Source organism: Spinacia oleracea, chromosome 5 (genome assembly GCF_020520425.1).
Source record: "Spinacia oleracea cultivar Varoflay chromosome 5, BTI_SOV_V1, whole genome shotgun sequence".
NCBI lineage: Eukaryota > Viridiplantae > Streptophyta > Magnoliopsida > Caryophyllales > Amaranthaceae > Spinacia > Spinacia oleracea.
In genome coordinates this window covers 43,863,767-44,007,945 of record NC_079491.1, presented here as the reverse complement: position 1 = coordinate 44,007,945, position 144,179 = coordinate 43,863,767, and the positions used below count along the sequence as shown (strand labels likewise).

Here is a 144,179-nt window from a genome sequence, read left to right as displayed (position 1 = left end):
GTGATTTTGATTGCGCGCTCTTTGTTGGAGTCCACTTTTCGCGAGCCCCCAAGTGTTGGGGCTCGTCGGTTGTTTTTCGCGTCTTGTAATCATGTTTGGGGTCACGCTCGTATGTGCGAGCGACCTCCTATAGTAGTGTGCTATTTTAGTGAAGCCGTGGAGTGCGACTTTAGCTTTCAGGCGACATCTGGTTTTGGCTTGGCCCGGATTATCCCTTTGACAGACAGACATTTTCTATTTGGAAAACCAATGACTTGACGACACATATTTTTGGTGTTTCAAAGAATGACCATGATATTTAACTTGCTTTTTTTGAAAAGTGTACATGAGCGTTTTCTGAGATGAGTCTAAGTTTCGACCAAGTTTCAATGTTATTATTATTTTTTGCTTATTTGGGAGCTAAAGGTGCTTTGGGCTTGATCTTACTTGTAATAGGGCCTCGTGTTTTAGCAACACGGTCTTAAGTCCTTTCCTATTCCGTGTTTTTGTGAAATCTGGGCCTTGGGCTGAATTTTCAGCGCCCAAGCTCAGGCGTTAAAAATTTCGGCGCCCAGAGGTGGGCGCTGAAAGTTCTTTCCTGGTAATATTTGATTTTCAGATTTCTAACACGTTTCCGAATGGGATCAGGATGTTTATTGGGTGCGTTCAGCTATATATAGGGGCTAGGTACGTCCTTATTTTCCACCACTCTCAAATTCTTTCTCTCTTTTTTGCTGTGCTCTAATTATTTACTGCTTTTGCCATGTCGATCCCTACTTTCTCACTCCAATGGACTGTTAGGCGTTGGCTACGAGCCCTTACTCCCACAGAAAAAGCTTTGTTAAAAGAATACCACTTAGAGGCACTTTTAGGCTTACAATAAATTAATATTGATTATAATTTTCTGCATGCTGCCCTAAACTTTTGGGACTCCGATCATCATGTTTTTTCCTTTCGGGGCAATGAAATATGTCCTTTGCCTGATGAATTTGTTGCGATCCTTGGTTATCCTACTAATGCTACTCCTGTTACCCCTGGCACTATTAAAGAGGGTAAAACAACCATAAGGGCTTTCCTAGGGCTAGATGATAACATGTTTGCTGAACTTGTTGTAGACGATAAGGTTAACTTGGTAAAACACGTAAAACATCATTTTAGGCCTAGTAAGAATATGACTGAACAAAAATTGAACATTCGAGCCCTTGTATTTTGCTTGTTGAATCATTATTTGCTGTCGAATAATAATGGTGAGTTCGGTGACATAAGGCTGATCCCCTTGATTAGCCAGATGGAAAGTTGCTATTCTATTATGCCGTTGGTTGTTGCTGAGACTTTGCTGAGTGCGGATGAGCTGAAGAAGGATGCCAAATCCGAAATTTTTAAGGGAAGCCCCCTATTACTGCAGGTAATCTATTTTTTTTCTCTGCGCACACATACGCCACTTTTATATATTTCTTTTTGCCTGGGGCTGAATTTCAGCGCCCAGGGCTGGGCGCTGGAATATTCGGCGCCTGGTCCTGGGCGTTGAAACTGCGCCCCAGGAACCTTTTTTTTTCTTTTCATTCTTTTGATTCGATCGTACTTGTTTTTGCAGATTTGGCTTGCAGAACGGCTTAGACTTTTGGAAGCTCCTGCCGATCCTAAACATTATCGCCCTATAGCTTTGGGTAACCGAAAATACTTGCACCAAGGCCAGGACGAGGCCGAATGGACCTCCTTTTTTACTTATGGCATTTGTTCTATTAAGTGGGTGGTACCATGGTGAGGTTTGACTACTATGACAGGGGGTCTGATGTATCGGTTTATGTTTCTTTGTTGGGGCTATCTAGTCCCATTTATATTTTCCCTTACCGAGTCATGCGTCAATATGGTTTAAGGCAGACTATCCCCTTTTCTGATACGGTACCACCTAAGGTAGCGACCTTTGCACAAACACGTGTCTTAGCGTGGGCTAGGTATTATGATGGTCTCCCGCGTTGGGCTGTAGCTACAAATGGGTTTGTGGGTCTTTCTGAAAACTATAAGTTGTGGATGAGTTCCGATGACAAGGACGTAAGGACCGAGGCTCGTAATGGGGAGCCGGCTGAGCTTTTGATACCTCGTATTTGTGTTAAGTATGAGGGTCCTGATTCTGCCAGACCTCGTACCTATAGTTTTAAGACTGTGAAAGCTCGTCCTGATCGAAAGCGAAAGGAAGTTCTTCCCCGTTCCAGTGTCAGGCCTAAAAAGATGCCTAACATGAAGGGGCCTGCTGTTGTTAAAAGAAATGCAAGCTCTCGCGGAGATCGTCGCCGGAACAATGTATGGGTTAGGAAGGCTCAGCCGCCTGTAGAAACAGTGGCTAGTCCAGTTGATGATAGTACTCCTTCTCCCACCACTGTTTGTGCCCTTGAGGCTGAGCGGGCTATAACTGTTTCTAAAGCTTTGGCATCTTTGGAAGTTAGTGTCCAGGAGCCAGTTCTTATGCAGATTGATATTGGGGCAGCGCAGAAGACTATGGGGGTGGATCCTGCGAACATTGCTCTCTTCAAGACTTTATTTGATGATCCGGAAGAACTACAGTAGTGTAGTTCTTTGCTAGGGTGTAGGTGCCCTCTATTTATTTCAATTGTGTTTGTTTTTATTCCTAGCACTTTGTTTTCCTTCTTATTATATTTTAATAAAGGCGTATTTTTAGTTTCCATTCAATTTTGTTTATATGTCTAACACTTTTTTACACAAAGAATATAATTTTTTTTATTATTATTTGGACCGAATCCTTGGTAAGGATTGCCTACGTATCTTGTCATAATCAGGTCGCGCGTAGTTCTTAGCTTTAGAATAAGTTCTAGTATGCCGGATTTCGGTAGATATGTCCTGAAGTGGAAACATATTACTTAATCGGTCAAATGAGTGAAGTATTTGCCATTATTTTCATCTGCCGTTTTCCATAGGTTGCGTAAAATTCGACCAATTTGTTGGTGAACCTATTTGGATACGTACTGTACCCCCCAAGTGTTCGTTATTTTTCCTTTGTGTGCGGATAAAATGACGAGCACTTTTCGAAAAAAGGAAAACTTTTGGCAGGCAGAGAGTTTCAACGCCCAGGCTGGGGCGTCAGAAATTTCGGCGCCCAGCCCTGGGCGCCGAAAATAACTTGGGCGGTCAATTCTGACGTTTTTGCTTCACATGTTCTTGCGTTTATTTCTATTTCGTTTTTTGTGCCTTGATATTTTGCTTCGTAGTCAAAGTTAATTTTGAGGCTATTTTGGAGGCGTTTTTTACTGTTAGCGAGAAACGCATTTTTGTCCAGATTAATTTTTTCTATTGGTGGTTCAAAACAGTTTTGAAAATGGAGTCAGGGTGCGGAACTTATGAAGATCTTTGTGGAGGGTATGATGGAATCTATGTGAAACAGCTGTCGGTGGATTCTATGTTTTATGAATTTATTTTTTTTGGTAACATTTGCATTTGTTTTAAATTTTTGATTTCTTTTTGATTTTGGGTTGCATGGATTGGCTCTCATGATGACATTGGTTGGCTTTTTAGGTTTTGAGGATGGGATAGTGTGGTTTATTTTGTGGGTTTCTGGAACTGGTTCACATGGCATTATTTCAAAATCGAGTGGGCTTTGTTTGTTGGGCCTATAGTGGGCCGCTTCTTTATTTTTTTTATTTTGCAAGTACATTTGGTGTTTATTTAGTGTTAGAATAAAATTTTTAGGAGAAATATTACGCCTTTATTGATTTAGAAAGTAAGGAAAACACACTGAAATAAAACTGACACATATTCTAAAGGGCCTTAGGACCGTCTAAAGTCTCTATTATTTTTTCTATCAATCTAAAGAACTACTAATGGTGCTCTATATGGCTCAAGCCTGGGGTTTAGTCTCATAAAACTTCGATCCTTCACCGGTACTCATCTTGAATCCTATTCCTTTTGCGTTGACCCACTGATATGTCTTCACCCATCCGTTCCCGACCTCTTCTAGTGTTGATGCAGGAGAGATTAACCGGGTTGGATCGAAACCTTCATCTTGTAAAGCTAGGGTAGTCACCACAGTCTCGTTCTCCATAGGCCTCAATTCGTTAAACAATGTCCATAGAGCCTGGTTGTCTAATATTTCAGCTGTTTTAGTCTTGGTGAGGTGGGGTGCCTCATCCAAGGTGTGGCAGTCACGGAAAATTTCAAATCTGGGTTTTAGCAAGCCATCCTGAACGAAGGGTTCAGGGAAATCACAGCATGGGTGTTCTTCTCCTTCTCGAACAAACATCCCGTTAAGGGTCCTTTGATATGGGGGAAGGAGGGTGGTTTGTTTGGCTTTGTTAAGGCGTAGCCTAGATAGGCGGTCAGCAATATCTTCCTCCGTTGGTTCATAACCTAAGCCAAAGGGAGTAGATTTGTCGGGAAAAGGAAGGAATGTGCATTCCTTCTTCCTTATGCCGAATGGGGTTCCTGGGAAATAACCTTGAGCCAACAGCATTCTAGGGATGACTCAGGATGCATGCGGGTCTAGGAATGCCGGATCATAATCTTCGATGAACTGGATTGCTTCTTCCATTTGAAACCCATAAAGGTCATCTGCAGTTTCGGCCGTTCCAACCATAGTACAACTGACGCCGAGAGGAGGGGCGCGGATTTCTAGTATTACCCCGTTATGATTAAGTTTAACCATTTGGTGCAAGGTTGAAGCCACACCTCCTAAGTCATGGAGCCAAGGTCGCCCCAAGAGGAGGTTGAAAGTGGGCTTGATGTCGATTATTTGAAACTCCGTGGTGCGTGCCACAGGCCCAGTTTGTATGGTAAGGTTGATTTTTCCCAACACAGGCCTTCGGGAGTTATCATAAGCTCGTACCCCTTGTGAGGAGGTTTGGAAGTCATCGCTTCCTAGCCCCAAGCAATGGGCGGTTCGCAATGGGCAGACATTAACCGCCGAACCATTATCTACGAGCGCTAGGGGGATGTTTTGTCCTTTGCATCCAACCACTAAGTAAAGGCTTTATTGTGAGCACCCCCCTCTTTGGGTAAGTCTTTATCAGTGAAAACTATGGCCTTTTCTCCGGCATCTCTCGTGACATGGCTAACCAATGAGTCAGGTGTGATATCTGTGGGTACTGAGATGAGGTCAAGTGAGCGAATAAGCTTTTCGCGATGTTCCTTTGAAGTACACATAAGATCCCAGATGGTAATCTCAGCCTTGGTTCTTTTCAGTTGTTTCAGGAGAGGATTTTCAATGACTTTCGCGACGGTGGCGTGCCGCCCTTCTCAGGAGTTTGCCTAACCGGGATGTCGTCCATAGGAGGTGGGTGAATATCCGGTTGGTATATCCTTCCGGATCGGGTGAGGTTGTCGACCTCGGGCTCCTGAGGGGTGGTGTCAATGAGAGCATACCCGGGCCAAGTTTCAGTGAAGAGGTCCTGGCCCGAGACTTGAGATAGGTAAATATCTTCAGCATCATCGTTCCACACACCGCACACTTCCCCCTCGATTCGATCCATAGGTACCACAGCGAGTGGTGCACCTTGAGGTGTAATATACACCGTGGGGTCGAAATTCTCTGGTTGGTCGAGAGAGATGTGACAAGAGCCGAGTGGGCTCTTGTTGTTGTTGGGTTTGCCAACGTTAGGGAGAGGTATTACTTCATCCTCTATCATGTCCTGGATCGTATGTTTTAGATTCCAGCAGTTTTCAGTGTCATGCCCATTTCCTTGATGGAAATTGCAGTAAGTACCTTCGACCCAATATTTGTTTTTGACAGGAGGGTCGCGGGTGGGGCCTATAGGTCTCAACTTTCCTTGATTGGTTAGTCTTTCAAAGGCTTGTACCAAAGTTGACCCGAGTGGGGCAAACTTTTGGTCTCGGACCCATCTTACGGGGTATCTTCGGGCGGGAGCCTCTTCTACAGCATGGACTTCTTGGGCTTGGGGTGTGTTACCCCGATTATAGGTGTTGGTCTTATATGCAGGTTTGCTCTGTATGGTTTTGGCGAGGTCGTCCTCGATTTTTATTCCCACATCATAAACCCTTTTGAAAGTGTCGAGTCCTAGGTACCTAAGGTGTTGTCTGTAAGCCGGGTCCAAGTTGTCAATGAATTTTTGGACCAATTCTGTTTCGGGAGGCCTATTGATTAGCTGGGCCGCCTGGTCCCTCCATCTAGCAAAGTAGGTTATGAAACCCTCATTTTTCTTTTGGAAGAGAACTTCCAGCTCGCGCATGGTGACTTGGAAATCCATGTTCGACGAGTATTGCTTGATGAAGACATTGACAAATTCTTCCAAGGTGGGGAAGAGTTTAGGGTGCTGGTGATAGTACCATTTGAGCGGCACAGGTTCCAAGGACAAAGGAAAGGCAGGTAGGTACATGGACTTGTCCACGCCTTTCAAGTTCATGGTATTCACAAAGCTCAGTAGATGATCACGGGGGTTGTCCGTGGCCTTGAACTTTGGTAAGTCAGATGAACTGAACTTTTCTGGTAATTTGCCAGAAAAAGGTTCAGGCTCGAGGGAGAAGTATTTGCTCCCCATGGTTTGCTGTAGGACCATTTTTTCGATCCTCTTCTCGTTTTCGAGGTCATTTTTGGCTTGTGCAGCCGCTAAGGTTTCGTTTTCCATTTTTAGTTGGCCCATGAGTTGGGTCATTTGGACCATCTGGTCTCGCAAATCTTCGATGGACATGTTTGGAGGTGCGAATCGAGGTTGGGGAAGCGGAGATCCTTGAAATGAGGGACGACGGACGGAGCTTGGAGTTACTAGACCTGGTGTTGGTGATGTATCTTCGAGACGCACTAGCCGTTGATTCCCTGATCGGCACTAAGTGGCAGGACCAGTCCTAGGCATAAGATAAGCTAAAGTTTAGGTTCCCAAAGTTTCAAGCATTACTTAGTCTAGACATCGACTCTCTAAATTGGTGTTTTCTTTTCGCTCTTTCTTCTGTCGGTACACTTTTTGGGGTTTTTTTTTATTTTTGTCGTTCTTTGGATTTTCGAAACACTTGCCCGTGTAACATTCATAGTTGTTAGCATGTTCGGTTTTGGTGCCGAGCATTGCCGTCGTAGGAGGCCTAACGACGACACAAAGAGTTATTAATTTTTCGCGAGTCGCCTTTTGAAATCGAGTGCTTTTCTTACGCCCTCGTAGCAATTCTTTTGATGAGCATTTTTTGGGCTACGTACTTTCTTTTTGCTTGGGCACCGAGGCTGCTGCGCCTGACCAGAAAGCCAAGCAGCAACTTCAGCGCCCAGCAGTGGGCGTGAGAAATTTTGGCGCCCAGCCAGGGGCGTTGAAAATGCGTCCCTGGCTGGTTCTCGTTTTCTGTTTATGCGACTTCGATTCGCGTGCTTGCTTAATAACGTCCTTTACGCGTAACAGCGTTTGTGGGATTCGTTACAGGCCATCCCGAGCGTCGCTTATTTTGTGGCGATCATTCGGGTTTGCGGAACACGTGTTTCGGTATAACTCTTTGGCAAATTAGTCTATGAATGTTTGGGCAATTTTTAAGGTCATTGGTTTTCTAGGATAGTTTGTCACACACAATCACATATTTCGCTACACATAACTACATTACAAACATGGATTTAAAAATTAAATATGCCACGTAGTTTATGATAGGCTTCCAAGGGTAGTATTTGCGCCTGGCTTGGTACCGCTTCTATCGTAGATCCAACACATGCCCTGGTCGAGGTAGTGTCTTCAACAGACGAATTTCGCTCAAGAGGCCAACTCGCAAGTGCAAGCCAAGGGGGCAGGCAGGCGAGAGGGACCTAATGGGTGAGCGATTGGGTTCGGGATAGGTGTACTACCTGCACAAGTACCGAGTGGGAAACATGCGCGGCGTATGCACCCCCTATTGGCGAAAAAAGGTATCCTTAGTCCCAACTCCCGAGGGAGACGAGATTCGTTATGATGTTCTGCCCGTTCACATTAATATGCTGATTTTCAGGTCGTCCCAACTTGATGGGGAAATAAACGCGGGGTAGGATCGTTTCGCCCTTCGGCTATTTTGATTACCTACAAGCACGAGTGTTTCCTTCACTATCCCCAGTGGAGTCGCCCCTGTGAGGGGGTCGAAAAAGCGCGAGGCTAATGCGTGACCTTGTCCCTCGTGGGTGTGACGATTCTTTTTATTCAATCAAGTGTAATTGGATTTCCTGTGAGTATACACCCAATTGACTAGTAATATAGGAGTTGCCATTCAGTTTTTAACGACAATGAGAAAAACTAACAAAACCCGATTATCGTTACATAAAGAGAGTGCAATTATGTTTGACCACGACGGCCGTAGGTTCCCTTGTGATCCCTGGTGTGGGGATCTCTCAATATACACCCGCAAGGTAGAGATTGAGGGTTCGGGGGACTGTAACTACCGAGAGGAGTAATTCGCTCGTCGATAACTCCAGAGGCAGGATATCCTTACTAGCTCAGCATAAATAATTGAAGGGACATGTGTTAACTATTAAACTAATCTGAGTTGATTTTAGCAATATGCAACATATAATACTAATTCGATCGTGATTATCTGATTTAAATAGTATTAAGGGACCTAGCATGATAATCCGATTTCCCAAAAATATTATATTTGTTAGGCGTGATAGAACAATCAGATTAGGTTAGTTTAACAGTTCATAAAAAGGGCGAGGAAAGCAGTTAAATCATCGAAAAGGGACACATTACGATTTACCCTTGAGAGGTGCGTCACGGTTCTCAGAAAACTAACCACTTTGACTTTGCTATTTCTCCTTTTTATTTAACGAATCTCAATTATGGGACAGGATACGTTCTGTTCGATTTATGGATCGATTGCGACAGAACGCGTGAACAGTTTCGCAGCGAGAGGCTTAAGCTAAGGGGTTTAGAGTCAATACTCAGAATATATTATGTGTTGTTGTGTGTTCTTTCACGTCGAAACTAGGGGCCTATTTATAGGGAAGAGTTCGTGGAAAGATAGAATTGCAGAGTTCTAATCCGTAAAGAATTAGGAAAAGAAACGTATCCAGGTATTTTCAGCGCCCAGGCCTGGGCGCCGAAGATTTCGGCGCCCAGAGCCAGGCGTTGAAAATAGGGTATGGGCAGTTTTGTTTAGTCAGATTCGGATTCCTAAAATCCGTAGAGTTTGAGATTAATTCGAGTCTTTTAGCGCGTATCAATTTTGTGACGGAACGCGTCTGGGCCCATTACGAACTCTAGGCTCGTTAGGATTTTGATTAATACGTAACTCTTATTTCCGAATCCTATTAGGAATAGGATTCTCGCGGTTTTCTATCTCATTTAGGATTTATGTTGGAGTGCAACACCTAATTCTGACAGGTTTCTATCTTTTATGATTTGCCACTTTTAGACGCTACTTTTTACGGCAGTTACTATTTTTAGCAGGTTTCCATAAATAGCAGGTTTCGGGTGAAATGAAATGGGGAATCGAGATTCGTTTATTTTATATGAGATGCGTTGTCAAGTGGAGTTTTTATGCTTTCATCATCGAACCTTTCCCTTGCGGGAATGGGGACAAAAGTAGGTGTCTACAGTTGTCTACCAGCAGTAAGTTTTTATTTCTTGTTAAAAATTCTTCAATGATTTTGGTTGCATTTAAATTTCTCATTTAGGGCATTGGCTATATCATCTCCTAAATTATCAGAATGCTTAGTCCCCCTCCCCTATCTTAAGGCCAAGGGATGGACATTCAGTTATTTGAACAAAACATTGGCACATTGCTACAAATATTCTAAACGAATTACTCCCTTCCTCTCTGGTGAGAAACTGTTTGAGTACGCTACTCCTGTAGTCTCCCAACCCCCTATTTCACTCGGAGTTTTCATTTTAACTCAAGTACTAGTGTCGGGATCTTGGCAGTCCGACCTGGATGACACTTCAGTCAGACAATTTCACTAAGTAGCCATGTCAGACAATTGGATATACACCCATTTATTGCATCCAAACTGAACAAGGCATATCCAATTTCCAAAAAGTTACTTCTTCTATTAAAATGATCATTTGACCAAATGAGCAAAATTATATTTTCCAGGCAGTTACTGCTTGTTGCAAAATTTGCTCATTTGACCAAATGAGCAAATTTTCATATTCCAGGCAGTTACTGCTTGTGCCAAAATTTTCTCATTTGCCCAAATGAGCAAAATTACATAGTCCAGGTAGTTACTGCTTGTGCCAAAGTTTGCTCATTTGACCAAATGAGCAAAATTTAATATTCCAGGCAGTTACTGCTTGTGCCAAATTTTGCTAAGTTTATTGCATCCAAACTGAATAAGGCATATCCAATTTTTGTATTTATTTGCCAGAGAAAGGTGTCTGTTTCCAATTGCTCATTTATGCAAAACATGAGCAAATGATCAGATTTATCAAATTTGCTCAATATTCCCATTGCTTAAATATAAACACATATCGTCTTTTATTTATTTCTTACATCTATTTCTTATCATTTTAAGAAATGATTTTGGAATTTAACAAGGAATCTGTTAAACTTAGGAATGCAAAGTTTTTAGAAGCAGCAGACAAAGAATTGAAAAGAAGTCGGTTTGAAATCAAGGATATTGCGTTGTATTTCATCCCTGTTTGTCGGGATGCCCATTATTTTCTTGTCTGCTTCAACACTTTCCTAAATTCAATGGATTTGATTGATTGGGTTGAAGGTTTTACAAGTTATTGTAACTTTATGAAGAACCTGGTATACAATTATAATCTCTTACATTTATTTATCTTAGCTATTGATATTTACTAATACCCGTGTTATATTTTATACAGAGGTATGCATTTTCCCACGTGATGGGAAATTAGGGCTTGTTACAAGCTAACTTGTTGAAGAAAGATATCATGAATATGACTTCTTGTTTGCTGTCTTTTGATTGGAAATCCACTGATTTTGCGCACGAATACTGTGGTATTTCTCTTATGCGGCACATGGAGGCCTATATGGGACAGAAAAAGTGAGATTGTGGTTTGAAGAAAAACGATGTAAGTATTTTAATATTGATAGTATTTTTAGTAGAAAATTGTTGCTTTCTACTATTTTCTTCCAGTGATGTATTTCTTGTTCAAAATTATTCTTAAATCAAACTCTACTCTTCTACTGTAAGGGCTGCCCCATAATTTTACCAACCATAATCATCAACTCCAATTTTAGATATTGTTTAAACTTCCTCCAAATAATCTGCAGTTTTTGGATCAGAATTCTGGAATTTTTTTATAAAGTAGTTCCTTTTGTTTCAAGTACTCAAGTTCATCGCAACATGGAAGGGTGTTCGTTGTTTACTGGGTCAACGTCACTAAATTTTGATTAAGGGATGTTTTTTTTTTGCAGCTATTGACAATGGACAGACTTGCTTCCAAATATTGCGTGGATATAATCAAAAGTGATATCAATGAAGCAACAGTCATCATAGACAAGAAAAACAAAGGCAAAAAGTAACTATTGCATTTTTACGAGATGATCTTCAGCACGAAACCAGACATTATTTTAGAATTGAGCAAATATTTTACAATTGATGCTTTTTTACGAGTTTAGGGTTTAGGGAAAAACAAAGGCAAAAAGTAACTATTGTATTCTAGTTTATTGGTTTTCTGTATTCTTCTAACTTCGTGGATATGTGTTATCTAGTAGTCTTGGATATTTTGGAGTTGTTCTAGTAATTCTTTTGCTTCGTTAATTCATACCTTGTTTAAGTGTTGAGCACAATGAAGTGTGTACTTGTTGCTTCAAATTTTAATGTAGTAATCTTGGATATTTGGTGTTTGATTTCAAAGTTCGGTTGTTTTTCAGTAATCTTGGATATTTGGTGTTTGATTTCAAAGTTTGATTGTTTTTCAGTAATCTTGGATATTTGGTGTTTGATTGCTCATTTGTTTCTAAATGAGTAAATTTTAAATTTCGAACTTAAATACTTGCTCATTGTATGTAAATGAGCAAAATTTGAAGTTCAAAGTTAAACATTCGGTCATTGTTTGTAAATGAGCAATTTTTAAAGTTCGGAATTTAAACATTTGCTCATTATTACTAAATGAGAAAATATTAAAGTTTCGTATTTTAAAGTTTTGCTCATTGTTACTAAATGAGCAAATAGGAGTCTAAACATTTGCTCATTATTTATAAATGAGCAAATATCAAAGTTCGAATTTAAAAATTTTGCTCATTGTTTAAAAATGAGCAAATATGAAAGCATCAATTCTAAAATATTTGCTCATTGTATTTAAATGAGCAAAAATATTTAAAACTTTTGCTCATTATTTATAAACTAGCAAATATCAAAGTTCGAAATTAAATTTTTTGCTCATTGTGTATAAATGAGCAAATATTAACGCATCAATTCTAAAATATTTGCTCATTGTATTTTAATGAGAAAAATTATTTAAAACTTTTTCTCATTGTATTTAAATGAGCAAATATTAAAGTTGAAATTTTAAATTTTTTCTCATTGTATATAAATGAGCAAATATTAAAGTTTTAATTGTAAACGTTTGCTCATTTGTTTTTAAATGAGCAACTTTTAAAGTTCGGAATTTAAACATTTTCTCATTATTACTAAATGAGTAATTTTTAAAGTTCGGAATTTAAACATTTTCTCATTATTACTACATGAGCAAATATTAAAGTTTCGGAGTCTAAACTTTGTTCATTATTTATAAATGAGCAAATATCAAAGTTCAAATTTAAAATTTTTGCTCATTGTTTATAAATGAGCAAATATTAAAGTATCAATTCTAAAATATTTTCTCATTGTTTTTAAATGAGCAAAAATATTTAAAACTTTTGCTCATTGTTACTAAATGAGCAAATATTAATGTTCGGAATTTAAACATTTCCTCCTTATTACTAAATGAGCAAATATTAAAGATCCGGAGTCTAAATATTTGCTCATTATTTATAAATGAGCAAATATCAAAGTTTTAATTTTAAACGTTTGCTCATTTGTCTCTAAATGAGAAAATTTTAAATTTCGAACTTCAATATTTGCTCCTTGATTGTAAATGATCAATATTTGAAGTTCAAAGTTCGGTTGCTTTTCTTTTGCTCATTATTACTAAATGAGAAAATATTAAAGTTTCGTATTTTGAAGTTTTGCTCATTGTTACTAAATGAGCAAATATTAAAGTTTCGAAGTCTAAACATTTGCTCATTATTTATAAATGAGCAAATATCAAAGTTCGAATTTAAAATTTTTGCTCATTATTTATAAATGAGCAAATATTAAAGTATCAATTCTAAAATATTTGCTCATTGTATGTAAATGAGCAAAAATAATCAATTCTAAAACTTTTGCTCATTGTATTTAAATGACCAAAAATTATAGTTGTTACTAAATTAGTAATTTTAAAGTTCGAATTTTTAATTTTTGTTCATTCTTTATAAATGAGAAAATATTAAAGTTTCAATTTTAAACGTTTGCTCATTTGTCTCTAAATGAGCAAATTTTAAATTTTGAACTTTGATATTTGCTCATTGATTGGAAATGAGCAAAATTTGAAGTTCAAAGTTAAACATTAGTTCATTGTTTTTAAATAAGAAAATTTTGAAGTTCAATTTAATATTTGCTCATTGTATCTAAATATTTGTTCAGTATTCTAAATGAGCAAATATTTAAGTTTCGAATCCAAATATTTGCTCATTTGTTTATAAATGAGCAAATTTTAAAATTCCTTCTGTTCTGCACTCCTGTACTGAAGAATGCAGTTCAGATCATTAATGCAGTTCACAAGAAATAAACAGAACACTGAACTTTATTCAACACATGGCACAGAACAGTGCAAGATGTAACACAAGAAATAAACACAGCAGTGAACTTTAATACTTCCAATAGATGGCACAACAGATTTTTCGGAGTCCAAATAATTGCTCATTTCTGAATCAACAACTATGCCTACTCATTTCTTTCCATTGCCAATTGTATCCCACAATAATTAGTTGTAACACTTAAATAGGTTCCAAAATGTACAAAATTGTACTAAAAAAGAATAACTAAGCAGGAAATGTTGCTTTTGCTCATTCTTCCCAAAGCTTCCCTTGCTCAGCATTCAGCAGCTTCTTGAGGATCATCTACGTGCCTAAATATGTCCACTACTTCTAGATTCCTAGTTACCTGAGAGAGCCAAAGAGAACGTTTCTAGTAAATAATGTTTGGTTTATTTCATAATCGAATTAAAACATCCAGTATGATATAGAGTATCTAATGTGAGTAGGCACATTTCTCCATGTTTGCAGCCTTGCAGTAACAAGTGCATCCAAAGACCTTGAAAAATCCCAACAAAACAACAACAGAGCAGAACTGCTTCGTTTTCAGTTCTGTTATGTACAACAGAACTGAAAACAAAACAGTTGCACCCAACAACATACAACAACGGTCCATCTAAACCAAACAGACTGCCAGTTGAGTTCTTTCATGTAAAAGAATGTGTATGGGGAAACTCCTTTTGGTTCGAACCTACTGCTAGCATGAAACTAAATAAGGAACAAACTAGTTTGTGCTCCTGCAAATGCTAGTATGGACTATGGAGTATATGTTTGGTTCTGAAAATGATCAGACTCTCAGGTTTCACACTGTCAAAAGACTCAAAACCATAAGGCGGGATACGAAGATTTCAAAAACGTGAATGCAGGACGTAACTGATATGGAAAGAGCATTACAGCAACTCAGCAATTTAATCTTAAGCTAGACTTCATGTAAACACCATACATCACAACTTAACTGGTGAAAAGGTGCCAAAAACACAGATTGACAGAAAGTAAATAATCTGAATTCAATTTGGCAGTTACCTTGCTTAGGTTGTAGTTTTGTTCGGGCAGTTACGACTGTCGTGATAATCATATGCCCCACAAGCTTTACATTTTCTTTTGGGTTTCTGACTTTGCTCAATTGCTACCTCCTTTTCTCCTACTATTCTATGTCTCTTGCCTTTATTCTTTGATGGTATTGGATTTTGGATATTGAGGTTAGAAGACGCACTAGGACCAAAAAAAAGCTCCATCTCTTGAGTTTTTGTCATTGGCACACACTTTCCTTTTTCTACCAAATTCTTACTAAAATCTCTAAGATTATCGAGAAATTGTTGCAAATATTCCTCATTTCCCTCTGCAAGGCCTACACAATTAAAAATCTCTGACCAGACTTCCCCTAACATTTTAGTTGTTGTGTTCATCTTCCTACATTCTTCAAGGAAGTTACCATGCATATAAAAAATTGGCCTTTTGGTTGCCTCTTTTGTCCATAGATCAAGAATGTAGTACTCTGGAATCTTTGTAACTTGTCTTGCATTTAAAACACATATTGCATATTTACATAAAATCCCCAATCTCTCAAACAATTCGCAAGAACATGATGTCATGAGATTTCCAGAATTAAATGTTACCTCACTTGTTTTCTGTCGAGAATGGTCCATGACTTGTGCGATTTCAATATTTTCTTCCATTCTAATAGAACTAATCCCACATCTGAAACAAGCCTTGTACACCTCATCCTGGAACATGTAGAAAAAATTTCTGGTATACACCTCAGCTGCATGTTTCTCCAAAGGCAATGGAGTTATAAATTGAGGAACAGAGTGAATGGATTCCGTATTTAGCTTATCTTGCTTGTGCCTTTGTGCATCCATTGCACTTTCAAAACGCATGTAGAATTCTACAAGTGTCACATGGGGATTGGTGAAATTGATGAAAAAACTATTCTCACTTTCTGATCTAGAGGTAGTTCTTAAAATGCCTCCTAACCTGCATTCAATAGCTTAACTTATGAAATTTATGACATTTAAAACAAAAAAGTAATCAAAAAGTTTTCTGCTCATTTGCACAAATGAGTAATATTTTTGCTCATTTAGACAAATGAGTAAATTTTCTACACAAGTAACTATTATGGTTTGGACAGTTTTCTGCTCATTTGCAAAAATGAGTACCTTTTTTTGCTCATTTAGCCAAATGAGTAAATTTATTTTGCTCATTTGGCTAAATGAGTAAATTTATTTTACTAATTTAGACAAATGAGTAAATGAATTTTGCTCATTTGCAGAAATTAAAGTTTCTGATTTTAAATGAGTAAATTTATTTTGCTCATTTGTCTAAATGAGTAAATTTATTTTACTCATTTAGACAAATGAGTAAATGAATTTTGCTCATTTGCAGGAATTAAAGTTTCTGATTTTAAATGAGTAAATGAATTTTGCTCATTTGTTTAAATGAGTAAATTTATTTTACTCATTTCGAAAAATGAGTAAATTAATTTTGCTCATTTGCAGAAAGTTTCTGATTTTAAAGGCAACAATAACAATAATATTGAATCTCCAACTGAAGTCTGAGCTTTATTGGCTCAAGACCTTCAATTAAACTAAAAAATTATAATTGTTTCAGACTCTCAGGTCTCACACTGTCAAAACACTCAAAACCATAAGAAGGGATACAAGAAGACTTCAAAAAAGTGAATGTAGGATGTAACTGATCTGGAAAGAGCATTCTAGTTAATCTTAAGCTAGACTTCAAGTAAACACCATACATCACAACTTAACTGGTGAAAGGTGCCAAAAACACAGATTGACAGAAAGTAAATGAGCAGAAATGAGATCAAAGTTCTGATGAGATTAAATTAGATTAACAAAATAATAAAAAGAGAAAATGCTGCCTAACCTGAGATCTCTAAAGTAGCACGGTATCCAATGTTCTCTTATTGAAAACATATGTTGGAACCAACCATTCTCCACAAGGTTATATTGAACCATAAGCGAGTTCCAAGTAGCTTCAAATTCCTCGGATTCTTGTTCCATGTCCCACACACACTCATTTAACAACTTAAGAAAACCTTCATCTTGTTTGAGCTCGGGGCCTACTTTTTCAGGAACTTTTTTCATTATATGCCACAAACAAAGCCGATGGCGAGTGTTAGAAAACACCTCATTTATGGCAACTTTCATTGCCGGGTCTTGATTGGTTATCAAATATCTAGGCTCACAATTTCCCATAGCATTAAGGAAAGTCCTAAATAGCCATTCAAATGATTGAGCATCTTCTTTAGAAAGTAAACCAACCCCAAATGTGATGCAAGACTTGTGATGGTCTACTCCGATGAAAGGAGCTAAAACCATTGAGTATGTGTTGGAGTCATAGGTGCAATCAAAGGATATCATCTCTCCAAACAATGAATAATTTTTACGGCTAGTTGCATCCGCCCAAAACAGATGTGAAACATGATCATGTTCATCTAGGGAATAATCAAAGTAGAACCCATTGAAAACATCTCTTTTTCGTATAAAATTCTCAATTAACATCTTAGCATCATCACCCTTGATGTGCTCCTTCAAATCTCTATGAAAGTTCATAAAGTCTTTTATTGTGGCCCCAACATTGTCGTAACTACCTACATTTTCCTTAAATAGCCGAAAAGATTTCGTTGGTCCAATGTTCATTCTTGTATTACTATTCACAAAATTCTTGTGAACCATCGTCATTTTTCTTGAACTTCTCAAATATGGCATGGATGTACGAGAATGGTTATGAGGCTCAAACAATTTGGTAAGTTTGTATTCTCCAACTTCATTGTTAAGATTCCAAATGATTCTAGCCTTGCAACCAACTCGCTTTGAGTTTCTTTTACGGTGTCGCTTCCCTTTTTCTTCATAATTACCTTCGGATTCTAAGATACCTTCTCTACTGCAAAGATAATACTTTTAAATGATACCTTTGCTATTCTTGTATACCGTAGATAGACGAACGTCAAAACCACATATTACAACATACTCCTTATAAAATTCGATAGCCTTCTCTAAAGTTTTGAATACCATTCCTTCACGTGGTTTCTTATCTTCAACACAATATGGAATCCATTCCCTAGTTCCATCTTGAGTCAGATATGTTTCTGCTCTAGGACTTCGAATATATTGGATTGGTGTAGGTTGTTCTGTAGGCACTGTAGAGACTGGTGTAGGCGCCATAGGTACTGTTGTATGCTCCATAGGTTCTGTTGTAGACTCCATAGGGACTGTCGTAGGCACTGTAGATACTCTTGTAGGATTTGCAGGCCCCTCCTTTGCAGGCTATGTAGGCTCTGTTGTAGGAACTGCAGTAGGAACTGAAATAGGCACTGCACAAACTAAAAATAATCACATATATTAAATGAGAGTGGTACTGCTAGTTGGTCTTTAGCCTCTGCTCCTCTGCAGAGTATTTGCATGCTAAATGGGAAGTTACAAGAAAGGGAAATAATGAACTGATATGTGACATGCTATATTTACAATCAGATTCAAGCAAAACAAAAACAAAACGAGCAAAATAATTCCCCCAAATTGAAGGAAATAATGCCCTTGGTCCAAGTATGCATTCAATGTTAAGTCTAATAAATGCGGTTCAGTATTAATTAACAAGTTAAAAATTCAGTGAGATCAAGTGAGCTGAATGCCTAGCTAGAGGCCGCTTCAGTTCAAGTGGAATTAATGATATTAATCCACAGCTTACTCTTGACTGAACCCGTAGGGTCACACAAATAGTACGTAAACGGATCAAGTATTTAATGGCATTAAATACTCCATCTATGGATATTCGGAATCGACGGATCTTGGTTTCAGTGGGAGCTGAGATCGTCACAGGCAAGAAATGAATACTCCGGAAACGATGATATTGCCGGAAACGGAAATATGGATCGTATCAGAAATATAAATATTATCCAAGTCGTAGATGTTGCCGGAAACGGAAACATGGTACGTATCGGAAAATATTATCGGAAATGGAAATATTGACGGAATCGGAAATATTGCCGGAAACGGAAATATTGTCAGAATCGGAAATATTATCGGAATCGGAAAATAATTCCGGAAACGGAAATATTAAATATTTGTTCGAAACGGAAATTAATTCCGGAATCGGAAATATTAAATATTGTTCGTATCGGAAATGAATTCCGGAATCGGGAAATTAATCGGAAGCGTATCGTACGAATTAGCATCGGACGAGGCCTGCCAGACGAAGGCCCAGCACGAAGCCGAGCCATCGCCCAGCAAGCCAGCGCGCCACAAACGCACCAGCCAAGGCTGCGCCAGGCCCACCGCAAGGCAGGCCCAGCGCGCGCCAAGGCTACGGCAGCGTGTGGGCTTGCGGCAGTGGGCTGCGAGCTCGGGGGCTGCGCGCGCGCGCATGGCGCCCCTCGTGGGCTGCTGTGCGTGCGTGTGTATTTGTGTGCTACTCGAATCCTAAAGCTACCGGGATTTGTCATATGATTAAATCTAATCATAAAAGATTTAGTTTATTTAATTAGAGTCCTAATAGGATTATAATTAAATAAATTAGTATCCTAATAGGATTCCAAATCCTTTTCCATAACTCTATAAATAGGTGCCTAGGGTCACATATTTACATCGAGCATTCAAGTATTCAAAGTGAGTTTTTGAGAGAAAAATTCAGTCATACAATTACCTATAAAGTGCCGAAAATTCTAAGTACCTTAAGGGCGATTCTAGTTGGTCAATCTTAAGGCGGATCCGGACGTGCTGTGGACTATCTACGGAGGGACGACACTTGGAGTCCTAAAGACTTGTTCTTGTTCGGTTCGGGCGCAGCTAGGGAGGGCACGCAACAAAGAGTATGCATCTAAACTATGCTAAATGATTATGTGTAAATAATATGTTTTCCTGGCTTTATGGTTTTTCCGCATGATTTATGAATTGTCATATGTATCATAACCTAACAGTGGTATCACGAGCCTCTTATTATTTTCATAATCTAAAATTGCATGAACATGGTTAAATATTACAAATTTGCAAGAACTAAAAGGGGTGATTAATTTTCGTAATTGTTAATTAATTGCAAATTGCGTTTATTTAATTATACGTACGCAATTTTTCGGCAGTTTCTTCGTTACTCATCCAAATCGAGTGATTTTTGTGTCAATTCCGCATGTAAAAGGCATTATAAAATTTTGACAAAAACAATATTTTTCTGCCGAACCCAGAATTCTCAAATTCAAAGCCTAACTATGACTTTTCGGAGGTTTTAGTTTTTCGAATGCAAAATTTCGTAAATTTAAGATGTTAAATTAAATATTTGCGATTCTTGTTGATAAATCTTGAATTTTTGATTGACCTACTGTATATGTTTAACAAGTTTGAATGCCTAGCCTTGTTAATTATGCAATCTAATTTGTAATTATGATTAATTTGTTGAAAATTAGAATAATTTAGAATTAATTTGATTTTCATAATTAATTATAATTTAATTAGATACCTATGATTAAAAACCACCATAAAAATTGTAAATTTATGTTAAATTTTAAATTTTTATGACCTAGACTTGAATCCATGTTAATCGGAAATCAATTGAATAATAAATTTTCGATTTTTCGCCCTAAAATTATGAAATTAATATTATTTATTAATTCGCTCATATAACTTTCACGCACAAACCAATGGACGCTACGTGTTACCCTTAAGGGGTTTTTTTATAGTGCGGGCATGTGATGACGAGCAAGGGAGCTCGTCGCCCATGCGGCACGAATGCAATGAGCAAGGCCATGGTGCACGAGCACAAGGCAGCAGCCCTGCCTTGTGTCGTGGGCTGTGAGCAATGGACGAATGGGCGAGGGCGAAAGCAAGGCACAGCAGTCGCGTGTGGGCAGCAAGCGAGCTGCGCCACAGCGCGCACTGCCTCGCGCAAGCATGCGGAGCCTCGCGCGCAGCGAGCGCAAGCTCGCGTGCCACGAGTACTACGCCCAGCGTCGATGCCTCGCGCAGCGAGCGAGGCTCGCAGGATCGAGCGCTGGCAAGCGCGCGCAGCGAGCAATGGCCCGCATAAAGCGAGCGCTGGCTCGCATGAAGCGAGCGCTGGCGAGCGAGCGCAACGTGCGATAGCTCGCGTGCATCGAGTGCTGGCGCGCGCAGCGAGCACCAGCTCGCGTGATGCCTTGCGAAGGAGAGCAGCAGCAGCGATGCGACGCAGCGCATGGGCTGCGCGCACATGGCCAGCGATGGTTGTGTGCGTGTGGCCCATGGGCGTGCGTTGCGTGGGGTTGTTGCGTTGCGATTGGATCGTTTTGAAATTTTAATTTGAAATTTTCAATTTACGTAATTTTAATTAATTTTAAAATTAATAATTTAAATTATTTTCTTGGATTTTAATTTTGAATATTGTAATTATAATAAATTTTATTTATTCTAATTATTTTACTAAAATTAAAATCATGAATTAATTTAAATACGACTAAAATTAAAATAAACTTTTTGGATTCAATTATAAATTTATATGAGCTTTAAATTTTAATTAAATTTGTATGTTTCCGGTTAGACTAGAAATACATTTTTATGTTTAAAATTAGTAAAGCATATGAATTTATTGGTTTAAGTGGGAGCCCTTTTAGTCATAAACTCTTGATTAGGTCTACAAATCCTTAAGGTTAAAACAACTTGATTAGAATTAATAAGGACTGAATAATTGGTAGATTATTGGTGCCCTTGATTAATTGCTGCAAATATTTACGTGATGCATAATGTGTTTTACTAACCAGGTATGTGGGCCATTCATGATAATGAATGGGTGAATGGTATATATTGTATATGTACTGTTTTGCAGGTTATGAAGTGACTAGTATGGCCCAAATAGGATAGAAAATATGGTCTGCGTACCATTAATTTGAATGTAATTGGTCTAAAGTACCAAAGTTGTTTTTCAATTCAAATATGGTCTGCGTACCATCAAATAGTTGTAATTAGTTTTAATTATAGCTTATCCTATTTGAAGAAAATGGTGCCTCCCACGGAGATTTTCAAGACGGACTTTGAAGTTAAAGCTTCAAGATGAAGTCGGGCCATACTAGATCACATTTATCTTATGCATGTTTTAAGTTATTTATTGCTTTTAAATATGTCTTAAAATGCATGAGATCAAAAGCTTGATTATGTTGCATGATTAAGGATTTTAGTTCACTTAAAATCTGACCAACATAGTAAGAGCCTTAAGTTCCAAACTTAAAAATTGAGTTAAAAGGTGCCATGTCAAAATATACACTTGCTTGGATATCCTTTACATCAATCTAGTAATAGTTTTCGCTCAGCGAGGTGTTACTTATTGGTCCTAAAGGGGCAAGGTACACAAATAATTGTGAGTACATGTTAGTTTTGGTGAAACTCAACGATATAAGTAAGGAGTCCTTTTATGTCGTGGCAAAATCGATAGGTTTACCTAATAAGTTCTTAGACGTACCTATCAACCAAGAATAGTTTCTAGACTATTAGCAAAAGGCTTTTGCTTACCTAAGATGTTTTAGGATTAAGTCGACAAACTGTGCTTAGTTCTTCAATGATTTTAGGATCTTGGAATCATTTTATTCACACCTGCCGGAACACATAACTTGAATAAAATGCTTAATAAACATTGAATTATGCATGTATGCTAGAATTTAAGTTTATTAAGAGAAACTGTGAATGGTTATTTATTTGTTTATTCTTTTCAATTGTAGTTTTAAATATGGCAAACAACAATTCATTCAACATTCGACCGATTCTCGAAAAGGAGAAGTTGAACGGGAAGAACTTCCTTGACTGGCAAAGGAACTTGCAAATAGTTCTTATGCAGGAAGAAAAGGAGAATGTCCTAGAAGAGGCGATGCCCGAAGCCGCAGGCGACGGGGTCACTCAGGCAGCCCTCAATCGTTGGATTGATGCCAACAAGGATGTGAAATGTCTAATGCTCGCCACCATGAGTGCGGATCTGCAGAAAACGTTCATCAACTCAGATGCTTTCACAATCATCAGTGAGTTGAAGAACATGTTCCAAGATCTGGCTCGAGTCGAAAGATTCGAGACTCATAGGCAAATTCTTGAGACCAAGCTTAAGAAAGGCGAGCCCGTAAGTCCACATGTTCTCAAAATGATTGGACTCATTGAGAATATGAGTCGGCTGGATCAGCAATTTTCTCAGGAAATGGCTATAGACACCATCCTCCATTCTCTTCATAGCGGGTATGATCAGTTCAAACTGAACTACAGTATGAATAGTCTGGACAAAACGCTCACTGAGCTTCACGGTATGCTGAAGACCGCTGAAAAGACGCTCAAAAGTGATAAGCAGGATGTGCTTATGGTGCGTGGGGGCAAGTTCAAGAAATCTGGAAAGAAGAGGAATGCTAAGAAAGGTGGCAACAAGGCCAGCCCAACTAAGCAAACTGGCGCCAAATCTGTAAAGAGGAAGGTCAGTCAACCCACTTCTGAATCCGAATGCTTCTACTGCAAGAAGAAGGGGCATTGGAAGAGAGATTGCTTGAAGCTAAAGGAAGATCAGAAGAACGGAACAGTCGTTCCATCTTCAGGTATTTTCGTTATAGACTGTATACTTGCTAATTCAACTTCTTGGGTATTAGATACAGGTTGTGGCTCACACTTATGTTCCAATCCACAGGGACTAAGAAGAAGTAGAAAGTTAAGCAAGGTTGAAGTCGACCTACGAGTGGGAAATGGAGCACGGATTGCTGCATTAGCTGTAGGAACTTATTATTTGTCGTTGCCCTCCGGGCTAGTTTTGGAACTGGAAGAGTGTTTCCATGTTCCAAGTCTTACTAAAAACATCATTTCAGTTTCTTGCTTAGATGCTAAGGGATTTTCCTTTTTAATAAAAGACAACAGTTGTTCGTTTTATTTTAAAGAGATGTTTTATGGATCTGCTAGATTAGTCAATGGACTTTATTTATTAGATCACGACAAACAAGTATATAACATAAATACCGAAAGGGCGAAAAAGGATGATTCAGATCTCACCTATCTGTGGCATTGTCGATTAGGCCATATAAACTTGAAACGCTTAGAAAGACTTCAAAAGGAAGGAATTCTAGAACCATTTGACTTAGAGGATTATGGTAAATGCGAATCGTGTTTACTTGGCAAAATGACAAAGCAACCTTTCTCTAAAGTTGGAGAAAGAGAAAATAAACTATTGGGTTTAATCCATACAGATGTATGTGGACCAATGAGTACAAATGCTAGAGGTGGTTTCAGCTACTTTATCACTTTCATTGATGACTTCAGTAGATATGGTTATGTCTACCTAATGAAGCATAAGTCTGAATCCTTTGACAAATTCAAGGAATTTCAGAGTGAAGTAGAGAATCAATTAGGCAAGAAGATTAAGGCACTGCTGTCTGATAGAGGCGGTGAATATCTGAGCTATGAATTTGATGACCATCTGAAAGAATGTGGAATTCTATCAGAATTGACTCCTCCTGGAACACCACAATGGAACGGTGTGTCGGAACGGAGGAACAGAACCTTGCTATACATAGTCAGGTCAATGATGGGTCAGGCCAAACTTCCATTAGAATTTTGGGGACATGCACTAAATACAGCTGCACTCACTATAAATAGAGCTCCGTCTAAAGCTGTCGAAAAGACTCCATATGAATTATGGTTTGGAAAGCCTCCAAATGTGTCTTTTCTAAAGATTTGGGGATGTGAAGTATACGTCAAACGATTGATTTCAGACAAACTTCATCCAAAATCTGACAAATGTATCCTTGTGGGCTATCCAAAGGAAACAAAGGGGTATTACTTCTACAATACATCTGAGAACAAGGTGTTTGTTGCTCGAGATGGTGTCTTTTTGGAGAAAGATCACATTTCCAAAATGATAAGTGGGAGAAAAGTAGACCTCGAAGAAATTCGAGTCGAACAACAAACTCTAGAGAATGCTCAAGATGACATTCAGGATGAAACTCAGAGATCTTTAGAAGAATCTGGTGAGAATCATGGTCAAACTAGAAATGTTACCCCGCGTAGATCGCAAAGATATAGATCTCAACCGGAAAGGTACTTAGGTATTTTGACGAACGAGAGCTATGACGTTCTATTACTTGAAAGTGATGAACCTGCGACTTACAAACAAGCTATGACGAGCCCTAGCTCCAAGCAATGGCAAGAAGCCATGCAATATGAATTAGACTCCATGTCTGAAAACCAAGTATGGGATTTGGTCGATTTGCCAGATGGCTACCAAGCCATTGGAAGCAAATGGGTTTTCAAACTGAAAAAGGACAAAGATGGGAAACTTGAAGTTTTCAAAGCTAGATTGGTTGCAAAAGGTTACAGGCAAGTCCACGGTGTGGATTACGATGAAACCTTTTCACCAGTTGCAATGCTAAAGTCTATTCGGATAATGTTAGCAATCGCTGCATATTACGATTACGAAATATGGCAGATGGATGTCAAAACTGCTTTCTTAAACGACGTTTTAACAGAAACTGTGTTTATGACACAGCCTGAAGGTTTTGAGGATCTAAAGAATGCTAAAAAGGTATGCAAGCTAAAGAAGTCAATCTACGGATTGAAGCAGGCATCCAGGATCAGGAATATACGTTTTGATGAAGCAGTCAGTGACTTTGGTTTCATCAAGAACGCAGACGAATCTTGTGTATACAAGAAGGTCAGTGGGAGAAAAATTGCTTTCCTAGTATTATATGTCGACGACATATTACTTATCGGAAATGACATTCCTATGTTGAACTCTGTCAAGATTTGGCTTGGGAAATGTTTTTCGATGAAAGATCTAGGAGAAGCACAGTACATATTGGGCATCAAGATTTACAGAGATAGATCTAAAAGGATGATTAGACTTAGTCAAAGCACTTATATCAATAAGGTGCTTGATAGGTTCAAGATGGCGGACTCCAAGCGAGGCTACCTACCCATGTCTCATGGAATGACTCTAAGCAAGAATCAGTGCCCAAAAACACTTGATGAGCGTAGACGAATGAATGGGATTCCATATGCATCATTGATTGGTTCAATAATGTATGCTATGATATGTACACGCCCGGATGTTGCGTACGCACTCAGTGCTACGAGCAGATACCAGTCAGACCCAGGAGAGGCGCATTGGACTGCTGCCAAGAATATTCTGAAGTACCTGAAAAGGCACAAAGATGACTTCCTGGTCTATGGTGGAGATGATGAATTAATTGTTAAAGGCTATACGGACGCAAGTTTCCAAACCGACAAAGATGATTTCAGATCACAGTCTGGGTTTGTCTTCTGCCTCAACGGAGGAGCAGTAAGCTGGAAAAGTGCTAAGCAAAGCACCATTGCGGATTCTACAACTGAAGCGGAGTACATTGCTGCACATGAAGCAGCAAAGGAAGCTATATGGCTAAGGAAGTTCATAGGTGAACTTGGTGTAGTCCCCTCCATTAAAGGACCAAAAGCCCTGTATTGTGATAATAACGGAGCTATTGCACAGGCAAAGGAGCCTAGACACCACCAGAGAGTCAAGCATGTACTTCGTAGATTTCACCTTCTACGAGAGTTCGTTGAAAGAAAAGAAGTCGAGATAAACAAGATTGGAACTGATGACAACATATCAGATCCATTGACTAAACCTCTGCCGCAGGCGAAGCACAACTCGCACACTGCAGCTATGGGAATCAAGCATATTGGAGAATGGCTTTGTTGACCCTGTTTAATGTTTTAAAGTTTTAGAGTTTAAATCTTTGTAAAACATTATTGGTTAATCATTCACAATAAATGAAAAGAATTCATTTTTCCATTTAATTTGTGGTTTATTAAATGATGAGTCCCTTCAATTTGACGATATATTCAAGATAGACTGTCAGGACCAGTCCTGTGACTAAGAAATGTCTATCAAGTGAACTTGAATGTCAAAGGTTGAAAATGGTCCCTAGTCGGAGTTTTCTATAAAATTGGACGCATAGAAAACGTTAGACGACTAGAATGCAAGATGACTAGTAGTTCTGTTTCTTGAACTATGTGGACATGGCAATGTCATAATCATTTGCATAGATACTTACTTTGGGAAGACTAGTATCGGACAAGACCTATGAAACTTTACTGTAAGAGATGAAAATCTGTCATAAGTAAATTTCATTAAAATTATTAGACACTAAATCCTCAATACCTGAGTGATTTGAGATTACTTGTTTGAGAACTGGTTGCTTTGACGTTGACCAACCGTCGCACCGTAAAAGGAGGCTATAAAGGCAACGCTCGGGTAATCACCTATCAAACGAAGTCTAATCTCAAGATCGCAAGATTGGGATTGTCCTCCCATAAATCGGGATGAGATGCTTAAAAGTTGTACAAGGCCACTCGGAGAGCTAGAAACTGTGAAATGCATGGCCGTGCTCGGATGAATCATAGGCTATGATTATCTGTTTATTTGATCAGTTGAACTCTGAAACCGAGAAACACCTCTGGACATAATAAGGATGACAACTCTTACCTTATGTTCAAGAGCAAGCATCGAGCGACAAAGGAATTAGAAAATGCACACTTGTCCCTAAGGACAAGTGGGAGACTGAAGGAAATAATGCCCTTGGTCCAAGTATGCATTCAATGTTAAGTTTAATAAATGCGGTTCAGTATTATTTAACAAGTTAATAATTCAGTGAGATCAAGTGAGCTGAATGCCTAGCTAGAGGCCGCTTCAGTTCAAGTGGAATTAATGATATTAATCCACAGCTTACTCTTGACTTAACCCGTAGGGTCACACAAATAGTACGTAAACGGATCAAGTATTTAATGGCATTAAATACTCCATCTATGGATATTCGGAATCGACGGATCTTGGTTTCAGTGGGAGCTGAGATCGTCACAGGCAAGAAATGAATACTCCGGAAACGATGATATTGCAGGAAACGGAAATATGGATCGTATCGGAAATATAAATATTATCCAAGTCGTAGATGTTGCCGGAAACAGAAACATGGTACGTATCGGAAAATATTATTGGAAATGGAAATATTGCCGGAATCGGAAATATTGCCGGAAACGGAAATATTGTCAGAATCGGAAATATTATCGGAATCGGAAAATAATTCCGGAAACGGAAATATTAAATATTTGTTCGAAACGGAAATTGATTCCGGAATCGGAAATATTGAATATTGTTCATATCGGAAATGAATTCCGGAATCGGGAAATTAATCCGAAGCGTATCGTACGAATTAGCATCGGACGAGGCCTGCCAGACGAAGGCCCAGCACGAAGCCGGGCCATCGCCCAGCAAGCCAGCGCGCCACAAACGCACCAACCAATGCTGCGCCAGGCCCACCGCAAGGCAGGCCCAGCGCGCGCCAAGGCTACGGCAGCGTGTGGGCTTGCGGCAGTGGGCTGCGAGCTCGCGGGCTGCGCGCGCGCGCATGGCGCCCCTCGTGGGCTGCTGTGCGTGCGTGTGTGTTTGTGTGCTACTCGAATCCTAAAGCTACCGGGATTTGTCATATGATTAAATCTAATCATAAAAGATTTAGTTTATTTAATTAGAGTCCTAGTAGGATTAAAATTAAATAAATTAGTATCCTAATAGGATTCCAAATCCTTTTCCATAACTCTATAAATAGGTGCCTAGGGTCACATATTTACATCGAGCATTCAAGTATTCAAAGTGAGTTTTTGAGAGCAAAATTCAGTCATACAATTGCCTATAAAGTGCCGAAAATTCTAAGTACCTTAAGGGCGATTCTAGTTGGTCAATCTTAAGGCGGATCCGGACGTGCTGTGGACTATCTACGGAGGGACGACACTTGGAGTCCTAAAGACTTGTTCTTGTTCGGTTCGGGCGCAGCTAGGGAGGGCACGCAACAAAGAGTATGCATCTAAACTATGCTAAATGATTATGTGTAAATAATATGTTTTCCTGGCTTTATGGTTTTTCCGCATGATTTATGAATTGTCATATGTATCATAACCTAACACAAATGAACTCAATTCAAGCAAAACACCACTTGCTGCCCTCCCATGTTACTATTATGTGGCGGACACTTCTGATTACCCGGTTGTACGTTCTGATAAGGCATCACACATAGAACTTACAACAAGAACTAGATTACCTAACAAATTACAGCATTACATATTAGCACAATTATTTTGCTCATTTGAATAAATGAGCAAAATAATTTATACCAGAAAGTTACTGCTTCTATTAAAATTTGCTCATTTGACCAAATGAGCAAAATTAATTTGCTCATTTGACCAAATGAGCAAAATTTCATATTCTAGGCAGTTACTGCTTGTGCCAAAATTGACTAATTTTCCCAAATGAGCAAATTTACATTTTTCAAGCTTTTACTGCTTGTGCCAAAGATTGCTCATTTGACCAAATGAGCAAAATTTAATATTCCAGGCAGTTACTGTTTGTGCCAAAATTTGCTCATTTGACCAAATGAGAAAAATAATTTCTTCCACACAGTTACTGATTTTGTCCATATTTGCTCATTTGAGCAAATGAGCAAATAATTTCCAAAAAAGCAGTTATGCTTCCGTAATTTTGCTCATTCTCAAAAGTTAGCATAAATGAGCAAAATTGATTCACACCCTAAATAGTTGTAACAACTTTGCTCATTTGTTCAATTGGGGGTTCACACCCTAAACAGTTGCAACAATTTTGCTCAGTTGCTCAATTGGTTCACACCCTAAACAGTTGCAACAATTTTTCTCATTTGCTCAATTGATTATCAGTTGCACTCTCTTCTTTTTTTTTCTTCAAAAGCCGAACAACAGGGACTTTAAACCCCCCCTAAAACTCAACGAGCAACCTAATTCCCAATTAAAACAAAACGAGCAAAATAATTCCCTCAAATGAACTCAATTCAAGCAAAACACCACTTGATGCCCTCCCATGTTACTATTATATGGCGGACACTTCTGATTACCCGGTTGTACGTTCTGATAAGGCATCACACATAGAACTTACAACAAGAACTAGATTACCTAACAAATTCCAGCATTACATATGAGCACAATTATTTTGCTCATTTGAATAAATGAGCAAAATAATTTATACCAAAAAGTTGCTGCTTCTATTAAAATTTGCTCATTTGACCAAATGAGAAAAATTAAATTTCATATTCCAGGCAGTTACTGCTTGTGCCAAAATTTACTCATTTTCGCAAATGAGCAAATTTACATATTTCAGGCTTTTACTGCTTGTGCCAAAGATTGCTCATTTGACCAAATGAGCAAAATTTAATATTCCAGGCAGTTACTGCTTGTGCCAAAATTTGCTCATTTGACCAAATGAGAAAAATAATTTCTTCCACACAGTTACTGATTTTGTCCATATTTGCTCATTTGAGCAAATGAGCAAATAATTTCCAAAAAATCAGTTCTGCTTCCGTAATTTTTCTCATTCTCAAAAATTAGCATAAATGAGCAAAATTGATTCACACCCTAAATAGTTTTAACAACTTTGCTCATTTGTTCAATTGGGGGTTCACACCCTAAACAGTTGCAACAATTTTTCTCATTTGCTCAATTGGTTCACACCCTAAACAGTTGCAACAATTTTGCTCATTTGCTCAATTGGTTCACACCCACAGTTGCAACAATTTTGCTCATTATCTCAATTGATTATCAGTTGCACTCTCTTTTTTTTTCTTCAAAAACCGAACAGCAGGGACTTTAAACCCCCCCTAAAACTCAACGAGCAACCTAATTCCCAATTAACGAGCAACATGAACAAATCAATAATTCTCATACAGCTTAATCCCTCCAGAAAATTCCACACGAGCAATGAAATTTACAATCAAATTATTTGCAATTTTAATTAAAAATTTCATTCAAAAATGTCAATCAATTCAATTTCACTACCAATTCGTAATTGGTTCAATAATTTCGAAAGCCTAAATTGAAAAATAAAGATAATTGATGTTAACAAAAAGAACTGACTACCTTCCGCCATGGACGAATTGCTTATGATTTCTTTAATTCTTGTTTCTTGGATTTCCTGGGTTTCCGCCATTGAAGGATTTTAGAAAGAAGAAAGAGAATGTCGGGGTTTGGGGGGAAACTTTGTCGCGCTGTTTTCTTTGTTTTGGGGGTTTTTGGTTTGTTTTGCACGCGCAAGATCAACGGCTCAGGTTTTCGCGAGATCGACGGTCAAGATCCCTTCCTATTCTTCTCATTTTAAGGAACTTCTCATTGGAGGGGACCCTATATATATATATATGTATATATATATATATATATATATATATATATATATATATATATATATATATATATATGACCAGGTTCTGGTGAGAACCTCCCTTAAGATAAGAACCTCCTTATAGTGAGAACATTCAGCAACCTTAGGATTAAGATAGAATAAACGGATGAGATTTAATCTCAGAAAATATCAGAAAATCCCAAATGCCAGTCCTTTTCATGAAAACGAAAAAACGTGATTTGCCTTTCTCTCTCTACTTCCCCAACATTATTTATCTCTCTTCCTACTCCTTGCTCTTCGATTTTCTTCGAATTCCAACAAATTAGTACCTAATTAGGTGTAAATTGTCAATTTTCATCGCAATTTAACGGTTTATATCAATTTTTAGCTTCAATTTTTGGAGGTCTTCAAGGTTTTGCTGCAAAATTCGAAGGTAATTTGAAGAATATTCTTCTAATTTGGGCGGCATACAATTATTCACTTAAATCAAAAGTGAAGCTCAAAATCAGGTATTACTAGAGTTTCTTACTGGAATTTTCTATTGCTCAACAATTTTGCAAATCGCAACCTATAATTCTGAATTTTGTGATTTTTTAGTTAATTTTGTGGAGGTATTATTGCAATAGAACTTCTGTGCTTTTTGGAATGATTTTTACTTGTTGTTTCTGTTGAATTTTGGAGCTCGGATATGTGCAATTGATATCCGATTAATAATCTTATCTGCTGGTTTGATTCTATCAGTGGTTGTGTTCAGTTTAGAGGGACTGCCTGCTGTGTAGAGCTTTAGTTCTAGATAATAGATGTTGCAGCCTGTACAAGAAACTACAATTGAGCTTTTGGTTCTTAAAGTAAGCTAAATTGTTCTGATACGTAACTAAATCACTCCTAAAGTAAACTAAATTTCTCCTAAAGTAAACTAAATGTCTCCTAAAGTAAACTAAATCTTCTTAAAGCAAACTAAATCTCTCTTACAGTAAACTAAATGGTTCTATTTCAAATTGTCCCATAATGCTATTCCTTCTTGAAGTAGATCAAGGAGGCTCAAAAGTAAATCAATTAAGTCAAGAAGTAAATTAAGTTGTTGCGTTAGGGCGTCTTTGATGTAGATTCCATGATAGGCTTGCTGATTGCTGTTGTAGAGATTCTGGATGGATTATGTTGATGATTGGGTTGATTGATAGGTAACTTAATCAATTATATATATATGGGTTTCCATAGGTATCTTATTGTAGTGGCCGCCATATTTTGAGACCTTGTTGTACCCATATTTGCCTCCTAGTATTAAGCAGCCCATGGTGCATTATACTGAGTTTCTAGCAGCCCAAGTGTAGTTATGAACTTACCTGTTTGAATCGGTTGTCATGAGTGCGGAAGTGTTAAGCTCTTCTTCGTGAAGTTTCCAGATAATCAAAAAGTGTAGTATAAAAGTACATACATTTTTGCAAACAGTTGCTCTATTTTGGAAAACATTTTTGTTCTTGTAGTAATTTGTAACTTAATTTTTTGTGCTCTCTCAACTCTGTACCAGATAATTTGTTGTGTTGGATACAATCATAGATGTTCTTGCTTACAAATTCTGTCAATTATAAACAATGATTGTTTCCAGTGGTTTTGTTGTCTCTAAAAGTAGATATATTGAATTGGTTATGCAACAAAATTCTCCCTTTCAAAGGCGTTGAACTTAATACTATATGTCATGCCAACTGGAAATGTTGTAGATTTCCTCGTTGCCCAGACATTTACTGCAACTAAGCATCCTATTTATCAAGAAACTAAAATTAAGATCAAAATAGATGTCCATGTGGCATCTGCATCTCCATATCCATCAGCAACTAGCACATAAGGTAAACTTAGAAATTTTTGGCCTTATCGAACTTTATTTTAAAAAGTAAATTAGTTAGACTCGAAAGTAAATAAACAATTAGTAAAAGTAGATGAATTAAATTTAAAATTAAATAATGGTCGTATGTTATGGAGAATCATCTGTTGTTGATAGCTACTGATTATATATGGTGTCACTAGGTTTCCTATTATCTGATCAGGTTTTGGTTGGTGTTATTATTAGTCAGGTGAAGCGATGACCAAGGTTGACTTTGTGATGTTGGTTCACTACCTGCTGGTTGTTGTCGTAGTTGACTAGCAAGGCTGGTAGTCTGTTGCTGGTTAGGCTAGGGTGGTCTAAATAGATAAAGTGACTAAATTGTGCAAGGGTAAACTTTATAGATAAATTGACTAGATTGTGCAAGGTTAAACCAAATCTCTATAAAAGTAAACTAAATTTCTCTAAAAGTAAATAAATAATAATGGAACTTTGGTTGTAACTTTTTTCTTAAATATGCTCAAATGGGATAACAATGTGCCACTGCACATGGATATAGGTTCAAATCCTAAATAGGTGGGTATTTATTACACGCGTAAAATTTTCAAAAGCGGATAATAAACTCAAAAGTAAATTAAAAATACTCATAAGTAAATAAGAAACTCTTAAAAGTAAATATGAACAGATTGGCAGTTTTTTTGTTTTGTTTGAGAAATGAAATCAGTATGTTTTTTGTTAGTATGTTTAATGTTGTAGAAATTTTAAGGGTCTACAGACTTGTTGCAAGCGCATCACTTCACTTTAAGGTAGTTTTGTTCGGTGTTGTAGTCCAACAAAGTTTTTGGTTGTCTTTTCGTTCTCCTGACGTGGTTAGGTTTCAAGTCTGTTGTTGTTGCAATGTTCGGTTGTATATTCTTCAGCTTTTCATAGAAAAATTAGTTTGATCTTTGAATTCTAGAAAAAACTACTTGATTAATTGATTTAACTTTCTATGATGCTCGAATTAGGTTTTTGAGAGCAACTATGCAGATTTCTTCAACAACCAGAGATTTGGAAGGTATAACTAAGGTAAACTTCAAAATTTTGGGGTTTATTGAATTTAAGGTATCTACTTTGTCCATGAATCACACAAAATTGTTTGCTTGCATTACGTTAGATCAAATATTGATGTTACTCTTTATGTTATGCGTTACGTTGTTGTTTGCTGCTACTGTTGGATCTGACTGTTATTTCTGATCTCCTTGCCTGTTCTGTTTCATATGTTTTGTGCTTTCCCTGCTAGTGATGTTCCTGTGTTGTTGTTCTAGTCTGTGGTTCCATGCTTAAAGCTATTTTGCTAGGTTTAAGCCAATGTTATCCTTGGTTGACTTTGGTGTTTATTTTGTTGGTTTTTTTTGGTGGAATCTAGACCTAAATATGATCAATGGTTTGTATATATGTTGATAATTAAGATCGAGTGGTGACACAAAATAATTAAGTATTAAAACTGCGCAAAAGTAAACCAAATATCTATAAAAGTAAACTATATATCTCTAAGTTGGTTGTCTAGTTGTGATTTCTTATGACTATTATCAGAAATGCAATGGATGATTAGTTGATGGTGTTTTGTTTTTGTGTTGTTGTCTTGTTTCCCTATGTTTCTGTTGGTCTTTTTGTTTGTTATAAGCTTGGGCTTCATCAAAATGTGAAACATTACCTGCCATAATGTGATGTGCTTCCAATGCTGGATGTAGATGTTGGTTTGCCCTGCTCTGGCGTGTTCAGTTATCTTATGTTGCCCTGTTGGTCCTAGTGTCTGTTCTGTTCAATATTGATTTGCAAAATGCTTATCTGCACAATTTGTTCAACTGATCTACATAATTGGTGTTGTTAATCTGCAAATTGTTGTTTCCCTGCTGGTGACTTTAGAGCACCTGTTTAGCTTAGTTCTGTTTGTGGTAGGTTTGTAGGGTTTTGTTTGTTTGTTTTTCTATAAGTAAATGAAAGTATTATAGAGTGAGATTAAAAATCTAAAATGTAAATAATATAAACTAAAAAATAAACACAATCTCTTTTAAAAGTAAACAAACCTATTAGCTCAAATGGTAGAGCAATGTGTCATTGCACATGGATGTAGGTTCGAATCCTGCATAGGTTTATGAGAACATATAACTAGGCTTGCATTGGTAACGATGGAGGAATTGAAGTTCAGGGTAATTTCCCCAACTTATCCTACTCCTGTTTATTATTTGCAAAACTCGACTTCTTGCTGCTAAATGATCCTTAAAGGAGTTCCATTGGAACATCGAGGCATTGGAATCTATAATAAGGTGCCCCAATAACATTCCTTAACAATACCTCATATGTCCTGTTGTCTACCCAAAATAAAATAAAATAGAAGTAATCGAATAAGAAAGAATTATATGAGGTCAAACGGTTAAAGTAAAGGTCTTTGGGTGATTTCCCTGAACATTGTTTAATTGAAAATAAATTCCTACTTTACATCATTTTAAATTCTAATTCCCTCCATGCTGTCCATGTAGGATTTGTATTATTTATTATTTATTTTTCTATTTTTTTGAGTACAAAACCGCTAACGACGTGAGCGATTTTATCATTAAATAAAAATAAAAAATACAAACGAAAAAGAAAAATTAAAGCAGAATTTTTTTGCTTCTTGTTTCTTTCTGATCCGATCTACACCTAGCTTCATCAATGGAAAAATACAACCTTCATCATCTCCCTTCCCACTTCAACTCTTCGAGCAACAACTAACTTCATCAATGACAAAATATACCTTCATCTTCTCCCTTCCCACTTATATTCTTCGAGCGACTATTTTGGGCAGACCTTCACCTTCCCCTTCAAACGATACATTTTCCGACTCTCAAACCCCGACTAATTAACTTACCAGAATCTCTGGACTCATCTTGCAAAATTGCAGAGTGAAGAAGATCATGACTTAATTAATTGTCCCTTGTAAGGTTTTGGTGAAGAAATAATCGTTATCCTGTGCTCTTATTATCAACGCATATAGTACATAGTATTATAGTTAATGTTAAATTCTAATTCTATGTATCCAAACCGCCACACTTCCTAAACCAAAACTAAACCTGCTCCACAATATACTCCTAAGTGGCCGATGCAGGGGAGGCATCGATCTCTTCGACGATTGTTTTGGAAGAGATCGATGTCTATTATGCATGAAGAGAATGTCCATTGACTGGGCCATTGTTGGAAGAAAGGAAAGAGAGTGAGAGATGGTACGAAATTATTAATGGGAAATTGTCCCGTCTTCTATTTCCTCGTCTGTTTGCTTTCTTCATCATTTCTTATAAAATAATACGGAGTAATGTAGAACAGCTAAACGTGTCAGCGGTTTTGTTCTCAATAAATTAAAAAAAATAAAAATACAATACAAATCCTACGTGGACAGTATGTAAGGAATTATCTTTCAAAATGATGCAAAGAAGGAATCTATTTTCATTTAAACATTATTGAGGGAAATCGTTCAAGGTCTTTAAACTAAAAGTAAATCTCCCAATGAAACACGACACGATCCATTTGTTCAAGCTTTTCAGAAATGGCTACAGCCTACAAGTGACCTAGAGTAATCTCTGCAGTTAGCTAATAATCCTCATGTGATTACAGGCTCTGAAAGAGAAAGAAATACTGGAAACCAAGTACTGCTCTGCAACTTTCTTAGCTTAAGAGTTTCCATAGCTTGGTCCAACAAAACAGAAAGCAGAGACCGCGTCATGATGGGGACAATGTTCTTGTGTCCTAAACCTTAATAGTCATTATTACCATTGCAAGCTTTTGGTTACTGTAAACAAAATAAATAATAAAACATTCTGCATAAGACCTCAAGAACCATAAGACCAGAACGCAGATGCCTAGCTGACTAGAAAAAATAAAGGTTGCATCTGATCAATTGAAACTGTGTTGGCAAACAAGACTGGTAAAAAACCAAGAGGAACATAAAACAATTAAAAAGTAAATAATATCAACTCAAAAGTAAATTGAAATTTCTCAAAAGTAAATAAAAAAAATTCAAAAGTTTTATACAACATAGAAACTCCAAGTATTGGAGTATATGGAGGCCAAAGTAAACGTTTTCAAACAAAAAGTAAATAAAACAATACAAAAAGTAAATATGAACCTACGTGGGATTTGAACCCACATCTTTTGTGCAATAGCACAATGCTCTACCTATTGAGCTAGTAGGATAGTGTTACCTGACTATAGAGTACGAGTAATTAATTACAAAGTCAACATGTCAACTTTGGTAATGTAGCAACTCAAACTACCAAGCTGGCTTCAGACCAGCACCAATAGAAAATAAGCATCACCAACTTAGCACAATTCTACAGCAAGCTATTGCTTGCACCCACCCCAAGTAACCGGGCCTTCGTTAGCCACAATTTAATAGAAAAACAAAAAAAATATAACATCAGCCTGCTTTACCTGCCATCACTAGGCTCACCAGAAGAACTTGGCCTACTTGATGATGCAATTGCTGATCTCTTTGAAGTACGCCTGTTCCTTGAAATGCAACTTCTTTCACGGTCTACTTGCTTTTCTTTCACGGTCTGCTTGCTGAACAAGTGAACATATAACATATTGTTGTTATTACCATAATTATTTTCCCTGTAATCAGTGCAATATGCTAGACAATCAAATTAAAAAGAAATACAGGAAGCCAACTCAGGCTCCCTTTACCTGCACGGCCCAATTGAATTAAGAAAATAAACCTTACTAAACCAATGAAACATATCTACTTTGATGGATGGGACTCCAAAAAGAGCAAGCGCTAAATGTACTTACCACATCCTTCGATGATGGATCATCTGATGATCTATGACGTGAATGATCACCTTGCGAACCCGAGCCTGGATGATTTCTTCTAGCAAACGCCTCAACTGCGCCAGAAAATCTATCCCGGATTTCTTGCCCCCCTGGAGCATAAAACCAACAGTATGTAATGCTTAAATAAAATAAAATAAATGTATATGTGCTACAAAATACCTGAAGTCCTCTCAGCTCTTTCAGCAGAAGGTCCAGGATTTAAAGCTGATTTTGCGGCTGGCTGCAAGATTAAGATCACAGACCATATGAGACATGTGTTCAGTTCTGAAAAATAACCAACTATATGCCATAATACTAACCCTTGGTTTGGAGCTAGAACCAATTTGTTGATATTTTAATATTGTCCAATCAAATACATAGTCAAATTGGTAACCTGTGCTAAAAAACAGCATTTAAGATTCTACGGAATCAACTGAATTCCAATACATAAACCTAATTCCACAACATACAATTGAATTTGGATACATAAACACCTAGCTACTTCCAGAAACAAAAAAACCAAATTCGAACGAATGAATCAAAGGAACTCAATTCAACAAAACTACTAATTCAAAGAAATCAACTGAATTAACCTAATTCCACAAAATCAAAAGAAAATCACAAATTCGAGCAATATGAACTTGAACGATTGAATCAAATGAAAAATTTAAATCGAAAGATTAATTGAAGAAAATATACAATATTAAACGAGTAAAATTAACTTACCAAAATTATTGATTTTCAAGAACGATGAAGGAATTGGATTTACCAATTTTGGCAGAAGACACAAAGAACGGAGGAGAGAGATCGAAAATGGCGGAGGAGGTTGAGAGAGAGAGAGAACGTTCGCGTTAGAGGAGGGAGGAAGAGAGAGAAAGAGATTCTGAAAACTGGGGGAGTGGGAGAGGTCATTCAACGCCGGTAAAATTACTAATCTACCCTTAATATTTTCGTTTGGTCGGGTAGATCTTCGGCCGTTGGATTGCTTTCATCGACGGCTGAAATTGGTTCTCAGTTCTCATCTTAAGGGGTGGTTCTCATCTTAAGGGGTGTTTATATATATATATATATATATATATATTTATATAGAATCGGGATCCGGTGAGAAGGATACTTAGCGTGAGAAGCGTGAGAAGTAATATGGACCGTCCTTTCTATTAAATCTGACGGACGAAAATAAAACAAAACCAAAACACCAAACACGAAGCAAAAACGCGGGACAAAGCCCAATTCAATCTTTCATCGACCTTTCAACGCTATTTTCTTCTTCTTCTTCTTCTCTTGTATTTTTAATTTTCAGCCATTGTTGTTCTTGATCCTGCGAAATTAACGCAACCATTAGATTCTTCATTCGATTATCGTCAATTTGAACCCTAAAATTCTTCAAAATTTTGCTTCTTCAATTTCGAGTTTTGTAACGAGATAATTTTGAACCCTAAATTCTTTCGAATAGGTGACTGAAGTTGAAGTATATATTCTATCTCATCTCTCAATTGTCTTACAGTAATAAAAAACTAAAATCTTTCAATTGGAGAAGTAGCAACATAACTCTTACACACCAAAACACAGATTGGAATCAGGTAAATTCATAGTAGATTAGCGTAAATTATGTTTTAATTGTTTACATTGTATTTGTTGTACAATATATGCTGATTTTTGGATAGATCAGTGCTTTGATTCATAGTACTCTATTATTCAAGCAAAATCTGTAAGGATGATTATTGCTGATGGTTTCATGTTTGTCTTTCTTTGGCATGTTTGTGATCTTAATATTGCAAATACATCATTTATGAGTTGCAGATACAACAAATACAACTTGTGTATACAATAGGTATAACTTGCAGATACATTAAATTTTTCCAAGGAAAAGGAGGTGTGAGGAGATTTGAGAGAGGCTTGTGGCTTGGGAGATGACCTGATAAATTATAAGTTTCCAATTTATAGCTAATAACTTTGTAGAATAGATTGGATATTGTGTACAGAGTAATTGAGCTAGTTGTCTTGAATTTCAGTTTGAAGGCACCAATATACTTGTTGGACATGGTAGAAAGGAGGCTATGATCCCTGATTACAAGAGAATGCCTTAAAAAGTTACAAGAGAATGCCTTGAATAGTAATAGCAGATACTACGGCTAAGGCTGTTAGAAGTGTTGTGGTGTGTGTTGTTGTTGCAGGGGAGGGGAGGGGTGGGGGGGGGGGGGGAGAGAGGTGGGTATTGCTGCATTGGTTTGGCTCGGATTCCTGGTTTCAGTTGGTTTACTGGGGGTCTTGTACATATTCTGTATGCAGGATGGTTCAAAGTAAGGTCTGCATCGTGTGTGCAATTTGTGTGTTATAGATGTTGTTGATAGGAAGATCCTTATATTAGATGGTGTTGATAAAATTTGTGCAAATTGTTTATTTGAAAAGTTAATCTAACATTATAAATACATTTTGTTCCTCTGTAGTTATCATGGCAGAAGAATGCACAATGGATACTTCACCACGACTACTACCGCGTTCTCCTAGACCTGAAACACAACTAACTCCGAGTTGGACCAAGGAGTGGTTCCCTTGCTGCCCTGAAGAGGAAAAGCCGTATTTGGGAAAGATTTTCCCAACTCTAGAGGATGGAATTAATTTCTACAAGAATTATGCTAAAATATGCCACTTTGTTATGCGACTGTCCTCAACAACCATGATTGCAGGTAAAATTGTCTCTTTGAAGCATTGTTTATGCAATAAGGCAGGGTTCAAAGAAGTAAGGAACAATAAGCAGGAAGGTAAAACCAGGGAAAGTGGCACTCATCAACGTAGAACAAAGGTCACTAGAACTGGTTGCAAGGCTAAATGTGTGCTCAAATACTATGCTGAAGATAGAACCTATAGGGTATTGGTTTTTCATGAAGGTCATAACCATTGTCTCGCTAGTCCTATGTCTTATCAATACTTGAAAAGTTCAAGGAAAATGACAATGATGCAGAAAAACTTCATAGTTAACAATGCAAGAGTAAATATAGGACCGGTCAAATCATTCCGGATGTATAAAGAACAAGTAGGAGGCTATGGGAATGTTGGTGCTACACTTCAAGATTTCAAGAATTTCCACAGGGATATGAAAGAGTACATCAAAGATCAAGATGGGAAGATACTGATTGAGAATTTTCTGATGAAAAGAGATGTATTTGAGGGATTTTACTTCGATTATGAACTTGATGACGAGTATCATATTTGTCGACTATTCTGGGCAGATGCTATTTGTCGGAAAAATTATAGGTTGTTTGGTGACATGGTTTCTTTTGATGCTACATACGACACTAACAAGTACTCGATGGCTTTTGTGCCATTCACAAGAGTTGACCATCATAAGTCTTGCATTAGTTTTGGTGTGGGTTTCATTGGAAGAGAAACTGCAGAATCATTCGAATGGCTATTAAGGACTTTCCTTCAAGCGATGAGGAACTATGAGCCTACATCACAGACCAAGATCCAGCGATGAAAGCTGCTATAAAGTAAGTGTTCAAAGACACTGAAAATCGAATTTGTATGTGGCACATTATGGGGAAGGTATCCGAAAAAATCACCCAGAGCTTCGCCAAGATAAAGTTTTCTTTGAAGAATTAAATGGTTGTGTGTGGAACATGGACAATGAACCTGCAGAATTTGAAGCTGAATGGAGGTCAATTATAGTAAAATATAACCTAGAGAGTAATGAATGGTTTAACTACATGTTTTCGATCAGGAAAAAGTGGATATCGGCGTATTTCAGGGATCTCTTCTTAGGTGGAATCATGAGGACAACTTCTAGGTCAGAGAGTGAGAATGGCTTTTTCTATAACTTTACGAACCCTCATGTCACACTTGTTGAGTTATTCATGCGCTTTGAAAGCGCAATGGACTCACAAAAACATAGGCAAGAGAAGCTTAATTATGATTCGAAACATTCACTCCCCCAAATAAAGACGCCCTTGCCTTTGGAAAGGCACGCCTCTAAGGTATACACACATACTATCTTTTATATGTTTCAGAGAGAATTAACTATATCATGTTTTTATTGTGGGATTATTGGAACAACAAAGGAACATGATACAGAGAGTGTTGTTGTGAAAGATTTTGCTAGAAGTAAGAATTATATTGTGCTTTTCAATGCGCAAAATGATGTTATAACTGGCTCGTGTAAGTTTTTTGAGCGACTATGCATATTATGTAGGCATTCATTGTGTGTTTTAAATTCAAGATATATTAAAGAACTACCAAGATCGTATGTTCTTGGTCGTTGGACTAAAGATGCACAACAAAAGCCTATTTTTGGCATGGATGACAATCTACTTGAAGAGTGTAGACAAGTAAATAGTAAGAAGAAGCTTTTATGTGAGATTTGGTCAGAGATATACAATTGTGTGGCACTTTCCGAAAGAAATGAGGAAGACTTGGTTAATCTTGCTGGAATTCTGAAAGGTTTTAGCAAGACTGTACTGGAAAGAAATAGTAGTGGAACACAACTTACCAAAGTTCAAGAAATGGAGATTTTTGTTGGGCCTAGTGCAACATCTTATTTAAATATCCTAAACCCAAAGCAATCTAGCAACAAAGGGACAGGTAAGAGGAGAAAAAGAGAAAAAGAAAAGGCTATGGAACAACAACAAAAAACTAAAAAGAATTGTAGAGCTTGCGGAGCGTATGATTACCATGATAGTCGCACTTGCCCCAGCAAAAAGGCTTCATTAAATACGGTAACATGTCTTCCTTTAATATTTGCATAATTTTTTTATTCCTTAAGTAAAATGCAGTATTAACGTATTAGATACATCACAATCTTATAGTAGATACATCACAGTCCTATAAAAGATACAACGTGTTCCTATATTAAATCCGGCATAGTTGTTTGATTCTCATACTCTTAAAATTAGGCATAGGTTCTGCAAACATGTTTGAAAGTTTATTTGTTTCCTTCTGATATAATTCTTTTTAAATGCTTATATTTTTAGGATCAAACACAGCTTGTGACGGAGTAACAACATTAGCCAATCCTCAGTTCAGGCCTTTCGGGTGCTCTTGTTGGTTGTGATAGATAGGCTGGTTGTTTCATGTCTGATAAGCTAAAGTCGTATCACCTAATAAAAAATAACCTAAATCCACTAGCTAGGTAGCAAGGGAAGTCAGGATCGAATCTACAGGGAAACAGGCGTTCTTTCTACTATCAATTAATTAATCTAGACTATTGTGAACAAGAGTTGGTTGATGATTTGTATGCTAGACTACGGACGATAATTAAACGAGTATGAATCAAATATATTAAAGAATCTAGGGCATAGGTTCACCAACAAATAACAATCCAGGACAACGAACAATCACGATAATCAACAAGATAATTAATTAGACTAGCATGCTCTCTCGAATCGATACTAATCATAGACTTAGAATTAACGGGCTCTCGCTACGTATTAATCCTAATTCCACCTATTGACACAAGCCTAAACATCAAATTGCATCTCTCGAATCTTAACTTGATATTGCATAACTACCACAATTAAACCTGCGCAAATCTAATTGTATAGTGAAATAAACCAATCAATAGGAATTAAGTACAATGCCAACAATCACAATTATTCAATGTCCCTTCATATTAATCATGGATCCCCAAACCCTAGAAATTAGATTACTCAAGCATATTAACAATAAACAAAGCAATTAGCATGATTGAAAGCATAATTAAGGCAAAACAAAAGATTGAAATAAGGAACAATACCTAATTGAAGAACAATGGTAAAGGAAAGCTTGAATTTTTTATTGAAAATAAACTAAGTGTTTGGAAAAAATTAGAGAGAAAAACTAAGTGTTTAATACTAGAATATGAGATAATAAGATGTTTAACTAAATTAACTAAGGGCTATATTGATAGTTTTGCCCAAAAAGCATGAAGAAAAACCGGAAAAACTAAGTAGATCGCAGGCACAAGTAGCCCCAGGGTTGTCGTCGCCCGGTCGGGCGGCCAACCGCCCGACGGGCGACCAGCTCAAAATCCGCCCGACGGGCGCAGGGCTGCCCGGCGGGCGGAGGGAGAAACTTCTGAAACATCTGCACGCGCCCAGTCGGGCGCCACTCGCCCGTCGGGCGGAGGGAGAATTTGCTGCTGCTGCTTTTGATGGGCGCCCGATGGGCACCGGGCGAAGATTCGTCCATCGGGCGCCTGCTGCCTGCTGCTCCTTTATGCTTGCTCGCCCGGTGGGCGAGGGGCAATCCACCGGGCGGAGGGCTAAGTGATCCGCCCTTCGTCCGCAACACCGAGTCTAACTTCCGTGGCTCGATCATAAACATCTAGGGCTCCCGTAAGTCGACAATAGTCGTCCCGAATCCCCTCGGGATCGTGTAGTGGCCTAAATCATCATGAAACGGGTCTAAAAAGACCAATTTCTCACTAAGTAGTCCTGAAACTCAAGGGCACACTCAAATACACAGATTAGTACTAAAAACGGCTCCTAAGAGCTCATTTGACGCATAAAAGTACTAAGGGACGGGGGTGAAAACACTATATAAAACGCACATATCAAACCTCCCCAAGCTAGATCCTTGCTTGTCCCTAAGCAAGGAAATCATCGATGAACACAAGACCAACTTCACCCCCAACATATTTCAAAATGAAAACATAATCCAAGGTAAAATCCAACAAGTATGCATCAATGTCAACCAATTAAATCCATTCAATCGCTAATCCACCTTAACAATCGTCACGCAAAGCGAACCACAAATGCACAATGGAATTCAAGACTAGTGCTCACACACTCGTCACTCATTTATGTGGCGGATAAAAGATGTACCCGTTCGCTCCCCTCCCAACATATAAGTGAACAATTCCCTCCCAAACTCACAACACTCGTGTATCTAGAAAAACATACACTCAACCTAGTAGTCGACTCGGAATGTTCCATGTCATAATTTGCATTGATAAACAACTACTTTCATATTAGTACGACTCTATGCACAAAGGTCGGAAGGTCTTCAAAGCTTGTAATGTTAGGCTTAGGTAAGGGTGCGGTAAATTTGGGTATAATGTGAGCTTTAAAGCCTTGGCTTTGGGGAGCATGAATCCTAAATAACCATGATCAATCACAAGTGATGACCACAACTCTCCCACTCAACACATGAACAATCAAACGAACTACACCATACTTTCTTGCCTTTTTCATCTATAAAACCAATCACTCATAATGATAAGGAATTGTAATACTTGAATGACACAATGCTTTGAATTTTTCTGAAAATAATGAACCCTTTTTTTTTTCTTTTTTTTTCTCTCTTTTTTTTTCTTTTGGAATACCTTCACATCTTCTCATCTCTTTCACTCTTCAATATTTTTTTCTTTTCTCCATTTTCAAACAACAAACAAGATAAGAAGAACTCCCTTTTTTCAATTCTCACTTTGTGCTCAAAATGTAGCACACTACAACTTCCTCACCTCACTTACTATTAGCTCCCCCAAGCTAGGCTTGGGACTAGTAACCAATGGGGCTTTCATGGGCTTGTAATGTGGTTAGTCACCGAATAAAGGGCACAAGCACAACATGGGTAGAAAAAGAGGGAACAAATGCATCTACATTCATCTGAAGGCTACCTAAATAGAAAAATGCCTTCGTCCTCCACAATGTGCATGTATATGAGTCATAAAACACTACTAACAGTCGCAAATCAATACTCAAAATCAATGACACACCAGGAGGCTATCACACATCCTAACCAAGTCAACTAGTCAAGCACCAAGTCCACAAGTAGTTAGTCAGAGTTGACTCATGTTAAGGTATCACAACAATCGAATATCAAATCATGGCTGACACATCTACATTACCCATCATCAAATACCAAGAATCAAAACAATTTTCGTTCAAGGGGCATAGGGAAACATGATATTGTATTCATCGGAACGTATTTTAGTATTTTTTTTTTCAAAGCAATAAACTAGCCTAGAAAGCAATAAACACACCAAAATAAACACACAACAATAAGTAAATGCTGAAATAAAAGGAAAACATACCTAATATGTACAGGTAATGTGAAACCCCCCCCCCCCCCCAAACCAAATCAGACAATTTCCTCATTGGCTCAAGGGGTACCGAACCATCATCATCATCAACAGCATCACTGATGGCCTTGGCCATCATCACCATCATCACCATCGCCACCTTGGCCACCTTGGCCACCTTGGCCACCTTGGCCACCATAGCCGCTACTGCCCGCTCCAAACCACCCGTAGTGGGTAGGCGTGAAGGTGCCCATGGAACCGGGGGCTCCGTACCCCTCCGCGGTGTAAGTAAACCAGGAAGGGTGCTGATGATCTGGGGCAATGTAGCCTTCCTGGCGTACTGATCGTAGAAAGGGAACATAGTCCTCTGGTGATCCGCGGCGAACTCATGGAAACCGAGCTCAAGCCTGCCTAGCCTCTCATGAATGGCCCCCAACTCCTCCGAAGACCCTTGCTTCTCCTGTGGAGCCGGACTACCTCTCTGTCCCAACCCCATCTCTCTACGCCCTCTCCTCCGGAAATAGGTGCGAGGCGCGGCCTCGGGCTGTGGCTGGGGCTGGGGCTGGGGCTGGGCTAAGGGTGGTGCCTGCTCACCTACATATATATAATGGGACTGACCCCTAGTAAAACTGGTGAGCCCGGTAGTGTCCGGTAGAGTAAAGAGAGCGTTCCTCTGGAACATCCATGACATCTAACTGGGAAGAAGTTCCCCGTACTCAGAGTGCACCCTGTAAAAGCTCCCAAAATACTCTAAATCTAACAGATTATTACCCCGGACCGCAGCATGGTCCCTCTCAGCAAAGTTCGCCACCGCTATGGCAATGTGGGTGACTAATCCCCCTAAAGCAATATCGGTCGAGTAGCGGTGGGTGGCAGTGGTAAGCAACTGCATGGCCAAGTGATGGGCCAAATTCATCCTGTAACCTTCATTGTTATCCAACAAATACCCCCCGAGCACCTCCAACTCTGTGCTCCTCACATTTTCCTTTTGGTCCCTCCCAAAAATCGTAAAAGCCATAAACCTGAACCAAACAAAAGGGACGGGGTGTTGCACGCTAGAGGCGTGCAAATGTTGCATGCTACCAGGATTGAAATCTCCAGTCAATTTCCCCCATACCTCATTATTGTTATGCCCCTCCCCGGGGAACCTATTATACTCCACATTCAAACCAAAAATAGCACCAAAATCCTTTATAGGCATATCATAATCATTATTCAACAATCGAAAAGAAACTCTAGTGACATCCTTGCATCCATTCATTCTAACATTAAACGAGCTAAGGAATTCAAGAGTAAGATCCCTAAATGTCAACCTAACCATGGAAAACATATGTTTCATGCCCACCTCATGAAATAATCTCCTAACATCCTTCTCGATACCCATATCATGCAAAGTTTTCTGACAAATAAATCGAGTAGGGACTACCTTCCGTAGCTTGACGTGTGCAAGGCAGGTTTGTTGCTCCTCACTAGTAAGAATCATGTTCGGGAAAGCCGAATCCGGTGCAAACTGAGGTGGTGGTGGTGGACGGCTTGTGGAAGCCTCCTCTTGTCTCCTTGTTGCTCCCGTGCAAGTCCTCTTTGGCCTTGAACCCATTGTTGAAAAGTTTTGAGTATTTTTGAGATTTTGGTGAAAATTGGGGTTTTTGTGGGGAGTGAGAAAGGGTGAAATTTGTTTGGTGGAGGTTGAAGAGGATGTGATGAGGATGATTTTAGTGTGTGGATTGATGAATTTGAGTGAGAGATGAGGGAGATATGGAAGTTTGAAGTTGTTAGGGTTTGAAGGTTAATGGGGTTTGTGAGAGGATGAAGAAGATGAGTGAAGGATGAAGTGAAGAGAAAAGAAGGAGAGTCTGTGACTTTATTCGACAAATTCTCCCCTCGCCCACCGGGCCGAAGTCCGCCCGACGGGCATTCGGCTCGTAAGCCGCCCGACGGGCACAGGTCCGCCCGTCGGGCGCAGAGCGACACTTCAAAAACTTTCCGCGCGCGCCCGGTCAGGCGCTCCTCGCCCGTCGGGCGTAAGGAGATTTTTCTTCGCCAGCCCGTATCCGGCCGCCCGTCGGGCGCAGGTCTTCCCGACGGGCGGAGAGTGACTTTCTCCTGCCTTCGACACGCGCCCGGTCGGGCGACTTTCGCCCGTCGGGCCATTTGCGACTTCACTCCTTACGTATTTTGCTATCTTTTCGCACTTAGGAGCTAAGCCTCTACATCATCAAACACCCAAAAGCCGTAAAAATACTCTCTCCTCACCACTCGAAAGCAATAAAAACAAGCTACAAAGCACACAAAATAAAACTAAACTATCGAAAGCAAAAAAATAAGGGTTGCCTCCCGCAAAGCGCTGGTTTATTTCTAGGTCCCGCTCGACCTTGTTACCTTGAATATGCAGTCTATGAGGCGGAGGGATTGAGGTGATGGACCTCAACCACTCCTACAGTAGCCCCATCATGGTACAACTTCAGACGTTGCCCGTTGACCTTGAATCGTTCACCATTATCATTCTCTACTTCAACAGACCCAAACTTGCTTACCATAGTCACGGTGAACGGCCCAGACCACCTAGACTTAAGTTTTCCAGGAAATAACTTGAGCCTAGAGTTAAAGAGTAGAACCTTGTCGCCCACCGCGAACTCTCTATGCAAAATGTGATTGTCGTGCCACTTCTTGGTCTTTTCCTTATAGATCCGGGCACTATCATAAGCTTGTAGTCGGAATTCATCGAGCTCACCCAATTGAAGTAACCGCTTCTCACCGGCTAGCTTTGCATCCATGTTGAGCTGTTTGATTGCCCAATAAGCCTTATACTCCATTTCTACTGGTAAGTGACACGCCTTGCCATACACCAACCGATACGGGGAGGTACCAATAGGTGTCTTAAAGGCGGTTCTGTATGCCCATAGAGTATCATCTAGCTTATCGCTCCAATCCTTCCTAGACTTCGCCACCACCTTCTCAAGGATAGATTTGATCTCCCGGTTGGAGACCTCAACTTGACCACTCGTCTGAGGGTGGTAGGCTAGCCCGGTGCGGTGATAAACCCCATACTTGCGCAGGAGCGCATCCAGATGCTTCTCATGGAAGTGTGACCCTCCATCACTAATCAAAGCGCGCGGAACCCCAAATCTAGGAAAAATGATCTTCTTGAATAGGGAAATGACTCTCTTAGCATCGTTAGTAGGTGAGGCAACGGCTTCCACCCACTTGGACACATAATCTACAGCAACAAGGATATACAAATTACCCTTGGACGATGGGAATGGTCCCATGTAGTCAATTCCCCACACATCGAAAACCTCAACCTCAAGAATCCTGTTCTGTGGCATCTCATACCTCCTCGAAATAGTGCCGGCCCTCTGGCACGCATCACAAGCCATAATAAAAGCATGTGCATCCTTGAACATAGTAGGCCAGTAAAAACCACATTGTGACAACTTAGCGTTAGTCTTTGCCGGTCCATGGTGACCACCATAAGGTGAAGAATGACACCTACTGATAATACCTTGGACTTCCCATTCTGGAACGCAACGCTTGTACAACCCTTCAGCAGTCTCACGAAACAAATAAGGGTCATCCCAGAAATAGAACCGAACATCATGTAGGAATTTCTTCTTCTCTTGATATGTAAGATCGGCCGGAAGAATACCCCCTACAATATAGTTAGCAAAATCTGCGAACCATGGTGACTGACTGGCAAGTGCAAGTAAGTGATCATCCGGAAATGAGTCATCGATCGGTGTAGGCACTTTACCATCATCATATCTCAATCTAGACAGGTGATCTGCAACAACATTCTCAGCCCCTTTTTTATCGCGAATCTCCAGATCAAATTCTTGTAGCAGTAGTATCCATCGAATAAGCCTAGGCTTGGCTTCCTTCTTTGAGAGCAGATACTTAAGAGCCGCATGGTCAGTATAGACTATCACCTTGGACCGAATCAGATAGGTGCGAAACTTGTCCAAGACATAGACTATGGCTAGAAGCTCCTTCTCAGTAGTAGCATAATTGACTTGAGCTTCATCTAAGGTCTAACTTGCATAGTAGATGGCATGCAAACCCTTTTCCTTTCTCTGACCCAAAACTGCCCCAACTGCATAATGTGAGGGGGTCGAAAAAGCACGAGGCTAATGCGTGACCTCGTCCCTCGTGGGTGTGACGCTTCTTTTTGTCAAATCAAGTGTAATTGGATTTCCTGTGAGTTTACACCCAATTGACTAGTAATATAGGAGTCGCCATTCAGTTTTTAACGACAATGAGAAAAACTGACAAAACCCGGTTATCGTGACATAAAGGGAGTGCAATTATGTTTGACCACGACGGCTGTAGGTTCCCTTGTGATCCCTGGTGGTGGGGATCGCTCAACGTACACCCGCAGGGTAGAGAATGAGGGTTCGGGGGACTGTAACTACCGAGAGGAGTACTCGCTCTTCGATAACTCCAGAGGCAGGATATCCTTACTAGCTCAGCATAAATAATTGAAGGGACATGCGTTAACTATTAAACTAATCTGAGTTAATTTTAATAATATGCAACATATAGTACTAGATCGAGCGCGATTATCTGATTTAGATTGTTTTAAGGGACCTAGCATGATAATCCATTTTCCAAAAAAAATCATATTTATTAAGCGTGATCGAACAATCAGATTTTAGTTAGTTTAACAGTTCATAAAAGGGCGAGGAAAGCAATTAAACCATGGAAAAGGGAAACATTACGACGCACCCTTGAGAGGTGCGTCACGGTTCTCAGAAAACTAACCACTTTGACTTTGCTATGTCTCCTTTTATTTAACGAATCCCAAACTATGGGACGGGATACGTTCTGTTCGATTTATGGATCGATTGCGACAGAACGCGTGATCAGTTTTGCAGCGTGAGGCTTAGGCTTAGGGGTTTAGAGTCAATACTCAGAATATAATTGTGTGTTGTGTTCTTTTCACGTCGAACTTAAGGGTCTATTTATAGGAAAGAGTTCGTGGAAAGATAGAATTGCAGAACTCTAATCCACGAGGAATTAGGAAAAAACACGTACCAGGTATTTTCAGCGCCCAGGCCTGGGCGCCGAAGATTTTGGCGCCTAGAGCCAGGCGTTGAAAATAGGGTCTGGGCTGTTTTTCTTAGTCAGATTCGGATTCCTAGAATCCGGAGTATTTGAGATTTAATTGAGTCCTTTAGTGCGTATTAACCTTGTGACGGGATGCGTCTGGGCCCGTTACGAACTCTAGGCTCGTTAGGATTTTAATTAATACGTGACTCTTACTTTCGAATCATATTAGGAATAGGATTCTCTCGCAATTTCTATCTCATTTAGGATTTATGTTGGAGTGCAACACCTAATTCTGAAAGGTTTCTATCTTTTATGACTTGCCACTTTTAACAACTACCCATTACGGCAGTTACTATTTTTAGCAGGTTTCCATAAATAGCAGGTTTCGGGTGAAATGAAAAGGGGTAATGAGATTCGTTATTTTATAGGAGATGCGTTGTCAAGTGGAGATTTACGTTTTCATCATCGAACCTTCCCTTTCGGGAATGGGGACAAAAGTAGGTGTCTACAGTTAGCCCCCACTTTGACTGAGTCTTGGAATAAGACGATGGTCAAAGTACTAGACGGAGTGCGCCATACAAGACATGGTGACCTGTTTTTGTGAGGGTCTCACGAGCCCCCGAGTGAAAACATTTGACTTAAGGGTCATCACTTGGAGTGTCGACATATCCCTCACGTGTCATTGGGATTTGTCAACAGATAGTATAGAAACTTCCTCACTTTGTCATTGGAAGGATCTAAAGAAGTGTAGAAACTCCCACACTTTGTCATTTGGAGTAGCTACAGATGTTTTCGAAATCAAAGCTATAAAGTGTAATTGGGCCTGGCCAAGCCCAACCACCAGGTAAAAATGTTTTTAAAGATTCTCATTTTCAAGGCTAGTTAAACGAGAAAACCCCCTTGTTTTTATGGGACGTAAAACAAAGGAAAATTCAGCACATCGCTCTTTTTTGGAAAAAACGGAAAACCAATCACATCGTTCTTTTTTGGAAAAACGGAAAACCAATCCTTTAATTTTTGGAAAAAGGGAAAACCGATCCTTTAATTTTTGGAAAAATGGAAAACCGATCCTTTAATTTTTGGAAAAAGGGAAAACCGATCCTTTAATATTTGGAAAAAGGGAAAACCGATCCTTTAATTTTTGGAAAAAGGGAAAACCGATCCTTTAATTTTTGGAAAAAGGGAAAACCGATCCTTTAATTTTTGGAAAAAGGGAAAACCGAAAAAGTTATCGCTGCAGCGACTAAGGACCTACGCGGCTTGTGACGTAGACCCCGCCGGCTAAAGATGGCGAGCCTGTCCGCTAAGGGTGGACGCCCGTCCGAAAAAGTGGACGAATCTTGTTTTTGAAATTTAAAAATAAGGACCTACGCGGCTTGTGACGTAGACCCCGCCGGCTAAAGATGGCGAACCTGTCTGCTAAGGGTGGACACCCCGTCCGAAAAAATGGACGAATCTTGTTTTTGAAATTTGAAAATAAGGACCTACGCGGCTTGTGACGTAGACCCTGCTGGCGAAAGATGGCGAGCCTGTTTTATTTTGAACTTTGAAAATTTCATTTTTAGAAAACTAAGGACCTGCGCGGCTAGTGACGCAGACCCCGCCCGCTGAAGGTGGGCGAGCCCTGTCCGCTAAGGGTGGACATCCCTGAATTCGTTTTTTCGATTTGGGAACTCGCGTGGTTTGTGACGCGATCTTGCCAACTGAAGATGGGCAAGTTCCTATTTCTTTCGTTCTTTGTGATTTCTTTTGAGAATTTCTTTTTTATTCATTCTTGCAAGAGCGAATTCTTTCGAGGGATGCTCGAATTTAGTTGTAACCTGAACGTGGGCTAACAACGTGTTCAGACGGACCTTTGTCTTGCGACCATCCGCTTTCGTGGTTTTGAGCTAGTCTTTATGGCTCGATTTTTGCCACTACTTGGTCTTTGATCAGAGGACCATGTATAAATGTCAATGACGACCCTTTTCTGAGGTCGAACCTGTTCTTTTGAGATCGTCCAAACATGGGGCGGCGTATAGCACAGCCCGGGAATGTGATTTTGATTGCGCGCTCTCTGTTGGAGTATAATTTTCGCGAGCCCCCAAGCACTCGGGCTTTGGTGGTCATTTTTCGCATACTTCATAACGTCTTTTAATCATGTTTGGGGTCGAGCTCGTATGTGCGAGCGACCTTTCATAGTGGTGTGCTACTTCGGCGAAGCCATGGGATGCAAATTCAGTCTTCGGGCGACAAAGTTTAATATTATTCAGTTTAGCTTGGCCCAATTTAATCCTTTGACAGACAAACATTTTTTATTTGAGAAACCAACGACTTAACAACGTTTTTTGGTGTTTCGAAGAATGACCTTGATATTTCATATTTGTTTTGAAAAGTGTACAATATGTTTCTTGAGACAAGTCTAAGTTTCGACCAAGTTTTACCATTCATTTCTGCTAATTGGGAGCTTAAAGGTGCTTTTGGGCTTGATCTTAATTGTACATAGGGCCTCGTGTCTAGCAACACGGTTTTAAGTCTTTTCCTGCTCCGCGTTTTGTGAAATTTGGGCCTTGGGCTGCATTTTCGGCGCCCAAGGCTGGGCGTTAAATATTTCGGCGCCCAGCTTCGGGCGCTGAAAGCCATTTCCTGGCGAATTTTGACTTTCGGATTTCTTAACGCGTTTCCGAATGGGATCAGGATGTCACTTGATGCGTTCAGCTATATATAGGGGCTAGATACGTCCCTATTTTCCATCACTCTCGATTTCCTTCTTTCTTTACTGTGTTTTAATTACTCCTTGCTTTTGTCATGTCGATTCCCACTTTCTCACTCCAACGGGCTGTTAGGCGTTGGCTACGGGCCCTTAATCCTACAGAAAAGGCTTTGTTGAAAGAATACCACTTAGAGGCACTTTTAGGCTTACAACAAATTAACATTGACTATAATTTTCTGCACGCAGCCCTAAGCTTTTGGGATTCCGATCATCATGTTTTTGTCTTTCGGGGCAACGAAATATGTCCTTTGCTAGATGAATTTGCTGCGATCCTTGGTTATCCTACTAATGCTACCCCTGCCACTCCTGGCACTATTGAAGAGAGTAAAACAACCATAGGGGCTTTCCTAGGACTAGATGCTAATATGCTTGCTGAAGTTGTTGTAGGTGATGAGGTTAATTTGGCAAAACTTGTAAAATATCACTTTAGGCCTAGTCAGAATATGACCGAACAAAAATTGAATATTCGAGCCCTTGTATTTTGCTTGTTGAATCAGTATTTGCTGTCGAATAACAATGGTGAGTTCGGTGACATAAGGTTGATCCCCTTGATTAGCCAGATGGAAAGTTGTTATTCTATTATGTCGTTGGTTGTTGCCGAGACTTTGCTGAGTGCGGATGAGCTGAAGAAGGATGCCAAATCTGAATATTTTATGGGAAGCCCCCTATTACTGCAGGTAATCGATTTTTTTTCTTGCGCACGTACACATTTTTTGCATACACATTTTTTATTCGTCCCGCCTTGGGGCTGAGTTTCAGCGCCCAAGGCTGGGCGCTGGAATTTTCGGCGCCTGGTCCTGGGCGTTGAAACTGCGCCCCAGGAACCGTTTTCTTTTTATTATTATTTTTTGAGCGTACCCGTTTTTTGCAGATTTGGCTCGTGGAACGGCTTAGACTCTTGGAAGCTCCTGCCGATCCTAAACATTATCGCCCTATAGCCTTGGGTAACCGAAAATACTTGCACCAAGGCCAGGACGAGGCCGAATGGGCCTCCTTTTTTACTTACGGCATTTGTTCTATTAAGTGGGTGGTACCATGGTGGGGTTTGACTACTATGACGGGGGGTTCTGATGTATCGGTTTATGTTTCTTTGTTGGGGCTATCTCTGCCCATTTATATTTTCCCTTACCGAGTCATGCGTCAATACGGTTTAAGGCAGACTATCCCCTTTTCTGATACGGTACCACTTAAGGTAGCGGCCTTTTCACAAGCACGGGTTCTAGCGTGGGCTAAGTATTATGATGGTCTCCCGCGTTGGGTCGTAGCTACAAATGGCTTTGTGGGTCTTTCTGAAAACTACAAGTTGTGGATGAGCTCCGATGATAAAGCTGTGAGGACCGAGGCTCGAAATGGGGAGCCGGCTGAGCTTTTGATACCTCGTATTCTTGTTAAGTATGAGGGTCCTGATTCTGCCAAACCTCGTACCCATGGTATTAAGACTGTGAAAGCTCGTCCTGATCGAAAGCGAAAGGAAGTTCCTCCCCGTTCCAGTTTCAGGCCTAAAAAGATGCCTAACATGAAGGGGCCTGCTGTTGTTAAAAGAAATGCAAGCTCTCGCGGAGATCGTCGCCGGAACAACGTATGGGTTAGGAAGGCTCAGCCGCCTGTAGAAACAGTGACTAGTCTAGTTGATGATAATAATCCTTCTCCCACCATTGTCTGTGCCCTTGAGGCTGAGCGGGCTATAACTGAGAATGTTTCTGAAGCCCTGGCATCTTTGGAAGTTAGTGTCCAGGAGCCGGTTCTTATGGAGATTGATATTGGGGCAGCGCAGAAGACTGTGGGGGTGGATCCTGCGAACATTGCCCTCTACAAGACTTTATTTGATGATCCGGAAGAACTAGAGTAGTGTAGTTCTTGCTAGGGTGTAGGTGCCCTTTATTTATTTCAGTTGTGTTTGTTTTTTTATTTCTTGGCACTTTGTTTTCCTTCTTATTATTTTTTAATAATGGCGTATTCTATTTTTCATTTTTTGTTTCTCCCTCTTTTTTTTATATTTTTATATGTCTAACACTTTTTGCACAATTTATATATATTTTTTTTTTATTGGACCGAATCCTTGGTAAGGATTGCCTACGTATCTTGTCGGAATCAGGTCGCGCGTAGTTCTAGCTAGAATAAGTTCTAGGATGCCGGATTTTAATAGATATGCCCTGAGGTGGTAGCATATTACTTAATCAGTCAAATGAGTGAAGTATTATCATTATTTTCGCCTCGTCTACCGTTTTTTGCCGTAAGTATTTATGTAATAACGAAATTTGACTTTTTTGTATGGCTATATTTTTTGGTAAGCTTGTTTGGATACGTGTTGTACCCCCCAAGTGTTCGTTATTTTTCCGTTATGTGCGGATAAAATGACGAGCACTTCTAAAAATTAGGCAGGCAGAGAGTTTCAACGCCCAGGCTGGGGAGTCAAAGATTTCGGCGCCCAGCCCTGGGCGCTGAAAATGATTCGGGCGGTCAATTTTGACGCTTTGCTTCACGTGTTCTTGCATTTTTTTTTTAGTGCTTTGATTTTTACTCATATTTAAAATCAATTTTGAGGCTACTTCAGAGACTTTTTTTACTGTTAGCGTGAGATGCATTTTTGTCCGGATTATTTTTTTTCTATTCGTGACTCGAAACAGTTTTGAGAATGGGGTTAGTGTGTGGAAGATATGAAGATTCTTGTATAGGCTTTTGGATGGGCTGAGGTGCGTGTTGATGCGGGGGGCGGTGTCTATTTTTTATGAGTTTTTTTTCTTGAGCAAACTTTGTATTGTTTGAATTTGATTTCTTTTTTATTGCTTTGGGTTGCGTGGGTTAGACCCTCATGTTTTGGTAATATGATAATGTGGTTCTCTTTTGGGGTTTGATGAATTTCGATGTCACGATTCAAGGCCGAGTGGGCCTTGTTTTATTGGGCCTAGAGTGGGCCGCCTCTTTGCAAGTACGTTTGGTGCTTTTTTAGTGTTAGAAATAAAGTTTTTTAGGAGGAATATTACGCCTTTGGAAAGTAAGTAAAACACACTGAAATAAACTTGACCTATATTCTAAGGGGTCTTAGGACCATCTAAAGTCTTCATTATTTTTCTACCAATCTAAAGAACTACTAGGCGCTTTTTATCAAGGTGCTCTAGGTGGCTCAAGCCTTGGATTTAGTCTCGTAAAACTTTGGTCCTTCACGGGTACTCATCTTGAATTCCATTCCTTTTTCATTGACCCACTGATATGTCTTCACCCATCCGTTCTCGATCTCTCCCAGTGTTGATGCAGGAGCGATTAACCGGGTTGGATCGAAACCTTCATCTTGTAAAGCTAGGGTAGTCATCACAGTCTCGTCCTCCATAGGCCTCGATTCGTTAAACAATGTCCATAAAGCCTAGCTGTCCAATATTTCAGCTGTTTTAGTCTTGGTGAGGTGAGGTGCCTCATCCAAAGTATGACAATCATGGGAAATTTCAGATCTGGGCCAAGTCTCGGTAAAGAGGTCCTGGCCCGATACTTGAGACAGGTAGACATCTTCAGCATTATCATCCCACACACTGCACACTTCTCTCTCGATTTGATCCATAGGGACCACAGCGAGTGGTGCACCTTGAGGTGTAATGTACACCGTAGGGTCGAAGTTCTCATTTTCTGGTAGGTCGAGAGAGATGTGACAAGAGTCGAGTGGGCTCTTGTTGTTGTTGGGTTTGCCAACGTTGGGGAGAGGTGTTATTTCATCCTCTATCATATCCTGGATTGTGTTTTTTAGATTCCAGCAGTTTTCAGTATCATGCCCATTCCCTTGATGGAACTCGCAGCGAGCGCCCTCGACCCAGTACTTATTTTTGACTGGAGGGTCGGGTGTGGGGCCTATGGGCCTTAGTTTTCCCTGATTGGTTAGTCTTTGGAAAGCTTGTACTAGAGTCGACCCGAGTGGGGCAAAATTTCGACTTCGGGTCCACCTTCCCGGGCTCCTTCGGGTTACAGCATGGACCTTTTGGGCTTGGGGCATGGGTCCCCTGCGGTAGGTGCTACTCTTGTATGCAGGTTTACTTTGTACTATTTTTGTGGGGTCATCCTCGATCTTTATTCCCATATCATAAATTCTCTTGAAGGTATCAAGGCTCAAGTATCTAAGATGTTGTTTGTAAGTTGGGTCTAGATTGTCAATGAATTTTTGGGCTAATTCGGTTTCAGGAGGCCAAATGACCAGTAATGCAAAATGTTTGGCTTGCGCAGCCGCTAAGGATTCGTTTTCCATTTTTAGTTGGTTCACGAGCAGGGTCATTTGGGTTATTTGGTTTTGTAGCTCTTCTATAGACATGTTTGAGGGTGCGAATCGAGTTTGGGGGAGCGGAGGTTCTTGAAATGGGGAATGACGGACGGAGCTTGGAGTCACTAAACCTGGTGTTGGCGATATATCTTCGAGACGTACTAACCTTTGATTTCGCGATCGGCACCAAGTGGCAGGACCAGTCCTATGCATAAGATAAGCTAAAGTTTAGGCCCCAAAGTTTCAAGTATTACTTAGTCTAGACTTCGACTCTCTCTATTGGTTTTTCACTCTTTCTTTTATTGGTACACTTTTTAGTTCTTTCTTTGGTCATTCTTTGGATTTTCGAAACACTTGCCCGTGTGACATTCATAATTATTAGCATGTTCGGTTTTGGTGCCGAACATTGTCGTCGTAGGAGGCCTAACAACGACGCAAAGAGTTATTCATTTTTTTTGAGTCGCTTTTAGAATCGAGTGCTTTTCTTACGCCCTCGTAGCAATTCTTTTTACGAACGGTTTTTTTTTGCTACGTATTTTCCTTTTGCGCGGACACCGAGGCTGCTGCGCCTGACCAGAAGGCCAAGCAGCAACTTTAGCGCCCAGCGAAGGGCGTGAGAAATTCTGGCGCCCAGCCAGGGGCGTTGAAAATGCGTCCCTGGCTGGTTCTCGTTTTCTGTTTGCGTCTACTTTGTTTATGCGACTTCGATTTAGCGTGCTTGCCTAGTAACGTCCTTACGCGTTGTGCAGCGTTTGTGGGATTCGTTACAGGCCATCCCGAGCGTCGCTTATTTTTGTGGCGATCGTTCGGGGTTGCGGAACACGTATTTCGGTATAACTCTTTGGCAAATTGGTTTATGAATGTTTGGGAAATTTTTAAGGTCGTTGGTTTTTCTAGGATAGTTTGTCACACATAATCATATATTTCGCTACACATAACTAACATTCCATCATGAGGCAATAATAACATGTCATGTAGTTTATGATAGGCTTCTATGGGTAGTTATTTGCGTCTGGCTTGGTACCGCTTCTATCGTAGATCCAACACATGCCCCGGTCGAGGTAGTGTCTTCAGCAGACGAATTTCGCTCAAGAGGCCAACCCGCAAGTGCAAGCCAAGGGGGCATGCAGGCGAGAGGGACCTAATGAGCGAGCGATTGGGTTTGGGACGGGTGTACTACTAGCGAAAGTGCCGAGTGGACAACATTCAAAGCGTATGCACCCCCTGGTTGGCGATGGGTATCCTTAGTCCCAACTCCCAAGATGAAACACCAAGGGAGCCAAGATTCGTTATGCGGTTCTGTCCGTTCACATTAATATGCTGATTTTCAGGTCGTCCCAACTTGATTGGGAAATAAACGCGGGGTAGGATCATTTCACCCTTCGGCTATTTTGATTACCTACAAGCACGAGTATTTCCTTCACTACCCCCAGCGGAGTCGCCACTGTGAGGGGGTCCAAAAAGCACGAGGCTAATGCGTGACCTCGACCCTCGTGGGTGTGACGCTTCTTTTTGTCAAATCAAGTGTAATTGGATTTCCTGTGAGTTTACAACCAATTGACTAGTAATATAGGAGTCGCCATTCAGTTTTTAACGACAATGAGAAAAACTGACAAAATCCGGTTATCGTGACATAAAGGGAGTGCAATTATATTTGACCACGACGGCCGTAGGTTCCCTTGTGATCCCTGATGGTGGGGATCACTCAACGTACACCCGCAGGGTAGAGATTGAGGGTTCGGGGGACTGTAACTACCGAGAGGAGTACTCGCTCTTCGATAACTCCAGAGGCAGGATATCCTTACTAGCTCAGCATAAATAATTGAAGGGACATGCGTTAACTATTAAACTAATCTGAGTTGATTTTAATAATATGCAACATATAGTACTAGATCGAGCGCGATTATCTGATTTAGATTGTTTTAAGGGACCTAGCATGATAATCCATTTTCCAAAAAATATCATATTTATTAAGCGTGATCGAACAATCAGATTTTAGTTAGTTTAACAGTTCATAAAAGGGCGAGGAAAGCAATTAAACCATGGAAAAGGCACACATTACGACGCACCCTTGAGAGGTGCGTCACGGTTCTCAGAAAACTAACCACTTTGACTTTTCTATTTCTCCTTTTATTTAACGAATCTCAAACTATGGGACGGGATACGTTCTGTTCGATTTATGGATCGATTGTGACAAAACGCGTGATCAGTTTTGCAGCGTGAGGCTTAGGCTTAGGGGTTTAGAGTCAATACTCAGAATATAATTGTGTGTTGTGTTCTTTTCACGTCGAACTTAAGGGTCTATTTATAGGAAAGAGTTCGTGGAAAGATAGAATTGCAGAACTCTAATCCACGAGGAATTAGGAAAAAACACGTACCAGGTATTTTCAGCGCCCAGGCCTGGGCGCCGAAGATTTTGGCGCCCAGAGCCAGGCGTTGAAAATAGGGTCTGGGCTGTTTTTCTTAGTCAGATTCGGATTCCTAGAATCCGGAGTATTTGAGATTTAATTGAGTCCTTTAGTGCGTATTAACCTTGTGACGGCATGCGTCTGGGCCCGTTACAAACTCTAGGCTCGTTAGGATTTTAATTAATACGTGACTCTTACTTTCGAATCATATTAGCAATAGGATTCTCTCGCAATTTCTATCTCATTTAGGATTTATGTTGGAGTGCAACACCTAATTCTGACAGGTTTCTATCTTTTATGACTTGCCACTTTTAACAACTACCCATTACGACAGTTACTATTTTTAGCAGGTTTCCATAAATAGCAGGTTTCGGGTGAAATGAAAAGGGGTAATGAGATTCGTTATTTTATAGGAGATGCGTTGTCAAGTGGAGATTTACGTTTTCATCATCGAACCTTCCCTTTCGGGAATGGGGCCAAAAGTAGGTGTCTACACATAATCACTTGCATCACACATTATCTCGAACGGAAGATCCCATTCGGGAGAACGAATGATGGGAGCCGAAATTAGTGCCTGTTTAATCCTGTCAAAGGCCTCGAGACAAGCATCAGTAAACACAAACGGGGCATCCTTGAGGAGGAGCTGGGTAAGTGGTTTAACAATTTTGGAAAAATCCTTGATAAAGCGGCGATAAAACCCCGCATGACCAAGAAAACTTCTAACACCCGTCACATTAACAGGAGGGGGCAATTGTTCAATCACTTGGACCTTAGCTCGATCCACCTGAATGCCCTTATCAGATATCAAATGTCCCAAGACCACCCTTCAGTAACCATGAAATGACACTTTTCCCAGTTCAAGACTAAATTACACTCTTCACATCTTTTCAAGACTTTAGTCAGATTTAGCAAGCAAGAATCAAAAGAAGCACCATAGACACTAAAATCATCCATAAACACTTCCATGATAGACTCAATAAAATCAGAAAAGATACTCATCATGCAACGTTGGAAAGTAGCGGGTGCATTACACAGACCAAAAGGCATCCTACGATATGCAAAGGTACCATAGGGACAGGTGAAGGTGGTCTTTTCCTGGTCGTCTGGATGTATGGGAATTTGAAAGAAACCAGAATAACCATCCAGATAACAGAAAAACTTGTGACAGGCTAGTCTTTCTAACATTTGATCAATGAAGGGAAGGGGAAAATGGTCCTTTTTAGTAGCAACATTAAGACGCCTATAATCAATGCACATGCGCCAACCTGTGACTACCCTAGTAGGTATCAACTCATTTTTTTCATTTCTCACCACAGTTGTCCCCCCTTTCTTAGGCACTACCTGAACAGGACTCACCCACTTAGAATCAGACACAACATATACAATACCCGCATCAAGCAATTTCATAACTTCAGTTTTTACAACATCTTGCATGACAGGGTTCAAACGACGTTGGGGTTGGATGCATGGTTTATGATTTTCATCTAGATGTATCCTATGCATACAAAAGTCAGGGCTAGTACCCTTTAAATCATCAATACTGTACCCAATGGCCTTTTTGTGCCTTTTCAACACAATAAGAAGTTGGGATAACTGGTCTGCATCAAGTGCAGTACTGACGATCACAGGGCAAAGTTTTTCATCATCTAAAAACGCATATTTAAGGTTAGCAGGAAGAGGCTTAAGTTCGGGTTTCTTTACCTCTTTAACAGGACCAACCGGCCGAACTAACCTCTTCAATTTGGTGCTCTCCGGCTCAGATTCTCCACCATTAAGATCCAACTCCAGAGCATCCACTTCAGCGCTCCAAGAACTGCTATCACCTGTAGAAGACTCGCAACAAAGCACTGCCTCCTAAGGATCTCTTTCGAGAACTTGGGAGACGTTATCACGAGTAATAAAATCAACTACATCTATACGATAGCATTGTTCTTCCTCTATCATGGGACTTTTTAAGGCACTATTCAGATTAAAAGTCACCTTATCATCCCCAACAGACAAAGTCAATTTCCCACTTTTAACATCAATGACCGCCCCCGCCGTGTGAAGGAAGGGTCTACCTAAGATTATGAGAATTTGAGAATCCTCCTGCATGTCTAGTACTACAAAGTCTACAGGTATTTAGAATTTACCTACTCTAACAGGGACGTCCTCTAAAACACCTAAGGGGTATTTGACAGAACGGTCGGCCATTTGTAGAGTGATATTAGTAACCTTAAGCTCACCCATATTCAGTTTAGTACAGACAGACAAAGGCATGACAGACACACTAGCACCTAAATCACATAAAGCTTTATCAATAAATACAGTGCCAATGTTACATGGGATGGAAAAACTCCCGGGGTCTTTAAGTTTAGGTGGAGACTTGTTTTGCAAATAAGCACTACATTCCTCAGTGAAAGCTACATTCTCTACCTCACAAAAAGCACGTTTCCTGGTAAAAATATCTTTCATGAATTTAGCATAAGCAGGAACCTGTAAAATTAATTCAGTAAAAGGAACCGTTACCTGCAAATTTTTTACCACTTCCAAGACTCTGCCAAACTTCTTGTCTAGCTTATTATTGAGTTGCCGGTTTGGGAAGGGGAGTGCAATTGGTGGTACTTGAATATCTGTCCCCTTCTTAACCTCAGTTGTAGCCTCATTCTCATTGACTACCTTTTTCAGCTTCCTTACCATCCATAACTATCTTTGGGATTTCCTCACTGACCACACCACTAGCAGACACCCCAGAATCAACCTCAACCGGCATAGAAGGACCATCATAATCCCTACCACTCCTCAATGTAATTGCATTAGCAGTCTCCCTATTTTCGGGTTGTGAAGGAAATTGGCCTGGTGGCCTCCCTGCAATAGTAGTAGCCATCTGTGCCAACTGTGTATCAATGATCTTGTTGTGAGCATTAAGAGCATCGATCTTTGCATCCTTTTCACTTAGAGATTTTTGCATTTGTAGCATCATGTTTCTCATCTCTACTAGCATAGGGTCAGGCTGTGTGGCTTGAGGTTGTGGTGGTAGAGGTGATGTGTGTTGTCTGGGGAACCCAAGTGGTCCACTAGACTGTTGGTTGTAGTTGTTCCGTGGTTGGTAGGATTGTTGATGTGGGGGTTGGTATGGTTGTTGTGGTGGATGTTGGACTTGGTGAGGGTTCTGGATATTGTTGCTCCTATAGGATAGTAGAGGGTTGTTTTTGTAGCCCTCATTGTAAGAGTTGGAGAATGGGTTGTTTTGTTTGTAGGATTGAAATGCGTTACATTGTTCAACAGAGCTCCTACATTCCTGTGCATAATGACCAGACATTCCACAACTTTCACAAACAGTAGCAGGTTGGGCACTCATAGCAGCTACACTAACAGGTTGGGCAGATTGAGCATTGGCTGCTTGCATATTATCAATTGGGCAGTTAATTGTTCAATAGAATTTAAATCATGCTTACCACCCCTATTAGATAAACCTCTAGGATTCCAATACTGGGCATTGTGAATGGCTATCTCCTCAATCACCTCCATAGCTCTAGGCACCTCAAGTTGCATGAATCTCCCACTGGCAGCTGAATCCAACAAACATCTAGACTCGTTGCCCAGACCATTATAAAAATGCTGAATCAAGAACCAATCTTCCAAACCATGGTGCGGGCACTCTCTTTGCAAATCCTTGAATCTCTCCCAGACCTCGAACAAACTCTCATCTGCTTGTTGTGAGATACCCAATATCTGACCCCTTAGACGAGCTGTTTTCTCAGGTGGAAAATATTTAACATAAAAATCAAGAGCCAAGGACTCCCAATTAGTGATTTTCAAAGCCGCCCGATTCAACCCATTAATCCACAATTTAGCTTTCCCACTCAAAGAAAACGGGAAAAATATCTCCATAGTCTGTTCCGGAGTCAATCCCTTTTGCTTGGTGGTGGAACAATATTGGATGAAGGACTGTATGTGAAGATTCGGATCTTCACCTGGTTCCCCACCGTACTGGCATCTCTCAATCATGTTATTCAATGCAGGCTCAATCTTGAAGGTCTCAGCTGCAATAGAAGGCATGATCGCCTTTGGTAGCACGGACAGACTTGGCTTAGAATAGTCTGTAAGCCGTGGGGCAGGTGGCGGTAGTAGAGTTTCGTCACCCATCTCTATCTCTGAAACTGAATCTGTATCTGAAGGAAAAAGATCGCCAATATTATGATCAGAATCAGAGTAATTCCCACACTGTGCAATGAAAGTTCTTCGTCTACGAAAGGTTCTTTCGGGCTCAGGATCGAATGGAGTAAGATTACTAGTACCTACGGTCCTGGGCATAGACAAAGACTACAAAACAATGTGAAACCCGGTCTCAAGGAACGGTCTCAAGGAACGTGAGTTCCTTGAGTAGTAACAAACAATAATCTAGGATAAGCAATCAACAACAGAAAATAAAACCGTCTACCCGGAAACGGCGCCAAAATTTGATAAGCTAAAGTCGTATCACCTAATCAAAAATAACCTAAATCCACTAGCTAGGTAGCAAGGAAAGTCAGGATCGAATCCACAGGGAAACAGGTGTTCTTTCTACTATCAATTAATTAATCTAGACTATTGTGAACAAGAGTTGGTTGATGATTTGTATTCTAGACTACGAACGATAATTAAACGAGTATGAATCAAACATATTAAGGAATCTAGGGCATAGGTTCACCAACAAATAACAATCCAGGACAACGAACAATCACGATAATCAACAAGATAATTAATTAGACTAGCATGCTCTCTCGAATCGTTACTAATCATAGACTTAGAATTAACGGGCTCTCGCTACGTATTAATCCTAATTCCACCTATTGACACAAGCCTAAACATCAAATTGCATCTCTCGTATCTTAACTTGATATTGCATAACTACCACAATTAAACCTGCGCAAATCTAATTGTATAGTGAAATAAACCAATCAATAGGAATTAATTACAATGCCAACAATCACAATTATTCAATGTCCCTTCATATTAATCATGGATCCCCAAACCCTAGAAATTAGATTACTCAAGCATATTAACAATAAACAAAGCAATTAGCATGATTGAAAGCATAATTAAGGCAAAACAAAAGATTAAAATAAGGAACAATACCTAATTGAAGAACAATGGTAAAGGAAAGCTTGAATTTTTGATTGAAAATAAACTAAGTGTTTGGAACAAATTAGAGAGAAAAACTAAGTGTTTAATACTAGAATATGAGATAATAAGATGTTTAACTAAATTAACTAAGGGCTATATTTATAGTTTTGCCCAAAAAGCATTAAGAAAAACCGGAAAAACTAAGCAAACCGCGCGCACAAGTAGCCCCAGGGTTGTCGTCGCCCGAAGGGCTGCCCGGCGGGCGGAGGGAGAAACTTCTGAAACATCTGCACGCGCCCGGTCGGGCGCCACTCGCCCGTCGGGCGGAGGGAGAATTTGCTGCTGTTGCTTTTGATGGGTGCCCGATGGGCACCGGGCGAAGATCCGCCCGTCGGGCGCCTGCTGCCTGTGCTCCTTTATGCTTGCTCGCCCGGTGGGCGAGGGGCAATCCACCGGGCGGAGGGCTTAGTGATCCGCCCTTCGTCCGCAACACCGAGTCTAACTTCCGGGGCTCGATCATGAACATCTAGGGCTCCCGTAAGTCGAAAATAGTCGTCCCGAATCCCCTCGGGATCATGTAGTGGCCTAAATCATCATGAAACGGGTCTAAAAAGACCAATTTCTCACTAAGTAGTCCTGAAACTCAAGGCACACTCAAATACACAGATTAGTACTAAAAACGGCTCCCAAGAGCTCATTTGACGCATAAAAGTACTAAGGGACGGGGGTGAAAATACTATATAAACGCACATATAAATGTCTGCGTTGGAGGGGTCTGTTTCAGGTTTTCCGTGCCTTGGCCTAATTGACTTATGCCCACTTGGTCACTTCTGCTATGATGCTGCGTTGGAGGGGTCTGCTACTATGCTGTTGCGTTGGAAGGGTCTGCTACTACACTGCTGTGTTGTTGGTATTGCACTTCTGACAGACAATCAGGATAGAAAGCAAGAAAGCAAGTTGATGTGGTGAGCCACATCTTAGAAGTTGTGTCGTCCACGTCTTAGGAGTTGTGCCGTTAATTATAGCATTTGTTGATGAACTTGACTTTGATGTTTTGTAGTTTATGCTTAAATTTTTGTTTTCTCTAGGTTTAGTACTTGTCTTTCTGCTTGTACAATAGTTTTTTTGGTTTGTTTTTATTTTGCGGGTGTTTTTTTCACACCCTTAACATAATACTTACAATAAAGAAGTGTTTACAATCTACATTATTATCAGTACAGTAGCAAGCTATAACAGGTACATCAGCTGGTTGCATCAAGTACACCAGCTGTGCTTGGTAGCCACAAAAGAATTGTGGTTGAAAAAATTGTTAGTCTATTGCCGGTAGAGAAACTAGTTGGTCCTCTAAGTTTCCTATTTTATTGCATCAGGTACACCTGGCCACTTTGCTGTAGACTGTGTTGAGCTAATCCTTCAGATACCACATCAACTTCTATGGCCACTCTGTTAGGCTGACTTTGAGGTTTATTCCTTGGAATTTGTTGGTTTTTTGCAAGAGCTTGTCTTTGAAATGCTAGCTTTTATTTTTGTGGTGTGTTGTTGTTGAGGTGGCAAGTCTCCTGAAACTGTAAGGATGAGTGGCTGTTGCTGGTGCCATGGCGTACATTTTGATTCGACCTGGAATTGGCCATTGAACTTCCAAATGCTACTCCAGGGAATATGAAGACTTCCCTCCTTATTGACTTCCTTGCGGATCCATCGCGAACCTAATTTACCTTACCATCCAGAACTGCCCCACGCTCACATTATTTCCAGATACTAGTCTTCCACAGTCACTTCTGCAAATCCACATTTTTACATCAGTACAGATGATCAAGGCTGATTTGTCATTTATAATAATGTGAATATAATTCCGTTGTTTCATGTATCACACTTTTTTTTCTACTTTTTGTTGATGGATATTTAAAATGTTAACATTTATAGTTTATTTGTGAATATTTCTTTCATCAAGTTGCATGCTGAAGCTATTTGTGAAGTTGTTTATGTCACAGTAACTATTTATCAAATCTTTGAGGAAGTCATTTGGTCTCTGACGTTTATTTTGTTTTCTCTGGTTTGGTACTTGTCTTTCTGCTTGTACAATAGTTTTTTGGTTTGTTTGGTTTTGCGGGTCTTTTTTTTCACACCGTTAACATATTAGGTATACCAGCTGGTTGAGCTGCTGTGAGGTCAAACCACAGACCGATAAATCCAACCTTGACCCAATATGCCATAACAACTGGTACAGACAAGGAAACCAAGTAGAAGGTGACAAAGTTTAGTCCTTGCTGAACCTGTCAAAGCCCCACAGGAAGCTCTGTGGACAGTTTTCGATCTCACAAAACAATATACACGTTTAAAACAATATAAACAGGAAGTACTAAAATTAAAGACAGAATTTGATAAGCCCATGCTCATGGCCTATACACGTTGATAAGCCCATGCTGAGCGCGTGTGGGAACAGATACAAAATCCTCGTTGTTTGTATGAGTATCCCCATTGCCGCGACACTGGCTTTGGGATTTTGTAACAACCCTCGGAGGAAGAGCATGATTTCGTTCCACCACCATTCCAAACATGTTGATAGTACACTTGGTATTTCCAGCCTTGAAAGGGAGAGGAAAATAGTTAGACCGTGCCATGGCTTGAGCTCCCATGTTTGAACATAGGAAGTAGATGTCAATACTGAGGTCCAAATTAGTGTTGCATCAGGTACACCAGCTGGTTACATCAGGTACACTAGCTGGTTTCATCTGGTACACTAGCTGGTTGAATCAGGTACACTAGCAGGATGCATCCTTAACAAAACTAGCAGTATGTCTGTACAGACTGTCCTCTAGTGTGCTTGGATCTTTACTGAATTTCTGCATCAGATTCACAACACCATTTTTAGCATCAGGGAGAAAGATATACATTACATAGCAAAATGTCATGGCTTTAGCTTGGTCTTGAATCTCTTGATCCCCTTTATACTGAATTCTAACAAGCTTGAAGTCATAAAAAATAGCTCCTGTAAAAGTACTCCAACTAGATCAAGGAAAAATAACAGAACAGTCTCCACTGTCAAAGCAGAACAAAAAGAACTTGAAAATCATAGCAGCAGCAACAACAGTCTCCACTGTCATATACATCAGAATATTGTAGATATATCACAATCATGTACAAAAAACATCATAACATACTATAGTGAATACATCAAGCTATGGGAAGTTTTAGAGCCTATAACGCTACAATCCAGTACCAACGATCAGTTTACATTATTAACAAACTATCAATATTACAATGCACACATGTCTATGATCAACATCAAAATTCCATCTTCCCGGCAACAACAATGCTCCATTCACAATTTTTCTTTCTTCAACACATCTTCTTTGACCACGTTGTACTCATTCTTGAAAATCTCACAACAATATTTTGCTCTCAAATTTCTAAGAACATGGCCCTGCAAGCACAAGAACGGAAAACCTAAGTTAGCTTTGCACTAAAAAAGGGCTAGAAAAACTTTGATATTTTTATGTGAAAGTAAATTCTTTTCATAAGAAGCATAAGAAAATGTCATATATAAGCTAATTTCTTACATCAATTTTTTTTAGGAGAGGATCCCAAGAAGTTGCTTGCCCATATATGTTTCCATGTGTCTCATTGCAAGGACACCACTATCGACAACATCAAGCTCATTGGATACCATTCTAATTATCCTTGGCTCAAAATTCATTACTAAATTAGCTCTTGGATCCTTCATATCCTTCAAAAACCTTGAAAAGAACAAAGCCTACAAAAAGAAAAATATAATACAACAAAATATGGTTAGTAAATCCGAGGAGGCAATGTACTAGAACCAACAAGATGTGCAGGCAATAATTTCAGATAAAATGGAAGATGAAGATTCTAATATCTTACCAGAATTGTCACGTAGCCACCATAAATTTCATTCACTTTTCCGGTCAAAATCCTCTGGTCAATCACATCAACCTTAGAATACTTGAAATTAAAGCACAGAAAGACATAACATCCATCATGGATAATAGGGAAAAATGCCTGCCAAACATTTAAAATCAGCATGTGTAATAGGGTAAAAGCCTTTTAAGTAATGAATGAGGGCAAGTTATTTTAAGGCATATAGTACAGGGGAACCGAGCTATCTGCTTTTTTTTTCTAAAAATATGGCTCCAATTTTCCCTAGTTATGCATACCTTGTAGACTATTATGGTTACAGGAACCATAGCTTGCAGATACATCTGAAAAAACTTGCAGATACACAGTCATTAACTAGCGGATACAATGTCATTAACTAGCAGATATAATGTCATTAACCATAGCCTGCTTTTACTGAGCATCTATAACCTTTGTATCCAATTGTCTGTATTATGGAAGCGGCCCTCGACTAGTATGTGGTGATGGTATCCCAATCATCAATGATTAGTTCTTGTTTAGTGTACTCTGCATTTCCTGTTGATGAGTTAGGAAGGTGTTATGGTTATTCTTTGAGAGTGGACTTAGTGGAGTAGAATGTAGTTTGAGAAGATGCTTTTGATATTATTTCCTGTTATAATAATGGGTGTGCAGGTACTTGTTTTGAATGAGCTATCTGCCTGTGGTTGTTTTTAGATAAATCCTGAGCTGATCAAGTAAAACCGGGTGTAGACACCTACTTTTGTCCCCATTCCCGAAAGGGAAGGTTCGATGATGAGAACATAAATCTCCACTTGGCAACGCATCTCCTATAAAATAACGGATCTCAATCACCCTTTCATTTCAGCCAAAGCTGCCATTTATAGAAACCTGCTAAGAATAGTAACTGTCGTAAAAGGTAGTTGTTAAAAGTGGCAAAGTCATAAAAGATAGAAACCTGTCAGAATTAGGTGTTGCACTCCAACATAAATCCTAAAAGAGATAGAATTTGCATTCCTGGTATAATTCGAAAATAAGAGTTACGTATTAATTAAATTCCTAACGAACCAAGAGTTCGTAACGGGCCCAGACGCATTCCGTCATAAGTTAATACGCACTCAAAGACTCGGATAAATCTCAAAATCTCCGTGTTCTAAGAGTATAAATCTGACAAAGAACTCGGCCCAGATCCCATTTTCAACGCCTCGATCTGGGCTCCGAAATCTTCGGCGCCCAGCCCTGGGCGCTGAAAATGCCTGGGGCCGTTTTATCTCCGGATTCTTTTTGGATTCGTATCTTAAAAATCTATCTTTCCACACACTCTTTTCCTATAAATACAGCCTAAAACCGACGTGAAAAGAACACACAATTCCATAATCCGAGTATTGACTCTAGCCTTAAGCCTAAGCCTCACGCTGCGAAATTGATCCAGCATTCTGTCGTAATCGACCCAAAAGTCGAACAGAACGCATCCTGCCCCTGGTAGCTTGATGAATTAAGCCTAAATACTGGAACGTTGCTTAGAAACCCGAGATTCGTTAAATAAAAGGAGAAATAGCAAAGCCAAGTGGTTAGTTTTCTGAGAACCACAACGCACCTCTCAAGGGTGCGTTGTAATGTGTCCCTCACATGATTTAATCGCTTTCATCACCCTTTTATAAAATTGTCGAACTATTAATTTGATTGATCTATCACGCCTAATAAGATAATGCCTTGGACAATTGAATTATCATGCTAGGTACCTTAAATCAATCTAAATAAGATAATCACGAACGATTTAGTATTATGTGTTGCATATTGCTAAAATCAATTCAGAATAGTTTAATAGTTTAACGCATGTCCCTTTAATTATTTATGCTGAGCTAGGAAGGATAACCTGCCTTTGGAGTATTATCGATGAGCACTCCTCTCGGTAGTTATAGTCCCCCGAACTCTCAATCTCTGCCCTGCGGGTGTACGTTGAGCGATCCCCACACCAGGGATCACAAGGGAACCTATGGCCGTCGTGGTCGAACATAATGGCACTCCCTTTATGTCACGATAACCGGGTTTTGTCAGTTTTTCTCATTGTCGTTAAAAACTGAATGGCGACTCCTATATTACTAGTCGATTGGGTGTAAACTCACAGGAAATCCAATTACACTTGATCTGACAACGTCACGCCCACGAGGGACGAGGTCACGCATTGGCCTCGTGATTTTTCGACCCCCTCAAAGTGGCGACTCCGCTGGGGATGTTAATGAAATACTCGTGCTCGTAGGTAATCAAAATAGTCGAAGGGTGAAACGATCCTACCCCACGTTTATTTCCCTATCAAGTTGGGACGACCTGAAAATCAGCATATTAATGTGAACGGACAGAACCGCATAACGAATCTTGGCTCCCTTGGCATGTTTCATCTCGGGAGTTGGGAATAAGGATACCCATCGCCACCCGGGGGGCGCATACGCTTCGAATGTTGTCCACTCGGCACTTTCGCTAGTAGTACACCTATCCAAAACCCAATCGCTCGCCCACTAGGTCCCTCTCATTGGTGCATGCCCCTTTGGCTTACATCGTGATTGGCCTCTTGGGAAGAAATTCGCTCGTGAATGCACTTCCCCGACCGGGGCACGTGTTGGATCAACGATAGAGGAGGTACCAAGCCGGAAAAAATATTACCCATAGAAGCCTATCATAAACTACGTGACATATTATTTTGCTTCATGTTGTAATGTTAGTTATGTGTAGCGAATTATGTGATTGTGTGTGACAAATAACACTAGAAAACCAATGACCCTAAAAATTGCCCAAACATTCATAAACACCAATTGGCCAAAGAGTTGTACCAAAATACGTGTTCCGCAGCCCCGGGCGATCGCCACAAAAATAAGCGACGCCCAGGACAGCCTGTAACGGATCCCACAACGCCGCACAACGCGTAAAGGACGTTATTAGGCAAGCACGCAAAATTTAGTCGTATGTACGAAAAAAGGATAAACGAACAGAATACGAGTACCAGTCAGGGACGCATTTTCAACGCCCTTGGCTGGGCGCCAATCATTTTCCTCACCCAGCCTGGGCGCCGATGTTGCTGCCTGGCCTACTGGTCAGGCCCGGCAGCTTTGGTGCCCGCGCATAAAAAAAAAAAGAATAATGAGCGACAAATATGTTGCAAGGACGTATTGGAAAAAAGGCACTTGACTTTGAAACACGACTTATAAACTAAACAACTCATTGTGTCGTCACTAGGCCTCCTATGATGACTATGTTTGGCACTAAACCGAGCACGCTGATTAAATGACCTTGAATGTCACATGGGCAAAGTATTCAAAAAATGATGTTCGAATAAAGTTTTCAAGGAAAAATAATGTTTGAATAAAAAATAAATAAATCCGAGTCTAGACTAGGCTATGCCAAAGTACAATCTAAATCCTAAGTCTTAGTTGTCTTATACATAGAATCGGTCCTAATGCTTGGTGTCGTTCTGCAAGTTAAAAGGTTAAACCATATTGAGTCTCCCTTCCTAAAATTTACAAGAAATCAATAAGCACCCATATGTAATTGTCATCCCTTGCTAAGAATCTACGGCCTCAATACTCTCTCTCACCAATAAAAAGAATATATTATGTAATTCAAGTATTTGCAAAATGGAAACAGTCACATTCTGAAAATCATTCCTCCATAGTCGCACAACCCCCAAAGTGAGCCTAAGGTGTCAATACCATTGGCAAAAAAAAATTAATGACCTCAAGGCTTATGATCACATTGGGTCACGACTATCATAGTCCTCTCGAGCCACTCGCTCCTTGAAGTACTCCTAAGTACGGACTAAAAGATTTTCCATGAATGCAACATGACGAACCATAAAAATACCCAAATCGGCATGCCATAAGGCTACCATTGGGGTAAAGCAATACACACTAAGAGGGAAGCCGCACTAATGATTCTAGTCTTGTAAAAATAAAAATTCGATCTCCCCAACTAACTACCTTGCCAACATTAAGCAAAATGGCGCATGACAAATGAACACCCAAGGGTTAAAATCTAAAGTGTCAACAAACGAAAATTATGGTCCAATTAGCCTAAGTCTGAAAGTCGCTTAGTCAAGTATTATAGGCTTACGCCACGTCATTATTTTGAGTCTAGGCCACCTCCTTGTATTCATACACGGGTTATAATCAGAAAAATTACTGAAAGTTCGAGTCTAAATCACAACTTCCAATTAAATCCTGGAAACTGGAATCTGAAAAGAAGCAAAAAATTATTTTCGATGTAATTCTTTCGTTAAATTTCAATAAAGTAAAAAATACCTTTTGAATCTACGCTATTTGCACATTTTAAGAATTGAAACGACTAAATACGCTTGCAAAGTAAGACAATTTAAAGGTCCACCCTAGGCCTACTAAAATTAAAGGTCCACTATAGGCCTACCAAACGAGGCTCACTCCGTCTCGCCTCGTGACTCAAAGACCACAACCATCTACCTTTTAGCCCAAATAAAAAGGGGGAGAAATCCCAAGCAAAAAAGGAAAAAAGAGAAAGAGAAAAGGGAGAGCGAAAAGAGCGAGCCATGAAATACTTAGCCCGTACCTCCCAAAGTGCGAAATTTACCCAAGTAAACGAAGGAAAAGAATTGAATCAACCAATCTAAATCATACCACAAAAACTACATAAAGTTCTACGATCTTCTACCCTTTCCAATCCTCATGCTTGACTAATACCTATACAACTTATCCTATCTCATTCAACCCATCTTTCAAGCCGTCTTGAGTCACGAATAAAAAACAAGACAAATGAAAAGTACATTCTACGCTTAACGTAAAAAAAATAATAAAAAATAAATAAATAATAAAAAAGAAACTTTGCAAAGCGCCTTTAAAATTCGTCTAAAAAAAAGCATTTAGCGCACAAAAAAGATTCGCAAATATTTAGCACAAAACGAAAAGGAGCAGCACAAAAAGGCAGCACAGAACACGTTCTCAACGACCAAACTTGGGCGCCAAAAATAATAACGCCCAGCCCTGGGCGCTGTTCTTGCTTATCACTTTTCAACTCCCAATTCCTAAAAGTGTTCGTATACTTTCCTATATACATGCGGAAGAATAACGAACACTTGGGGGGTAGAAGATCGTATAATATACGCAAAATACGCGCGCTCCAAAATTTTCGTACACTTATTTCACCCTATTTCAAACATTACGATTCCACTCGAACGTACTTGTTTAAAATCGGCGTTCTAAGAAACCATTTTCTGGCTAAGAACTACGCAAGACCTGATTCCAAATTAAATCTATTTAAGGCGGATACGTAGGCAATCCATGATTCGGTCCAACCAATTTGCAAAAATGTTAAAGTCTATAGAATAACAAAAATAAAAAATAGAGTCCCTTATTGAAATTTAATTACTTGCAATCCAAGTCGAAAGAAAAATTTAAGTCAAAGGAAGAATCCAAGTCATCAAGATGCCAAAATGAGCACACATCGAACAATAATAAGGGCACGTACCCTTTCCAGAAGGAGCACTCACAGTCCTAGGCACTTAGCCAATACTCAAAAGATAGCTTTGCCTCAATTGAATGGGGGCTAGCGCGAGCGTCCATGACCTCTAAAGTACTCGACTTGCCCCTCCCTAAAGCAAAGTAACTCACTTAAGACCTCCTTTCACCACTAGACACAGTCATAATCGCCAACAAGTAGTAAAGGCAGTAAGCTTGCAATAAAGAGGATTGTTCTACGGCATCGCCCCATCGTTCCTTCGAACTCAGGGCACCCGTTCATGGTAATTCAAATGCTTGCGAATCCCCTTTGAAAAAATCAGACATTGTCAATAGGACTTGGCACTTAACCAAGGCTCACCCTATTCAGACATATGACACGGGCATCTAAAAATCGAAATCAGAAAGCATCATTAACAAGAAGACATAACAGCAACTGGGGGCTAAAAATTGAAATGAAAGAACTAGGGAAAGAACTAAGTATACCTTGACCTTTTGTGCAGACATACACCAAGTAAATCTAAGTCAATTTGAAAGCGGTTTATATTCCCTCAATTCTGAAAAAGATGGCCCTAAAAGCCTAAAGCATGTGCCACACGGGCACAAATAATATCTTGACGCCTGCACCCTGGCTTCCAGCAAATCCTTATACAGCATTCCGAAAATCGTAACAGTATTTTGATTCACTCATGTAATCCTGTACGAACCCTTCTATAAGTCAACTTACTTAGGACACCTCGGATTGTACATAGTAGGACTCGGATTTCAAATAATTTTCAAAGACTTCTTTGAACATAATAAAGTGTCGTTGGTTTAAGCTAAGTATGCGTTTATCTCGATGTTGCAAGTGAGTCAAAAAGATTTCTAAATATGATTATGGGTAAAGAAAGGCACCTAGCTTTTGGTCAAGGAACACTTCAACATGTGACTACCTTGACCATGGCAATGTCGCACAATACGACATTTACAAGAGAAGTAACAAATCACTACTCGAACGTACCTCGCACTAAACGAGTCTGGTTCAAACTATTCATGATCCATGTCACCATGGATGCATAAAAACGTATGCCAAGCATTATAGCACCAAGCCAATCCCGTAGCTACAATTGGGGGCTTGAGAAAAACACTCTAAAAATGCTCGAAATGACGATTTTATCGCAAATTCTCGACGCTAATGCTATACACACGTCATAGGGGCACAATCCTAAGGTTTAATCATGTAAAACGAACCTTAGAATGGCTACAACCCCTCCCAAATTCTAATCACTACTTAGAATATATAAAGTCACCCCGCTAACAAGGGTAACTGAAAATCGCGAGTCACCAAAACTCCGATCAAACTACTGCACATAACGCTCGCCCTACAAGCGCCCGTTACACAGTCTACGTCGTTCCAAAGCAAAAGCGAAAGAAAAATCAAGGATAAAAAAAAACATCTATGAATCCTCGCATTGAACGAAGTAATAAGCCGTGCATACCCACGCAGAAGGTGCTACACTTGTTCGAGCACCTGAACGAGGCGTGATGAAGTACTCCAATGCAAAAAATAATAATGATATCCCAACACCTTGAGGAATGTTCTAAGACACGCTGTTAGGCCACACAAGCCTACGTCGCACCATAAGTTCAACCATCCCATGGTACAAGTCTAAAAAAAAGAGTAAGGCATATTGCACTAATGCGGGCACGACCAAGAGCATGAGGCAAAGACTACTTATCGCCCAAATTCAAAATGCAAGCCACACGACTTCTACATTAAGGATTAAAGGTAGCAAAATATTACCTACCACGGAAGGGATAGCTCGCACCTACACGAGCGGAACCCCAAGGCATCTTTCTCAAAAGAACCTACAAAAATCGTACGCCAAAAGGAAGCATCCCAACATGCATACTTGGGGGCTCCAAGCTACGAAACGACCGTAGCAAAGTAAAAACAAATCTCAAAGCAAATGTTTGAACGATCGAAAGGGCACGATGCTTGAGCCCACTTCATGAATGGGCCTGAACCCTATCAAGCTTCTAAGCAAACTATTCAACATCAGTGATTGCTCAAAAAAAATGATTCAAGCGAATGGACCGCACGCAACGGCCATTCTATGAACGCTCGTTCGCACATACATATCATCATTCTAAGTATCGAACATTCACGAACGCGTTCAAAAGAAAAAAATATACGTTCAAAATGACAACAAGAGCGATCAAAGTCTTACGCCTCAAGGTATGTTCCTCGGGCCATATAGACTCGCCCAACTATTGCAATAACTGTACGCCTTAAGAGCGACAGTTCCTTTAAATAATCGCCCCAAAGCGACAAACACCGTAGTCCACCAATCGGCTATGGCTGCTCGAGAAATCATCACGATCACTCAACTCATTGTGATCTCTAATAAAATTCTACGTTCCAAAAATAAAGAAAAACAAAAGAGAAGAGAATACGTAGAATTTCCAAGTGAAATAAACGAACGAACAAGAGGCCAACTGTGTCATCAAAAGACCAGCCCAAACAATATTTTCAACGCCCCACTTGGGCGTGAATTATTTCTAACGCCCAGGCCTGGGCGCCGAAAATGAGCCCATGCCCAAAAGAAGCCTGACTTCTATAGGGCCCTGCCGTATCCATTCGACTCAAAAATTGCCGATTTCTTTACTGAAAGCCGCACCTCACAGCTTTGTTAAGAGTAGCACACCACTACAAAGATCGCTCGCACTTACGAGCACGATCCCAAACACGATCAAGGACATTACAAAATGCGTATCCCCAAGGAACCTCTTTGACAAGAAATGACCGTCAAGCACGAGTGCTTGGGGGCTCGAAAGATAATATATATTTCAAAAGAGGGTATGCAAAGTTAAAACAATATTCCCAGACTATGCTGTACGAAGTCTCGTGTTTGGATAATCTCAAAAGATAAAACCGGATTACGACCTCAAGACAAAGGTCGCCGTTGATACTTATAAATAGTCCCCTAATCAAGGACCCAGGTAGTGGCAAAATTGAGCTGTAAAGACTAGCTCAAAACCATGAAAGATGATGACCACGAGACAATGGTCCGTCTAAGCACGTTGTCAACCCACATTCAGGTTGCAACTAAATCCGAGCATCCCTCGAAAGAATTCGCTCTAACAAGAATGAATAAAAAGAAATTCTCAAAAGAAATCACAAGAACAAATGAAATAGGAACTTGCCCACCTCAATCGGGCAAGATCGCGGCACGTACCACGCGAGTCCCAAATCGAAAAGACGAATTCAGGTTCGCTCACCTCCAGCGGGCGGGGCGTCCACCCTTAGCGGACAGGGCTCGCCCACCTTCAGCGGGCGGGGTCCGCGTCACTAACCGCGCAGGTCCTCAGTTTTCGAAAATGAAAAGAAAATAAAATCTTCAAAACAAAAACAGGCTCGCCCACCTTCAGCGGGCGGGGTCTACGTCACAAACGGCATAGGTCCTTATTTTCAAAACATCAAAACAGATTCGTCCACTTCTATCGGACGGGGTGTCCACCCTCAGCAGACAGGCTCACCCACCTTCAGTGGGCGGGGTCTGCGTCACTAACCACGCAGGTCCTTAGTCGCTGCAGCGATAACTTTTCCCGGTTTATCCTCTTCCAAAAATCAAAGGATGGTTTCCCTTTTCCAAAAAACAAAGGATGGTTTCCCTTTTCCAAAAATCAAAGGATGGTTTCCCTTTTCCAAAAATCAAAGGATGGTTTCCCTTTTCCAAAAATCAAAGGATGGTTTCCGTTTTTTCCAAAAAAAATAGCGATGTGCTGGATTTTCCTTCGTTTTACGTCCTATAAAAACAAGGAGGTTTTCTCGTTTAGCTAACCCTGAAAATGAGAATCTTTAAAACGTTTTACCTCGTGATTGGGCTTGGCCAGGCCTAGTTACAATTTATAGCTTTGATTTCAAAAACATCTTTAGATACTTCCAATGACAAAGTGAGGGAGTTTATACTATCAGTTAACAAATTCCAATGACGCGTGAGGAATGTGTTAACACTTCAAAGTGATGACCCTTAAGTCAAATGTTATCACTCGGGGGCTCGTGAGACCCTCGCAAAACAGGTCACATACACCATGGCTTGTATGACGCACTCCGTCTAGTACTTTGACCATCGTCTCATCTCAAGACTCAGTCAAAGTGGGGGCTAACTGTAGACGCCTACTTTTGTCCCCATTCCCGAAAGGGAAGGTTCGATGATGAGAACATAAATCTCCACTTGGCAACGCATCTCCTATAAAATAACGGATCTCAATCACCCTTTCATTTCAGCCAAAGCTGCTATTTATAGAAACCTCCTAAGAATAGTAACTGCCGTAAAAGGTAGTTGTTAAAAGTGGCAAAGTCATAAAAGATAGAAACCTGTCAGAATTAGGTGTTGCACTCCAACATAAATCCTAAAAAAGATAGAATTTGCATTCCTGGTATAATTCGAAAATAAGAGTTACGTATTAATTAAATTCCTAACGAACCTAGAGTTCGTAACGGGCCCAGACACATTCCGACATAAGTTAATACGCACTAAAAGACTCGAATAAATCTCAAAAGCTCCGTGTTCTAAGAGTCCAAATCTGACAAAGAACTCGGCCCAGATCCCATTTTCAACGCCTGGATCTGGGCGCCGAAATCTTCGGCGCCCAGCCCTGGGCGCTGAAAATGCCTGGGGACGTTTTATCTCCGGATTCTTTTTGGATTCGTATCTTAAAAATCTATCTTTCCACACACTCTTTTCCTATAAATACAGCCTAAAACCGACGTAAAAAGAACATACAATTCCATAATCCGAGTATTGACTCTAGCCTTAAGCCTAAGCCTCACGCTGCGAAATTGATCCAGCGTTCTGTCGCAATCGACCCAAAAGTCGAACAGAACGCATCCTGCCCCTGGTAGCTTGATGAATTAAGCCTAAATACTGGAACATTGCTTAGAAACGCGAGATTCGTTAAATAAAAGGAGAAATAGCAAAGCCAAATGGTTAGTTTTCTGAGAACCACAACGCACCTCTCAAGGGTGTGTTGTAATGTGTCCCTCACATGATTTAATCGCTTTCATCACCCTTTTATAAAATTGTCGAACTATTAATTTGATTGATCTATCACGCCTAATAAGATAATGCCTTGGACAATTGAATTATCATGCTAGTTACCTTAAATCAATCTAAATAAGATAATCATGATCGATTTAGTATTATGTGTTGCAAATTGCTAAAATCAATTCAGAATAGTTTAATAGTTTAACGCATGTCCCTTCAATTATTTATGCTGAGCTAGTAAGGATAACCTGCCTCTGGAGTATTATCGATGTGCACTCCTCTCGGTAGTTACAGTCCCCCGAACTCTCAATCTCTGCCCTGCGGGTGTACGTTGAGCGATCCCCACACCAGGGATCACAAGGGAACCTATGGCCATCGTGGTCGAACATAATACTCCCTTTATGTCACGATAACCGGGTTTTGTCAGTTTTTCTCATTGTCGTTAAAAAATGAATGGCGACTCCTATATTACTAGTCGATTGGGTGTAATAAACTCACAGGAAATCCAATTACACTTGATTTGACAACGTCACGCCCACGAGGGACGAGGTCACGCATTAGCCTGGTGCTTTTTCGACCCCCTCACACCGGGGCTTAGTTTCTTGGTTTCAGCCGAAAATGTGAACAGAAATGACTCTACTACCAACTTCCTTAAGCACGACTCAGACCCTGTACATGATTTAATTTGCGCCCATGATTATGCTTTGTTCTTGGGATATTATAAGTTTTCTCTTTGTGCCCATCGTTGCAGGGTTTGGAAATGTCAGAATGTGGTATTGTGCACTTGGGAGTGAATCTTCCTAGGTATAGATTCGTTGTTATAATCATCTCTCATGGGATGTTGTTATGTTTCAAGTGTTGGTAGATAGTGAATGTATTGGGAAAAGACCAGTTTCAGGAGCTTGTCATTAGACTTGAGCTCATAAGCATGCACTTAAACCTGTTCAACAGGCCAGGTTAGGGCTGGGCTGGGCCAGGTCGGGATTTGCCTATATTTTTGTCGGGAAAGGCAGGGTCAGTTTTTAACAGGGTTGGGCTTGGCTGGGCTATATTTACAAATAAATGCTCTTTATACACCACCACAAAACCCACTAAACATGCATGCATACATAAATCCCTTTTAATTTGACAATATACTTGCAGGTAGGCCGTTCCTGGCGGCCTTGAAGCCACCTACAGGTTATGAGACAATAGAGCCAGGCTTACCCAGAGGGTTTGAAGAGAGAACAAAAGGAAGGGGAATCATGCAACGGGGTTGGGTGCAACAACAGCTGATCCTACAACATCCTTGCGTGGGATGTTTCGTGACTTATAGTGGAGCAAGATCTCTATCAGAAGGTATGGTAAGTGAATGTAAACTAGTGTTTTAACTCAAGCAGTGGACCAGTTTCTGAATGCAAGATTGATGAGCTTAGAATTGAAGGTTGGAGTGGAGGTTCAGAAGCAAGGGAATGATGGTTCCTTCACTAGTTAGCAAGCATTTTGTCTACTAAGTGTATGTCTTTTACTCATGACGTGCATGTGGAAGTATTATGGACTTCAACTAGAATGTACACAAACCATATCTTGCATATACGTCATCAAAAACTAGCGGATACGTCATCAAAAACTAATAGATACGTCATCAAAAACTAATAGATACGTCATCATACAACTAGCATGTTTTGTACACTAGCAAAACATGTTATTCCCAATTACAAGTGAGGCACAGTAGCACTTGTAACTTCACAAGTACTTTAGGGGTTAGAGGAGCATACCCCGATTTTAGAGAGTGGACAAAAATTCCCAAACTCAGAAGCATGTTTTAATGTTTATGACATACAAGGAGCTGGGTGGGGGTGTCAATTCTCATGGAATGGCAGTCTGCAGTAAAGTTGTAACTCGCATAATATCCACTGATTACAGTATACAGGAGGTTGTGTCAGGAAATGGCGACATGTTGGGAATGGTGTAATTGATAGAGTACAAAGCATAAAATAATAAAAAATGAAAAGATTATTCTGGACTAAAATTGTTGTCAATCGACTCCATTGAAGTGTGGTCTTGATTCCATTTACAATATAAAATCATGTCAATATTCCTGTTTCTAACACTAAGCAACTGGTCCTTAACCTAGCTGTGAAACAATCATGTCCAGTTTATTTCAGCTTTTCTGCTCTCACAATCAATCTTCAATCCCTGCAGCATGCTGCATGGCTTCAATACTCAATGAATCAAAACCTATATGGATATTCACTCCCAAAAATCAAAAATCCTACATACCCCAATCTGCTCTAATGGTATATCAATAAGGTTTCCTTACACAGCATCTTATCATAAGAAAGCATATTGAGCAATTCTTAGTGTCTGATGTAGAATAACCTCTGAACCTACAAGCTTCCCTTGTTGCTTAGTGAGTTAAGACTTTAGAACATTTGGAAGGCTGATAGTGGCAGACACACACTACAAAAAAACACGACTCATAGTGACGCTTTGTTGGTCGAAAAGTGGCGCTAAAAAGCGTTACAATTTTCTATAATGACGCTTCACAAAAGCGTCATTATATTTTGGGCCACTATATAATGACGCTTTTAGTAGCCACAAAGCTCAAATTTTGTGACGCTCTTTGTAGCCACTTCTTCAATATAAGGACGCTTTTAATGGTTGATTTTTGTCGAGCTACATTTGAGCCAAATCGATTGTGATGCAACAAAGCGTCACAATTTACCTCCCCATATTTCCTACCAAAACAATTATGATGCAAAAAAGCGTGACAATTTGCCTCCCCGTTATTTCCCACCAAAACACCTTTGATGCGAAAAAGCGTCACAATTTACCTACCAATCATGTTCTTTTATATTTTTTCTAAATAGAGAAACTTTATTACCAAAATGAAGTATTACAAGAAAAGTTAAAACGAAGAAACAAAAACCACATCAATGGGTGTACAAACCGCAACACCAGAAGCGATAGCAACAATACTATAAAACCTGCAAAGAGCACAGAAACCAACCACAACATAAACAACTGACTGCAACAACAGAACAAACAGCCGCAAACAGCCGCAAACACTCATCATGTGCATATTTGCATTGTCCAATAATCAAACTTACTTGTAATCACATACTTAATTTTAATAAAAAAAAAGCATGCACGTGCATATTTGCACTGTCCAATAATCAAACTAGTTAAGAACATACCAAAATAACTTAGGATAGGTATTATATATCCATACATCAAATTTTTGTCTTATCAAATCACACAAGAAATAAAAATAACTTATTTTGTTCCTTTAACATAAAAAAAATGTTCGTTCCTAAATCCCCGTGATTGAGATCAAAGCTTCAATATCTTGATCTAATTGTTACCTTTGCCACCTGAATCATCATTAATCTACACACACAAAAAAAAAATTATGTCATATATGTGATATGTAAAAAGCATTATAACACTTTGTTTATGCAATTCCACCTAAAAGATAAGGTAGTTGAAGAGCAAAATAGGTGGCTATAGCTAGAATTTATAAAATGTTATTTTATAATCACAACCTAAGATGTATCATAGTTGAAAAGGGGAGAAATAACTTGAACTGCCGAGTTAACTAAAAATAAGCTAGCCAAAATTCTTCAGGGACAGGATTAAATTGATAATTTTGTTGAATTGGTATTTAGACCACTAAGTGAAATGACAAGTGTTTGCCAAAAAAAGTAGCTAAGCTAACATATCAAATTAAGTCATGTTTCCAACACTTCAGCTAGCTAATTTTTCCGTTCAACCAACCATTTTATTTAGCTTATTATTTGAACTCAATTAAATAAGAACTTCAACTAGACTATCATTTGAGCTAACATATCAATTTTTGCTCATTTCACCATTTATTTAGCAACACACACTATCGACTAAATTTAAGATATCAACTACCAATTCCATTCACCTTATCACCTTCACCTAGCTTGCCAAACACTAGTAGTTTAAAATAGTTGCAGCTGCTGGTTAGCGCTTAAGAAATTGAACACTAGCTAGTTGTTGTTATGTCTTTGAATCTGAGTTAAACATTCCATTGTTTTCACTATTTCTCTCTGATGTGGTGCTCATTCCTCCACAATGCCTTATACATATTAGATCAGGAAGCTTATTTTTACTACCTTTGAGTTTTGGCACCATATATTCTGAGAGCTTCTGTATATACATATTATCATTCTCCCTACATAAATGTTCATTTGGGCTAAACTACTTATGCTTACGGGACGCAAACCCATCTGACCCACTGCATTATGTATTCCCAATTTTTAAAGACATGTTGGACTACAGCTGATTGAATTTGTTTGTTTCTTTCACAAATTTATATAAGAATTTTGTGCTAATGATTCTTGATTCTGTGCAGGACAGATTGTTGAGATCAAAAGGAAAACCTAGAAGCATTTGCTGGACCAGATAATTCGTTGAGGGTCAGCGAATTGGAAGACAGAACAACATAGACAAACTCAAGCTTATCCAGTACAATAAGGCTCGCAGACTCTGATCCAACTAGCAGTTAAAATTTCAACATGACTCCGATTTACACAATCCTACTCCAATCTGCCTTGGATTCTCCAACTTTGTTCTTAGTCCCAACCAAATCTATTTATGTGCGCGTGTGTGTGCTTGTGATATAACTCAAGCACTAAAGAAATTACGAATTAGCTCCTACCCCAAAACAGTGTAGAGCAAAACAGTGTTGGATAGTCTGACAGAATCAGAGAACATGACTGATCAACCAACAAAACTAGAACATTTCCACCATGCATTATATTCCACTAATAAGTAATAACTGTAAATTGAGGACAGCAGAAGACAGTCACATTTACATTGACTTCATTCTCCCTAGTTATTGTTTAAACTTACATTTGACGGATTGTAATAGGCTGAATTTTAGTTTATGAAATGTTTCCGTTTTCACCAAAAAAAAAGAAGACAGCCATATACAAAAGTGAAGCAGACGGGCATTTTTAGACAGGAAGCAGTAACCTGTGTGCCATAATCAACCTAAGTGCAAGGTTTATGCGACTTGTTATATGGTATTGCCGGCAAAATACAACTTGATAAAATCCCAGTTAGCCACAGACATGATAGGAGGACCATACTATAAAATCCCAGTTATCATAAGGATGTTACCTTCAGGATGATAAACCCAAAGAAAGAGACAGGTTCTTGATTAAAAATAAACAACTAAAAGAGTGAAAGGTGAAGTGACATACTTGAGATAAGGAAGATTCATGTTGGCTGGGATTACGACGGATATAAGCCTTCCACTCTTCCTTAAATTTTACCATCTTTTCCAGCATCGTCATTAGAAAAAGTCTGAAGCAAGCATTGACAGAATCATCACTAATATAATAAATAGCTAAACAAGAATATAAAAAGAAAAAATCCAGGGTGTGCTTCAGTTGGTTGGGAGAAAAAAATCTATTGAAGTTGAAAAATCAAATTTTCTTAGATTTTTGTGGGATACAGAAGCAAAAAACACATTTTTGATCTACTTTTAAGCAGAGGTACCTTGTCAATGATAGCCTCCAGAAGATCATCTAACAAATCCAACCCTGATTCCATTTTACTAGATAAGGCTTAAACATAAGGACAATAACCATTATAAATCTTACAATATGGGAAACAATCATTGTATTTCTAATAATTTATATTAAGTACACAATTCAGACCAAAAGTAAAATAATGAAGATCAAAGGATGAACCCATTGCAATCAATTCTCTAATTCTCTCTGGCCCTTCTGTGCACACCACCTGAAGAAAAACCAAACCTGTTCAGCATAAACTCAAAATAGCATTACAAAAACAACTATCACCATTACCTCGAATGCAGACATATCCAACATTTAACCTTGACAGAAGATATAGAACAAGGTATGAAAAGGAATCTTCAGTGCACTGGTGCAAAACTAGGGATAACAAATTCAGAAAAACATCAAGACGGTTGCTGTAATCAGTATAGCCATATACTGAGGTACCACCATGGATACAACTGATAACTAGTGCACGAACGTAACACCAGACACTTGACATGTGATAATCAAAATAAATTACATGAGTAATAAGAACACTTAGGTGCTCATTCATTTCGAGATATTTGCTGTGATATTTAACACATATAAGGTAATGTTTTGCTATGACATCCTTGCGGTTCAGCATTCGTATCTATTCAGGCAACATTAAAGAGTCGAAGTAACTAAACAGTAGGATACACATAACTTGATGTAAGGAACGATCTACCTAAGAAGGCACCACGAGGGACAGTAATGGCATGCAAAAGCACTATTTATCACCAACTACCCCAGCTAAAGCATAGTCCCAAGTCCCATGTCTGGTGTCAGATATTCACACCTAGAGTACATTATGTTAATAAATGTTGATCATTTTTTTTTCATTTTGCAAAAGCTTGTCTACGAATCACAAATAAACCCCCTACTATGATTCTCACCCGAAAAAAGACCTCAAAATTCAAATGCCTATTGTGCCTATGTAACTAGCCAAGGTCGAATTAAAACATCAAAGAAGGGGTTGACCTTATTGCTGATGCGACCTTATTGATAATTAGCACTTAGCATTGTCAAGAAATAAGCCGAACAAACTGCACAGTGGAATATAACTAAAAGCGATAGTCATTGACTGGTGAAAACTTTTTTAAGACAATAAATAGGAAAATTCTTGATCACAGCAACAACCATTCAAAGAAAGAAGCTAGAAAACTAAAATAAGAACCTCTTATTTTCAGTGCTTAATGCAGAGTAGAGTTACATTACAAATGACAAAAACCCTATGTTCTCACCAGGATCAAACTATCTAATTCTACAGGAACTTACAGGCAAGGGGACCTCAACATTCAAAGTTACTGCAACTTTGAAAGCCGGGAAATACTGAAACTCACCCCCTTCTCAGTCTACCCTGTCTCCGATCCCAACACATCACTGCATGATCTCCCCGTCTCCCCCCAATGACTTGCATGTCTGCAATATACAAACTTATGAATGGGCCTGAACCCTATCAAGCTTCTAAGCAAATTATTCAACATCAGTCATTGCTCAAAAAAGAAATGATTCAAGCGAACTGATTAGTGGACCGCACACAACGGCCATTCTATGAACGCTCGTTCGCACATACATATCATCATTCACGAACGCGTTCAAAAGGAAAAATATACACAAGAGCGATCAAAGTCTTACGCCTCAAGGTATGTTCCTCGGGCCATATAGACTCACCCAACTGTTGCAATAACTGTACGCCTTAAGAGCAACAACTCCTTAAAATAATCGCCCCAAAGCGACAAACACCGTAGTCCACCAATCGGCTACGGCTTTTTGAGAAATCATCACGATTACTCAACTCATTGTGATCTCTAATAAAATTCTACGTTCCAAAAAATAAGGAAAAAAACAAAAGAGAAGAGAATATGTAGAACTTCCAAGTGAAATAAACGAATGAACAAGAGGCCAACTGTGTCATCAAAAGACCAGCCCAAACAACATTTTCAACGCCCCACCTGGGCGTTAATTATTTCTAACGCCCAGGCCTGGGCGCCGAAAATGAACCCAGGCTCAAGAAAGGCCCTAACTTCTATAGGCCCTTGCCGTATCTATTCGACTCGAAAATTGCCGATTTCTTTACTGAAAGTCGCACTCCACGACTTCATCAAAGTAGCATACCACTACAAAGATCGCTCGCACTTACGAGCACGATCCCCAAACACGATTAAGGACATTACAAAATGCGTATCCCCAAGGAACCTCTTTGACAAGAAATGACCGTCAAGCACGAATGCTTGGGGGCTCCAAAGAAAATATATATTTCAAAAGAGAGTATGCAAAGTTAAAACAATATTCCCAGACTACGCTGTACGAAGTCCCGTGTTTGGATGTCTCAAAAAAATAAAACCGGTTTACGACCTCAAGACAAAGGTCGCCGTTGATACTTATACATAGTCCCCTAATCAAGGACCTAGGTAGTGGCAAAATTGAGTCGTAAAGACTAGCTCAAAACCATGAAAGATGATGACCACAAGACAATGATCCGTCTAAGCACGTTGTCAACCCACATTCAGGTTGCAACTAAATCCGAGCATCCCTCGAAAGAAAATAAATTCTTCAAAAAACAAAAACAGGCTCGCCCACCTTCACCGGGCGGGGTCTGCGTCACTAACCGCGCAGTTCCTCAGTTTTCAAAAAATAAAATCTTCAAATTCAAAATAGGCTCGCCATCTTTAGCCGGCGGGGTCTACGTCACAAACCGCGTAGGTCCTTATTTTCAAAAAAAAATAAACAAACTTCAAAACAGATTCGTCCACATCTTTCGGACGGGGCGTCCACCATTAGCGGACAGGCTCGCCATCTTTAGCCGGCGGGGTCTGCACCACTAACCGCGCAGGTCCTTAGTCGCTGCAGCGATAACTTTTTCTGGTTTTCCCTTTTTCCAAAAATTAAAGGATTGGTTTTCCGTTTTTCCAAAAAAGAACGATGTGAGTAGTTTTCCTTTTTTTCCAAAAATTAAAGGATTGGTTTTCCGTTTTTCCAAAAAAGCGATGTGAGTGGTTTTCCCTTTTTTTCAAAAATTAAAGGATTGGTTTTCTGTTTCTCCAAAAAAGAACGATGTGCTGGATTTTCCTTCGTTTTACGTCCCATAAAAACAAGGGAGTTTTCTCGTTTAGCTAACCCTGAAAATGAGAATCTTTAAAAGCATTTTTACGTCGTGATTGGGCTTGGCCAGGCCCAATTACACTTTATAGCTTTGATTTCGAAAACATCTGTAGCTACTCCCAATGACAAAGTGAGGGAGTTTCCATACTATCCGTTGACAAATCCCAATGACACGTGAGGGATATGTCGACACTTCAAGTGATGACCCTTAAGTCAAATGTTATCACTCAAGGGCTCGTGAGACCCTCGCAAAACAAGTCACATACACTATGGCTTGTGTGACGCACTCCGTCCAGTACTTTGACCATCGTCTCATCCCGAGACTCAGTCAAAGTGGGGGCTAACTGTAGACACCTACTTTTGTCCCCATTTCCGAAAGGGAAGGTTCGATAATGAGAACATAAATCTCCACTTGGCAACGCATCTCCTATAAAAATAACGAATCTCAATCACCCTTTTCATTTCACCCGAAACCTGCTATTTATAGAAACCTGCTATTTATGGAAACATGCTAAAAATAGTAACTGCCGTAATGGGTAGTTGTTAAAAGTGGCAAGTCATAAAAGATAGAAACCTGTCAGAATTAGGTGTTGCACTCCAACATAAATCCTAAATGAGATAGAAATTGCAAGAGGAATCCTATTCCTAATATGATTCGAAAATAAGAGTTACGTATTAATTAAAATCCTAACGAGCCTAGAGTTCGTAACGGGCCAAGACGCATTCCGTCATAAAGTTAATACGCGCTAAAAGACTCGGATAATTCTCAAACACTCCGGATTCTAAGAGTCCAAATCTGACAAAGAACTGGGCCCAAACATCATTTTCAACGCCCAGCCCTGGGCGCTGAAATTGCCTGGATCCCATTTTCAACGCCCAGAGCTGGGCGCCGAAATCTTTAACGCCCAGCCCTGGGCGCTGAAAATACCTGGTACGTGTTCTCTCCTAATTCTTCTTGGATTAGAGCTCTACAATTCTATCTTTCCACGAACTCTTTTCTATAAATATAGCCCCAAATTCGACGTGAAAGGAACACACACAATTCATTATTCTGAGTATTGACTCCAACCCCTAAGCCTAAGCCTCACGCTGCGAAATTGATCACGCGTTCTGTCGCAATCGATCCAAAAATCGAACAGAACGTATCCTGTCCCGTAGTTTGAGATTCGTTAAATAAAAGGAGAAATAGCAAAGTCAAAGTGGTTAGTTTTCTGAGAACCGTGACGCACCTCTCAAGGGTGCGTCGTAATGTGCCCCTTCGCATGATTTAATTGCTTTCCTCGCCCTTTTATGAACTGTTAAACTAATCAAATCTAATTGTTCTATCACGCTTAATAAAGATAATATGTTGGGAAATCAGATAATCGCGATCGATCTAGTATTATATGTTGCATATTGTTAAAATCAACTCAGATTAGTTTAATAGTTAACGCATGTCCCTTCAATTATTTATGCTGAGCTAGTAAGGATATCCTGCCTCTGGAGTTATCGACGAGCGAGTACTCCTCTCGGTAGTTACAGTCCCCCGAACCCTCAATCTCTACCTTGCGGGTGTATGTTGAGAGATCCCCACACCACGGATCACAAGGGAACCTATGGCCGTCGTGGTCAAACATAATTGTACTCCCTTTATGTCACGATAACCGGGTTTTGTCAGTTTTTCTCATTGTCGTTAAAAACTTAATGGCGACTACTATATTACTAGTCAATTGGGTGTAAACTCACAGGAAATCCAATTACACTTGATTTGACAAAAAGAAACGTCACACCCACGAGGGACGAGGTCACGCATTAGCCTCGTGCTTTTTCGACCCCCTCACAGGTATGATCAGTTCAAGCTGAACACAGTATGAATAGTTTGGACAAAATGCTCACTGAGCTTCACGGTATGCTGAAGACCGCTGAAAAGACGCTCAAAAGTGATAAGCAAGATGTGCTTATGGTGCGTGGGGGCAAGTTCAGGAAATCTGGAAAGAAAAGGAATGCTAAGAAAGGTGGCAACAAGGCCAACCCAACTAAGCAAACTGGCGCCAAGTCTGAAAAGAGGAAGGTCAGTCAACCCACTTCTGAATTCAAATGCTTCTATTGCAAGAAGAAGGGGCATTGGAAGAGAGTTTGCTTGAAGCTAAAGGAAGATCAGAAGAACGGAACAGTCGTTCCATCTTCAAGTACTTTCGTTATAGACTGTATACTTGCTAATTCAACTTCTTGGGTATTAGATACAGGTTGTGGCTCACACTTATGTTCCAATCCATAGGGACTAAGAAGAAGTAGAAGGTTAAGCAAGGGTGAAGTCGACCTAAGAGTGGGAAATGGAGCACGGATTGCTACATTAGCTGTAGGAACTTATTATTTGTCGTTGCCCTCTGGGCTAGTTTTGGAACTGGAAGAGTGTTTACATGTTCCAAGTCTTACTAAAAACATCATTTCTGTTTCTTGCTTAGATGCTAAGGGATTTTCCTTTTTAATAAAAGACAATAGTTGTTCGTTTTATTTTAAAGAGATGTTTTATGGATCTGCTAGATTAGTCAATGGACTTTATTTATTAGATCACGACAAACAAGTTTATAACATAAATACCAAAAAGGCCAAAAATGATGATTCAGATCTCACCTATCTGTGGCATTGTCGATTAGGCCATATTAACTTGAAACGCATAGAAAGACTTCAAAAGGAAGGAATTCTAGAACCATTTGACTTAGAGGATTATGGTAAATGCGAATCATGTTTACTTGGCAAAATGACAAAGCAACCTTTCTCTAAAGTTGGAGAAAGAGAAACTGAACTATTGGGTTTAATCCATACAGATGTATGTGGACCAATGAGTACAAATGCTAGAGGTCGTTTCAGCTACTTTATCACTTTAACTTATGACTTCAGTAGATATGGTTATGTCTACCTAATGAAGCATAAGTCTGAATCCTTTGACAAATTCAAGGAATTTCAGATTGAAGTAGAGAATCAATTAGGCAAGAAGATTAAGGCACTGCGGTCTGATAGAGGCGGTGAATATCTGAGCTATGAATTTGATGACCATCTGAAAGAATGGGGAATTCTATCAGAATTGACTCCTCCTGGAACACCACAATGGAACGGTGTGTCGGAACGGAGGAACAGAACCTTGCTAGACATGGTTAGATCAATGATGGGTCAGGCCGAACTTCCAATAGAAATTTGGGGACATGCACTAAATACAGCTGCACTCACTTAAATAGAGCTCCGTCTAAAGTTGTTGAAAAGACTCCATATGAGTTATGGTTTGGAAAGCCTCCAAATGTGTCTTTTCTTAAGATTTGGGGATGTGAAGTATACGTCAAACGATTAATTTCAGACAAATTTCATCCAAAATCTGACAAATGTATCCTTGTGGGCTATCCAAAGGAAACAAAGGGGTATTACTTCTACAATACATCTGAGAACTAGGTGTTTGTTGCTCGAGATGGTATCTTTTTGGAAAATAATCACATTTCCAAAATGACAAGTGGGAGAAAAGTAGACCTCGAAGAAATTCGAGTCGAACAACAAACTCTAGAGAATGCTCAAGATGACGTTCAAGATGAAACTCAGAGATCTTTAGAAGTATCTGGTGAGAATCATGGACAATCTAGAAATGTAACCCCGCGTAGATCGCAAAGATATAGATCTCAACCGGAAAGGTACTTAGGTATTTTGACGAACGAGAGCTATGACGTTCTATTACTTGAAAGTGATGAACCTGCGACTTACAAATAAGCTATGACGAGCCCTAGCTCCAAGAAATGGCAAGAAGCCATGCAATCTGAATTAGACTCCATGTCAGAAAACCAAGTATGGGATTTGGTCGATTTGCCAGATGGCTACCAAGCCATAGGAAGCAAATGAGTTTTCAAACTGAAAAAGGACAAGGATCGGAAAGTTGAAGTTTTCAAAGCTAGATTGGTTGCAAAAGGTTACAGGCAAGTCCACGGTGTGGATTACGATGAAAACTTTTCACCAGTTGCAATGATAAAGTCTAGTCGGATAATGTTAGTAATCGCTGCATATTACGATTACGAAATATGGCAGATGGATGTCAAAACCACTTTCTTAAACGGCATTTTAACAGAAACTGTGTTTATGACACAGCCTGAGGGTTTTGAGGATCCAAGGAATGCTAAAAAGGTATGCAAGCTAAAGAAATCAATCTACGGATTGAAGTAGGCATCCAGGAGCTGGAATATACGTTTTGATGAAGCAGTCAGCGACTTTGGTTTCATCAAGAACGCAGATGAATCTTGTGTATACAAGAAGGTCAGTGGGAGAAAAATTGCTTTTCTAGTACTATATGTCGACGACATATTACTTATCGGAAATGACATTCCTATGTTGAACTCTGTCAAGATTTGGCTTAGGAAATGTTTTTCGATTAAGGATCTAGGAGAAGCACAGTACATACTGGGCATCAAGATTTACAGAGATAGATCTAAAAGGATGATTGGATTTAGTCAAAGCACTTATATCAATAAGGTGCTTGAAAAGTTCAAGATGGCAGACTCCAAGTTAAGCTACCTACCCATGTCTCATGGAATGACTCTAAGCAAGACTCAGTGCCCAAAAACACTTGATGAGCGTAGACGAATGAATGGGATTCCATATGCATCATTGATTGGTTCAATAATGTATGCTATGATATGTACACGCCCGAATGTTGCGTACGCACTCAGTGCTACGAGCAGATGCCAGTCAGACCCAGGAGAGGCACATTGGACTGCTGCCAAGAATATTCTGAAGTACCTGAAAAGGCACAAAGATGACTTCCTGGTATATGGTGGAGATGATGAATTAATTGTTAAAGGCTATACGGACGCAAGTTTCCAAACCGACAAAGATGATTTCAGATCATAGCCTGGGTTTGTCTTCTGCCTCAACGGAGGTGCAGTAAGCTGGAAAAGTGCTAAGCAAAGCACCATTGCGGATTCTACAACTGAAGCGGAGTACATTGCTGCACATGAAGCAGCAAAGGAAGCTATATTGCTAAGGAAGTTCATAGGTGAACTTGGTGTAGTCCCCTCCATTAAAGGACCAATAGCCCTATATTGTGATAATAACGGAGCTATTGCACAGGCAAAGGAGCCTAGACACCACCAAAGAGTCAAACATATACTTCGTAGATTTCACCTTCTACGAGAGTTCGTTGAAAGAAAAGAAGTCGAGATAAGCAAGATTGGAACTGATGACAACATCTCAGATCCATTGACTAAACCTCTGCCGCAGGCGAAGCACAACTCGCACACTGCAGCTATGGGAATCAAGAATATTGGAGAATGGCTTTGATGTCCTTGTTTAATGTTTTAAAGGTTTAGAGTTTAATTCTTTGTAAAACATTATTGGTTAATCATTCATAATAAATGAATAGAATTCGTTTTTCCATTTAATTTGGGGTTTATTCACAATAAACATAAATGAATAGATGAGTCCCTTCAATTTGACGAAATATTCAAGATAAACTGTCAGGACCAGTCCTGTGACTAAGAAATGTCTATCAAGTGAACTTGAATGTCAAAAGTTGAAAATGGTCCCTGGTCGGAGTTTTCTATAAAGATGGACGCATAGAAAACGTTAGACGACTAGAATGCAAGATGACTAGTAGTTCTGTTTCTTGAACTATGTGGACATGGCAATGTCGTAATCATTTGCATAGATACTTACTTTGGGAAGACTAGTATCGGACAGACCTATGAAACTTTACTGTAAGAGATGAAAATATGTCATAAGTAAATTTCATTAAAATTATTAGACACTAAATCCTCTATACCTGAGTGATTTGAGATTACTTGTTTGAGAACTGCTTACTTTGACGTTGACCAACCGTCGCACCGTAAAAGGAGGCTATAAAGGCAACGCTCAGGTAATCACCTATCAAACGAAGTATAATCTCAAGATCGCAAGATTGGGATTGTCCTCCCATAAATCGGGATGAGATGCTGAAAGTTGTACAAGGCCACTCGGAGAGCTAGAAACTGTAAAATGCATGGCCGTGCTCAGATGAATCATAGGCTATGATTATCTGTTTATTTGATCAGTTGAACTCTGAAACCGAGAAACACCTCTGGACGTAATAAGGATGACAACTCTTACCTTATGTTCAAGAGCAAGCATCAAGCGACAAAGGAATTAGGAAATGCACACTTGTCCCTAAGGACAAGTGGGAGACTGAAGGAAATAATGCCATTGGTCCAAGTATGCATTTAATGATAAGTCTAATAAATGCGGTTCAGTATTAATTGACAAGTTAATAAATTCAGTGAGATCAAGTGAGCTGAATGCCTAGCTAGAGGCCACTTCAGTTCAAGTGGAATTAATGATATTAATCCACAGCTTACTCTTGACTGAACCCGTAGGGTCACACAAATAGTACGTAAACGGATCAAGTATTTAATGGCATTAAATACTCCATCTATGGATATTCGGATTCGACGGATCTTGGTTTCAGTGGGAGCTGAGATCGTCAAAGGCAAGAAATGAATACTCCGGAAACGAAGATATTGCCGGAAACGAAAATATGGATCGTATCGGAAATATAAATATTATCCAAGTCGTAGATGTTGCCGGAAACGGAAACATGGTACGTATCGGAAAATATTATTGGAAATGGAAATATTGCCGGAATCGGAAATATTGCCGGAAACGGAAATATTGTCAGATTCGGAAATATTATCGAAATCGGAAAATAATTCCGGAAACGGAAATATTAAATATTTGTTCGAAACGGAAATTAATTCCAGAATCGGAAATATTAAATATTGTTCGTATCGGAAATGAATTCCGGAATCGAGAATTTAATCGGAAGCGTATTGTACGAATTAGATGACGAGGCTCGCTAGACGAAGGCCCAGCACGAAGCCAGGCCGTCGCCCAGCAAGCCACACGCAACAAACCACACGCCAAGCCTCGACCAGGTCCAGCGCAAGGCCAGGCCCAGCCAAGGCCTTGAGCGCGCGCGCGGATCACAGGCAGCGAGCTGGGCCGTGGCGTTGTGAGCTCAGCGTGGGCTGTAAGGCCTGCGCGCGGGTGTACGGTGCTCGTGCGATGCTCGTGTGCGTGCTATACGAATCCTAAAGCTATCGGGATTCGACATATGATTAAATTCTAATCCTAATAGATAAAGTTTATTTTCATAGAGTCCTAGCAGGATTCTAATTAAACTAAATTAGTATTCTAATAGGATTATAAGTCCTTTTTCCATAACTCGATCTATAAATAGGGGACTAGGGTCACAAAGTTATATACAACATTGAAGTATTCAAAGGTAAGATTTTGAAGCAAAAATCAGCCAAACACTTGCAACCTATTTAGCAGAAATTCTTAGAACCTTAAGGGCGATTCTAGTTGGTCAAGCTTAAGGCGGATCTGGACGTGCTGTGGACTATCTACGGAGGGACGACACTTGGAGTCCTAAAGACTTGTTCTTGTTCGGTTCGGGCGCAGCTAGGGAGGGCACGCTACAAAGTGTATGCACCTAAATTATGCTAAATGATTATGTGTAAATAATATGTTTCCTGGCATTAAGTTTTTCCGCATGATTTATGTTTTGTCATATGTATCATAACCTCACACATTATCAGTCACATTTTGACTAAAATGGCTATTTTCGGTCCCAACTTTCAACTAATGAACTTAAATGAGTATTTCAAAGTCTTTTCATGTTTAATACACTTAGTTTTATGTTTGAAAAACTCATTCTCACCCATTTTGGTGAAGTTATGTATATTTAAGCCTCGTTAGTTCATTATCTGTCACAATTTGACTAAAATGGCTAATTTCGGTACCAACTTTCAACTAATGAACTTAAATGTGAATTTTGAAGTCTTTCCATATTTAATACACATGGTTTTATGTTTGAAAGACTCATTCTCACCCCATTTTGGTGAAGTTATACACATTTAAGCCTCGTTAGTTCACTATCGGTCACAATTTGACTAAAATGGCTAATTTCGGTCCCAACTTTCAACTAATGAACCTAAATGAGTATTTTAAAGTTTTTGCATGTTTGATACACTTAGTTTTATGTTTCAAATTACTACAAAAGGTGGAATAAGAAACGCTGAATAGAGAACGCTTAAGTTTGCTAAGCGTTTTATAGAAGTATAGAGTACGCATTTCAATTATAACCATTGTGTGAATAAAAGAATATAGCACGGCTACCTTTCTCAACCGTCATGTATTTTTTATTATATTAAAAATAATTAATTAAAGTTAATTTTTTTAGTAAAACATAAAATTGTGTCCAAGATTGACGTTTTTTATTCTTTTACAAAATATTTTACAATAAAAAAAAAATCTTAATATACGAATATTTGCTATATGACGCTCATCCTAAAAAAAACCAAAATAAGAGTGTTAATAGCCAGTTAAAGGGCAAAATCCCTAAAACTAACAGAGTGACTTCCATAAAAAACCAAAATTTCCTTCAATACTCCCGCAAAACTGAAGTGGAACAACCTCCCGACGCAGATCTGCACCGCCGCTCCATCGCACCGTCTTTCGACCGCTTCGTAGCCTCCGTTGAATGCCGTCTATACCACCGTTGCCTTCAATTCCGATATCGGTATGCTTAATGTTGTTTACCTATTATTTTGCAACTAATAATTTAGGGATTTGAATTTTTTTTTTTTTTTTACCAAATTGGAATATTTGAATAAGGAATTCTAGTTTTTAATTGCCATAAAATGAGCTAGGAATTCTTGTTGTAAAAATAGATATACGTTTAAAATTTTAGGTCGGATTAATTTTGTCGATTATTTTCCTCTTAATGAATACATGTGTGGAATATCAAATTACTTATGTAGGTAGAATTGGTAGAATTGATGTCGAATGAATTTGTTGAATTCAATCCAAATAAATTGATTTTCCTTTAGATGTATTATTTAGGTCAAATTAAATTGAAATTAGTTTGGGAAAGAAGCCATGGTTGACAATGTAACTGTAATATGCAGGTTATGATGTTTATCAGATGATTTTCAGTTGGGTTTTTTGTCCTGCAAATATGTTGGTGTTGTGATGTTGTCTGCCTTATATGCTGCAGTCTAGTTAAATTAGAAGGAGGGGGCGTGCACCAAATTAGCCGTAGCTGAGTTCTTACAATTACGGTTTCCATGAGGATGGTTTGAAGGTACACATTTCTGCTTATTCTATTCCAGAATCCAGAATCTTAACACAACATAATATATGTAAATTCTAGTGTAAGTTCTAAGTTTAATCTTTCTCGTTTTCTTAGTTAATATTTGTTAAACTCTTATGCAGATCTTTCTTTCCAACCTATATTCATATCTTTCCGTGTCAATGGAAGATAAAAAGAGGTTTTGTTCTTTCTCACTTGATTGTGTCACCAAACTTACGTGTTTTTGTAATTAGCTGGACCTCTGTACTGAAGTGTTCTTGTTTGCCTTTTTTCTTTTGCATATATGTAATCAATAGTAATGCAGCAGGCCAAACAGAAGAGCATTGCTTCCCGTTGATCCTTTTCTGATGGCCCTGGCTAGGAAATTCAACCCTAGAGAATATGATTTGTCGCAAGTAACTATCTTGGAGTTGCTTGATAATAAATGACTTGTCTTAGGAATTCAGATTTTGTTGCAAACTTGACAAGGTTAATGAAGATAATGAGGTATAAGAACGTTTTTTTGGGCCTTATATTCCTTTAGAAAACTCCACTACAAATAATTGTACTAAATTATTGATGCCTTGGTGGATGTCTGCGTCTTGAAAATCAAATCACTTTAATTCTGGTTGTGTTGTGGATGCACTTTGTTGATTGAATGTACTGCCTGTAATCGACTTGTAATTGACTGCCATTCACGCATCCTAACCTCTGCAATATAATGCCTCTGTCACTACCCGTCCCCTTCCTAGATGTTGTTTTCCTCTAAATTTCTCGTGTTAAAATCAATCCACCAATACTTGATAAATAAGAAATCTTTGAAATAGTAATTTTATGTGTAGTTTTCATCCTCTGGAATGCCTTGAACTACAATATCAGTAAAAGTTTCTTCTTCCAAATAGTACATCACCAACTTTTTTTCATCGGTATCCTTCTCATCCATCACTTTTTTGTTACTTTCATCGGATTTTGTATGATTGATTTCGTTACTTTCGTCGAATTTCTATCTTCCCTACTAAGATGTTCATGAATTGTAGATTGAGAAGCCTTATGATAATTAGCACAATCTGCTAGATTTTTTTTTGTCGGTATACGAAATCAATGAATGGGTTTTATCTGGGACTATGTTGAATTGGGGATGGGGTGTGAGATTGATTTACTTTAAGGAATACACCTTACACAAAGCATTCTTTTCCTTTAGTCAACATAACCGTCCAAGATCGGGCAATCAAACCATAGTTTTAGAGCTTGTTCTAGCTATTGGGTACAAGAAAGTCTCTTTTCAAACTTGTGTTTGGTTAGCAAACAGAGAAAACCCAATCTTAGACAAGCAATCTAGTGAGCTTAAACTTTAAAATTGTAATTTGGTCCATTTTCCATTGAATCTGTCGAGGCAGGTTAATTTCTCCCATATTTAGGGTACTGTTTGTTTCCTCAAAATTTGTTTATAAGTTCATTTAGAATTATGCATACTATTTGTGCTAGAGCTTTTGGACTTGGTAAAAGTTACAACCTTGTTGCACCTTCTATTAGCAAAAACAAAAGAGATTATAGGTTTCACGATCTGTCTATACGATCAGTAAAGAGCAAGGAGTCACGATCTGTCTATACAATTATACATGCTCAGTCACTTATGTAGATCTCCTTACTTCCTGATATTGTTAGAAGTTAAGTTATGAGATTTTCCGTGTAATCTTATTATCTAAGATAGTATTGTAGATGACTTAAAGTTGTGCATTACTAAAGCTAGGGAGGATTTCTTGTATGTTGCCAGCAAATCTGCAGTGAAGCTTTGTTTTGCTTCTAAAACCTTGAGTTTCCAAGACCTGCAGACATGAGCACATCCCCAACAGAATCCCTCACAACCATCCCATATCCCGTAGCATTTGTAGTTGTTGCAGCGTCAATATTGAGTTTAAATAAACCAATAGATGGGGTTGTCCATGTATGAGCTTCACTGTGGGAAGGTGCAGCACATTCGTCTCGCTCTTTTGCAGCTTCAAACTCGCCCAGGAGGTTCATCAGCCTATTACAAGCCAACACCAAATCAACTCTCTTCCTCTCAAACACCCACAAACACCAAAATGTTGGTTTAATTAAGAGTTCATGGAACTGTGAGGTCCTAATTAAACCTTGACATCAAAAAAAATTAGTTTAAATTTAGGTGACCATTATATCTTATAGAGCATGGTTATTCATTACTAGTAGCTTTGCTTTTCTAAATACTTAGCGCCTTAAGCTAGAGCCTTTTCATTAGATGGAAAGGCTTCTGGTCCTTTCTGTATTTATATGTTTTGTTATGTGTTCTGACTATTCTTTTACCAGTTGTATACTAACTCTTCTTGGAATTCAATGAAAATGAATCAGTACAATAAATTTGTATCTTTTTTCTTCTCAATCTAGTTTGGCTCATTTTGTAATATTCATTTACCATATATTCCTATAATATGCCTCTATATTCTGTCTCATTGTCTTCAGGTGTGAAACAACACCTGTATTTGCTGTATTTGCTGTACAGTAACTGGCATATTAGGAGAATGTATATCTCATGGAGTCATAACTGTCGTAGAAAAGTTAAACGCCTTGAATTTAATTTGAATGCATCCCATACTGAGCCCATGGCCTTTGTAGAACATAGAGGAAAGTTTAATGACAAGTTCAATGAGAGAAATATACTCTCATCACTTACTGGTTTTGTTGCTTGTTGCATGTTCTTTGTTAAATACTGACGAGCGCGCTAAGGGAGAGGTGGATCTCATATGTTACCGAATATTACCAACCAAATAACGATGAAGATCAAGATGATGATGACGATGATCTAGTGTGACTTAAGCTAGCTCAAGGAGATGGTTACCTCAGTTTAGTCCTGCATTTCTGCTGTTGCTGCCGAATCTGTTCCTACTGTTGCTGTTTTTTTTTTTTTTTTTTTTTTTAATAGTGATATTGGAATTTTTTTGCCGTAACTTTTGTAGATCATTTATATTTTATCAATCAATAATATGATTTTGTTATTGAATGAATAATATTATTTTGTTGTTGAATGAAAGGATTTTTGGAAAGATCGTGTGATATCATTTTTATTTTATCTTTTTAGATTTGAAATACATACTAGAATCGTAATATCCTATTTTAGGGATGCGTGTTTGTGAGGGGGTCGAAAAAGCACGAGGCTAATGCGTGACCTCGTCCCTCGTGGGTGTGACGCTTCTTTTTGTCAAATCAAGTGTAATCGGATTTCCTGTGAGTTTACACCCAATTGACTAGTAATATAGGAGTCGCCATTCAGTTTTTAACGACAATGAGAAAAACTGACAAAACCCGGTTATCGTGACATAAAGGGAGTGCAATTATGTTTGACCACGACGGTCGTAGGTTCCCTTATGATCCCTGGTGGTGGGGATCGCTCAACGTACACCCGCAGGGTAGAGATTGAGGGTTCGGGGGACTGTAACTACCGAGAGGAGTACTCGCTCTTCGATAACTCCAAAGGCAGGATATCCTTACTAGCTCAGCATAAATAATTGAAGGGACATGCGTTAACTATTAAACTAATCTAAGTCGATTTTAACAATATGCAACATATAGTACTAGATCGAACGCGATTATCTCATTTAGATTGTTTTAAGGGACCTAGCATGATTATCCAATTTCCCAAAAATATCATACTTATTAGGCGTGATCGAACAATCAGATTTAGTTAGTTTAACAGTTCATAAAAGGGCGAGGAAAGCAATTAAACCATGGAAAAGGGACACATTACGACGCACCCTTGAGAGGTGCGTCACGGTTCTCAGAAAACTAACCACTTTGACTTTGCTATTTCTCCTTTCATTTAACGAATCTCAATTTATGGGACGGGATATGTTCTGTTTGATTTATGGATCGATTGCGACAGAACGCGTGATCAGTTTTGCAGCGTGAGGCTTAGGCTTAGGGGTTCAGAGTCAATACTCAGAATAATCATTGTGTGTTGTCTTTTTCACGTCGAACTTAAGGCCCTATTTATAGAAAAGAGTTCGTGGAAAGATAGAATTGTAGAACTCTAATCCTCGAGGAATTAGGAAAAAACACGTCCCAGGTATTTTCAGCGCCCAAGGCTGGGCGTCAAAGATTTAGGCGCCCAGCTCTGGGCGTTGAAAATAGGATCCATGCGATTTCAGCGCCCAGGGCTGGGCGTTGAAATTGATATTTGGGCCGTTTCTTTGTCAGATTCGGACTCTTAGAATCCGGAGTGTATGAGGCTTAATCGAGTCTTTTAGTGCGTATCAATTTTATGACGGGATACGTCTGGGCCCGTTACGAACTCTAGGCTCGTTAGGATTTTAATTAATACGTGACTCTTATTTTTGAATCATATTAGGAATAGGATTCTCTCATAATTTCTATCTCATTTAGGATTTATGTTGGAGTGCAACACCTAATTCTGACAGGTTTCTATCTTTTATGACTTGCCACTTTTAACAACTACCCATTACGGCAGTTACTATTTTTAGCAGGTTTCCATAAATAGCAGGTTTCTATAAATAGCAGGTTTAGGGTGAAATGAAAAGGGGAATTGAGATTCGTCATTTTATAGGAGATGCGTTGTCAAGTGGAGATTTACGCTTTCATCATCGAACCTTCCCTTTCGGGAATGGGGACAAAAGTAGGTGTCTACAGTTAGCCCCCACTTTGAATGAGTCTTGGAGTAAGACGATGGTCAAAGTATTAGACGGAGTGCGTCGCACAAGCCATGGTGACCTATTTTTGCGAGGGTCTCACGAGCCCCCGAGTGATAACATTTGACTTAAGGGTCATAACTTGAAGTGTCGACATATCCCTCACGTGTCATTGGGATTTGTCAACTGATAGTATAGAAACTTCCTCTCTTTGTCACTGGAAGGATCTAAAGGTGCGTAGAAACTCCCTCACTTTTTCATTGGGAGTAGCTACAGATGTTTTCGAAATCAAAGCTATAAAGTGTAATTGGGCCTGGCCAAGCCCAATCACGAGGTAAATTTTTTTTTTTTTTTAAGATTCTCATTTTCAGGGTTAGCTAAACGAGAAAACCCCCTTGTTTTTATGGGACGTAAAACGAAGGAAATCCAGCACATCGTTCTTTTTGGAAAAAACGGAAAACCAATACTTTAATTTTTGGAAAAAAGGAAAAACTACTCACATCGCTCTTTTTTGGAAAAACGGAAAACCAATAACTACTCACATCGCTCTTTTTTGGAAAAACGGAAAACTAAAAGCTACTCACATCGTTCTTGGGAAAAACGGAAAACCAAAAGCTACTCATATCGTTTTTGGGAAGAACGGAAAACCAAAGGCTACTCACATCGTTTTTTGGGAAAAACGGAAAACCAAAGGCTACTCACATCGTTTTTGGGAAAAACGGAAAACCAAAGGCTACTCACATCATTTTTGGGAAAAACGGAAAACCAAAGGCTACTCACATCGTTTTTGGGAAAAACGGAAAACCAAAAAAAAGTTATCGCTGCAGCGACTAAGGACCTGCGCGGTTAGTGACGCAGACCCCGCCGGCTGAAGATGGCGAGCCTGTCCGCTAAGGGTGGACATCCATGAATTCGTTTTTTTTTCGACTTGGAACTCGCGTGGTTGGTGACGCGATCTTGCCCGCTGAAGATGGGCAAGTTTCTATTGCTTTTGTTCATCGTGATTTCTTTTGAGAATTTCTTTTCTTATTCATTCTCGCAGGAGCGAATTCTTTCGAGGGATGCTCGGATTTAGTTGTAACCTGAATGTGGGTTGACAACGTGCTTAGACGGACCATTGTTTTGTGGTCATCTTCTTTCGTGGTTTTGAGCTAGTCTTTTCGGCTCAATTTTGCCACTACCCGGGTCCTTGATTAGGAGACTATGTACGAGTGTCAACGGCGACCTTTCCTTGAGGTTGAAACCCGTTCTTTTGAGCTTACCCAAACATGGGGCTGCGTATAGCATAGTCCGGAAATACGATTTTGACTCCGCATACTCTTTGTTGGAGTATATATTTTTTCTAGCCCCCAAGCACTTGGGCTTGTCGATTACTTTTCTCCAAGAGGGGGACGGTTATAACGTCTTTTAATCATATTTGGGGTCGCGCTCATACGTGCGAGCGGCCTTTATAGTGGTGTGCTATTTTGGCGAAGTCGTGGAGTGCGACTTCAGTTTTCGACAAAGTTTATTTTCAAATAACATCCGGTTTAGCTTGGCCCGGATTAATCTTTTGATAGACAAACATTTTCTTTTTGAGAAATCAACGACTTAACAATATTCTTTTGGTGTTTCGAAGAATGACCTTGATATTTATATTTTGTTCATATTTGGTTTGAAAAGTGTACACATATTCCTTGAGACAAGTCTAAGTTTCAACCAAGTTCTAACATTCATTTTTGCTATTTGGGAGCTAAAGGTGCTTTTGGGCTTAATCTTAATTGCAGTGGGGCCTCGTGTCTGGCAACACGGTTTTAAGTCCTTTCATGTTCCGCGTTTTGTGAAATCTGGGCCTTGGGCTACATTTCCGGCGCCCAAGGCTGGGCGTTAATTATTTAGGCGCCCATCTATGGGCGCTGAAAGTCCTTTCCTGGCGAATTTTGACTTTCGGATTTCTTAACGCGTTTCCGAATGGGATCCGGATGTCACTTGATGCGTTCAGCTATATATAGGGGCTAGATACGTCCCTATTTTCCATCACTCTTAATTTCCTTCTTTTTTTGCTGCGTTTTAGTTACCCCTTGCTTTCGTCATGTCGATTCCTACTTTCTCACTCCAACGGGTTGTTAGGCGTTGGCTACGGGCCCTTACTCCTACAGAAAAGGCCTTGTTGAAAGAATACCACTTAGAGGCACTTTTAGGCTTACAACAAATTAACATTGACTATAATTTTCTGCACGCATCCCTAAGCTTTTGGGATTCCGATCATCATGTTTTTGTCTTTCGGGGCAACGAAATATGTCCTTTGCCAGATGAATTTGCTGCGATCCTTGGTTATCCTACTAATGCTACCCCTGCCACTTCTGGCACTATTGAAGAGAGTAAAACAACCATAGGGGCTTTCCTAGGACTAGATGCTAACATGCTTGCTGAGATTGTTGTAGGTGATGAGGTTAATTTGGCAAAACTTGTAAAACACCACTTTAGGCCTAGTAAGAATATGACTGAACAGAAATTGAATGTTCGAGCCCTTGTATTTTGCTTGTTGAATCATTTTTTGCTGTCGAATAACAATGGTGAGTTCGGTGACATAAGGTTGATCCCCTTGATTAGCCAGATGGAAAGTTGCTATTCTATTATGCCGTTTGTGAGGGGGTCGAAAAAGCACGAGGCTAATGCGTGACCTGTCCCTCGTGGGTGTGACGATTATTTTTATTCAATCAAGTGTAATTGGATTTCCTGTGACTATACACCCAATTGACTAGTAATATAGGAGTCGCCATTCAGTTTTTAACGACAATGAGAAAAACTGACAAAACCCGGTTATCGTGACATAAAGGGAGTGCAATTATGTTTGACCACGACGGCCGTAGGTTCCCTTGTGATCCCTGGTGTGGGGATCTCTCAATATACACCCGCAAGGTAGAGATTGAGGGTTCGGGGGACTGTAACTACCGAGAGGAGTAATTCGCTCGTCGATAACTCCAGAGGCAGAATATCCTTACTAGCTCAGCATAAATAATTGAAGGGACATGCATTAACTATTAAACTAATCTGAATTGATTTTAGCAATATGCAACATATAATACTAATTCGATCGTGATTATCTGATTTAAATAACATTAAGGGACCTAGCATGATAATCCGATTTCCCAAAAATATTATATTTGTTAGGCGTGATAGAACAATCAAATTAGGTTAGTTTAACAGTTCATAAAAAGGGCGAGGAAAGCAGTTAAATCATCGAAAAGGGACACATCACGACGCACCCTTGAGAGGTGCGTCAGGGTTCTCAGAAAACTAACCACTTTGACTTTGCTATTTCTCCTTTTTATTTAACGAATCTCGATTATGGGACAGGATACGTTCTGTTCGATTTATGGATCGATTGCGACAGAACGCGTGAACAGTTTCGCAGCGAGAGGCTTAGGCTAAGGGGTTTAGAGTCAATACTCAGAATATATTATGTGTTGTTGTGTGTTCTTTCACGTCGAAACTAGGGGTCTATTTATAGGGAAGAGTTCGTGGAAAGATAGAATTGCAGAGTTCTAATCCGCAGAGAAATAGGAAAACAGACGTACCCAGGTACTTTCAGCGCTCAGGCCTGGGCGCCGAAGATTTCGGCACCCAGAGCCAGGCGTTGAAAATAGGGTCTGGGCAGTTTTTGTTTAGTCAGATTCGGATTCTAAAATTCGTAGAGTTTGAGATTAATTCGAGTCTTTTAGCGCGTATCAATTTGTGACGGAATGCGTCTGCGCCCGTTACGAACTCTAGGCTCGTTAGGATTTTAATTAATACGTAACTCTTATTTCCGAATCCTATTAGGAATAGGATTCTCGCAGTTTTTTTTATCTCATTTAGGATTTATGTTGGAATGCAACACCTAATTCTGACAGGTTTCTATCTTTTATGATTTGCCACTTTTAACAACTACCTGTTACGGCAGTTACTATTTTTAGCAGGTTTCCATAAATAGCAGGTTTCGGGTGAAAGGAAATAGGGAATCGAGATTCGTTTATTTTATAGGAGATGCGTTGTCAAGTGGAGTTTTTATGCTTTCATCATCGAACCTTTCCCTTGCGGGAACGGGGACAAAAGTAGGTGTTTACAGTTAGCCCCCACTTTGACTGAGTCTTGGAGTAAGACGATGGTCAAAGTATTAGACGGAGTGCGTCACACAAGCCATGGTGTATGTGACCTGTTTTACGAGGGTCTCACGAGCCCCTGAGTGATAACATTTGACTTAAGGGTCATCACTTGAAGTGTCGACATATCCCTCACGTGTCATTGGGATTTGTCAACTGATAGTATAGAAACTTCCTCACTTTGTCATTGGAAGGATCTAAAGACGCGTAGAAACTCCCTCACTTTGTCATTGGGAGTAACTACAGATGTTTTCGAAATTAAAGCTGTAAAGTGTAATTGGGCCTGGCCAAGCCCAATCACGAGGTAAAATGTTTTTTTAGATTCTCATTTTCAGGGCTAGCTAAACGAGAAAACCCCCTTGTTTTTATAGGATGTAAAACGAAGGAAAATCCAACAAACCAATCCTTTAATTTTTGGAAAAAGGGAAAACCGATAAAAGTTATCGCTGCAGCGACTAAGGACCTGCGCTGTTAGTGACGCAGACCCCGCCCGCTGAAGGTGGGCGAGCCTGTCCTCTGAGGGGGACCCCCCGTCCGATAGAAGTGGACGAATCTGTTTGATGTTTTTTGAAAATAAGGACCTACGCGGTTTGTGACGTAGACCCCGCCCGCTGAAGGTGGCGAACCTTGTCCGCTGAGGGTGCACACCCCGCCCGCTGAAGGTGGCGAACCTTGTTTGAAATTTTTGAAAATAAGGACCTACGCGGTTTGTGACGTAGACCCCGCCGGCTGATGATGGCGAGCCTATTTTAAATTTGAAGACTTTATTTTTCGAAAAATGAGGACCTGCGCGGCTAGTGACGCAGACCCTGCCCGCTGAGGGTGGGTGAGCCTATTTTGAATTTCTTATTTTGCCTATGTAGAAGAGCTTTTGGTGATTACAACCTGTTGGTGGGTCGTAATATTTCCTGATTAGATGTGTCCTATAAGTGGGTCCACATTGTGTATTTTTGTTTAACAATATTTTTTGAGATATTCAAACATGTTATGGTGCGTGGCGCAGTCTGGGAATGTGATTTTGATTGGCGCTTCCTGTTGGAGTCCACTTTTTGCGAGCCCCCAAGTGTTGGGGCTCGTCGGTTGTTTTTCGCGTCTTGTAATCATGTTTGGGGTCATGCTCCTATGTGCGAGCGACCTTATATAGTAGTGTGCTACTCTTAACAAAGCCATGAGGTGCGACTTTCAGTGAAGAAATCGGCAATTTTCAAGCCGAATGAATAGGGCAGGGCCCAATAGAAGTTAGGGCCTTTTCAGCCTGGATTCATTTTTGGCGCCCAGGCCTTGGCGTTGAAATAATTCACGCCCAGGTGGGGCGTTGAAAGTGTTGTTTGGGCTGGTCTTTTGATGACACAGTCGGCCTCTTGTTCATTCGTTTATTTCACTTGGAAGTTCTATGTATTCTCTTTTCTTTTGTTTTTTTATTTGTTTTTAGAACGTGATGATTTTCTTTGAGAAGCCGTAGCCGATTGGTGGACTACGATGCTTGTCGCTTTGGTGCGATTATTCTAAGGAACTGTTGCTCTTAAGGTGTACAGTTATTGCAATAGTTGGGCGAGTCTATATGTTAGGTTATGATACATATGACAATTCATAAATCATGCGGAAAAACCATTTAGCCAGGAATACATATTATTTACACATAATCATTTAGCATAGTTTAGATGCATACTCTTTGTTGCGTGCCTTCCAAAGCTGCGCCCGAACCGAACAAGAACAAGTCTTTAGGACTCCAAGTGTCGTCCCTCCGTAGATAGTCCACAGCACGTCCGGATCCGCCTTAAGATTGACCAACTAGAATCGCCCTTAAGGTACTATAAATTTTCGGCACTTTTGAGCAAGATGTGTGACTGAATTTTTCTCTCAAAAACTCACTTTGAATACTTGAAAAAACGTTATAAATTGTGAACCCAGACCACATATTTATAGGGGTATGGAAAGAGAATTGGAATCCTATTAGGATACGAATTAATTAAATTAGAATCATAATAAAACTCTTATTTAATTAATTTATCAAATAGAATTAGGAATTTAATCATTAAACGAATCCTGCATGTTTTAGGTTTCGTATGCAAACACAAACACTACGCGAGCATGACCCGCAAGTGTGCAGGCCATGCCCGCGCACAGCCCACACGGCCGCATGGCCCACGCGAGCTACAACCCCACGCGAGCTGCAGCAATGCTCGCAGCCCATTGCTCGCAGCTGCGCGCGCAGCGCGCGCTGTGCGCGCTGCCACAGCCTGCTGGGCCTGGCCTTGCGCTGGGCCAGGCGTGGCCTTGGATGTTCGTGTGGCGCGCTTGGCTTGCTGGGCGATGGCCTGGCTTCATGCTGGGCCCTCGTCCGGCAGGCCTCGTCCGATGCTTATTCGTACGATACGCTTCCGATTAAATTTCCGATTCCGGAATTCATTTCGGATACGAACAATATTTAACATTTCCGATTCTGGAATTAATTTCCGTTTCGAACAAATATTTAATATTTCCGTTTCCGGAATTATTTTCCGATTCCGATAATATTTCCGATTCAGACAATATTTCCGTTTCCGGCAATATTTCCGATTCCGGCAATATTTCTATTTCCGATAATATTTTCCGATACGTACCATGTTTCTGTTTCCGGCAACATCTACGACTTGGATAATATTTATATTTCCGATACGATCCATATTTCCGTTTCCGGCAATATCATCGTTTCCGGAGTATTCATTTCTTGCCTGTGACGATCTCAGCTCCCACTGAAACCAAGATCCGTCGATTCCGAATATCCATAGATGGAGTATTTAATGCCATCAAATACTTGATCCGTTTACGTACTATTTGTGTGACCCTACGGGTTCAGTCAAGAGTAAGCTGTGGATTAATATCATTAATTCCACTTGAACTGAAGCGGCCTCTAGCTAGGCATTCAGCTCACTTGATCTCACTGAATTATTAACTTGTTAATTAATACTGAACCGCATTTATTAGACTTAACATAGAATGCATACTTGGACCAAGGGCATTATTTCCTTCAGTCTCCCACTTGTCCTTAGGGACAAGTGTGCATTTCCTAATTCCTTTGTCGCTCGATGCTTGCTCTTGAACATAAGGTAAGAGTTGTCATCCTTATTATGTCCAGAGGTGTTCCTCGGTTTCAGAGTTCAACTGATCAAATAAACAGATAATCATAGCCTATGATTCATCCGAGCACGGCCATGCATTTCACAGTTTCTAGCTCTCCGAGTGGCCTTGTACAACTTTTAAGCATCTCATCCCGATTTATGGGAGGACAATCCCAATCTTGCGATCTTGAGATTAGACTTCGTTTGATAGGTGATTACCTGAGCGTTGCCTTTATAGCCTCCTTTTACGGTGCGACGGTTGGTCAACGTCAAAGTAACCAGTTCTCAAACAAGTAATCTCAAATCACTCAGGTATTGGGGATTTAGTGTCTAATAATTTTAATGAAATTTACTTATGACAGATTTTCATCTCTTACAGTAAAGTTTCATAGGTCTTGTCCGATACTAGTCTTCCCAAAGTAAGTATCTATGCAAATGATTATGACATTGCCATGTCCACATAGTTCAAGAAACAGAACTACTAGTCATCTTGCATTCCAGTCGTCTAACGTTTTCTATGCGTCCAATTTTATAGAGAACTCCGACTAGGGACCATTTTCAACCTTTGACATTCAAGTTCACTTGATAGACATTTCTTAGTCACAGGACTGGTCCTGACAGTCTATCTTGAATATTTCGTCAAATTTGAAGGGACTCATCATTTAATACTAAACCAAGATTAAATGGAATATGAAAATACATTTCATATATGATAAATGTTCAATCCCAATGTTTTACAACCATGGGCCTCAAACCCATCTTCTAAAACATTTCATGGAATTTCAAAGCTATGCTTGATTTCCAGTGCTACAATGTAAGTGTTGCTTCTCACTTGTTGCATAGGTTTAGTTATCATGCTTTGCCAATCTTAATATCCTTTTCATCGAATGTTCTTCGAGATAGATGATAAGACCTTTTGAGTATGTTTATTTTGTGATCTAGTCTTTCTCGCTACAATGGTGGTTCTACGCATTTCTCAATGAAGAACCATCAAGTTAGCAGACCTTTTTCTTGCTTCAAGAGTGGTTTTACGCATTTTTCAATGAAGAACCATCAAGCCAGCAGATAGGTGATCTTCCCAAGTTCAGTGAAGAACTCTTTAACATAAACAACCCTGTTTTATTGCTTCTTAGGCAATAAGTACTTTTACTTCAACTGTTTAGGTTGCTAGTGATGCTTTGTTTGGATTTGCTTATCCAAGCAGTTCACAGATATGCGGAAGACTTTCCAGCTGTATCTTAGAACATAGAAATTAATATTTTAATTTCCCACGCAACAACTCATGGTCTCCAACCCATGTTGCCATTTTCAAAACACGATGCTCTATAGCTCGTCCTTATCAATGGTTAACTCCAAAGGGTCTTGCTTGATCCTTTGCCAGTGTTTATGCGTGTAGCATCAATATTTAGCATATCTTTATTTCCTTGAATCAAGAACTATTCCTATGTACCTTTTCAAGTACCATAAGTATTCTTGATCTCAATCTAGTTGATCTTTACTTAGATCAATAGAGATTGGTATATGTTCGTCATGGCTAAAGTCATACGATACATTTTTGGCGATACTCATATTATATCATACATGATAAATTCTTTTACAGAATAATTCCCAATTGAATTCTATTCATGTAACTTTAGCTTATCTAGTTTCAGTAGATACTAAATTCAGCTAAATTCTTTGACATATAATATAGGTTAAGAATCTTATTTAGATCCTTTGATGTTTAACTTAGTAAATGCTTATACATAGTTCAAACATCCTTTACTTAGATTTATTCACATGGGTCGAATATCTCCAATGGAGTATTTCGTGTTTGATTTAGTAAATGCCATTACTTAATCCAAAACAATATCATAAGATCTTTGTAAATAGATCTTAATACCCAGTATGTACTAAGTTTCGCCATGGTCCATCATTGATGAATAATTTCAAATCTAAGTCATTAGCATTTGAATGTTATTTCACAATAGAGAGATTTGTGTGTGATACACACAGGACCAATTAAGTTTTATGTACTCCCACTAAACTTCTTATATATCTATAAGAATCATGTATATTTTATGAAACTAAAATGCTTATTAGCTTCACTTAAAATACAGTTCCAATTCCCAATTGCTTGCTTAAATCTGTACTTAGATTTTACGGATTTTTCATGAAATACCCCTCAATTTTCACGAAATTCACCAAATGCCCCTCAACTTTCAGAAATTCACCAAATACCCCTCACCTTTAATATAATACCCAAACTACCCTTACTAATGACACGCCGTTAGTCCGCCGTTAGCCTACTTTTCTAATTCACCAAATGCCCCTACAATGTAACTTATTTCACCAAATACCCCTATTTTAAAATATAATTCACCAAATTCCCAAATGTAAAAATTACCTTTTTAAAGCCCAACGGCTAGTTTTTTTGGATTGAAAAATAGCCGTAGCTTATTGTTTTAGTATAAATAACCCTGTTCTGAGTGTTTATTTAGTCACCAAATTGTTTTGTTGTAGTTTCATCTCAGTTTTGTGTCATGAGTTATCATTCAAAATCATCATCCACACATAATGAGTCTATTACCTCTTGTTTTGCATGAATATAAGTTAAAATCACTACTCAAGGAAAGGAAAGGAAAGGAAAGGAAAAAAGGGCCTCCATATTGCAGATAACCAATTGATATTACACTCTATTACCTCTAGTAATGGAGTATCATATTCCTGTTATCCAAGCACATAAGTGGGAAGAAAGTCATGTTCTTAATTTCGTTTCGTGGCCTCAAATAACCGTGAACCAAACACGCATCAAACTCATTAAGTGGTGTTAGTCTTTTGAGTAGAGTTTCATTTGGTTGGTCTTTTATTTTAGAGACATTCTCTTAATTGTATCGCTCTTTTCATATGCCACTCTATAAGAAATGTAAATAAGTAAATTGAGGCATTATATATTTGTATCAAGTGTATTTCTTGCATATACAAAGTACCAAGTAGTACTTGGCCTAACCTAGTTGTTGAGATTGTATCTTACAACCTCAAAGTTGTATTTTGGGGGTGAGGATTCCCTTCCCTTGAGTATCCTCTTATACTCAAGGGGCTTACTTATTAACTCGGGCCGAATAGTTCTAAACTGTAACATACCATTGCCACAGTATCTATCATCACACTGCCTTATATCTTCCATAGTCTCAACTCTCAAATGACTGGAAAGTTTTGGTGACTAAAACAATAAGCTACGGCTATTTTTCAATCCCAAAAAACTAGCCATTGGGCTTTAAAAAGGTAATTTTTACATTTGGGCATTTGGTAAATTATATTTTAAAATAGGGGTATTTGGTGAAATAAGTTACATTGTAGGGGCATTTGGTGAATTAGAAAAGTAGGCTAACGGCGGACTAACGGCGGACTAACGACGCGTCATTAGTAAGGGTAGTTTGGGTATTATATTAAAGGTGAGGGGCATTTGGTGAATTTCTGAAAGTTGAGGGGCATTTGGTGAATTTCGTGAAAATTGAGGGGTATTTCATGAAAAATCCGTAGATTTTATAAGCTAGCTTTCTTTTTCAAGCATTTATTTGGATCCACAAATCCTATGACATACCATGTACATAGTTTCTTCCAACATTTGACTGAGGAAGATGTTTTGTCATCCAATTGCCATATGTACCAATATGCAATCATTGCTTGAATTATAGACTTAAGCATTACGATTTTGCATGAGGTTTCAACACAATCCACATCGTGAATTTGCTTGTAACCTTTAGCAACTAATCTAGCTTTGTGTGTGAACACAATTTCATGTTTGATGGTTTTTATCCTTAATACAAACTTGCAACCAATAGGTGTGAAACTATTCTTGCAAATCAACAAAATTTCAATTTTGTCATCAAAACATTGAGTATGTTTTATGGCCTTTAACCAATTAAACATATAGTCTATATATGGCCTCTAACCATTTTAGGGAATCTGGGTTTCGTCATAGCTTTCTTACTGATGAGTCATATTTGTATAGGGTATTTTAGGCGCATTTAGGTTGCATTATTAGGCATTTATATCATTTTAGTTGCATTTAGGATCACATTTGCATAAGTTATCGTTGTCGTACTCTATTACGCCCCGTTTGTGTTTTCTTAATGTTTCAGGTGATTTTACGGTCATTTGGATGCTTTCGGAGTGTTATGAGTTGATTTGGATGATGAACGGATGGAATGTTGACTCGAGGATCATTGCATATCTCTAGGGATAATTTTGAGTCAATAACGAAGCTAAACGCTATTTTTCTAAGCATCAAAACGGACAAGCGTTCACTCTTTTGATGATATCTCAAGTTCTACATGTCGGAATGAGGCGATTTTTATTGGCCTAGAAAGTAGACTTCAAGAGCTTTCCAACGACAGGTCACACGTCCTTATAGGCATTGTAGAACAAGAGTTATGACATAAACAAGATGGCTCGACTATCCGATTCGCCCGAAGCCCAAAACGATGGCCCAATCTTCCCCTTGGGCGCGAAAACCAGCGACCCACCAGCGGGCCCGCTGGTTTCTCCGCCCAACTACTTCCACACGCGGGTTCATGCTTTCGTCTTCGTGATCGTCCAATTAAATCTTAGCTTATGTAATTGTTATTTTTTCCTATTTTGTTTAGAATTTGAGAAGCATATAAATACTTCAAGGGAATGCTTTTATCCCTTATGCTTTTATTTTTTCCTTTAGGTTTCAATTCTCTTGGAACTCCTCTTTCACGTTTTTTTTCTCTCTTTTCTTTTTCATGAACCATAGTTTTTCTACAAACTCCATTAATGTAATTCTTTGAGGTATTATTGATTTTCGTTTTTATTTTATTTATTGCTTTTAATTATGTTTTCATTCTTAGATTTGATTTTCATTGTTCGTTTCATGATTGAGTAGTTCGCTTTCTAGGGTTTGGGAATCCATGTTTATGTTATGAATCTTTATTATTATTGTTGATGGTTTAATTATTCATTGATATTCTAGTTGATTAGGTTTATATTGTTAATCTTTGCAATCTGATCAATTGTTTGATTAAATCACGCTAATAGGATTTAGAATCGAAAGATCGAATTTTAGAGGCTTACCTACAACTAGCAATTCTGATTATGTTAGCGATCGTACTGCATATGTTGAATTGAGAGTGTTAAGACCCGACCGTAGGATTAACTTGTGCTCTAGATAATTTGAATATTTGAGTTGTTGATGATGTTTTGATTGATTCTGAACTATGAACATGGTGAACCGTTGCCCTAGATCTTTTAGTTTATTTTTCTATTTATTTTAGTTTAAACATTGAATCCTAAATTTCGTGACATTATTAGTTTCGCCATACCTTGAAAGCTAGATTTAAGTAGCCATCTCTCTGTGGATTCGACCCTGCTTACCCTACTACATTGTTAGGAGGTTTCGTTAGGATTTTATTTTTGACGGGTGTACGACAGCCTATCAAATTTTGGCGCCGTTGCCGGGGAGACTGTTTTACTTTTCTTTTTAGCTTTCATTTTTGGTGAGGCTACATTGTATATATTTTTTCGATTTGTGTATAAAATTCCTTTTCTATAAAAAATATACATGGCTTCTATTTGTTTTCCTCAATTCGAGAATGAAGTGTTTTGGAGGTATTATTATAGGCTCGGAGATTTTCTTGGTCCAAATCATCTTTTTGAACAATGGGAACTATGTATGGTGATTTATGAGGGATTGAATGAAGGTACAAGATTGGTGTTGGATTCCATGAGTAGTTATATATTTGTGGAGAAGACTCCAGAAGAGTGTTGGGATTTGATTGAACAATTAGCTAGGGATACATATGAGTGGGAGACGACAATGTTTGTTGAACCTACTCTGCAAAATTTCTCTTTTCCTATTTCTCAAACTCACACCTCTCCCCCATATTATTGTTCTTATTGTCATTGTCATGACCTTGATACTTCTCTTTGTCCCTATAACGAGTCATATGTTAGTACTGTTAACCCTTTCCTTCGATTTAATATGCAAAATTTCCAACTCGAACCATCTTATTGTGACATGAAAATCCTTTATAATGATGATGATGATGATGGTGGATTTGTTGAGAATGTTAGTTCATTAGAGGAAGGTTATCATTTGACTTTTGGTACTGATGAGGAAAAGTTGGATATAACGGAGACTTTGGAGGATGAAGAAGCGCTAATGGTTGTAGAATCGTTGGTTGAGAAACCATTGGTTGCGAAACTTTTGGTTGAAGATTTTAGTGATAAGTTTATTCACGAGGGTGGAATTGTAGGTAAAAGCATTAATGTTGAGCCTATATCTCCTCCCGCCTATATCCCGTTCTCGCGGAAGCTTGATCTTGTTCCTTCATCCCCCATGTTAAGTCTTTCGAACTTTATCAATAGGTCTCCATTCCATGATACATTTGACCTTACCGACCTTGACGCTCATTCAAAATCGTTTACATTGCCCGAGGAGCAATTAGAGGGAAATTGTAAATATTCTTCTTTTTCTTTTCATTTTTCTTCTACTTTTGACTCTTTTTCTTTTGGTTTTATTTTTTCTGCTTATTTATCTAACACCCTATTTGCGAGGATGAATGTGGTTTTACTCAAGCCATACGTAGTGCTCAATGACATGTTTGCGGGGGCATTTGATAAATTACTCAAGGCGTTGGATTCTTCTGATTAACAATTTGAGTGAAGTCAAGCTAATGACTTAAAACGAGCGCTTATCGGGAGGCAACCCGATTCCTAATTTTCCCTCACTTAATTTTTTTTTTTTTCAATTTTAATTTATTTTTTTCGATATTAATTTAGTATTCTTTTTTTATTTAATTAATTTATTGAAAATAAAAATAAAAAAATGAAAAAACAACAAAAGCCAAAAATATTTTCCTTTGAGTTCACTTGAATTCAATTTTTATTTTATTTTTAGATTCGTTTTTCGTTCATCGTAATTATTTTATTTTTATTTTTTATTTTTTATTTTTTTTTGCGTTTAATTTTACTAACGATTCTAATTTTTGAGTTTAGTGGTGCTTGATTTTTTTTTTAGGACGTATAGGTGCAAGATCAAGCTAATTCTGGAAATCCGATGCATCGACAAGCTTTTGCAAGCCTCAATAATGCAGCGACAAGCTGCACTCACGCATTCCATCGCTAGCCCAGCGAGCAGCAGCTCTTTCTCGCGCTTTCCAGCGCCCTCCCAGCGAGCCCGCTGCCCCTTTTGTCCTCCACAAATGTTGTTTCTGCCTTGCCCGCTAGAGAACCAGCGCCCTCGCTGGAATTGCCGCCCACCCCCCATTCAAATTTTATTTTTTATTTTATTTTTTTTCCCTTTTTTCCTCAGCTCTCGCCCACGCACAAACTGGTCTTCACCAACCAGCAGTTACGCCGGCACGCCACCTTCACCAACCGGCAGTTACGCCGGCTCTCCACCTTCACCACCGGCGGACAGCGCCACCACTTCTCCCTCACTCGCGCACGCCCAGCCATTCACCTCCACTCGCGCATTCTCCTTCCTCACCCACCTTCCCTTCGCGAACCACCTTCTTTCCAGCCACACCAGACCACCGCCGCCGGCCGCCTGCAATTCGGTGGTCGGCGCGCCGCACCACCAGCCCGCATCTGCCACCTTCCCTCCTCCTCTAATCCTCTCCAATCTCCCATATTCACCATTATTTTGTTTTTGAATTTTAAACCCTAACTTTTGAAATCAATTTGGGGGTTTTTGATTCTTTGTGGGCATTGACAAATTGTGTAGTATTGTGGCTCGTTTGCGGAATTCACGTGAGTTCGCAACTAAATTATGGTCTTTGCGATGCATAAAAGATATTAAAATTTCAAAATTTCTAAAGTTTATTCACTCGAATCATATTTTGAAAAGAAAATTGGAATTTTAATGACAATATTGGTTGTTGAATTCAAATGGTTGTCGTTGTTGTGCATATTATATGAATTATTTGTTGAGATTGGTTAACGTTTGTTGGTTGTTGAGTTTGAATTATTAGCATTGGGCGAATATTGTCATTGCTTGGATTGCTTGTTGGGATTGATCGTGGAATCTTGAATTATGCACCATCTTGGTTGATTGGAGTATTTTAAATCGTGGTTGTTGTATCATGAAAACAACTAAACCAACTAGCTATCACCCAAATCCACCACATCTATGGATAATGGCTCTTTGCGTCGTCAGTTTGAAGCTTCTGGCCACACTGCTTCTATTGTCGACAGTTCTACCGAGTCATCCTCGGAAGACGAGCCTCATCACGAGTGAGCACTTTCCATCCCTCTCCCTTGTTTGAGTTATATTGTTGCTATTTTCACAGTGAGGGCACTGTGTTTTGCTTAGCTTGGGGGAGGGATATCTATCTTTGTTGCTTTCTAGTATAGTTTTATTGTTTTGTTTAGGTGTTGTACGCTTTGTACCATCCATTAGGGGTGGGAGTTTACGTGCAACGAAAAAAAATGTACTGCTTTCCTAGTGTTATTGTTCAATTTAGTTGCATTTTTACTTGCATTTGCATGTCTTTATACCCTGCATTATGCAATTGACTTTCAAACTTTTTTCGGGCTTTATTTGACTCTCTTGAGCTTCTTTTGAACGTAGTTATGATTCTGAAATTCAGTCGGTCATGCTATACATTGATAACTGCTTGGCATTGTGTGAGCCAATTGAATGGTATGCGGTAAGATGTTGGTCTCGTGTCAAGAATAGCTAGCCAATTATCTTGTAGGTCACCTTACTATGTGTTTGTGTGATTGATGTGACTTGTTATCGTATGATTTTGGCTTGAGATTCATTAGTAGTTTAGTTGCAACTCACGCATGCCGCGTATGACAGAGGCCATTCTCTTAGGAAGCCTTCAGACGAACTTAGAAACATCAGTTCCTGCCTTTCATACCCATGTTGTAGCCTTGTCCGTTTATTGTTTTAACTCCACAAAATTGAGCCCTATTAGCCCCGTTGGTTACTTGTCCCGAGTCTAGCTTGGGGGAGCTTCGGTGTTCGTAATGGTTTCATTGATGTTGATTGATTGGCACACTAAGCCAATAGTTCGTGGTTCGAGGCTATGTTTGGATTTGTGGTTCGGAAATGGTGTATATTATTGTTGGCACCCAAGCTTGTAACAGTTAGCATTAGATTTATTTATGTACTTTCGATTTCATTATCTAGTTTCATTTTCATACCAAAAAAAAAAAAAAAAAAAAAAAAAAAATGGCGAAAAATCAAAGAAAAATCAAAAAAAAAAAATATGTTTTTCGTTTTTGTATGTAATTTGAAAGCAAGGAAAGGGGAATGAAGAAAGACCATTGACATTATATTATGTTTTCCCTTGGTTGTAACTTGGTTGATTGTTCGGGTTTCATGGTTCGATGGAGTTGGATTTGCGGCATTATCACGCCGACGCATATAGTTCACATTTGCTCCCCAAGTTGGACCTTACTCTCACTTTTTCCAAATTATACCCTACCCTTCCTTTTCACCTAGCCCCATTACAAGCTTATTATAAAGACCTCTTGATCGGCATGTTTGTTTTGTGATTGAATGAAAATCGTTTCTTGCTATTGTCATCTTACCCCATGTTGCATCATATATTTATATTCAACAAGGTATGCGGCGACGACTAGCTTGATTGAGAATAGTTTGTGGCTAAGCTTGGTTGTTTCGATTGTGGATCACGATGCTTTGTGGTTCTATTTGTATCTGAGCTAGATTTCCGTCTCAATAACTCTGTTTGATTGTTTGCTCGAGAGTTAGGTTGGTCTTACCATGGTTTTATGAAAGTCATGTGCGTCTCGTTTCTCTATCTTTGGTTTAGTGTTGCTTGGGGACAAGCAACAGTCTAGCTTGGGGGAATTTGATGAGTCATATTTGTATAGGGTATTTTAGGCGCATTTAGGTTGCATTATTAGGCATTTATATCATTTTAGTTGCATTTAGGATCACATTTGCATAAGTTATCGTTGTCGTACTCTATTACGCCCCGTTTGTGTTTTCTTAATGTTTCAGGTGATTTTACGGTCATTTGGATGCTTTCGGAGTGTTATGAGTTGATTTGGATGATGAACGGATGGAATGTTGACTCGAGGATCATTGCATATCTCTAGGGATAATTTTGAGTCAATAACGAAGCTAAACGCTATTTTTCTAAGCATCAAAACGGACAAGCGTTCACTCTTTTGATGATATCTCAAGTTCTACATGTCGGAATGAGGCGATTTTTATTGGCCTAGAAAGTAGACTTCAAGAGCTTTCCAACGACAGGTCACACGTCCTTATAGGCATTGTAGAACAAGAGTTATGACATAAACAAGATGGCTCGACTATCCGATTCGCCCGAAGCCCAAAACGATGGCCCAATCTTCCCCTTGGGCGCGAAAACCAGCGACCCACCAGCGGGCCCGCTGGTTTCTCCGCCCAACTACTTCCACACGCGGGTTCATGCTTTCGTCTTCGTGATCGTCCAATTAAATCTTAGCTTATGTAATTGTTATTTTTTCCTATTTTGTTTAGAATTTGAGAAGCATATAAATACTTCAAGGGAATGCTTTTATCCCTTATGCTTTTATTTTTTCCTTTAGGTTTCAATTCTCTTGGAACTCCTCTTTCACGTTTTTTTTCTCTCTTTTCTTTTTCATGAACCATAGTTTTTCTACAAACTCCATTAATGTAATTCTTTGAGGTATTATTGATTTTCGTTTTTATTTTATTTATTGCTTTTAATTATGTTTTCATTCTTAGATTTGATTTTCATTGTTCGTTTCATGATTGAGTAGTTCGCTTTCTAGGGTTTGGGAATCCATGTTTATGTTATGAATCTTTATTATTATTGTTGATGGTTTAATTATTCATTGATATTCTAGTTGATTAGGTTTATATTGTTAATCTTTGCAATCTGATCAATTGTTTGATTAAATCATGCTAATAGGATTTAGAATCGAAAGATCGAATTTTAGAGGCTTACCTACAACTAGCAATTCTGATTATGTTAGCGATCGTACTGCATATGTTGAATTGAGAGTGTTAAGACCCGACCGTAGGATTAACTTGTGCTCTAGATAATTTGAATATTTGAGTTGTTGATGATGTTTTGATTGATTCTGAACTATGAACATGGTGAACCGTTGCCCTAGATCTTTTAGTTTATTTTTCTATTTATTTTAGTTTAAACATTGAATCCTAAATTTCGTGACATTATTAGTTTCGCCATACCTTGAAAGCTAGATTTAAGTAGCCATCTCTCTGTGGATTCGACCCTGCTTACTCTACTACATTGTTAGGAGGTTTCGTTAGGATTTTATTTTTGACGGGTGTACGACAGCCTATCACTTACAAGTCACTTCTTTTAGTTTGACTGCAAGTTGTAGGTTTCTTTACTATCTAATAGAAGAATTGCATAGTTTCAGTGACCTGAACTCCATGTTTCTTCACTATCTAATAGAAGAATCTCATAGTTCCAGTGACTTGAACTCTATGCCTACTAGAGTATAGAACATCAAACAATAGAATATCAATAGCCACTTGAAAGTCCTTTGAATATTCTGTTCTCCTTGAAGCACTTGTAAAGTCTTCTAAGAGATGTCTATTCTTTAAAGCCACTTCTAAAGTCCTTAAAGAATAAGTTCGGATTTTCTGAAGCACTTCGAAAAGCCTCCGGAATGTCCGTTTATGTTTGTTGTTCGCCTCGAAGACTTTCGAGGTCTATTTTCTCCCACTTGTCATTTTGGAAACGAATTTCCAAAAAGGACATTATTTCGAGCAAACAAACATTATGTTCTCAAAAATTCGTGGTAGAAACAATACCTTTGTGTCTCATTTGAATGAAACATATATCTATACTTGGGCCTTAGTTTGTTGAATAACAAACACTAAGCTCCCACTGAGTTTTGCAACTCTCTAGATATATTTTATGAAAAGTTATTCTAAAATTACTTTTCAATAGCTTTGACGAATTTGGTTTAGTTTGGTGGTAGTTGAGCATTTTGTTTTAGAAATTATAGGAAAAGTCTTTATGATTCATCATTGATCGAATCAAGTACTAATTGACTTCGATCATTCCAACTAAGATATACCATATCTTATGGACCTAGATTGTGAAATTACAACACACAATCATTGATGATCATATTTGGTCTCAAGTAATCATCAACATGATCTAACCTAGATCTTTATGATTTCTTGCCAAGTGGATTTTATACTTCTGAATCTTTGAACTAGTCAAACAGATTCAAACTTATATCACTTTGAGTAAATAAACCTATATTCACTCAAATCCATGTGAAATAATAAAGTCATAAAATCTTTCTTTAGCTTTGAATTCTATTGTCTAGGCGTTCTAACAATAGTTCATATCTTTTGTTACTTTCTGAAGGAAATAATGCCCTTGGTCCAAGTATGCATTCAATGTTAAGTCTAATAAATGCGGTTCAGTATTAATTAACAAGTTAATAATTCAGTGAGATCAAGTGAGCTGAATGCCTAGCTAGAGGCCGCTTCAGTTCAAGTGGAATTAATGATATTAATCCACAGCTTACTCTTGACTGAACCTGTAGGGTCACACAAATAGTACGTAAACGGATCAAGTATTTAATGGAATTAAATACTCCATCTATGGATATTCGGAATCGACGGATCTTGGTTTTAGTGGGAGCTGAGATCGTCACAGGCAAGAAATGAATACTCCGGAAACGATGATATTGCTGGAAACGGAAATATGGATCGTATCGGAAATATAAATATTATCCAAGTCGTAGATGTTGCCGGAAACGGAAACATGGTACGTATCGGAAAATATTATCGGAAATGGAAATATTGCCAGAATCGGAAATATTTGTTCGAAACGGAAATTAATTCCGGAATCGGAAATATTAAATATTGTTCGTATCGGAAATGAATTCCGGAATCGGGAATTTAATCGGAAGCGTATCGTACGAATTAGCATCGGACGAGGCCCGCTAGACGAAGGCCCAGCACGAAGCCAGGCCGTCGCCCAGCGAGCCAACGCGCACCAGCGCACGCCAAGCCTCGACCAGGCCCAACGCAAGGCCAGGCCCAGCCAAGGCCTTGGGCGCGCGCGCGGAGCGCAGCAGTGGGCCGAGCGCTGTGCGCCTAGCGTGGGCCGCAAGGCTTGCGCGGGTGTACGGTGCTCGTGCAATGCTTGTGTGGGAATCCTGAAGCAATCAGAATTCGAAGTGTGATTAAATCCTAAAACTATTAGATAATGATTATTTAATTAGAGTCCTAGTAGGGTTATAATTAAATAAATTAGTATCCTAATAGGATTCCAAAACCCTTTCCATAACTCTATAAATAAGTGCCTAGGGTCACATATTTTCAGAGATTATTCAAGTATTCAAAGTGAGTTTTTGAGAGAAAATTCAGACACATTTCTTGACCATAAGTGCCGAAAATCTTTAGTACCTTAAGGGCGATTCTAGTTGGTCAATCTTAAGGCGGATCCGGACGTGCTGTGGACTAGCTACGGAGGGACGACACTTGGAGTCCTAAAAGACTTGTTTTTGTTCGGTTCAGGCGCAGCTAGGGAAGGCACGCAACAAAGAGTATGCATCTAAACTATGCTATATGATTATGTGTAAATAATATGTATTCCTGGCTAAATGGTTTTTCCGCATGATTTATGAATTGTCATATGTATCATAACCTAACATTGGTATCACGAGCCTCTTATTATTTTCATAATCTAAATTGCATGAACATGGTTAAATATTACAAATTTGCAAGAATTAAAAGGGGTGATTAATTTTCGTAATTGTTAATTAATTGCAAATTGCGTTTATTTAATTATACGTACGCAGTTTTTCGGCAGTTTCTTCGTTACTAATCCAAATTGAGTGATTTTTGTGTCAATTCCGCATGTAAAAGGCATTCTAAAATTTTGACAAAAAAATATTTTTCTGCCGAACCCAGAATTCTCAAATTCGAAGCCTAACTATGACTTTTCGAAGGTTTTAGTTTTTCGAATGCAAAATTTCGTAAATTTAAGATGTTAAATTAAATATTTGCGATTCTTGTTGATAAATCTTGAATTTTTGATTGACCTACTGTATATGTTTAACAAGTTTGAATGCCTAGCCTTGTTAATTATGCAATCTAATTTGTAATTATGATTAATTTGTTGAAAATTAGAATAATTTAGAATTAATTTGATTTTCATAATTAATTATAATTTAATTAGAAACCTATGATTAAAAACCACCATAAAAAATTGTAAATTTATGATAAATTTCAAATTTTTATGACCTAGGCTTGAATCCAAAATAATCGGAAATCAATTGAATAATAAATTTTCGATTTTTCGCCCTAAAATTGTGAAATTAATATTAATTTATTAATTTGTCATTAATTTTAAATATAAATTTTAAATTTTTATGCGATTCATTCATATAACTTGCACGCACAAAGCAATGGACGCTTCGTGTTACCCTTGAGGGGTGTTGTATAATGCGGGCATGCGACGACGAGCAAGGAAGCTCGTCGCCCGTGCGGCACGAATGCAATGAGCAGGGGCATGGTGCACGAGCACAAGGCAGCAGCCCTGCCTTGTGTCGTGCGCCACGAGCTATGGATGAATGGGCATGGGCGAAAGGCAAGGCATGGCAGTCGCGTGTGGGCAGCAAGCGAGCTGCGCCACAACGCGCACTGCCTCGCGCAAGCGCGCGCAGCCTCGCGCGCAGCGAGCGCAAGCTCGCGTGCCACGAGCGCTGCGCCCAGCGTTGATCGCGCGCAATTGCTCGCGCACAGCGAGCGATGGCTCGCGTGCATCAAGCGCTGGAGCGCGCGCAGCAAGCGCTGGAGCGCGCGCAGCAAGCGCTGGAGCGCGCGCAGCAAGCGCTGGAGCGCGCGCAGCAAGCGCTGGCGAGCGCGCACAGCGAGCGATGGCTCGCGAGCGTCCAGCGCTGGCGCGCGCGCAGCGAGCACCACTTGTGCGATGGATTGCGATGGAAGATGCAGCAGCTATGCGACGAGCGCATGGGCTGCGCGCACATGGCCAGCGATGGCTGTGTGCGTGCGGCCCATGGGCATGCGATGCGTAGGGTGTTTGCTTTGCGATTAGGTCGTTTTGAATGTTTAATTTGAAATTTTCAGTTTACGTAATTTTAATTAATTTTAAAATTAATAATTTAAATTATTTTCTTGGATTTTAATTTTGAATATTGTAATTATAATAAATTTTATTTATTCTAATTATTTTACTAAAATTAAAATCATGAATTAATTTAAATACGACTGAAATCAAATTAAAAATTTTGGATTCAATTATAAATTTATATGAGCTTTAAATTTTAATTAAAATTGTATGTTTCCGGTTAGACTAGAAATACATTTTTATGTTTAAAATTAGTAAAGCATATGAATTCATTGGTTTAAGTGGGAGCCCTTTTAGTCATAAACTCTTGATTAGGTCTACAAATCCTTAAGGTTAAAACAACTTGATTAGAATTAATAAGGACTGAATAATTGGTAGATTATTGGTGCCCTTGATTAATTGCTGCAAATGTTTACGTGATGCATAATGTGTTTTACTAACCAGCTATGTGGGTCATTCATGATAATGAATGGGTGAATGGTATATATTGTATATGTACTGTTTTGCAGGTTATGAAGTGACTAGTATGGCCCAAATAGGATAGAAAATATGGTCTGCGCACCATTAATTTGAATGTAATTGGTCTAAAGTACCAAAGTTATTTTTCAATTCAAATATGGTCTGCGTACCATCAAATAGTTGTAATTAGTTATAGCTTATCCTATTTGAAGAAAATGGTGCCTCCCACGGAGATTTTCAAGACGGACTTTGAAGTTGAAGCTTCAAGATGAAGTCGGGCCATACTAGATCACATTTATCTTATGCATGCTTTAAGTTATTTATTGCATTAAATATGTCTTAATTATGCATAAGATTGTGGCTTGATTATGTTGCATGATTAAGGATTTTAGTTCACTTAAAATCTAACCAACATAGTAAGAGCCTTAAGTTCCAAACTTAAAAATTGAGTTAAAAGGTGCCATGCCAAAATATACACTTGCTTGGATATCCTTTACATCAATCTAGTAATAGTTTTCGCTCAGCGAGGTGTTACTTATTGGTCCTAAAGGGGAAAGGTACACAAATAATTGTGAGTACATGTTAGTTTTGGTGAAACTCAACGATATAAGTAAGGAGTCCTTTTATGTCGTGGCAAAATCGATAGGTTTACCTAATAAGTTCTTAGACGTACCTATCAACCAAGAATAGTTTCTAGACTATTAGCAAAAGGCTTTTGCTTACCTAAGATGTTTTAGGATTAAGTCGACAAACTGTGCTTAGTTCTTCAATGATTTTAGGATCTTGGAATCATTTTATTCACACCTGCCGGAACACATAACTTGAATAAAATGCTTAATAAACATTGAATTATGCATGTATGCTAGAATTTAAGTTTATTAAGAGAAACTGTGAATGGTTATTTATTTGTTTATTCTTTTCAATTGTAGTTTTTAATATGGCAAACAACAATTCATTCAACATTCGATCAATTCTCGAAAAGGAGAAGTTGAACGGGAAAAACTTCCTTGACTGGCAAAGGAACTTGCAAATAGTTCTTATGCAGGAAGAAAAGGAGTATGTCCTAGATGAGGCGATGCCCGAAGCCGCAGGCGACGGGGTCACTCAGGCAGCCCTCAATCGTTGGATTGATGCCAACAAGGATGTGAAATGTCTAATGCTCGCCACCATGAGTGCGGATCTGCAGAAAACGTTCATCAACTCAGATGCTTTCACAATCATCAGTGAGTTGAAGAACATGTTCCAAGATCTGGCTCGAGTCGAAAGATTCGAGACTCATAGGCAAATTCTTGAGACCAAGCTTAAGAAAGGCGAGCCCGTAAGTCCACATGTTCTCAAAATGATTGGACTCATTGAGAATATGAGTCGGCTGGATCAGCAATTTTCTCAGGAAATGGCTATAGACACCATCCTCCATTCTCTTCATAGCGGGTATGATCAGTTCAAACTGAACTACAGTATGAATAGTCTGGACAAAACGCTCACTGAGCTTCACGGTATGCTGAAGACCGCTGAAAAGACGCTCAAAAGTGATAAGCAGGATGTGCTTATGGTGCGTGGGGGCAAGTTCAAGAAATCTGGAAAGAAGAGGAATGCTAAGAAAGGTGGCAACAAGGCCAGCCCAACTAAGCAAACTGGAGCCAAATCTGTAAAGAGGAAGGTCAGTCAACCCACTTCTGAATCCGAATGCTTCTACTGCAAGAAGAAGGGGCATTGGAAGAGAGATTGCTTGAAGCTAAAGGAAGATCAGAAGAACGGAACAGTCGTTCCATCTTCAGGTATTTTCGTTATAGACTGTATACTTGCTAATTCAACTTCTTGGGTATTAGATACAGGTTGTGGCTCACACTTATGTTCCAATCCATAGGGACTAAGAAGAAGTAGAAAGTTAAGCAAGGGTGAAGTCGACCTACGAGTAGGAAATGGAGCACGGATTGCTGCATTAGCTGTAGGAACTTACTTTTTGTCGTTGCCCTCCGGGCTAGTTTTGGAACTGGAAGAATGTTTCCATGTTCCAAGTCTTACTAAAAACATCATTTCTGTTTCTTGCTTAGATGCTAAGGGATTTTCCTTTTTAATAAAAGACAATAGTTGTTCGTTTTATTTTTAAGAGATGTTTTATGGATCTGCTAGATTAGTCAATGGACTTTATTTATTAGATCACGACAAACAAGTATATAACATAAATACCAAAATGGCCAAAAAGGATGATTCAGATCTCACCTATCTGTGGCATTGTCGATTAGGCCATATAAACTTGAAACGCTTAGAAAGACTTCAAAAGGAAGGAATTCTAGAACCATTTGACTTAGAGGATTATGGTAAATGCGAATCATGTTTACTTGGCAAAATGACAAAGCAACCTTTCTCTAAAGTTGGAGAAAGAGTAAATGAACTATTGGGTTTAATCCATACAGATGTATGTGGACCAATGAGTACAAATGCTAGAGGTGGTTTCAGCTACTTTATCACTTTCACTGATGACTTCAGTAGGTATGGTTATGTCTACCTAATGAAGCAAAAGTCTGAATCCTTTGACAAATTCAAGGAATTTCAGAGTGAAGTAGAGAATCAATTAGGCAAGAAGATTAAGGCACTGCGGTCTGATAGAGGCGGTGAATATCTGAGCTATGAATTTGATGACCATCTGAAAGAATGTGGAATTCTATCAGAATTGACTCCTCCTGGAACACCACAATGGAACGGTGTGTCGGAACGGAGGAACAGAACCTTGCTAGACATGGTCAGGTCAATGATGGGTCAGGCCGAACTTCCATTAGAATTTTGGGGACATGCACTAAATACAGCTGCACTCACTATAAATAGAGCTCCGTCTAAAGCTGTCGAAAAGACTCCATACGAGTTATGGTTTGGAAAGCCTCCAAATGTGTCTTTTCTTAAGATTTGGGGATGTGAAGTATACGTCAAACGATTAATTTCAGACAAACTTCATCCAAAATCTGACAAATGTATCCTTGTGGGCTATCCAAAGGAAACAAAGGGGTATTACTTCTACAATACATCTGAGAACAAGGTGTTTGTTGCTCGAGATGGTGTCTTTTTGGAGAAAGATCACATTTCCAAAATGACAAGTGGGAGATAAGTAGACCTCGAAGAAATTCGAGTCGAACAAAAAAACTCTAGAGAATGCTGAAGATGACATTCAGGATGAAACTCAGAGATCTTTAGAAGAATCTGGTGAGAATCATGGTCAATCTAGGAATGTTACCCCGCGTAGATCACAAAGATATAGATCTCAACCGGAAAGGTACTTAGGTATTTTGACGAACGAGAGCTATGACGTTCTATTACTTGAAAGTGATGAACCTGCGACTTACAAACAAGCTATGACGAGCCCTAGCTCCAAACAATGGCATGAAGCCATGCAATCTGAATTAGACTCCATGTCTGAAAACCAAGTATGGGATTTGGTCGATTTGTCAGATGGCTACCAAGCCATTGGAAGCAAATGGGTTTTCAAACTGAAAAAGGACAAGGATGGGAAACTTGAAGTTTTCAAAGCTAGATTGGTTGCAAAAGGTTACAGGCAAGTCCACGGTGTGGATTACGATGAAACCTTTTCACCAGTTGCAATGCTAAAGTCTATTCGGATAATGTTAGCAATCACTGCATATTACGATTACGAAATATGGCAGATGGATGTCAAAACTGCTTTCTTAAATGGCGTTTTAACAAAAACTGTGTTTATGACACAGCCTGAAGGTTTTGAGGATCCAAAGAATGCTAAAAAGGTATACAAGCTAAAGAAGTCAATCTACGGATTGAAGCAGGCATCCAGGAGCTGGAATATACGTTTTGATGAAGCAGTCAGTGACTTTGGTTTCATCAAGAACGCATACGAATCTTGTGTATACAAGAAGGTCAGTGGGAGCAAAATTGCTTTCCTGGTATTATATGTCGACGACATATTACTTATCGGAAATGACATTCCTATGTTAAACTCTGTCAAGATTTGGCTTGGGAAATGTTTTTTGATGAAGGATCTAGGAGAAGCACAGTACATATTGGGCATCAAGATTTACAGAGATAGATCTAAAAAGATGATTGGACTTAGTCAAAGCACTTATATCAATAAGGTGCTTGATAGGTTCAAGATGGCGGACTCCAAGCGAGGCTACCTACCCATGTCTCATGGAATGACTCTAAGCAAGACTCAGTGCCCAAAAACACTTGATGAGCGTAGACGAATGAATGGGATTCCATATGCATCATTGATTGGTTCAATAATGTATGCTATGATATGTACACGCCCGGATGTTGCGTACGCACTCAGTGCTACGAGCAGATACCAGTCAGACCCAGGAGAGGCGCATTGGACTGCTGCCAAGAATATTCTGAAGTACCTGAAAAGGCACAAAGATGACTTCCTGGTCTATGGTGGAGATGATGAATTAATTGTTAAAGGCTATACGGACGCAAGTTTCCAAACCGACAAAGATGATTTCAGATCACAGTCTGGGTTTGTCTTCTGCCTCAACGGAGGAGCAGTAAGCTGGAAAAGTGCTAAGCAAAGCACCATTGCGGATTCTACAACTGAAGCGGAGTACATTGCTGCACATGAAGCAGCAAAGGAAGCTATATGGCTAAGGAAGTTCATAGGTGAACTTGGTGTAGTCCCCTCCATTAAAGGACCAATAGCCTTGTATTGTGATAATAACGGAGCTATTGCACAGGCAAAGGAGCCTAGACACCACCAGAGAGTCAAGCATGTACTTCGTAGATTTCACCTTCTACGAGAGTTCGTTGAAAGAAAAGAAGTCGAGATAAGCAAAATTGGAACTGATGACAACATATCAGATCCATTGACTAAACCTCAGCCGCAGGCGAAGCACAACTCGCACACTGCAGCTATGGGAATCAAGCATATTGGAGAATGGCTTTGATGTCTCTGTTTAATGTTTTAAAGTTTTAGAGTTTAAATCTTTGTAAAACATTATTGGTTAATCATTCACAATAAATGAAAAGAATTCATTTTTCCATTTAATTTGTGGTTTATTAAATGATGAGTCCCTTCAATTTGACGATATATTCAAGATAGACTGTCAGGACCAGTCCTGTGACTAAGAAATGTCTATCAAGTGAACTTGAATGTCAAAGGTTGGAAATGGTCCCTAGTCGGAGTTTTCTATAAAATTGGACGCATAGAAAACGTTAGACGATTAGAATACAAGACGACTAGTAGTTCTGTTTCTTGAACTATGTGGACATGGCAATGTTATAATAATTTGCATAGATACTTACTTTGGGAAGACTAGTATCGGACAAGACCTATGAAACTTTACTGTAAGAGATGAAAATCTGTCATAAGTAAATTTCATTAAAATTATTAGACACTAAATCCTCAATACCTGAGTGATTTGAGATTACTTGTTTGAGAACTGGTTGCTTTGACGTTGACCAACCGTCGCACCGTAAAAGGAGGCTATAAAGGCAACGCTCAGGTAATCACCTATCAAACGAAGTCTAATCTCAAGATCGCAAGATTGGGATTGTCCTCCCATAAATCGGGATGAGATGCCTAAAAGTTGTACAAGGCCACTCGGAGAGCTAGAAACTGTGAAATGCATGGCCGTGCTCGGATGAATCATAGGCTATGATTATCTGTTTATTTGATCAGTTGAACTCTGAAACCGAGAAACACCTCTGGACATAATAAGGATGACAACTCTTACCTTATGTTCAAGAGCAAGCATCGAGCGACAAAGGAATTAGGAAATGCACACTTGTCCCTAAGGACAAGTGGGAGACTGAAGGAAATAATGCCCTTGGTCCAAGTATGCATTCAATGTTAAGTCTAATAAATGCGGTTCAGTATTAATTAACAAGTTAATAATTCAGTGAGATCAAGTGAGCTGAATGCCTAGCTAGAGGTCGCTTCAGTTCAAGTGGAATTAATGATATTAATCCACAGCTTACTCTTGACTGAACCCGTAGGGTCACACAAATAGTACGTAAACGGATCAAGTATTTAATGGCATTAAATACTCCATCTATGGATATTCGGAATCGACGGATCTTGGTTTTAGTGGGAGCTGAGATCGTCACTGGCAAGAAATGAATACTCCGGAAACGATGATATTGCCGGAAACGGAAATATGGATCGTATCGGAAATATAAATATTATCCAAGTCGTAGATGTTGCCGGAAACGGAAACATGGTACGTATCGGAAAATATTATCGGAAATGGAAATATTGCCAGAATCGGAAATATTTGTTCGAAACGGAAATTAATTCCGGAATCGGAAATATTAAATATTGTTCGTATCGGAAATGAATTCCGGAATCGGGAATTTAATCGGAAGCGTATCGTACGAATTAGCATCGGACGAGGCCCGCTAGACGAAGGCCCAGCACGAAGCCAGGCCGTCGCCCAGCGAGCCAACGCGCACCAGCGCACGCCAAGCCTCGACCAGGCCCAGCGCAAGGCCAGGCCCAGCCAAGGCCTTGGGCGCGCGCGCGGAGCGCAGCAGTGGGCCGAGCGCTGTGCGCCTAGCGTGGGCCGCAAGGCTTGCGCGGGTGTACGGTGCTCGTGCAATGCTTGTGCGGGAATCCTGAAGCAATCAGAATTCGAAGTGTGATTAAATCCTAAAACTATTAGATAATGATTATTTAATTAGAGTCCTAGTAGGGTTATAATTAAATAAATTAGTATCCTAATAGGATTCCAAAACCCTTTCCATAACTCTATAAATAAGTGCCTAGGGTCACATATTTTCAGAGATTATTCAAGTATTCAAAGTGAGTTTTTGAGAGAAAATTCAGAAACATTTCTTGACCATAAGTGCCGAAAATCTTTATTACCTTAAGGGCGATTCTAGTTGGTCAATCTTAAGGCGGATCCGGACGTGCTGTGGACTATCTACGGAGGGACGACACTTGGAGTCCTAAAAGACTTGTTCTTGTTCGGTTCGGGCGCAGCTAGGGAAGGCACGCAACAAAGAGTATGCATCTAAACTATGCTATATGATTATGTGTAAATAATATGTATTCCTGGCTAAATGGTTTTTTCGCATGATTTATGAATTGTCATATGTATCATGACCTAACACTTTCAACAAGTAAGACTAGTCGTCTTAAATTGATCTAGAAATCAATTAACTTTCAAAAGTCCATCAAAATAGAGCTTTTGAATGTTAACTTGTTGATATGGTCTAAGCAACAATGCCAAAGATTAGTGGAACTCAAATCAAGGGGTTGATTTGAACCTAGTAAAGTTTTTATTGTTAAAGAGTTGTTTGTTTTAATCAAGCATATTGACTCAACCCGTAATTGACCATTTCACTCAAATAAACAAACAAACATTGTTTTTGTTTTTCTTGAATGTGAGTCTTTCTGTGTTTGAAAAACAGAAATTTAGGTATGCTGATTATGGAACAAAATAGCCATTATGTTCCAGTCTTTGAAAGGACTTAAAACAAACTAGATGACCCTACAACTAATGTAGCATTGCCATGCTTCATTTCCCACTTGTAGGTCATTAGTGTATCCTAGCTTCCATTGTTTGAGTTATTACCGAAGTAAGAACCTCAAGCGGTATATGATACCAAGGAAGTTTGATTGCTAGGTCACTTCTCTTTAAACATAAACTTATAGGTAGAAACGGAATCGTAAATTCCTTTCATTTGTTCCTCGTTTTCCTATTTCTTGTACCCTTTCTTATAGTCTTAAGAATTGATTTCTTTAGTGTTGACTTTTATACTTTGTTAGACATGTCCAATGTCACCCCAACAAGGTTCTTACCATTTAATTTATGTTGAATATTTTGTTTCAACTAGATGATCTTACCAGAAGCTTCTAAAGTTCTCTAAGCATCGATCTATTCGAATGTCTAGGGACTAGACTCATTCGAGAATTAAATGGACAAAGATGTTTAGGTTGTTAACCATTGGTAAAGCTGAGCGTTTAAGCTCAATGCTTTATGATCTCTAAACTACAGTGTATTTTGAATTCACAAGCACCAATTGGTTTGCCATTCGATTTTGATACTCGAAAACAACCATAAAAGTCGCTATAAGAAACGTACATTTTAAATAGCTCATTTTCTCTCATTTCAGTGAATCGTTCTTGGATTCACTACCAATCGAGGAAATTTACTGTTACCTTTCTAAAAGGATTTATTGCAGTGCAAGATATTTAATTATAAACAATAATTAAAACATACATTGAAGCATGCAAAGTCTAAACATTTATCATGAGTAATAACTTGAAAATTAAAGCAATCATGCAATTTCAACAAGTTATTAGCATTTTATTCGAATTTATTGTTCCGGCAGGTGTGAATAAAATGATTCCAAGATCCTAAAATCATTGAAGAACTAAGCACAGTTTGTCGACTTAATCCTAAAACATTTTAGGTAAGCAAAAACCTTTTGCTAATAGTCTAGAAACTATTCTTGGTTGATAGGTACGTCTAAGAACTTATTAGGTAAACTTATCGAATTTACCACGACATAAAAGGACTCCTTACTTATATCGTTGAGTTTCACCAAAACTAACATGTACTCATAATTATTTGTGTACCTTTCCCCTTTAGGACCAATAAGTAACACGTCGCTGAGCGAAAACTATTACTAGATTGATGTAAAGGATATCCAAGCAAGTGTATATTTTGGCATGGCACATTTTAACTCAATTTTTAAGTTTGGAACTTAAGGCTCTTACTATGTTGGTTAGATTTTAAGTGAACTAAAATCCTTAATCATGCAACATAATCAAGCCACAATCTCATGCATAATTAAGACATATTTAAAGCAATAAATAACTTAAAGCATGCATAAGATAAATGTGATCTAGTATGGCCCGACTTCATCTTGAAGCTTTGACTTCAAAGTCCGTCTTGAAAATCTCCGTGGGAGGCACCATTTTCTTCAAATAGGATAAGCTATAATTAAAACTAATTACAACTATTTGATGGTACGCAGACCATATTTGAATTGAAAAACAACTTTGGTACTTTAGACCAATTACATTCAAATTAATGGTACGCAGACCATATTTTCTATCCTATTTGGGCCATACTAGTCACTTCATAACCTGCAAAACAGTACATATACAATATATACCATTCACCCATTCATTATCATGAATGGCCCACACAGCTGGTTAGTAAAACACATTATGCATCACGTAAACATTTGCAGCAATTAATCAAGGGCAACAATAATCTACCAATTATTCAGTCCTTATTAATTCTAATCAAGTTGTTTTAACCTTAAGGATTTGTAGACCTAATCAAGAGTTTATGACTAAATGCGCTCCCACTTAAACCAATAAATTCATATGCTTTACTAATTTTAAACATAAAAATGTATTTCTAGTCTAACCGGAAACATACAACTTTAATTAAAATTTAAAGCTCATATAAATTTATAATTGAATCCAAAATTTTTAATTTGATTTCAGTCGTATTTAAATTAATTCATGATTTTAATTTTAGTAAAATAATTAGAATAAATAAAATTTATTATAATTACAATATTCAAAATTAAAATCCAAGAAAATAATTTAAATTATTAATTTTAAAATTAATTAAAATTACGTAAACTGAAAATTTCAAATTAAACATTCAAAACGATCTAATCGCAATGCAAACACCCTACGCATCGCACGCCCATGGGCCACACGCACACAGCCATCGCTGGCCATGTGCGCGCAGCCCATGCGCTCGTCGCATAGCTGCTGCTTCTACCCTTCGCAAGCCATCGCACAAGTTGGTGCTCGCTGCGCGCGCGCCAGCGCTCGATGCACGCGAGCCATCGCTCGCTGTGCGCGCTCGCTGCGCGCGCTCCAGCGCTCGATGCACGCGAGCCATCGCTCGCTGTGCGCGCTCGCTGCGCACGCTCCAGCGCTCGATGCACACGAGCCATCGCTCGCTGTGCGCGAGCAATTGCTCGCTGCGCGCGCTCGACGCTGGGCGCAGCACTCGTGGCACGCGAGCTTGCGCTCGCTGCGCGCGAGGCTCCGCGCGCTTGCGCGAGGCAGTGCGCGTTGTGGCGCAGCTCGCTTGCCGCCCACACGCGACTGCCGTGCCTTGCCTTCGCCCATGCCCATTCGTCCATAGCTCATAGCCCACGACACAAGGCAGGGCTGCTGCCTTGTGCTCGTGCACCATGCCCTTGCTCATTGCATACGTGCCGCATGGGCGACGAGCTCCCTTGCTCGTCGTTGCATGCCCGCACTATACAACACCCTTAAGGGTTACACGTAGCGTCTATTGCTTTGTGCGTGCAAGTTATATTAACGAATCGCATTAAATTTAAAAAATTTATATTTAAAATTAATGACAAATTAATAAATAATATTAATTTCATAATTTTAGGGCGAAAAATCGAAAATTTATTATTCAATTGATTTCCGATTATCATGGATTCAAGCCTAGGTCATAAAAATTTAAAATTTATCATAAATTTAAAATTTTTATGGTGGTTTTTAATCATAGGTTTCTAATTAAATTATAATTAATTATGAAAATCAAATTAATTCTAAATTATTCTAATTTTCAACAAATTAATCATAATTACAAATTAGATTGCATAATTAACAAAGCTAGACATTCAAACTTGTTAAACATATACAGTAGGTCAATCAAAAATTCAAGATTTATCAACAAGAATCGCAAATATTTAATTTAACATCTTAAATTTACGAAATTTTGCATTCGAAAAACTAAAACCTTCGAAAAGTCATAGTTAGGCTTCGAATTTGAGAATTCTGGGTTCGGCAGAAAAATACCTATTTTTGTCAAAATTTTAGAATGCCTTTTACATGCGGGATTGACACAAAAATCACTCGATTTGGATGAGTAACGAAGAAACTGCCGAAAAACTGCGTACGTATAATTAAATAAACGCAATTTGCAATTAATTAACAATTACGAAAATTAATCACCCCTTTTAATTCTTGCAAATTTGTAATATTTAACCATGTTCATGCAATTTAGATTATGAAAATAATAAGAGGCTCTGATACCACTGTTAGGTTATGATACATATGACAATTCATAAATCATGCGGAAAAACCATTTAGCCAGGAATACATATTATTTACACATAATCATTTAGCATAGTTTAGATGCATACTCTTTGTTGCGTGCCTTCCAAAGCTGCGCCCGAACCGAACAAGAACAAGTCTTTAGGACTCCAAGTGTCGTCCCTCCGTAGATAGTCCACAGCACGTCCGGATCCGCCTTAAGATTGACCAACTAGAATCGCCCTTAAGGTACTATAAATTTTCGGCACTTTTGAGCAAGATGTGTGACTGAATTTTTCTCTCAAAAACTCACTTTGAATACTTGAAAAAACGTTATAAATTGTGAACCCAGACCACATATTTATAGGGGTATGGAAAGAGAATTGGAATCCTATTAGGATACGAATTAATTAAATTAGAATCATAATAAAACTCTTATTTAATTAATTTATCAAATAGAATTAGGAATTTAATCATTAAACGAATCCTGCATGTTTTAGGTTTCGTATGCGAACACAAACACTACGCGAGCATGACCCGCAAGCGTGCAGGCCATGCCCGCGCACAGCCCACACGGCCGCACGGCCCACGCGAGCTACAAGCCCACGCGAGCTGCAGCAATGCTCGCAGCCCATTGCTCGCAGCTGCGCGCGCTGCGCGCGCTGTGCGCGCTGCCACGGCCTGCTGGGCCTGGCCTTGCGCTGGGCCTGGCGTGGCCTTGGCTGTTCGTGTGGCGCGCTTGGCTTGCTGGGCGATGGCCTGGCTTCGTGTTGGGCCCTCGTCCGGCAGGCCTCGTCCGATGCTTATTCGTACGATACGCTTCCGATTAAATTTCCGATTCCGGAATTCATTTCCGATGCGAACAATATTAAACATTTCCGATTCCGGAATTAATTTCCGTTTCGAACAAATATTTAATATTTCCGTTTCCGGAATTATTTTCCGATTCCGATAATATTTCCGATTCAGACAATATTTCCGTTTCCGGCAATATTTCCGATTCCGGCAATATTTCTATTTCCGATAATATTTTCCGATACGTACCATGTTTCTGTTTCCGGCAACATCTACGACTTGGATAATATTTATATTTCCGATACGATCCATATTTCTGTTTCCGGCAATATCATCGTTTCCGGAGTATTCATTTCTTGCCTGTGACGATCTCAGCTCCCACTGAAACCAAGATCCGTCGATTCCGAATATCCATAGATGGAGTGTTTAATGCCATTAAATACTTGATCCGTTTACGTACTATTTGTGTGACCCTATGGGTTCAGTCAAGAGTAAGCTGTGGATTAATATCATTAATTCCACTTGAACTGAAGCGGCCTCTAGCTAGGCATTCAGCTCACTTGATCTCACTGAATTATTAACTTGTTAATTAATACTGAACCGCATTTATTAGACTTAACATAGAATGCATACTTGGACCAAGGGCATTATTTCCTTCACTATATGGCCCGAGGAACATACCTTGAGGTGTAAGACTTTGATCGCTCTTATATTTTTTTGAACGTGTTCGTGAATGATGATATGTATGTGCGAACGAGCGTTCATAGAATGGCCGTTGTGTGCGGTCCATTAATCAGTTTGCTTGAATCAATTTTTTTTTTATTGAGCAATGACTGATTTTGAATAGTTTGCTTAGAAGCTTGATAGGGGTCAGGTCCATTCATGAAGTGGGCTCAAACATCGTGCCCTTTCGATTGTTCAAACATTTGCTTCGAGATTTTTTTTTGTTATGGTTGTTTCGTAGCTTGGAGCCCCCAAGTATGCATGTTGGGATACTTCCTTTTGGCGTACGATTTTGTAGGTTCTCTCGAGAAAGATGCCTTGGGGTTTCGCTCGTGTAGGTGCGAGCTATCCCTTCCGTGGTAGGTAATGTTTTGCTACCTTTAATCCTTAATGTAGAAGTCGTGTGGCTTGCATTTGGGCGATAAGTAGTCTTTGCCTCTTACTCTTGGTCGTGCTTGCATTAGTGCAATGTGCCTTACCCTTTTTTAGACTTGTACTGCGGGATTATGGTGCAACGCAGGCTTGTGTGGCCTAACGGCGTGTCTTAGAACATTCCTCCAGGTGTTGGGATATCATTATATTTTTTTTTTGCATTGGAATATTTCATCATGCCTTGTTCAGGTGCTCGAATAAGTGTAGCACCTTCTGCGTGGGTTTGCACGGCTTATTACTTCGTTCGATGCGAGGATTCATAGGTGTTTCTTTCTTGTTTTTATATCAGGGCAAGATTTAGCAAGCAGAGATATTCAGCGCCCAGGCTAATTTAAGATATCGGCGCCCAGCTCTGGGCGTTGAAAATGATTTATGGGCAGAACTTTGACAGATTGATTTTTTTTCTTTCTCTTTTGCTTTGGAACGATGTAGACTGTGTAACAGGCGCTTAATAGAGCGAGCGTTATGTGCAGTGATTTGATCGGAGTTTTGGTGACTCGCGATTTTCAGTTACCCTTGTTAGTGGGGTGACTTTATATATTCTAAGTAGTGCTTAGAATTTGGGAGGGGTTGTAGCCATTCTAAGGTTCGTTTTGCACGATTTAAAGTTTAAGATTGAGCCCCTATGACATATGTATAGCATTAGCGTCGAGAATTTGCGATAAAATCGTCATTTCGAGCATTTTTAGAGTGTTTTTCTCAAGCCCCCAATTGTAGCTACGGGATTGGCTTGGTGCTATATTGCTTTGCATACGTCTTTATGCATTCATGGTGACATGGATCATGAATAGTTTGAACCAGACTCGTTTAGTGCGAGGTACGTTCGGGTAGTAATTTGCTACTTTTCTTGTAAATGTCGTATTGTGCGACATTGCCATGGTCAAGGTAATCATATGTTGAAGTGTGCCTTGACCAAAAGCTAGGTGCCTTTCTTTACCCATAATTGTATTTAGGAATCTTTTGACTCACTTGCAACATTGAGATAAACGCATACTTAGCTTAAACCAACGACACTTTATTATGTTTGAGGAAGTCTTTGAAAATCATTTGAAAATTATTTAAAATCCGAGTCCTACTGTGTACAATCCGAGGTGTCCTAAGCAAGCTGACTTATAGAAGGGTTCGTACAGGATTACATGAGTGAATCAAAATACTGTTACGTTTTTTGGAATGTTGTCTAAGGATTTGCTGGAAGCCAGGGTGCGGGCGTCAAGATATTACTTATGCCCGTTTGGCATATGCTTTAGGCTTTTAGGGTCATCTTTTCCAGGATTGCGGGAATATAAACCGTTTTCAAATCGACTTAGATTTACTTGGTGTATGTCCGTACAAAGGTCAAGGTGTACTTAGCTTTTTCCCTAGCTCTTTCATTTCAGTTTTTAGCCCCCAGTTGCTATTATGTCTTCCCATTAATGATGCTTTTAGATTTCGATTTTAGATGCCCGTGTCATATGTCTGAGTAGGGTGAGCCTTGGTTAAGTGCCAAGTCCTATTGACAATGTACCATTTATTTTTTCAAAGGGAATTAGAAAGCATTTGAATTACCATGGGTGCCCTGAGTTCGAAGGAACGATAGGGTGGTGCCGTAGAACAATCCTCTTTATTGCAAGCTTACTGCCCTTACTACTTGTTGGCGATCATGACTGTGTCTAGTGGTGAAAGAAAGTCGTTAAGTGAGTTAGTTCGCTTTAGGGTGGGTCAAGTCGAGTATTTTAGAGGTCATGGACGCTTGCGCTAGCCCCCATTCAATTGAGGCAGAGTGATCTTTTGAGTCTTGGCTAAGTGCCTAGGAGTGTGAGTGCTTCTTCTGGCAAGGGTACGTGCCCTTATTATTTTTCGATGTATGCTCATTAATTTTGGCATCTTGGTGACTTGGATTCTTTCTTTGACTTAAATTTTTCTTTCGACTTGGGTTGCAAGTAATTAAATTTCAATAAGGGACTTCTATTTTTATTCTTGTTATTCTATAGGCTTTAATATTTTTGCAAATTGGTTGGACCGAATCATGGATTGCCTACGTATCCGCCTTAAATAGATTTAATTTGGAATCAGGTCTTGCGTAGTTCTTAGCCTAGAAAATGGTTTCTTAGAATGCCGAATTCGATAAGTATGTTCTGAGGTGGAAACATATTGTTTGAAACGGTAGAATAAGTGAAGTTTATTATTATCTTAATCTGCTGCCTTGTCGTAAGCCAAAAAATTTGTTTTATATTTTTTCGATTGAGTACATGTATTTCTTTGGTGGTACGTATATCTGAATACGTGCTGTACCCCTCCAAGTGTTCGTTATTTTTCCGTGTATGTGCGGATAAAATGACGAGCACTTCTGGACAAATTTTTCAGCAAGCAGAGAGATTCGGCGCCCAGGCTTGGGCGCTAAAGATTTCGGCGCCCAGCTCTGGGCGCTGAAAATGGTTTCTGGGCGGATATTTTTTTGGTGCGCTAAATGCTTCTTTATTTTTCTTTTTAGACTAACTTTAGAGGCGCTTTTGCAAAGTTTTTTTTTATTATTCACATTTTATTATTTTTTTTGCACTTTTCATTTGTTTCCTTTTTTTGTTTGTGACTCAAGTCGGTTTGAAAGATGGGTTGAATGAGATAGGAGAATTTGTATAGGTGTTGGTCAAGCATGAGGATTATATCTGCTAGGGCTCACAATTTGCATCTTCGTGCTAGTGTCACGAGTTTACATCAACCAAGGCCAATGAGCAGCATGAGGACGGCTCAAGGGTATACAAGTTATATGGTCATTATGCTAATGGTGGTATAAGAGCAGGTTTTGAGCTTTGGAAATAATGGGTATGACGCACGTGTCAATGGTCGTGCGTGGTTTGTGGTTGACAACAAGTTCGAAAAAACAAGAGTTGAGGTAATGGTTTCTTGGGTGATGGGAATGAGAATATGGATGGGTTAAATGAGCTGAACAGGGACCCCAGAGCGAAGGCGTCTAAGAACATAAAGATTGGAAAGGGTAGACATCGTAGAATTTTATGATTTGGATTCACTAGTAGAAAAAACCCCTGTTGCAACCCCCTTGTTGCAGCGTACATGTAATAATACGCTTCAACAACCAGTAGGTCAACGCGGGTCAAACTTTATAAAGGGTTGTTCCAGCGTACAAATTAATTGCCCGCAGCAAGAGAGTTTTTTGCAGCGTACAAAGTAAAAGCCCCCTGCAATAGCCCATTTATTTTGCAGCGTACAGATAAAAGCCCCCTGCAATAAAAAAAATTCGCTGCAAAGCTAATTAAGAAAAACATTTCATCTCAAACCTAAGGACCATTTCCACGCTCAGTACTCCCTCTTCTTCCCTCGGCTTTCCCTGCGTACTCTCTCACCTCCTCATTCTTCTTCTTCTTCATCTGCTCTCTTTCTCTCTCTAATTCGTGGTTTTTTTGGGTTTTTTGCAAGTAATTGTTGAAATTGGGTGACAATTCGTCTTGGTTTTTGTGAAAATTTGCTCGACTCCTTCTCTCCAAGCATCTGGCCTTCGACCTCAGCCTTCGAACTCAGCCGTCGAACTCACCAGCCGTCGAACTCAGGCGTTGCTCGGCCCTGCGTCGCTGTCTTCGCCGATGGGTCTGTGTTCTCGCCTCATCTCCCCCATCGCGTTCTGTTCTCGCCGTCTCAGTCCCAAGTATTTCGATCCCTTACTCTCTCCTGCGCGAATCTGTTTGAGGAGGTATAGTTTTCTAACTTTTTGTATTTGTTTTTCCCTAATTTCGTATTTTTAGGGTTTGCTTTCAGTCAATTCTTGATTTTTCCCCTAATTTCGTATTTTTAGGGTTTGATTATATAAATTATTCTTATTTTTTGTGTTAATTGATACATTTTTTCCGATTTTGATTGTTAGGGTTTGATTTTTTTTTCCGATTTTGATTGTTAATTTAACTTGGGGACATTTATATGACGGTTTATTAATATAATGGGGAATGCCTTCATTATTGCATTTTAGACTTCAGAGATTCATATTTTGGTAAATGTATCAGTTTACTCGACTCAAGCTTGGTATGAAATGTGTGTGGATTATGATTGTATTGGACCATTGGTGTTTAATGTTTTTGCTTCATGGTAATACATTGGGTTATAATGGTTTATGTTATTCAAGATTATATTCATTGACTGAAATAAGTACGACTTAAGGTATCAATGGTTATGTCACCAACTCAGCGACCAAAGGGTGTGCTTGGTTTCTGGGCATCCTTGATGACGGCATTGGGGAATATGGAAAATATGCCAGTAAGAATCTCCTTGGTTAAGGGCTTTAGTTGGAGTTCCCTTCCACTATAATCTACTTTCATTGCTCATTAGTTTTAACTTAAATTGTTTTTTTCTGGTACAAAACCAATGGTATCCTTGTTATTTTTTCTGCTCTGTGGGTTGTGGTAACACAATGCTGCATGTCCTTTTATGCAGGACATCGTCTTATGAAGACACCTCTCTTATAGGTCTATTTTTTTCTAACCCTGTGATCTGTGTCCTAGGGTTGGATCTGGTTCAAGGTCCTCTTCTTAAAGGTGTATGTTTTCAGACCCAGACCTTACCCAGATCTGACCCACATACCTTGTATTTTTCTTTTTTATATTACAAGTTGAAAATCTGAAACACGCAACAAGTTAACTGGTTTTCCCTAATCTGACTCTGAATTGTGATGGAACTCGGGTGATTTGTGTGACCACTTGCCCTTTTATTTGTTTTCCTTGACAATGTTGGTGAAGGTTTCACCTTTTGTTTTCTTACATTAGCTTAACCAACTTTAATATATCATATTTGTGTCTTCCTCCACTTCGTTATTATGTGCTAGGTTTGTTGTTCATCATACAGGCAGGATATTGAGCTATGAATATGAAAAATTTGAAGTTCAACACCCATTTTGGACATTAGACCCAATAAACTCTATGAATCTTTTCAGAGTAGGGTATGGATCTACAAAAAAAAAAAAATACTACATAAAGCGTACAGCTCCAGGTTTTACCAGACCTTATCAATTTTCATTCCTACAGCAGCCGTGAACCATGCCTTCATGTCACATATTAACCATGCGTTTCTGGAAATCTGTATTCAGATTTACTTCTTTGTTTGTGTTGTCGTTTGGTTCTGTGTAAATATTTTCTAAAATAAGAACACAATTTTATTAGTCACTTTTCCCTGTGATAACTAGGTGAGGATACACCAGAGGTTTGTGGAAAATGTTTCTATGCGACAAAGTGCTATTATCAGTAATGCTACCTCAAATGTACAAAAGGATCTTCTTAGCCAACCTCTACAACTGCTTTCTGGCGTGGATATTCTTGGGAATGCAAGCAGTGCACTTGAACACATGAGTAAAGGTGCTGCAGCTATATCAATGGATAAGAAATTTATCCAGAGCCGACAAAGACAGGTTTGTATGATATATGTCCATGTCATTTGCTTGGTATTAGAATTCCGAAAATGTATTTCGCTGCTTGTAAGTCACTGCTGTAAAGTCATGAGAAGGGTTCACTTAGTTTCTATTTTGCTTATTGTATGGAAGTGCTGATAGAGAGGTGGTATACAAACTAAGAATCCAGATTTCTATCTTGAAAGTTCTGAAGCTCCTTAATTTCTTTTAATTTAAAATTATAAAAAAGAACCCAACATAGTATGACATTGAAGGTTCACTCCTATTAACCTGTTAACATCTGAAAGATAAGCTTTCATATGGAAACTCACACAGAAAGTTGATAAGTAATCAGGGTTAGAAGTTAGGGCTGATGGGTATTAAATTAAGTCACTGTATGTTTGCTTTTTATTTTTCTTTTGGATGTATCGTATATACTTCATATAATTCATATGTGGAAGATTTTCTTGATCATGAGATGAATTGCCAGCCTACATTTCCAGAAGCCACAGCCATATCCTAACATTTGTTTATTGCAGGAGAAAGTGGGTGACTTTGGTGATGTTGTCCGAGAAGGAGGTGGAGCACTTGCAAAAAGCCTATTCAGAGGAGTAACAGGAATGTTCACAAAGCCTCTTGAGGGTGCAAAATCATCTGGTGTTGAGGGTTTTGTTCAGGGTGTTGGAAAAGGATTAATAGGTGTTGCTGCTCAACCAGTAAGTGGAGTGCTGGATCTTTTGTCAAAAACTACTGAGGGTGCCAATGCAATGAGAATGAAGATACAGGCTGCTCTAACTTCTGAAGAACAACTCCTACGGAGGAGAATGCCGCGTGTAGTTAGTGGTGATAACCTGCTTCGACCTTATGATGAGTATAAAGCACAAGGACAGGTAATTATTGGTTCTGATTGCATTTAACTTTGTATTCACCATTATTTTTATGGCAAGATATGTGTATTAAATATTGTTCTTTTATATATATGGATACCTAGAGCTGCCTGCTTGATTCCTATTACGTCTTTATTTTTTGTCACTATATATCAACAAGCATGTAAAATATAATCCAATCTATTTATGCACATTCATGACTTCTTTGGCCGTTATAGGTCATATTTAGGCTAAAATGACATTTTCGCTCCCAACTTTGAACTAAAGAACCTAAGGACTCATTTTAGACTATTAGGACATTGTCATTAGTTTCTTGAATGTTAAAATGTGATATTTAATTTGTATTTAATCTAATGTTTAATTTAAATTTCTGTTTTTGTAAAGGTCTACA

The 144,179-nt window shown here is 39.3% G+C and overlaps 5 protein-coding genes, 2 long non-coding RNA genes and 1 other non-coding gene across 8 annotated transcripts in view; 5 read left to right on the top strand and 3 right to left on the bottom strand.

The window, feature by feature from the left end:
- Nucleotides 1-14,714: 14,714 nt before the first annotated feature.
- Nucleotides 14,715-17,867, bottom strand: LOC110800905 (protein FAR1-RELATED SEQUENCE 9-like). The gene is made up of 3 exons (XM_022006227.2): nucleotides 17,674-17,867; nucleotides 16,567-17,586; nucleotides 14,715-15,660 (listed from the first exon to the last, which is right to left on the bottom strand). The coding sequence occupies exons 1-3, from the start codon at nucleotides 17,865-17,867 to the stop codon at nucleotides 14,715-14,717; spliced, it is 2,160 nt and encodes a 719-aa protein (XP_021861919.2).
- Nucleotides 17,868-36,884: 19,017 nt separating this feature from the next.
- LOC130461172 (uncharacterized) lies at nucleotides 36,885-37,891 on the bottom strand. Its single transcript, XR_008921568.1, has 3 exons — nucleotides 37,670-37,891; nucleotides 37,469-37,599; nucleotides 36,885-37,240 (listed from the first exon to the last, which is right to left on the bottom strand). It is a non-coding gene; the product is annotated as an uncharacterized lncRNA (long non-coding RNA).
- A 2,050-nt stretch (nucleotides 37,892-39,941) lies between these two features.
- Nucleotides 39,942-40,967, top strand: LOC110800906 (protein FAR1-RELATED SEQUENCE 5-like). The gene has a single exon (XM_022006228.1). It carries the CDS (start codon nucleotides 39,942-39,944, stop codon nucleotides 40,965-40,967), a length of 1,026 nt encoding a protein of 341 aa, XP_021861920.1.
- Nucleotides 40,968-41,109: 142 nt separating this feature from the next.
- Nucleotides 41,110-42,536, top strand: LOC110800907 (protein FAR1-RELATED SEQUENCE 9-like). Its single transcript, XM_022006229.1, has 2 exons — nucleotides 41,110-42,067; nucleotides 42,457-42,536. Exons 1-2 carry the CDS (start codon nucleotides 41,110-41,112, stop codon nucleotides 42,534-42,536), a joined length of 1,038 nt encoding a protein of 345 aa, XP_021861921.1.
- A 21,017-nt stretch (nucleotides 42,537-63,553) lies between these two features.
- LOC130462143 (small nucleolar RNA R71) lies at nucleotides 63,554-63,660 on the top strand. Its single transcript, XR_008922283.1, has one exon. It is a non-coding gene; the product is annotated as a small nucleolar RNA R71 (small nucleolar RNA).
- Nucleotides 63,661-68,048: 4,388 nt separating this feature from the next.
- LOC130462018 (uncharacterized) lies at nucleotides 68,049-69,523 on the bottom strand. Its single transcript, XM_056830348.1, has 4 exons — nucleotides 69,195-69,523; nucleotides 68,902-69,039; nucleotides 68,580-68,773; nucleotides 68,049-68,443 (listed from the first exon to the last, which is right to left on the bottom strand). The coding sequence occupies exons 1-3, from the start codon at nucleotides 69,237-69,239 to the stop codon at nucleotides 68,591-68,593; spliced, it is 366 nt and encodes a 121-aa protein (XP_056686326.1). The 5' UTR covers nucleotides 69,240-69,523; the 3' UTR covers nucleotides 68,049-68,443; nucleotides 68,580-68,590.
- Nucleotides 69,524-96,378: 26,855 nt separating this feature from the next.
- Nucleotides 96,379-100,205, top strand: LOC110800903 (uncharacterized). The gene is made up of 4 exons (XR_002536779.2): nucleotides 96,379-96,625; nucleotides 97,014-97,189; nucleotides 97,321-97,376; nucleotides 97,495-100,205. It is a non-coding gene; the product is annotated as an uncharacterized lncRNA (long non-coding RNA).
- Nucleotides 100,206-141,682: 41,477 nt separating this feature from the next.
- LOC130461479 (uncharacterized) overlaps nucleotides 141,683-144,179 on the top strand; it is a 19,151-nt gene continuing 16,654 nt past the window's right edge. Inside the window, exons 1-3 of the mRNA XM_056829595.1 lie at nucleotides 141,683-141,778; nucleotides 142,701-142,922; nucleotides 143,441-143,791. Coding sequence (XP_056685573.1) covers nucleotides 141,689-141,778; nucleotides 142,701-142,922; nucleotides 143,441-143,791 — 663 coding nt within the window. The 5' untranslated portion in view covers nucleotides 141,683-141,688. The remainder of the gene's footprint in view (nucleotides 141,779-142,700; nucleotides 142,923-143,440; nucleotides 143,792-144,179) is intronic.

Bases quoted from the DNA above. Each gene is read 5' to 3' on its own strand.
- LOC110800905 (XM_022006227.2), bottom strand. From the start codon at position 17,867: ATGGCGCCTACACCAGTCTCTACAGTGCCTACAGAACAACCTACACCA. The intron at 17,587-17,673 runs GTATGTTGTAAT...TTATCTTTGCAG, and splicing joins GCTATCGAATTTTATAAGGA to TAGAGAAGGTATCTTAGAAT. The intron at 15,661-16,566 runs GTTAGGCAGCAT...TATTGAATGCAG, and splicing joins TGCTACTTTAGAGATCTCAG to GTTAGGAGGCATTTTAAGAA.
- LOC110800906 (XM_022006228.1), top strand. From the start codon at position 39,942: ATGGCAGAAGAATGCACAATGGATACTTCACCACGACTACTACCGCGT.
- LOC110800907 (XM_022006229.1), top strand. From the start codon at position 41,110: ATGGACAATGAACCTGCAGAATTTGAAGCTGAATGGAGGTCAATTATA. The intron at 42,068-42,456 runs GTAAGAGGAGAA...TTATATTTTTAG, and splicing joins ATCTAGCAACAAAGGGACAG to GATCAAACACAGCTTGTGAC.
- LOC130462018 (XM_056830348.1), bottom strand. From the start codon at position 69,239: ATGTATCTGCAAGCTATGGTTCCTGTAACCATAATAGTCTACAAG. The intron at 69,040-69,194 runs GTATGCATAACT...AATGTTTGGCAG, and splicing joins TAACCATAATAGTCTACAAG to GCATTTTTCCCTATTATCCA. The intron at 68,774-68,901 runs GTAAGATATTAG...TTCTTTTTGTAG, and splicing joins GTGGCTACGTGACAATTCTG to GCTTTGTTCTTTTCAAGGTT.